General features: G+C 44.6%; 3 protein-coding genes across 8 annotated transcripts; 1 reads left to right on the top strand and 2 right to left on the bottom strand.

The window, feature by feature from the left end:
• Positions 1-60,401: 60,401 nt before the first annotated feature.
• Positions 60,402-70,040, top strand: Tex48 (testis expressed 48). Its single transcript, XM_055611616.1, has 5 exons — positions 60,402-60,437; positions 62,573-62,621; positions 66,545-66,664; positions 68,801-68,911; positions 69,937-70,040. The coding sequence occupies exons 1-5, from the start codon at positions 60,402-60,404 to the stop codon at positions 70,038-70,040; spliced, it is 420 nt and encodes a 139-aa protein (XP_055467591.1).
• An 18,082-nt stretch (positions 70,041-88,122) lies between these two features.
• On the bottom strand, positions 88,123-112,468 carry Tmem268 (transmembrane protein 268). 6 transcript variants are annotated; one of them, XM_055611685.1, is made up of 11 exons: positions 112,015-112,191; positions 110,407-110,480; positions 108,960-109,046; positions 107,289-107,480; positions 104,240-104,349; positions 102,345-102,452; positions 100,764-100,913; positions 95,168-95,278; positions 93,016-93,096; positions 92,491-92,670; positions 88,123-89,366 (listed from the first exon to the last, which is right to left on the bottom strand). In XM_055611685.1, exons 4-11 carry the CDS (start codon positions 107,395-107,397, stop codon positions 89,187-89,189), a joined length of 1,029 nt encoding a protein of 342 aa, XP_055467660.1. In that variant the 5' UTR covers positions 107,398-107,480; positions 108,960-109,046; positions 110,407-110,480; positions 112,015-112,191; the 3' UTR covers positions 88,123-89,186. The 6 variants fall into 6 exon arrangements, with proteins under 6 accessions (XP_055467660.1, XP_055467656.1, XP_055467657.1 ...); XM_055611681.1 differs by lacking the exon at positions 112,015-112,191 and adding an exon at positions 110,602-110,988; XM_055611682.1 differs by lacking the exons at positions 110,407-110,480; positions 112,015-112,191 and adding an exon at positions 112,235-112,461.
• Positions 112,469-121,439: 8,971 nt separating this feature from the next.
• Atp6v1g1 (ATPase H+ transporting V1 subunit G1) lies at positions 121,440-128,460 on the bottom strand. Its single transcript, XM_055611699.1, has 3 exons — positions 128,271-128,460; positions 124,398-124,498; positions 121,440-122,309 (listed from the first exon to the last, which is right to left on the bottom strand). Exons 1-3 carry the CDS (start codon positions 128,350-128,352, stop codon positions 122,136-122,138), a joined length of 357 nt encoding a protein of 118 aa, XP_055467674.1. The 5' UTR covers positions 128,353-128,460; the 3' UTR covers positions 121,440-122,135.
• Positions 128,461-144,179: the final 15,719 nt, after the last annotated feature.

Raw genomic sequence — 144,179 nt, 5'->3', positions numbered from 1 at the left:
GTGTGGGAAGAAATTGGGTTTAGATGAACCAGCTAAACCCCAGTAGAGTTCCTGGGTCTATCAGGCACTCAGTCACCAGGGCAGAGCCACATGCCTGCATGTTCTGATCACCATCCCAAACTGAGCTATGGGTACCACAACACCCGAGAATGGGATTTCCAGTCAAGAGAAAACCCCGGGGGGGGGGGGAACAAGATGGCTGCACCGGGAGAACACCGTGTCTGAGAAGCGGGACAACACACTCCCTGCAGCAACCAGGAGACTGAACTCTGGGCCCAAAAACAACAGCGATCGATAGTGATTCCCAGGTGAGGGGAGGCTCCCACAGCATGGGAAGCGGTCAGGTCCACTCCCGGCTGCCCAGCCAGAACCCGGAAGAGAACCCGGCAACTCGGGCTTTGGGTCTCTGGGCTGGTGCTGCAAGCCTGCACCGATCAATTTCCCAGGCTGATCAGTGGGCACAAGGGGGCCTAAGGCTGGGAGTCCCAGTCGCAAAAAAACCCCACCGGGAAGGAAAGTTGCCAGACTGCTCACGGGTCACCTAGTCTTTCCCTGGAAGGTCTCTCCAATCACAGGTACCTGCCGCCATCACAATTGAGCTCCTGCTCCGCACACTGATTGCAGCTGCGCGCCCAGCTCAAAATCCCTACTCCCTCTTTGGAGGAGTCAGGAAGTGTCCAGCAGAATCTGCCACAGACCACATTGTCTGTACCCCAACCCGAGATCGGGGCTGAGAAAACCAAATCCTTTCGGGCACTCCCCCAAACGCCGCCATAACCCGGCCTCGGCAGAGCAGAAGGAAAAAGAGGCACACAGCGGCTTCACAGTGCCAGAACTCCAGTGCTGCTGGCCGCTCCTAGCAAACAAACTACAGCTCGGGATCTGGGACTGTGGTCATTCTACATGTCCTGAGATTATCCTGGGTCCAGTGCAATAAAATCTAGCAGCAAGTTCTATCACCGGCGACCTCCCCCCCCCCGCAGAGAAACACCGCCGGCTCAGGGCTCAGGATCCGACTGAGAAGCCCCAACCCCTGCTGGCACTCCCCTGAGAGCACCTCCATAAGCTTGCCCTAGCAGAGGAGAAGGTCAGAGGGGAAGGACAGAGAGGCAGCTTGCCAAGGACACAGCACCCTCTCTCCAGCGGCCCCTAGCAGAGAAACCCAAGCTTTGGATCTGAGGACACTCAACCCTACCTGGTACTCTCTTGGGATCAGCAAACATAGATTCTACCACTAGGCTGCTTCTGGCAGAGAGATCTGGGCCTGGGATCTGGGATTGAGTACACTCACCCTAACTCTTTCCCGCGCCACCCAGGGACCAATCAACATAACCCCTCCTGGCAGAGGGAAAGGACAAAGAGGCAGCACACAGGAAAGGTGGACACCGAGTCCTGCGGCCACAGTGTCACAGAGCTGACTGTTAGCCTACCCATGCACTTCCGAAGCAGGACCAAAACAGAGAGTAGTGAGCAAGGGGAACCCCTGTGCATTCCAACTGGTCCTGCAAGAGAGTGAGTGAGCCTTCTAGGGAGAGATTGCCCCAGACCTAGGGCCTCTCCACAGAAGCAACCAGACGAGATCCCTGCCACTCACACTCCTAGTGTGGGCATCAGAGGGATTCTTGGGATAGTAACCCATCGTTGAAGCCTCTGCCTTGTGGGTCCACCAGTGTAATCCAGGCAAACAATCCCTGGATCTCAGTCAGAACTGCGTAATAGTGGCTTGCAGGCCACTGCAATAGTCAGAGAATCCACGCATGCACACTGCGCCCGCTAAAAGCGCACTCAAATAGCACCAGCATCACATTCTTTACTTAGGCAAAACTGAAAACACAGTGCACACTCCCAAAGCAGTGAACCTCTCTCATCTTCCTGAAAAAAGAGTCCAGAAAACAGAAAGAGAGGATCATAGCCCAAACTACAATCTTGAGGAACAACCAGTGAGGATTATAAATAACCAGATGGCTAGAGGCAGACATAAGAACACTCCCAACAAAAATCAGGATATAATGACCTCACCAGCAACCCCACAAAACAATGGACACTTCAATTCACTAGATATACAAGAAAACAACCTCAAAACTATGTTTCTCCAGCTATTAGAGGCCCATAGAGATGAAATGAACAAAGCCCTCAGAGAAATAACCAAAGAAATCGAGACTAACCAAGAGGAAACAAATCATGCTCTCAGAGAAATGACCACGAAAATTGAGGCAAACAGAGAAGAAATGCACAAAGCTCTCAAAGAAATGTCCACACAAATAAAGGCAAATAAAGAAGAAATAAACAAAGCTCTCATAGAAATACAGGCAATTATACCCAAAGAATTAGAGGCACAATTAGTGATACATAGAGAGGAAACGGACAAAAAAATAGAAGCTATCATTGAAAAGCAGGAGTCCACATTCAAACAGATGAAGGAAATGGTGCAAGACATGAAAACAGAATTAGAATCAATAAAGAAAACACAAATAGAGAAAAACCAGGAGCTGGAGAACATAGAGAAAAGATCAGGAACTACAAAGTTAAGCATCACCAACAGAATATGAGAGATGGAAGAAAGAATCTCAGGAGCCGAAGATACACTTGCGGAAATTGACACGTCTCTCAAAGAAAAAATAAAATCAGAAAAGTTCCAAACACAAAACATCCAAGAAATCAAGGACACCATGAAAAGACAAAACCTAAGAATAATAAGAGTAGAAGAAAAAGAAGACATCAGGCTCAAAGGTCCGGAAAATATTTTCAAGAAAATTATAGAAGAAAACTTTCCCAACTTAAAGAAGGAGATGGCCATAAACATACAAGACGCTTATAGAACACCAAGTAGACTAGACCAGAAAAGAAATTCTTCACGTTCACATCATAGTCAAAACATTGAACCTACAAAACAAAGAAAAAATTCTAAAAGCAACAAGGGAAAAAGGCCAAGTAACATATGAAGGTAGACCTATCAGAATCACACCAGATTTCTCAACAGAAACTATGAAAGCCAGAAGGGCCTGGACAGAAATCATACAGTCCTTAAGGGACCACAGATTCCAACCCAGACTACTATACCCAGCAAAACTTTCAATCAAAATAGACGGAGAATTCAAGATATTCCAAAACAAAACCAAATTTCAACAATATCTACATAGTAACCCAGCTCTACAGAAGTTACTAGAAGGGAAACTCCAAACCAAAGAAAACAACTACATCGAAGGAAACAGAGGAAATAGATAACTACACAACAACAACAAAAAAAAGAGAATACAAGCAATGAAACTCAGTGACACCAGCAACCCCACATCTAAAGTAAGTAACAATTGTTGGTCACTAGTTTCTATCAACATCAACGGACTCAACTCCCCAATTAAAAGACACAGACTAACAGAATGGTTGCGGAAACAGGATCCATCATTCTGTTGCATCCAAGAAACACACTTATGCACGAAAGATAAACACTACCTCAGAGTAAAGGGTTGGAAAAATGTCTTTCAAGCAAATGGTTCCAGAAAACAAGCGGGAGTAGCCATCCTAATAGATAATAAAATAGACTTTCAACCCAAGTTAATCAAAAAAGATAAGGACGGCCACTATATTCTCATCAAAGGAAAAATCCACCAAGAGGACATCACAATTTTGATGTATTTTATGCCCCAAATACAAGAGCACCTACATTCGTAAATGAAACAATATTAAAGCATAAATCACACATTGATCCTAAAACCCTAATAGTGGGAGACTTCAACACTCCACTCTCACCAAGGGACAGATCAACTAGACAGAAAACAAATAGGGAAATAAAAACACTTACAGAGACCCTAAATCAAATGGACCTAATAGACGTCTACAGATCTTTTCATCCAAACTCAAAAGAGTGTACCTTCTTTTCAGCACCGCATGGAATCTTCTCCAAAATAGACCATATAGTTGGTCATAAAGCAAGCCTCAACAGATACAAAAAGATTGAAATAATCCCTTGTATTCTATCTGACCACCATGGACTTAAGCTGGACCTCAACAACAACAGAAATAACAAACAGCATACACGCACATGGAAACTGAACAACCTGTTACTCAACGACAGCTGGGTTAAGGAAGAAATAAAGAAAGAAATTAAAGACTTCCTAGAATTCAATGAAAATGAAGGCACAACATACACAAATTTATGGGACACATTGAAAGCAGTGCTCAGGGGAAAATTTATAGCACTAAGTGCCTGCAAGAAGAAATTCGTAACATCACATACAAACAACTTACAGGCCCAACTGAAAACCCTAGAAATAAAAGAAGCAGATACACCCAAGAGGAGCAGAAGGCTGGAAATAATCAAACTCAGGGCTAAAATCAATCAATTAGAAACAAATAAAACTATTCAAAGAATCAATGAAACAAAAAGCTGGTTCTTTGAGAAAATCAACAAGATAGACAAACCCTTAGCCAAACTAACTAAAAAGCAGAAAGAATCTATCCAAATCAACAAAATCAGAGATGAAAAGGGTGACATAACTACAGACACAGAGGAAATTCAAACAATCATTAGGTCATACTACAAAAGCCTATAAGCCACAAAATTTGAAAATCTAAATGAAATGGACAATTTTCTTGATAGATTCCATCTTCCAACACTAAGTCAAGATCAGGTAGAAAGACTGAACAGCCCTATATCCCCCAAGGAAATTGAAGCAGTCATTCACAGTCTCCCCTCCAAAAAAAGCCCTGGGCCAGATGGTTTCAGCGCGAAATTCTACCAGACCTTCAAAGAAGTGCTCACACCAATTCTCCTCAAACTATTCCACAAAATAGAAACAGAAGGTACATTACCAAACTCATTCTATGAAGCAACAGTCACCCTGATACCTAAACCACACAAAGACCCAACAAAAGAAGAGAACTTCAGAGCTATCTCTCTTATGAACATTGACGCAAAAATACTCAATAAAATACTTGCAAACCGAATCCAAGAACACATCAAAGATATCATCCACCACGACCAAGTAGGCTTCATCCCAGGCATGCAAGGGTGGTTCAACATACGGAAATCCATCAATGTAATCCACCACATAAACAAACTGAAGGAGAAAAACCACAGGATCATCTCCTTAGATGCTGAAAAAGCATTTGACAAAGTCCAACACCCTTTCATGTTTAAAGTCTTGGAGAGATCAGGAATACAAGGCACATATCTAAACATAGTAAAGGCAATATACAGCAAGCCTATAGCCAACATCAAACTCAATGGAGAGAAACTTAAATCAATCCCACTGAAATCAGGGACAAGACAAGGCTGCCCACTCTCTCCCTACCTCTTCAACATAGTACTTGAAGTCCTAGCCAGAGCAATAAGACAACTAAAGGAGATCAAGGGGATACAAATCGGAAAGAAAGAGGTCAAAGTGTCACTATTCGCAGATGATATGATAGTATATATGAGCGACCCCAAGAATTCAACCAGAGAACTCCTCCAGCTGATAAACACCTTCAGCAAAGTGGCAGGATACAAAATCAACTCAAAAAAATCAGAAGCCCTCCTGTATACCAAAGACAAAATGGCCGAGAAAGAAATTAGGGAAACAACACCCTTCACAATAGCCACTAATAACATAAAGTACCTTGGGGTGACACTAACCAAGCAAGTGAAAGACCTGTTTGAGAAAAACTTCAAGTCTCTGAAGAAAGAAATTGAAGAAGATCTCAGAAGATGGAAAGATCTCCCGTGCTCATGGATTGGTAGGATTAACATTGTGAAAATGGCCATCCTGCCAAAAGCAATCTACAAATTCAATGCAATTCCCATCAAAATACCAACTCAATTCTTTACAGACCTTGAAAAAAAGATTCTCAGCTTCATATGGAGAAACAAAAAAACCCAGAATCTCCAAAACGATCCTGTACAACAACAGATCATCTGGAGGTATCTCCATCCCTGATCTCAAGTTGTACTACAGAGCAATAGTAATAAAAACTGCATGGTATTGGCATAGAAACAGAAAGGAGGATCAATGGAACTGAATAGAAGACCCAGAAATAAACCCACACACCTATGAATACTCGATTTTTGACAAAGAAGCCAAAACGATTCAATGGAAAAAAGACAGCATCTTCAACAAATGGTGCTGGTCCAACTGGATGTCCACATGCAGAAAAATGAAAATAGATCTCTATTTATCACCCTGCACAAAACTAAAGTCCAAGTGGATCAAAGACCTCAACATAAAACCAGATACTCTAAATCTGTTAGAAGAAAAAGTGGGGAACAGCCTAGAACTCATTGGCACAGGAGACAACTTCCTGAACAGAACTCCAACAGCACAGGCTCTAAGCGCAACAATCAATAAATGGGACCTCATGAAACTGAAAAGCTTCTGTAAAGCAAAGGACACTGTCATCAAAACAAAACGCCTGCCTACAGATTGGGAAAGAATCTTCACCAACCCTTTATCTGACAGAGGACTAATATCGAGTATATACAAAGAACTAAAGAAGCTGAAAAGCAGCAAACCAAATAATCCAATTAAAAAATGGGGAACAGAGCTAAACAGAGAATTCTCAATAGAGGAATATAGAATGGCAGAGAAACACTTAAAGAAATGCTCATCCTCATTAGCCATCAGGGAAATGCAAATCAAAACGACCCTAAGATATCACCTTACACCCATCAGAATGGCCAAGATGAAAAACTCAAGGGACAACCCATGCTGGAGAGGTTGTGGAGAAAGGGGAACCCTTCTCCACTGCTGGTGAGAATGTAAACTGATACAACCACTTTGGAAATCTATCTGGCGCTTTCTAAGACAATTAGGAATAATGCTTCCTCAAGACCCAGCTATACCACTGCTAGGTATATACCCAAAGTTTGCTCAAGTACACAAAAGGGATATTTGCTCAACCATGTTTATAGCAGCTTTATTTGTAATAGCCAGAACCTGGAAACAACCCAGATGTCCATCAACGGAGGAATGGGTACAAAAATTGTGGTATTTTTACACAATGGAATACTACTCAGCAATCAAAAAGGAGGAAATCATGAAATTTGCAGGCAAATGGTGGGATCTAGAAAAGATCATCCTGAGTGAAATATCCCAGAAGGAGAAAGACAAACACGGTATATACTCACTTATATAGACCTATAAGATATGATAAACATAATGAAATCTATACACCTAAAAAGATAATCAAGAGAGCAGACATGGGGTAAGATCCTCGTTTTGAAAGACAGATGGGATGCGCATTGAACATTTGCAGGAGTCTACTGAGTGCATTTGAAAAACTCTAACTAGCAGTGTTTTCAAAGCAAAGACTCATGACCAAACCTTTGGCAGAGTACAGGGAATCATAAGAAAGAAGGGGAGTTAGTCTGATGAGGAAAGGATAGGAGCTCCACAAGGACCAAATATATCTGGGCACAGGGTCTTTTCTGAGACTGACATGCAACCAAGGACCATGTATGAATGGAACCTAGAACCTCTGCTCGGATGTAGCCTGTGGTAGCTCAGTAACCAATTGGTTTCTCATTGTGAGGGGAACAAGGACTATTTCTAACAAGAACTCAATGACTGGCTCTTTGGCCTCCCCACCCCCCAAGGGAGGAGCAGTCCTGTTAGGCCACAGAGGAGAGCTTTGCAGCCAATCCTGAAGATACCTGATAAAACAGGATCAGATGAATGGGGAGGAGGTCCCCCGCTATCAGTGGACTTGGCAAGGGGCACGGTGGAGATGAGGGAGGGAGGGAGGGACTGGGAGGGAATGAGGGATCAGGACACGGCTGGGATACAGAGTTAATAAAATGTAACTGATAAGAAAAAAATAAAATTCAAAAAAAAAGAGAGAGAGAAAAGCCCACAGTGAAGGAAGCAATCGGGACTGACTTTAATTCACCCAGACAATCCCTGGAAAAAGTCCCAGGGTCCAGCCGGCACTCAGCTGCCAACCCAGAGATCTGCCTGCACACCAGACTCATTGTCCCAGACAGAACAGTAGGACCCAGGGCACTAGAGATTGTGTTTCCCTGTTGGGAAGAAACCCCACAGAAAGGGAAGCATCAGGTCTGACCTTAGGGCACTCAGCTGACCCATCCCACAAGAAAGTTCTCAGGAAAAGTTCCTGGATTCCTGAAAGCACCCAGTCACCAGCATGGAGCCACTTGCCTGCGCCTGCCTGCTCTACTCACCATCTCAGATGGAACTATGGACCCCAAAACATCACAGACTGGGTCTCCCTGTCAGAAGAAAAGAAGGGGAAGATAGAAAGATGTGGTGGGTAGAGGAGCTCCGCAAGGAGAGCAACAGAACCAAGAAATCTGGGCACAGGGGTCTTTTCTGAGACTGATACTCCAACCAAGGACTATGCATGGAGATAACCTAGAACCCCTTCTCAGATGTAGCCCATGGCAGCTCAGTATCCAAGTGGGTACACTACTAAGAGGAACAGGGACTGTCTCTTACATGAACTCAGTAGCTGTCTCTTTGATCACCTGTCGCTGGCGGGGGTGGGGCAGCCTTCCCAGGCCACACAGGAGGACAATGCAGGCAGTACTGATGAGACCTGATAAGCTAGAATCAAATGAAAGGGGAGCAGGACTGTCCCAATCAGTGGACTTGGAGGGGCATGGAAGGAGATGATGTAGGGAGGGTAGGCTTGAGAGGGAAAGAGGGAGGAGGCTACAGCTGAGATACAAAGTGAATAAACTGTTATTATATAAAAAATAAATATCAAAAAATCTATTTTCAATAAAATTAATTAATGATCATGAAAATAAATAAATAAAAAATAAATAAAAAGTTTTTTAAAAAGGAAAAAAAAATAGCCAAGCACACAAACACACTACCACAGCCAAGAGCAAAATCAAAAGTTCTAACAGCCACTGGTCATTAATCTCTCTCTCAACATCAATGGACTCAACTCTCCAATAAAAAGAAACAGACTAACAGAATGGATACGTAAACAAGACCCAACAGTATGTTGCATGCAAGAAACACATCTAAGTCACAAAAATAGACATTGCCTGAGAGTAATGGGTCCAAGCAAATGGACACAAGAAGCAAGCAGGAGTAGCCATTCTAATATCTAGCAAAATAAATTTTCAATCAAAATTAATCAAAAGAGATGGGGAAGGACATTTCATACTCATCAAAGAAAATTCCACCAAGAAAAGACATCACAATCCTGAACAGCCATGCCCCAAATACAAGGGCACCCACATTTGTAAAAGAAACATTAATAAAACTTAAACCACACATTAATAGTGGGAGACTTCAACACCACACTCTCAATAAAAGACAGGTCAACAAAACAGAAATTAAACAAAGAAACAATGATTCTGACAGAGGTTATGTATCAAATTGACCAAACAGATATCTACAGAATCTTTCACCCAAACCCAAAAGAATGTACCTTCTTCTCAGCACCTCATGGAACCTTCTCCAAAATAGCCCATATAGTTGGTCATAAAACAAGCCTCAATAGATACAAGAACGAAATAATCCCTTTTATCTTATCTGACCACCATGGACTAAAGCTGCTCCTCAACAACAACAGAAATAGCAAAAAGCCTACACACACACATGGAAACTGAACCACTTGCTACTCAATGACAGCTGGGTTGGGGAAGAATAAAGAAAGAAATTAAAGTCTTCCTAGAATTCAATGAAAATGAAAGCACAACATACCCAAACTTGTGGAAAACAATGAAAGCAGTGCTAAGTTCATAGCACTAACTTCATAGAACTAAGTTCATAGCACTAAGTGCTTTCAAGAAGAAATTTGAAACATCTCATTCAAGCAACTTAATGGCTCACCTGAAAGCCCTAGAAAACAAAGAATCAGACACACCCAAGAGGAGTAGATGGCTAGAAATAATAAAACTCAGGGCTGAAATCAATAAATTAGAAACAAATAAAACAATTCAAAGAATCAGTGAAACCAAGAGCTGGTCTTTGAGAAAATCAACAAGATAGACAAACCCTTAGCCAAACTAACTAAAAAGCAGAAAGACACTATTCAAATCAACAAAATCAGAAATGAAAAGGGGGACATAACAACAGACAGTGAGTAAATCCAAACAATCATTAGGTCTTACTTCAAAAGCCTATATGCCACAAAATTTGAAAATCTGAATGAAATGGACAATTTTCTTGATCGATTCCATTTGCCAAAACTCAATCAAGAACAAGTAAATAAATTGAATAGTCCAATATCTCCTAAGGAAATAGAAGCTGTCATCAAAAGTCTCCCATCCACATAATGCCCAAGGCCAGATGATTTCAGAGCAGAATACTACCAGACCTTCAAAGAAGGTCTTCAAAATATTCCACAAAATAGAAACAGAAGGAACATCTCCAAGCTCATTATATGAAGCCACAGTTACCTTGATACCTAAACCTCACAAAGACCCAACAAAGAAAGAATTTCAGGCCAATCTCCCTTATGAACATTGATGAAAAAATACTCAATAAAATATTCGCAAAACAAATCTAAGAACACATCAAAGATATCATCTACTCTGACCAAGTAGGCATACCTGTGACCAGGTATGCAGGGGTGGTTCAATATATGGAAATCCATCAATATAATCCACCATATAAACAAACTGAAAAAAAAAAAACACATGATAATCTCTTTAGATGCTGAAAAAGCATTTGGCAAAACCCAAAACCCATTTATGTTTAAAGTCTTGGAGAAATCACAGATAGAAGGCACTTACCTAAACCTAGTGAAATAATATACAGCAAGCCTATAGCCAACATCAAACTAAATGGAGAGAAACTTAAATCAATCCCACTAAAGTCAGGGACAAGGCAAGGCTTTCCACTCTCTATATCTCTTCAACATAGTTCTTGAAGTCCTTGCTAGAGCAATAAGAAAAATAAAAGAGATCAAGGAGATTCAGTTTGTAAAGGAAGAAGACAGAGTATCATTATTTGCAGATGATATGACAGTATACATGACTGACCCCAAAAACTGAACCAGGGAACTACTACAGATGAGAAAAGCCTTCATCAAAGTGGCTGGATTCAAAATTAACTCAAAAAGATCAGTAGCCCTCCTGTATACAAAAGACAAAAGGGCTGAGAAAGAAATTAGGGAAACAACAACCTTCACAATAGCCACAAAGGACATAAAGCACCTTGGTGTAACTCTAACCAAGCAAGTCAAAGACTTGTATGAAACAAACTTCCAGTCTCTGAAAAAAGAATTAGAAGAAGATATGAGAAGATGGAAAGATCTCCCATGCTCATGGCTTGGCAGGATTAGCATAGTAAAAATGGCCATCTTACCAAAAGCAACCTACAGATTCAATGCAATTCCCATCAAATTACCAACACAATTCTTTACAGACCTGGAAAGAAAAATTCTCAACCTCATATGGAATAGCAAGAAACCCAGAATTGCTAAAATAATCCTCTACAACAAAAGATCTTCTGATATGGACACCTGATTTTGGACAAAGCAGCCAAAACCATAAAATGAAAAAAGATAGCATCTTCAACAAATGGTGCTGGTCTAACTGGATATCTACATGTAGAAAAATGCAAATAGATCCATACTTATCACCCTGCACAAAATTAAAGTCCAGGTAGATCAAAAACTTCAATATAAAACCAAACACACTAAATCGGTTAGACGAAAAAGCGGGGAAGAGTCTTGAACTCATTAGCACAGGAGACAACATCCTGAACAGAACAACAGCAGCACAGGCTCTAAGAGCAACAATCAATAAATGGGACTTCATAAAACTCAAAAGCTTCTGTAAAGCAAAGGACACAGTCATCAAAACAAAGCGACTGCCTACAGATTGGGAAAGGATCTTCACCAACCTATATCTGACAGAGGGTTAATATCCAGTGTATATAAAGAACTCAAGAAGTTAAACAGCAAAAAATCAAGTAATCCAATTAGAAAAGTGGAGTACAGAGCTAAACAGAGTATTCTCAATAGGGGAACATCGAATGGCAGAGAAACACTTAAAAGAAATGCTCAACATCCATAGTCATCAGGGAAATGCAAATCAAAACCACCCTGAGATTTCACCTTACACCCATCAGAATGGCTAAGATCAAAAACTCAAGTGACAACACATGCTAGAGAGGATGTGGAGAAAGGGGAATCCTCCTCCATTGCTGGTGGAAATGTAAATTTGTACTCTGGCAATCAGTCTGGCACTTTCTCATGCAATCAAGAATAGTGCTTCCTCAAGATCCAGCTATACCACTCCTAGGCATATATCTAAAAGATGCTATGTATACATCAAGGACATTTGCTCAACCGTGTTCGTAGCAGCTTTATATAATAGCCAGAACCTGGAAACAACCCAGATGTCCCTCGACTGAGGAATGGATACAGAAATTGTGGTTCATTTACACAATGGAATAATACTCAGCAATTAAAAACAAGGAAATCATGAAATTTGCAGGCAAATGGTGAGAACTAGAAAAGATCATCCTGAGTGAGATATCCCAGAAGCAGAAAGACACACACAGTATATACTCACTTATAAGTGGATATTAGACATATTATATAGGATAATCATACAAAAATCTGTGTACCTAAAGAAGCTAATCAAGAAGGAGGACCCTGTGTAAGATGCTCAGTCCTCATTCAGAAAGGCAAACATGATGGACATCAAAGAGGGAGAAAACAGGGAACAGGGAACAGGATGAGAGCTTACCACAGAGGGCCTCTGAAAGACTCTACCCGGCAGGGTTTCAAAGCAGATGCTGAGACTCATAGTCAAACTTTGGGCAGAGTTCAGGGAATCTTATGAAAGAAGGGGTAGATAGAAAGACCAGGAGGGGACAGGAGCTCCACAAGGAGAGAAAAAATTCTGGGCCCAGGGCTCTTTTCTAAGACTGATACTCCAATCAAGGACCATTCATGGAGATAACCTAGAACCCTTGCACAGATGTAGCCCTTGGCAGCTCAGTCTCCAAGTGGGTTCCCTAGTAAGGGGAACAGGGGCTGTCTCTGACATGAACTCCGTGGCTGGCTCTATGATCACCTCCTCCTGGGTGAGGGTGCAGCCTTACCAGACCACATAGGAAGACAATGCAGCCAGTCCTGTTGAGACCTGATAGACTAGGGTCAGATGGAAGGAGAAGAGGACCTCCCCTATCAGTGGACTGGGGGAGAGGCAGGCAGGGAGGGTTGGATTGGGAGGCAGGACAAGGGAGGGGGCTACAGCTGGGATACAAAGTGAATAAACTGTAATAAAATAAATAAATAAAATTTTAAAAAACAAAAAGAGTTGCTAAAATCCAGCTGCTTTGAAGCCTTTCTATGAATGATAACAGACCTTCAGAGACTATATAAATCCTAACTGTGCAATGAATTTTCACCAACTCAGAATTATTTGACTGTCTCACTTTCTCAGGCCAGTCTCAAAGGGTAATGATTTGCCATTGTGTTCAAGATCATCTCTTTGAAGTGTGAACCCCTGACCATACACTGATATCCTACTTAGTAAAATGTTTATTTGTCCAATATTTGACTGGGTTCCTTGTTTTTTTCTTATCAACTCATAAAATGTCTTGGTTGCATGCCAATGTGAAATGTGGCTTCTTGTGTGACAACCTGTGGGATCAGGGTCTCATTTTCTTGGCATGATTGATATTTCACCAGATGTTCTGTTGCTCTGGAGTCATCCTGTACATTAGGGATGTTCACACCGCTCAGTGTGGCATCCTAAAGTGTCTTCAGAAATTAGCAATGTCCTATGAGAGAGGGAACCAATTCCTCAACTGAGAAGTATTGGGCTACAGATTATCAGGGGAGGACCTGACTTATTGGCATCTAAATCCATGATTAGAAATTTGTCATTCTGGCTCTTTGGCCTCCCCACCCCCCAAGGGAGGAGCAGTCCTGTTAGGCCACAGAGGAGAGCTTTGCAGCCAGTCCTGAAGATACCTGATAAAACAGGATCAGATGAATGGGGAGGAGGTCCCCCCTGTCAGTGGACTTGGCAAGGGGCACAGTGGAGATGAGGGACGGAGGGAGGGACTGGGAGGGAATGAGGGATTGGGACATGGCTGGGATACAGAGTTAATAAAATGTAACTGATAAGAAAAAAATAAAATTCAAAAAAAAAAAGAAATCTGTCATTTACAATAAAATGTATTCCTTTCCCTGGTAGGCCTTGGGTTTCAAAGGCTTCCTCCAGGAATCTTTCACACCTCTAAAAATGTGTGAATGTGTGCCTATGTTGTCTTCTGTTTGGTTTACTGCTTAACCTTTCACATTGTCAGCCTCAATGTTAGAGGTAAAACAGGAATGGAATTATACTCTCATATAATTAGCCAACCCCTCCTTCAAGCTACCTGCAAGTTAGTGAAACCTTCCTCATTGATCTGTGATGACATATCTTGTCATTCATCAAGTTTTTATATATTCCTGGATGTCCCTGACTTTCTGTTCTGTCCCATTGAAATGCAGTTCTTCTAGACATGACTTCAGAACGTATCTTGTTGTTGGCCCAGGTAGGCCTCAAATTTCCTATGTAGCCAAGGATAATTTTGAGTTTCTGATACTCCAGTCCTCACTTACTGAATGCTGGGATCTCCGGTGAATGCTGGAATCACAGACGTGTACCGCCATACCTGGCTTTATGCAGTGCTCAGGCTTGAACCTCGTGTTAGTAATTAAACTATACCAAACAAGCTACATCCCCAGATAGATCTTACTGTGTAAGAGATGAATCCCTACTCTTAAAAAAAAATTGCCACCACCACATGCCTTTAACCCCAGCACTTGGTAGGTAGAGGCAAGTGGGTCTCTGCTTTCTAAACTAGCCTGCTCTCCACAGTGAGTTCCAGACAAGACAGCCCAAGCTATATACTGAAACCCTGCCTCAAATAAAAGACGCAGCTGTTTACGAATCTTTATATTTACTCATCTCAGAACATATCTATCAAACTTCTCAACCGATTCATCTAGAATTCACATTTGGTTTCACCAAATTTATAAATTAATTTGAAAGGATTTGATGTCTTTACAATGTTATGATATTCCATCATAAACATGGAATATCTCCCAATTCATTCAAAACTTCCCTTTATGTCCTTTAATTGAATTTTTTGTCAGAGGGCTCCTTGACAAATTGATTCCTGTGAACAGTGTCTTACATTCTATTATGTTTCATGATTGGCATCTGCTGGCTAGAAGACACACAGCAGGTTCCATAATTGCTTTTGTGTCTGACCATCATGCGGAAATATCTTATTAATGCTCACAGAGGGTTTATTGGTGTGCTTGGCTCTCTGTGGATGACCCTGGCACTGCTGGGTAAGGATAGCTTTATCTCTCTCTTCCAGCCCTCACACCTCTGTATGTGTCTGTGAAAGCTGCTTTAACAAAGTCCCAGAGACTGAATGGCTTAAAGAGAACTCTCTTCTCTGACAGTTCCAAAGATGAAAACTTGAGATCAATGTGTGTGAGAGTGTGCATCCGTTTGGCCTACAGTCATGTCTGTCCCACCAAATCTTCCCTCCATACCTATCTGCATCTTCTGACACAGATTCTCTTAAGGAACAACATATAACTCAACTCTCTCTCTCTCTATCTCTCTTCTCTCTCTCTCTCTTTCTCTCTCTCTCTCTCTCTCTCTCTCTCTCTTTAGTTAAGGAACATGAGACTTTCACACATGAATCAAGGACACAGTTTGTTCATTACTGACTCTCACTGCTTGTTCACAGGTAGAAAGAACTGGGTTAGTAGCTAATAACTGATTCTGGATCAGGGTTCTCCGGGATGCTGAGGTGCAGAGAGACTCTGCTCTGTGTTTGGCTGCAGCAACATTATCAGTGAAGGTGTCCTTGCACCGGATGTACAGTGCAGGCTGGGGATCACGGATCCTAATTTACACTCACAGACTCAGCTCTGGTGTTGCCACTGTGTCAAGCAATGAGCATACAAGGGACCCTCACTATGTCAACCCTGGGATTAAGGGTAGCAATGAACTGATAACACAGAATTGGTTGAGTAGAACTAATCAATCCCTAACACCTAACATCTTTAAGGTTCCTGGATGTGTTTGGAGTATGTTGGGGCCTGAATGTCCTTCCTCCTGAGATGTGAAGAGGTTCCTGTAATAAATTTCAAAGATGTCCTGAACAATCCAAGTATCCACCAAACATGCGAATGAATAATGATGCTGTCCCACACTGAATGACCAGAAACTAGGAAGAGCCAGGTTCTGACTCCATAGGCAGGACTGTTTGCTTATGTTTGTCCTGTAGCCTTGGCAAGCCATTCATAACCAACTCTTCACCTCTTCCAACCAACTTGCCTCAAGAGGACACCCCCCAGAGGACTAAGAAAAAAGACTCTTAGGCTTCTCTGCATGCCTCCAGAAATCAGTCAAGAATTGAGAAAAGATCTGACATTTTATAAGAAAGATGAAAACATCTCCCGGGTGCAGCTGCAAAGCACAGAGAAGATGAGAATAAAGCTGAAGTCCCCAGTCTGTGCACGAATTCTTGTAGCTAGCAAGAGACACTCCTGGTTGGATGACCACTTGTTTTGGTCACAGAGGGCTCCAGATGGGAAGAGATGGACACTGAGCAAAGCAACAGATTCTGATAAGACAAAGAGAGCATCCCCCCACACACCATTCCCCTGTGCTAGTGTCCAGAGCTCTGCTGGTGGGAAATAACAGGCTTTTTCTCAAACGGGCTCTAAAATTGGTCAGTCTGTGAAGGAGACGAAGGGGATTGGTCACAGAAATAGAGACAGTCTCTTAAATGAGAAATGTGTCTCTTCCTTCTGATTGGTTGTTAAGAGCTCAGTTAATGAAGAGGGTGAAGGACTGAGATTAGAAGGCATTTCTCCAAAGCTCCATGTATTTTCCCTACTCCTGAGGAGTGAAGAAAAAAAGCATCTATGCTTTTCTGTGGGTCACACTTTAGTAATCAAGGATGTTCTCCTCCCAGAAGGCTGGAGAAAATAATTATTGTGTTTGGGGGTAAGTTTGTATCTTTTTAATAGGTCACAGTTTAAGAACAAAGACAGACCTCAAATTTGACCAGAAAGCACAGAGGGTTTTATTCTTTTGGGAGCCCCCTAAAGACACCCTCTTCCTGAACAGGGAGAAAAGCTGAGGTCTGGATGGGAAATGAAGCCAATACCAAGATCATCATCAGTGAGTGGAGAGAACCCAGGCACACACAGAGTGTAACTCTTGAAATGCTGAGTCTGAGCTGGCCCAGCTGAGCCATGGAACAAGCATGAATAAAAAGAATGATAGTCTAGGCAGCATCCAGTTTAGCACCTGGAGAAAGTGCCTGGTAACACAAGGTACTGAAAAGGGAAGGAGATCTAGGAAACAGGAGCCAATGAACCCAGAGCGTATGGCTCCCTAGTTTCTAAAACGAGTTTGCTCAGGACTGTACCAGCACAGACTTCCCCAGAAGCTGAAGTGGAAGCAAGTCAGCATTACTGCTTGCAAAAGATAATATCCTAAGAAGAATGCCAGGGCAAAGGCAAAAAGTGAAGAAACACTGGACCTGGCTGGAGCTTTTGAAACCCCAAAGCTAACCCCTGGTGACACACTTCCTTCAATGAAGCCACCCCCATTCCACTAAGGCTCAACACCAGTTGCCTGGGAACAAGGGCAAGACAATGTGTTGCTCTGCCTTCCACCGCTTCTGTTTAAAGTGAAGAAACGTGCATCTTTCCATGAACTCAAAGTGTACACATTTGTAACTCTTGAAAATGGAAACTATCCCTCACATACACAGAGAGGTAAACCTGCCCCCACAGACAATCCCTTCATCCTCTTTACAATTTTAGTGGTCCTAACACATGCCCCTTTCTTGATGACTGAAGTTCTAGGCACATCCTTTATGTTTACCCTCAAACCCACATGAAACATCCCATGAGACAAGAAGGCCCTTGGCTCTCTGATGGGCAAGATAACATCACAATAGACTTGAGTATAAAAATGCCCCCTACCTCACTGTATTAGTCAGCGTTCTGTTGCTGTGAAGACACACCATGGCCGTGGCATTTAATTGGGGTTTGCTTATAGTTTCAGAGGTTTATTCCATTGCATCACGGCGGGAAGCATGGTGACACACAGGCAGACATGGTGCTAGAGAGGTAGCTTGGAGTTCTGCATCCAAGATCTGCAGATGGTAAAAAAGAGACACTGGACCTGGCTTGAGCTTTTGAAACACCAAAGCCAACCTCCAGTGACATACTTCCTCCAACACAATAAGGCCACATTTTTTTTCTTTTTCTTTTTCTTTTTTTTTTTAATTTTAAAACTCCTTTGTTCTTTGGAAATATGGTAATTGTAATTTTCCCCTTTTCTGTGTAGTTATTGTAACTTTCTTTTTTATTCAGTTTATATCCTTGTATCCCCATCCTCCATCCTTCCTTCCCTCCCAGTACAACACTTCCTCTCCCTCCCCCTTTCCTTTTTTTTTTTTTTTCAGAAAAGAAGAGCCCCCTTTCATCCACCCCAGCTCATCAAGTTGCATCAGGATTGGGCATGTCCTCTTCCCCTGTGAATGCTACATTTCTGAACCCTTCTCATGTGGCACCATCCCGTAATGACCAAATGCATTTTAATATAGGAGCCTACGGCAGCATTCCCATTCAAACCACTACACTCATCCTCATCTACACTTTCCCCGGCTGTTCCAACGAAAGCACAGATACAGTGAGCCTGCGGGCTGGTTCCAAATCAGGCAGAACTGGGCTCAATCCATGCTCTTGACTCTAGCTGTCTAAATGAACTCAGACAAAGTACTAAGATCTTTAAGTCCTACTTTCCAATTGTGAAGCTGTAGTGATGCTAAGGGCCTGCCTTGCAGGGTGTCTGGAAGAAGAGAGAACTGCTGGGTAGATTCCAATACAAACCAAATGGACTGCACTCATGGGGGAAGGGTATGTGATGAGTCTTGAAATTCTAAAAAACTCAACTAATATTACAGAAATACACATTGGTTGTCAAAAGTTTTTTGGAAGTTTTCTGGATATCTCAGCAGGCAGAAGTGCCTCCTTCTAATCCTGATAACCTGAGTTTGATATCTGGGATCATATGGTAGAAGAAAAAAAACTGATTCCCACTGGATTTATCTTAGTGCTTAACATAGTACAGAGTCAGTGAGGAAGTCTTAGCTGGAGCATTCCCCAGATCAAATGACCTGTGACCAATGTGATAAATGGTGGCTGAGTGTTCCTACATCAATCGTCAATCAAGATAAATCATCACATCTATAATGGTTGACATGACTGGTGATCTACATGACATGCTGGTACAATAGTGGCACAAAAGTTGTGGGAGCAGCATTATGGCCCACTTCATCCCTGACACTGCTCGTGTGGCCAAGAATCTAGGAGTAAATACACCATGGACCTAGGGAAAAACCAAATACTATTGCTCTGCTAAAGAATTGTAGAAATATAATGACTCCTAACAATACCCACAGATCAATGTCTTGCTCAGCCATCCTCAGAGAAGCTTCCTCCTGCAGTGGATGGGAACAAATACAGAGACGCACAGCTGGACAATGAACTGAGAATGAAAAGCCTTGGAACACCCAGTCCTAAATTGGGAGGTCTGTATCAAAATTCTTCCCTCGGGGATCAGGAAACTATGCAGAAGAGGAGGCAGAAAGATTTAACATCAAATGTAAATGTAAGACACAGAGAAAACAACGCCTTCCAGACACAAAGTCAGAGGCACATACGAACTCTCAGGGAACATGATAGCATGTAGCGTCTGCACAGTTCCAAGCCAAATTGGGGTCCCGGGTCTGAGAGAGAAAAGTGGACACCATCTCCCATTTCTAATCAAGAAGCTCAACCCAAAAGACAATCACCTGTAAAAGAAAAATTAGTCAGCTCTTTTTTGAAGGTATGATAGAATTCTGTGCTGAAACCATCTGGCCCTGGGCTTTTTTTTTTTTTTTTTTTTTTTTTTTTTGGATGGGAGACTTTTGATGACAGCTTCTATTTCCTTAGGGGATATAGGACTATTTTATTTATTTACCTGGTCTTGATTCAGCTTTGGTGTATAGGCTTTTGAAAACCTAATGATTGTTTGGATTTCCTCACTGTCTGTTGTTATGTCCCTAAATCCTGCGCTTTCTCAGACAATTAGGAATAGGGCTACCTCAAGATCCAGCTATACCACTCTTATGCATACATCCAAAAGATGCTCAAGTACACAAAAAGGACATTTGCACAACCATGTTTGTAACAGCTTTATTTGCAATAGCCAGAAGCTGAAAACAACCCAGATGTCCCTCGACTGAAGACTGGATGAAGAAATTATGGTACATTTACACAGTGGAATATTACTCAGCAATTAAAAACAAGGAAATCATGAAATTTGCATGCAAATGGTGAGAACTAGAAAAGATCAACCTTTAATAAGGTATCCCAGAAGCAGAAAGACACATTCGGTATATGTTCACTTATAAGTGGATATTAGACGTATAATATAGGATAATCAGACAAAAATCTGTCCACCTAAAGAATTAATCAAGAAGGAGGACCCTGGGTAAGATGCCCAACCCACACTCAGAAAGGCAAACAAGACTGACGTGGGAAGAGGGAGAAAACAGGGAACAGGACAGGAGCCTACCATAGAGGGCCTCTGAAAGACTCTGCCCTGCAGGGTATCAAAACAGATGCTGAGACTCATAGCCAAACTTTGGGCAGAGTTCAATCTTATGAAAGTAGGGGGAGATAGAAAGACCTGAAGGGAACAGGAGCTCCACAAGGAGAGCAACAGAACCAAAAAATCTGGGCATCTGGGTCTTTTCTGAGACTGATACTCCAACCAAGGACCATCCATGGAGATAACTTAGAACCCCTGCACAGATGTAGCCCTTGGCAGCTCAGTATTCAACTGGGTTCCCTAGTAAAGGGAACAGGGACTATCTGTGACAACAACTCAGTGTCTAGCTCTTTGATCACCTCCCCCTGAGGGAGGAGCAGCCTTACCAGGCCACAGAGGAAAAGCTAGGGTCAGAGGGTGCCACACTAACTCCAGAGTCTATATGAGCATAAAAATGTGCTATATAAGCATAAAATTATGCTTCTAAGATGAGGAGACACGTTTCCTATGGGAATCCGCTCCCTGGAAGTCACTGGATGTTCCCCCTGGCCATCTATGCCAAAAAGACGTACTCTGAAAATCCTGCTTTCTCACATGAAGGATTGAATTAATGAGCCTTTTGTTTTTTTCCTTGTGATTTTTGGAACAGCACAATTAACTATTTAAAAAAATATATTTTTGATAGATTATTAAAAGCTTTAGCAAGAATAGAGTAAAAGAAAAAAGAAATAATGAATCAGATTCAGTATCAGAAAGCATTACAAGAATAAAAAAAGAAATAATGGGCTCCTTCTTAGGAAAAGATAGCATAAGAAAGTACAGCTGGCTCAAGCATGCCTCTCTTTGGCGTCTTGTTTCTAAGAAAGATTGTAAATCTTTAGCAAGACATATGGGAGGATGGTTGACAAAGGTGTGTTTAGACTTTGGCAGGTATTCGACTTGGCTCGGAGGACTATTACAGCTCCTGACTTTCCTCTTCACTAGTCAGTGATAATGAAACCACAGTTTGAGGTTTTTGTTTCTTGTTTGCATTGATCAACAAGTTCCTAGGCCAAGATTTCTTGTAGGCACTGCTTTACGCTTGGCTACACTTTCCAGTTAAAACATAAACTTTGTATCCTTGGTAAAAGTTTGAATGTTCTGGAAAGCATGCCAACTTTAAGGTGCTTCCTCATGAAATCACTATAAAATTATTAGCCTGACTTCAGTAAAATTGCAGCAGAGTCAAAGCTATCTCGGTGTCATCTCTGTCTGTCAACTCGCCTGAAACTGTGCCTTCCTGATATCCAAACCTCTGATTCTCCCACGGACGCAGGGAACCTGACTGGGCTGGTCCGTGGCAAGAAGGAAGGGGAAGAAGAGCTTCCCTATCAGTAGACTGTGGGAGGGACATGGGAGGAGAAGAGGGAGGGAGTGTGGGAGGAGGCTACAGCTGGGATACAAAATGAATAAACTGTAATTAACTCTTAAAAAAATAAATAAATGTTTAAAAAAATAGTTTTCTTAAATGGAGTCTCACTGGGTATATGTGGTGGCTTAAATGAAAATGGCCCCCAATAGGATCACGGGGAGTGGTACTATTAGGAAGTGTGGATTGGTGGAGTGGATGTGGTTTTGTTGAAGAAAGTGTGTCACTAAGGGTAGGCTTTTAAGTTTCAGAGTCTCAGGCCAAGCCCAGTGTCACTCTCTCTTCCTGCTGGCTGCAGATCCAGATGTAGAAACTATGAGTCTTGACCTGACAGTAGACCCAAGTTCCTATTGGAAATAAACAGAAATGAAGGCTGCCTGAGCCTCAGACTAAATGGGTTGTTTCCCAGGCCTCCAACCATCCCAGAAGCAATCCAATAGACCAAGAGGGCAGATCCCATACAAACCTGAGGCAGCATTCAAACGCCACCTTTATGGAGGACTAAGTGTGACCTACCCCACTCTCTTACACCCATCTAAGCCTAGTCTTATGCCCACACTGACAGGTGACCACAGTGACAGCTCCATCCCCATCCATCCCTGACCACCGTCACCCCTGCATGCACTGTTTCCCTGAAGCTGATATGGTCAGTTCTAATTGGGCAGACCTGGTGCCACTGGAAATCCAGAATCCTCTGCCCACCATTTCCAGGATCTGCCAGGGGTGGCTGCTACTCAGTACTGAGGAGATGGCTCACAGTGCACTCAGCATTTACTGTTAACTCAGCCTCCAGCACCATCTGGACTGGTTCCCTTCAGATACAGGACTTCAGTCATACCGGAGTCCCACAAAGTTCTCAACTTATACAGCACATCTGAAGTTTCTAGACCCTGAGATTTAAAGATGGAAGCTCCTCAGACTGTAATCCAGGAATGGTAATTTTTTCTAATCTGACCATCACTATCATAAGTTTGGTAGGCCACACCTAGTGTCTGCCCAGTATTTTATTTTCTTTCATAATGACCTTCGATACAGAAAACACTCTTACTCTAGGGTTCAGGCAAAAATAGGCCATAGTTTGCAGCCTCCTGCCCCATCCAACTCTCTCTCTCTATGCCACACAGATGACAAATGTGATCTCACTATAGATTAAATACACTTGCCAATGTGATTAGAGCTGCCAGGAATACTCAGAGCTGGTTGGATGAGACACCCGTCTGCCTCCAGAATTTAAAAGGCCTCAGTTTAATCCAGTTCCTTGAAAATTTCTTAACCCGTGGTTCTTAATCATGTGGATATTAGATATGGCACCAAAGGAGAAAAAAATGTTTAAAATCAAATGTATCTGTAGCTACTTCTACTTTCCGAAGACAGACAATATCATCTTAGACAGAAGGATGGTGAGTCTGCCCCAGCCCTTTCATCTGGCACAGCTGAGAAAGAAAGAAAAAGAGAGAAAGAGAGAAAGAGAGAGAGAGAAAGAAAGAAAGGAAGGAAGGAAGGAAGGAAGGAAGGAAGGAAGGAAGGAAGGAAGGAAGGAAGACTGTAAGAAAATGCCCCCCACCCCACAACTTTCCTGGCTTTTGTTCAAAGAAGAGGAGTGGGGCATCAGAAAAGACTGCCAGAGGCTTTGCAGAGTTTGGGGTGTGCAAAGGAAGGCTCCACATTATGAGACCTGGAAATTCAGCCTAAATTACTTGAAAAAGAAAGAGGGGTTAGGAGGTCCAGTAGTGGGAGATGTGAGGAGAGGAGAGAACACAATGGCAAAGCCAGCCAGCCCTCAGCTCTGACAAACCTTGGCATTAAAGAATTTGTATATAAAAGGTCTGAGCTCCCCCCTGGCTCCTGGCCCTCTAGTGAAGTGTGCTTCACACACCCACGTGCATGAGTGCTTCCACTTTTGCTTTACTTTTCCATCTTGTTTTGTTATTTTTTTTATTGGCATTTTTTTAATTTTTTTATTATTAGTTACATTTTATCAACTCTGTATCCCAGCTGTATCCCGCTACTTCATTCCCTCCCAAACTCTCCCTCCCTCATCTCCTCCCTGCCCCTTTCCAAGTCCACTGACAGGAGAGAACCTCCTCCTCTTTCATCTGATCCTGTTTTATCAGGTATCTTCAGGACTGGCTTCGAAGCCCTCCTCTGTGGCCTAGCAGGACTGCTCCTCCCTTGGGGGGTGGGAAGGTCAAAGAGCCTGCCATTGAGTTCCTGTCAGAAATAGTCCCTGTTCCCCTACTATGGGAAACCAACTGGTTACTGAGCTACCACAGGCTACATCCGAGCAGAGGTTCTAGGTTATATCCACACATGGTCCTTGGTTGAGTGTCAGTCTCAGAAAAGACCCCTGTGCCCAGATATATTTGGTCCTTGTGGAGCTCCTATCCTCTCCACGTCATACTAACTCCCCCTTCTTTCATATGATTCCCTGCAGTCTGCCGAAGGTTTGGTTATGAGTCTTAGTATCTGCTTTGATACACTGCTAGGTAGAATCTTTCAGAGGCCCTCTGTGGTAGGCTCCTGTCCTGTTACTTGTTTTCTCCTAGGTCCAATACACATCCCATTTGTCTTTCTAAGTGAGGATTGCTCATCCTAGCCCGGGTCCTCTTTCTTGTTTATCTTCTTTAGGTGTATAGATTTTATTATGTTTGTCATATCTTCTAGGTCTATATAAGTGAGTATATACCATGTGTGTCTTTCTCCTTCTGGGGTACCTCACTCAGAATGATCTTTTGTAGATCCCACCATTTACCTGCAAATTTTATGATTTCCTCGTTTTTGATTGCTGAGTAGTATTCCATTGTGTAAAAATACCACAATTTCTGTATCCATTGTGAAAATGGCCATCCTGCCAAAAGCAATCTACAGATTCAATACAATTCCCATCAAAATAGCAACTCAGTTCTTTACAGACCTTGAAAGAAAGATTCTCAGCTTCATATGGAGAAACAAAAAACCCAGAATCTCCAAAACGATCCTGTACAACAACAGATCATCTGGAGGTATCTCCATCCCCGATCTCAAGCTGTACTACAGAGCAATATTAATAAAAGCTACATGGTATTGGCATAGAAACAGAAAGGAGGATCAATGGAACTGAATAGAAGACCCAGAAATAAACCCACACACCTATGAATACTCGATTTTTGACAAAGAAGCCAAAACCATTCAATGGAAAAAAGACAGCATCTTCAACAAATGGTGCTGGTCTAACTGGATCTCTACATGCAGAAAAATGAAAATAGATCTATATTTATCACCCTGCACAAAACTAAAGTCCAAGTGGATCAAAGACCTCAACATAAAACCAGATACTCTAAATCTGTTAGAAGAAAAAGTGGGGAAGAGCCTAGAACTTATTGGCACAAGAGACAACTTCCTGAACAGAATACCAACAGCACAGCCTCTAAGAGCAACAATCAATAAATGGGACCTCATGAAACTGAAAAACTTCTATAAAGCAAAAGACACTGTCATCAGAACAAAACGACAGCCTACAGACTGGGAAAGGATCTTCACCAACCCTATATCTGAAAGAGGGCTAATATCCAGAATATATAAAGAACTAAAGAAGTTAAACAGCAACAAATCAAGCAAGCCAATTAGAAAATGGGGTACAGAGCTAAACAGAGAATTCTCAATAGAGGAATATAGAATGGCAGAGAAACACTTAAAGAGATGCTCAACATCCTTAGCCATCAGAGAGATGCAAATCAAAATGACCCTGAGATTTCACCTTACACCCATCAAAATGGCTAAAATCAAAAACTCAAATGAAAACACATGCTGGAGGGGTTGTGGAGAAAGGGGAGCCCTCCTCCATTGCTGGTGGAAATGTAAACTGATTTCCACTTTGGAAATCAATCTGGCACTTTCTCAGACAATTAGGAATACTGCTTCCTCAAGACCTAGCTATACCACTCCTAGGCATATACCCAAAATTTGCTCAAGTACACAACAAGGACATTTGCTTAACTATGTTCATAGCAGCTTTATTTGTAATAGCCAGAACCTGGAAACAACCCAGATGTCCATCAAGAGAAGAATGGATACTTTAGATATTATGCAGAAAGTTGCTGGGAGAGCAGCAGAGGGCAGGGAATGCTTTCGGGGATGGCTAGAGGCTGAATGACTCCTAAAGAGCTCAGGATGGAGGTGGCCAGGCACTAACACACTCTCTTCCACTGCAGTCACCTCCTCCAGGCAGTTCCCTCCGTGACATCCAAACTTCTGCTGTGTTTGGAACCTAAAACTGTCCAGCCTTGTTCAAGATTCTGTATCCCAGCATCCCTTACAGCTAGGAAGTGCTATGTGAGCATAGTTCAGATTGACAAGCCCCTGGTAGGTGTTACAAATGAATTCTAGAAGACACTTTCTTCTTTAAAATTTATGCATTTATTTATTCACTTTACATCCTGACCACAGCCCCTCCCTTCTGCCCTCCCAATCCCACCCTCTCTCCCGCTTTCTCTATCTCCCCTCTTCTATTCTTCAGATATGGGGAGCCCCCAACCCCAGCTCATCAAGTCCCATCAGGACTGAGCACTTCCTCTTCCATTGTGGTCTGACATGGCAGCCCCTCCAGGAGGAAGGGATCAAAAAGCAAGCAATAGAGTCCATGTTGGAGACAGCCCAGCTTCCCTTCTGAGGAAACTCACATGAAACCCAAGCTGTCCATCCACTACAGCTGTCTAGAGAGCTGTGTAAGTTCAGTTTATGCATGGTCCTTGGTGCTTCAGTCTCCACAAGTCCCTTCTGGCCCTAGTTAGTTGGCTCTATTGGTCTTCTTGTGGAGCTCCTGTCACCTCCAAGTCCTAGAAGACAATTTCTTATTTGCTAAAAATGGAACCAGTGTGGCTTGCACCATCACCTTCCCTCTTTAAACACACACTACATCTTTAGCTGCTATTTCACGAGATCTTTCTGCCATGATGAAACTATCCCCATATTTACTGACTCATTATGGAGCCCCAAGTCACTTGAAAAGCTGCCAGTATGCCTGAGCACTAGACTATTTTTCTTTTATTTCAATTAATCTAAACTTAAATAGCTGTCTGTGGCTATTACCTTATTTGGCAGGTAGGGCTAAAGAATGACAAAACCTCTGACTCTGAGGTTGGTCCATCAATCTTGACTCATTGTTACATTAGTGAAATAAATCTTCAATTCTAAAGTCACCATCAATCAAGGTTTCTGGTCCCACACCATCATGTATTGTTACTGAGACTAGTAGGGAGGGAGACTGGAATGCCCAGGTGAAAGGAAGGTCTCCCCATAACCCTCACACACTCAAGGTCACAGTAGGAAAACTACAGCTAAAGCGTTAAAACTAGAGGTCCCAAGTACCAGCATGTCCTAGCTAGGTGCCTCCCTCTGCCATACCTCCTGGGCAAGTCATTTCCCCTCTCTAGTGTGGTGTGATGTGTGTGTGTGTGTGTGTGACATGGAAGATAAGGAAGTATCTTCTGAAGGAGTTATTATAGAGCTCATCTAAAAATGGATGGAAATATAGGTGCATGTAAGAAGAGTTCTGGAGTTCAGTCATCTCAGAAAATGTGGGAGCCTTAGAAAGTGCCGCCCAACTGCTTTGGAAACCAGAGACCCCCCTAAAATCCCAGTTTTAGTGGGTCTCCAAGCCTGGAGTTCTTCTTTCAGTCATAGAAGGTTTCACCAGTCTAGGACTACGTTGAGGAATGGACCTGGGGGTGTTGAACTCCAATGGGTGAGCCGTAAGCAAGCACAGCAACCAACCCTATGAGTGGCCCTCTCTGTTGGTACCTAAAACGACTGTGGATTGACATCCTTAGATACTAACATTGACACAGCCCTGCTCACTGCTCTGCAGCAAGATGATTCACACATGTACCCATCCTGATGGAGTGAATCTGAACACACAGGCAAATAAGCAGAGCTTCTAGTATCCCTGAAAACCAGGATGCTGGCAGAATTGTTTAGGAAAAGCAGAGAAAACCCAAGAGTCAAGAGCTGTGACAACAGAAGCCACAAAGGCAATAGCTGGGACCACAACACAGCCCTTAAGCTGGAAGGATGGAGGCAGGTTGCTATGACTACCTGCTACCATTCACTGACAGTGCCAGCAGATTTGTGCTATAGTGAGCTACAGAGTACTAGATAATAAATTCTAAAATAACTTGACTTTCATCAAAATCAATGCATATCAAAGATAGTTTTTATCTCTCTATATTTGTGTGTATGTTGTGTGTGTGTGTGTGTGTTCACATGTGTGGAAACAAAGTCTCTCAGTGAATCTGAAGCCCACAGTTTTGGCTAGACTGTCTATCCAGGAAGTTCCATAAAAAAGATGGGAAAAAAGTGATGCTTCAGTCCCTGTGTGCATCAGAATTTCAATGGGCCGATCCCACCGCAGAGGCCTGTCTAGGGGACCCACAGCAGGGGTCTCCTAGAATTCATTTCCCTGCAGGCTTCCCAGGGAAAGATAAGTCATTGTGCTTTCATTCCCCCCATGGAGTTTGCAGCATATATACACATGTGTGCATGCACAGAAATAGATATGTGTATGTAATATGTGTGTTGTATGTACACAGATATATACTGACATATGTGTGATATACATGTGATTATACACATATGTGTACTATTATATGTACAGAGTTATGCATATATGTATAGTGTGCCTACGTATACATACACATGTATAAATGTAAATGTGTTTGCATATATGTGTGTTATACATACAGGTATTTATGGGTATATGTGTGTATATGTCTATATATGTATATATGATGTATATACGTGGGCATGTATACATCTAGATACAGGTGCATACAGATATATAGCGACGTGAATACACACATAATTATACATTTATAAGCCCATACACATGTATAAAGAAATGCATGGACATTTGCTTCTTGCTCACAGTAAATCACAAACTTCCTTTTGACTCATATCATTTTGTCTGAAAGAATTCTGATCTGGGGTCCTGGTTTTAAAGATCTCAAATCTCAGGCCACAGCTCTCTTCCTTGAGTCAAGCTGGACCCAAGAAATCTTAAAGAAGACAGCAGAAATGAGATGAATGAAAAGCTTATATAGGCGTCAACTCCACAGGCAGGACTCCAGAACAGGGTGGAGATGGTCAGGGTTGGCCAGGCAGCAGTGGGAAGTGCCTCAGGAACTGCAGCCTCATACAGAGAACCTACTGCAAGTCAGGATGACCTTCAAGCAGCCTCGAGGCCGGGCTATGTGCATCTTCTGATTCCTGATGTAACTGTGTCTCTGTGGCTTAACTAAGTGCAGAGGAACTCAGCCCCATGCTCTGCCACTTTCTCAGTTTGGAGGATATCCCTAGTCTCTCCCTGCAGAGCTCAGAAGAGGCACTGGTGTAGTAAAAACTGTGGGCTTTGTTTTTTCTTTCTTTTCCTTTCTTTCTTCTTTCTTTCTTTCCTTTTATTTTTTCTTTCTTTTTCCCAATGCTCACCCCATCAAATGGAAATGAACCCTTTCCCTTTTCTGCTAGCAAACTACAAAATACAGAATCTGACAATCAGGGAAGCTCAGAGCTCCTGTTGCACAAGCACAGCATGTATGCTTTTTATTTCATTCATAGATTGCAAAGTGGCACTATCATATCATATTATACAACAGCCTCTTATGAACCTGGACAAAAGGGCTTGCCAACAAGCTACATCACTACCTGGTTACTAGAAATCTCAGGAAGTTTAGAATACAGGGGATCAAGTCAGGGTCTAAACCGGCAGTAAGAATAAAATGATATGCCTACAAAGGGACAAGCAAAAGCACTGCACAAGCCCACAGGCTGCGGAGTTGTACACATGGCAGAGCCTGAAAATCACATTCCCCAAGACTCCGAAGAGTGGTAGTTCTCAGTTCTTATGCCCGGACCATTTATTATAAGGCATGGGGGAGAGATGGCTTTGCAGAGAGAAGAGCTGTGTCCAGACACAACTGTGGATCTGTTCTATTCAGAGTGCATTGGCTAGAATTCTAACCCAGAGACTAGGACCTTTCCCCTCCCAAACCCCTGGAGTGACACCTGCTAGATATGTCATAACAGCAAGGAAACCCAAAAGAGAATCCAAAAACAAACCTGTGTGATTTGGGAATCTCTGAAGACCCACTGTAACACCATCACCTGGGGTGCTTTCCAGCTGACCATGGGGAGCTGTCCTCTTCATCCTACCAGTATGAACAAGAAGTAAGTAAATGAGAGCTGAGACAATGGCTCAGTCAAGAAAGAAGTGCATGTCATGTAAGCCTGGGGAGCTGAATTGGAATACCCAGTACCCATGTAAAAGCAGAGGTCGGTGGTATGCCCCTGTAACCCCAACACTGGGTGGAGGCAGAGATAGGTGTACCCACAAAGCCTGCTGGAAATTGATTAACTTCAGATTCAGTGAAAGGACTTGTCTCAGAAATTAAGGTGGGGCATGATCATCTCAATTGGTGCAGAAAAGGCCTTTGACAACATCCAACATCCCTTCATAATAAACATTTTTGAGAGAATAGGAAAACAAGGGACATGCCTCAATATAATAAGGGTGATTTACATCAAACCCACACCCAACATCAACCTACTTTCAGAGAAACTCAAAGCATTCCTACTAAAATCAGGAACAAGAAAAGGAGGTCCACTTTCTCCATACCTACTCAATATAGCACTAAGTCTTAGCTTGAACAATAAAACAACTGAGAAAAGCAAGAGTATACAAATAGTGAAGGAAGAAGTCAAAGTATCTTTATTTGAAGATTACATGATTGTATACATCAGTGGCCCTAAAACCATCAACAAGAACATCTACAACTAATAAACACTTTCAATAAAATAAAAAAATACAAAATTAACACACAAAAATGAATATTCTTCCTATGTACAAATGACATATTGAGAATCAGGGAAATAGCACCTTTCACAAAAGCCTCAAAAAATATCTTGGGATAACTCTAACCAAGCAAATGAAAGACTTGTATAATAAAACTTTAAGAAAGAAATGGAAAATATCAGAAGATGGAAAGATTTCTCATGATCATGTGTCAGTAGGAGTAAGTGTAAAAATGGCCATCATACCAGAAACAAGCAACATATTCAATGCCAGTCCATCAAAATTTCAGCACAATTCTTCACAGAAATTGAAAGGATAATTTTCAGCTTCACATGGAAACACACAAAACAAATTCCAAAACAAATCATGAAAAAAAAAAAAGAATTTCTGGTGGTGTAACCATCACAGATCTCAAGTTGTAATATAGAGTTTTAGTAATAAAACAGACCATGGTATTGACATAAAAACAGTCATATTTTTCAACCAAACTAAAGACCCTCACATAAGTTCACACACTTATGATACTTAATTTTTTATAAGGAAGCCAGAAATGCACGTTGGAAAAAAAGACTGCATCTTCAACAAATAGTGGCTGTTAAACTGGATGGCTGCATGTAAAAAATTGTAAATAGATCCAAGTTTATCACCATGCATAAAACTCAACTCCAGATGGATCAATGACCTCAACTTAAAACCAGATGTCCAATCTGGCAGAAGAGAAAATGAGGAATAGACGTGAACTCATTGGCAAAAGTCTCTCTGATAGGACACTCTTAGCACAGGCACTAAGACCAGCAATTAACAAGTGGTACCTTGTTAAATTAAAAAGCTTTTGTATGGAAAAGAAGAGCATCACCTAGACAAAGAAGCAAGCTACGGAAAAAATCTTTACCAAATACACATTCAAGAAAGGGTTAATATCTAAAATATATGAAGAACTGAAAATTAGGTATTACAGAAAATGAGGTATGGAACTAAATAAAGAGCTCTCTCAAAAGATAAAAAATAAATGGCTGAAAATGTTTAAAGAAATGTTCACCATCTTTAGTCATCAAAGAAATCAAGACTACTTTTGAAATTTACTACAGTCAAAACGGTCAAGATCAATAAAACAAATGTCAGCTCATGCTGGTGAGGAAGAGGAGCTAGGAGACACCGATCCATCGCCAGTGGGCACACAAGTTCATACAGCCACTATGGAAATCAGCACAGCCATTCCTCAAGAAGCTGGGAATCTACCTAAAAACTCAGTTATACACTATCGTAACTAAGGTTACTATTGTTGTGATGAAACACTAAGAACGAAAGAAAGTTGGGAGGAAAGAGTTTACTCAGCTTACACTTCCACATCACTGTTCATCATTGAATGATGTCAAGATATGAATCCAAACAAGACAGAAACTTGGAAGCAGGAGCTGATGCAGAGGCAATGGAAAAGGTTGCTTATTGGCTTGCTCCTCACAGCTTGTTCAGCCTGCTTTCCTAGAGAAGTCAGGACACCAGCCCAGGGCTTGATCCACCTACAATAGGCTGGGCCCTCCCACATCAATCACTAATTAAGAAAATGCCCCACAGGCTTGCCTATATCTTATGAAGATATTTTCTCAATTAATTTTCCACCCTCTCCAGTGACTCTAGTTTGTTTCAAGTTGACATAAAACTAGCTAGCATAACCATCCTCGGGCGTTTATCCAGAGAACTCTCCATCCTACTACAGAGGCACTTGCTGCATGTGTTTTCCATTGCTCTATTCATATTAGCCAGAAACTGGAAACAATCTAGTTATCCATCAACAAGTAAATGAAAATGCCATACATTTACACAAAGGATTATTATTCAGCTGTAATAAAATCATGAAATTCACAAGTAAATGGATCAAAGTAGGAAAAAAAAATCATCCTGAGTGAGATAACCCAGTTGAACACAGGGAAGTCTAGCTGGCGCATAAATAGAGACAAGGGTCCATGGTACTGAAAGGTACTCTGTACACTACCAGAGGAGAAGGGTAAACACCAACTCTGCTATAAACCCTTTGATCTACAATGGTGACCTTCCTGTATGATACACTAGTACAGTAGTGGCACAAACATTGTAGGAGTAACCAATGACTATATGATTGGATTTAAGGTCCACTCCATACAATGGAAGCCAAGCCTTAAACTCAGCCTTAAACTCCTCAGGTTTCCAAGAATGGGAGACTAGCTAGGCTATAGATATAGGGGGAAAACAAAAACTACTGTTATGCTGAAGAATCATAGCCATAAAATGACTCCTAACCACATTCTGTTATGCCCATAAATCAATGTCTTTCTTAGGCATCATCAGAGAAGCTTTCTTCTTCAGTTGATGGGCACAAATACAGAGACCCACAGCTGGGCAGTGTGTAGAAAGCAGGAGACCTTGGTTCACTCAGTCCTAAATGGAATGTCTTCATCAATTTCTGCCCCCATCTCCCACTCAGGGATCAGGGAACTATGCAGAAGAGGAGGTGGAAAGATTGTAAAGGCCAGAGGGGGTGAATGATACCATGGAAACTGTCTTCCAGACAAGGCTGATGCACTTATGAATGAACTCACAGAGACTGTGGCAGCATGCACAGAGCCTGCACAGATCCAAACCAGATGGGATCCCCGTGCTGAGATGGGGAGATAGACACGGACTATCTTACCAAACCAAGAAATTATTTCCACTTGGCAACCACTCACAATAGAAAAATTAGCTTCTAGAAGGGAGTCTCACTGAGTATACAAACCATATTTAAGGGCAGGCACCATACTCAGCAGTAGCTGGGAAATAAAAAAATTGAGTTCAAAGGTATTTCTGGAGATGTTTTTCTTTATTAATTACACTTTATTTACTTTGTATCCTCCCTGTAGTTCCTTCCCTCCTCTGGTCCCAATCCTTCCTTTCCTCCACCCTCTGCATGCATGCCCTTCCCCAAGTCCACTGATAAGGAAGGTCTTCTTTTCATTCCTTCTGATCTTAGTCAATTAGGTCTCATCAGGAGTGGCTGCATGGTCTTCTTCTGTGGCATGGTTATGCTGCTTCACCCTCAGGGGGAGGTAATTAAAGAGCAGGCCAATCAGTTCATGTCAGAGACAGTACCTGTTCCTATTACAATGGAACCCACTTGGATACTGAACTGCCATGGGCTACATCTGTGCAGGGGTCTTAGTTTATCTCCATGCACAGTCCTTGGTTGGAGTATCAGTCTCAGGAAAGACCCCTGTACTCAGATTTTTTGGTTCTGTTGCTCTTCTTATGGAGTTCCTGTCCTCTCCAGTCTGGTACTGGCATAGAAATAGACTGGTTGATCAATGGAATTGAATAGTAGACCCTGACATAAATCCACACTTATGGACACCTGATTTTTGACAAAGATGCCAAAACCATTCAATGGAAAAAAGACAGCATCTTCAACAAATGGTGCTGGTCTAACTGGATCTCTACATGCAGAAAAATGAAAATAGATCCATACTTATCACCCTGCACAAAACTAAAGTCCAAATGGATCAAAGACCTCAACATAAAACCAGACACACTAGACCACTTAGAAGAAAAAGTGGGGAACAGCCTAGAACTCATTGGCACAAGAGACAACTTCCTGAACAGAATACCAACAGCACAGGCTCTAAGAGCAACAATCAATAAATGGAATCTCATGAAACTGAAAAGCTTCTGTAAAGCAAAGGACACTGTCATTAAAACAAAATGACAGCCTACAGATTGGGAAAGGATCTTCGCCAACCCTATATCTGACAGAGGACTAATATCCAGTATATACAAAGAACTAAAGAAGTTAAACAGCAAAAAATCAAGTAATCCAATTGAAGAATGGAGTACAGAGCTAAACAGAGAATTCTCAATAGAGGAATACTGAATGGCAGAGAAATACTTAAAGAAATGCTCAACCTCATTAGCCATCAGGGAAATGCAAATCAAAACGACCCTGAGATTTCACCTTACACCCATCAGAATGGCTAAGATAAAAAAACTCAAGAGACAACACATGCTAGAGAAGTTGTGGAGAAAGGGGAACCCTCCTCCATTGCTGGTGGGAATGTAAACTTGTACAACCACTCTGAAAAGCAATCTGGAGCTTTCTCAGACAACTAGGAATAGTGCTTTCTCAAGATCCAGTTATACCACTCCTAGGCATATATCCAAAAGAGTCTCAAGTACACAATAAGGACATTTGCTCAACCATGTTTGTAGCAGCCTTATTTGTAATAGCCAGAAGCTGGAAACAGCCCAGATGCCCCTCAGTGGAGGAATGGATGCACAAATTGTGGTATATCTACACAATGGAATATTACTCAGCAATAAAAAACAAGGAAATCATGAAATTTGCAGGTAAATGGTGGGATCTGGAAAAGATCATCCTGAGTGAGCTATCCCAGAAGCAGAAAGATGCACATTGTATATACTCACTCATATAGACATATAATATAGGATAAACCTACTAAAATCTGTACGCCTAAAGAAACTAATCAAGAGGGACAACTCTTGCTAAAATGCTCAATTCCCATCCAGAAAGGCAAAGAGGATAGACATCAGGAGGAGGAGAAAAGAGGGAACAAGTCAGGAGCCTGACACAGAGGACTTCTGAAAGGCTCTGCCCTGCAGACTATCAATACAGATGCTGAGACTTATGGGCAACCTTTGGGCAGAGTGCAGGGAATCTTATGAAAGAAGCCTGTTTGCTTTCTTAAGAGTTAAAAGGCAAGCAAATGCTGAGACTCATAGCCAAACTTTAGGCAGAGTGCAGGGAATCTTATGAAAAAAGAGGGAGATAGAAAGATCTGGAGGGGACAGGAACTCCACAAGGAGATCAACAGAACAAAAAATCTGGACACAGGGGTCTTTGCTGAGACTGATATTCCATCCAAGGTCCATTCATCGAGATAACCTAGAACCCCTGCACAGAGGTAGCCCATGGCAGTTCAATGTCCAAGTGGGTTCCATTGTAATAGGAACAGGGACTGTCTCTGACATGAACTGATTGGCCTGCTCTTTGATCATCTCTCCCTGAGGGGGGAAGCAGCCTTGCCAGGCCACAGTGCAGCCACTCCTGATGAGACCTGATAGACTAGGATCAGAAGAAAGAGGAAGACCTCCCCTATCAGTGGACTGGGAGAGGGGTATGGTTGTAGAAGAGGGAAGGAGGGTGTGTTTGGGAAAGGAGGAGGGAGGGAACTACAAGTGGGATAGAAGGTGAATAAACTGTAATTAATATAAATAAATAGAAAAAAGGGTAGAAAGGCATTGAGTTGAAAGGATGAGGAGGTACAATCTCAGAGATGAGAGAGGGGAAATTGTTACAAGAATATATTGTATGAAAATAATTTTATTTTGAATTAAAAATTAAATTTAAAAAAAAACAAAGTGAGAAGCAACTGATAAAGGCACCCAGTGTCGACCCCTGACCTTCACATACATGCATACACACAAACACATGTATATATAACACACATAGACAGAGTTGCTTTGAGTCTTGACACTAGGGCATCCCACCACTGACCACTGGCCAGTGGGGCAGGAACTGGTGAAATCCTCATGCAAGAGTTTGAGAAAAAGGATCAAGAGAAGATCCTCAGCTCCAAAACGTCTCTTCCATTAGAAGCCATCTTTCACCCTTAGTTAGCATTGCCATCCCCCGACACTCAAACAGCCATCTCGAGGCCAACCCTTCTCAGAGCCACCTGGCTGCTGAAGGATGAGGAGCTGACCTGCTCCCAGAGAGCTCTTCCATTTTACGATGCTGCAGTGTCAAGAGGGGGCACCATCATTCCCTTTACCACCATTAGTCCATACTGACATGCAGTCAGAATGCACACGCAGACAAAGATGATGTATTGATAAATCTCAGCATAAGCTACGTGGGAACTGGGAGACAAGAGAACAAGACAGGGAATCTAGTTAGCAAACTTATGGAAGTTAGGCCAGATGATGAAATGAAACAGCTACAGTCCTCAGACAGTTCTGTAAGCATCTTCTCTCTCTCTCCCCTCTCTCTCTCTCTCTCTCTCTCTCTCTGAAAGTGAATATAGAAAGACTGTCTAAGCTAGTTCATCTGGAAACTGGTTTCCATGTAAAAAGACATGAGCTGTGTGAGGTGGAAAGGAGGTCATCATACTCAGTGAGCAGAGCTCGAGAAGCTGGTGCTCCCGGAGGCTGTCTGAGACTTCTGTGGGTTACTCCCTTGCTTCTTCTGGGATTTAACACTCCCCAAAAAACAAATAAAACATCTTCAACTAGTCACGCTCTGACAGACTGGGATTTGACAACAATCTAAAACAGAATCAGAAAGATCCACCGCAGGCCTCCAGAATCAGCCCTTGGAAATGGGCCTGTTTGGTGTCCTTCCCCATGGCCCCGATAATAGCAAGAAACTAGATTTAATTTTACTTCCATTTAAGCAAAGAAAGCTAACAAAGCATGTTTTGGTGTTTAAGATTCTGGAAATTTGCCAGAATCACTCCAATATCTGCACAGAAAGAAAGAGACCCAATGGGCTATGAGCCTTAACATCACCAAAACAAATGCAGGCAGTTTGCACATTTTAGAAGAAATCTGGGTTGCCCTTAGCACTCACGCTTGCATCAACGACACAACAACACAGTGTATAATCATCACTTTTCACATGAAGATTGTTTTCCTTTCACTTTCACACCACTTGCCATTCCATGGCTTGGAGTTTTCACAGTGCTGCCATTATGTGGCTTCTGTGGATGTTGTTTTGAGGGCATTTGAAACAACAGGATCTTAAATATATATCAGAACACTGAGTTCTTACATGTATTATCACCAGAAAAAAAAATCTTTATCTTTTTAAAATATATAACATCATGGTTGAAGCTGGGTATCAATGCATGAATGAGGCCCAACTAGGTTCAAGCCATATCACTACAAAAAAAGTGTGGGGTGTGTGTGTGTGTGTGTGTGTGTGTGTGTGTGTGTGTGTGTGTGATTCAAAAATCCAAGAAGTCCAGAAAAAAAATTAAATCATCTTTCCCTCTTGCTATCAGGTCAGAGAATCCCATATCTCTGATGCTTTATTCAATTGTTAGTACTATAAACATAGGCACGGCTGTCATACATGTGTTTAGCACCCTAATTCAGTTCTCAGGACATATCATGATTGTTTTCATGTTGTGAACACAAAGCCACTAAAGGGTTCTCATCACTAAAATGCATTCTCACCAATCACAGGGTAAGGTCTGACTTTTTCACAATGACTCAGAAGTGAAGGCTCTTGGGGAAGGAGGAGGTCATAATCCATACAGACACAGCTTGGGACTAAAAACAGTTCTAATCTCTTCCTTAGGTGCCAAAGACAACCTACAATCCAAGATAGACCAAGATAGAAAGCCCCAGACACACCAGAGACCAGAAAGTGCCTCCTTGCCCCTTCTATTGGTCACAAGGAGCAGAACTTTCTTATCTTTCTGCTCTCTTTATATCATCCCTCCATTCCATTCTGTAATAGAGTGGATCTATCTGGGCCTCCATTCCTATCCCACCCTTTACACAAACTTGTGCCACAGGAAAGGGAAGCATCTCCTATTCTAGTCTGTCTTCGAGCCTGGCCACATGACTTTGGCGAATAGAGTATGAGCCAACATGACACATAGGACTCAAGACAAGTAACTTGTATGTTTCCACTTATCACTTGTGGCCTCTTGCTTCAACACAGGCTATTCTACAGAGAAATGAGGGACAGATGACGCACAGGATGCCATCTTCCCTCATCTATACACAGCGATTCTGCACCGTCCAACAGAAAGCCAACTTGTTACACATGCAATCACACACAGCTAATCACCTCAAGCAGAGATGTAGCAGGAAGCAAGCATGGTCATAAGGCACTGACCTTTTACAGTTACTGGTTACTTGCTGTTATTGGGGCAATGAATTGCCTCCACATGCCAGCCAGGAGGCAGGAAGAACAACAAAAGATTATTGCCAGAAGCTACCCAGGATGCTATGGCTTATTTGTGGTCAGCTAGAGTTCAGCCTCAAGGCAACTTCTGCTGCAAAAAGAGACTGGAATTCAAATCTTTGTTCCAGACAGCTGTATATCCAACTACAAACCAGAGGTTCGTTTTCTATTGGAGAAATGGAGGTAAAAGCTGAGAAGGGGCAAAGATAGAAGATTCTGTGCATGTGCTTGGAGATTTTAAGCAAATTCTTTTCCTCTTGTCGCCTCAGTGTTCCTACATGTACAAGAGGGACAAGGCAGAGACTCACCTACCTGGGCTCATAGGCCCCTTCTGGCTCCTTCTGGGAGTCAGAGAGTAAAGTGTTTGAAGGTATTGAGCACCCATTCAATGCCAGAAGAAAATACTATTTATATGTGCAGGTGACAGCCCTCTCCATATGAAGGCTAATACATAAGCTTCTACAACATCGTGCCACAATCCACAGGCCTTTGTCACCATCAGAGAGCAAAGATCTGGCTGGCTGCTCAGCTCCTATCTTTGACCGGGTCGAGGAAGCTTGAAGGCTCAAAACATTTGGGAAGGGAGCGTTTGGGTCTGCAAACAGTTCACTTTAATTTACTGCCATTAAACTATACAGTCCATGCATGTGATTTATGAAGAGGGAAGAAACCTTTGCTTGCTCAGAGTCTAATTGCAGCCTTCAAAAAGGCTGTAAAGCTGCTGTGGTGTGCAGTGAAAGATACGACCTATTCCCTGTGTGCTGGAACAATATCTCAGGGCTTCATAATGCAAGTGTCTCCGTCTAACATATGTCAAAACAAGGAAGAATCTTCCAGTGCAAACCTAGGTCTCTTTTCATCTATTTAAAAATCACAACTATTGAATCTGAGAGTGAAATTATACTTTAATTTACCATCATGAAATTATATGGTTCATAGGAAAATCACACATGGATCCTAAACCTTTGCACAGTCTAATTGGGGCCTTTTAAATGTCTTAGAAAACCTTACAATTCTATGAAAAAAGAGAACACACACTGTATATATTATACTTACTTAAATTTACAGCTCAAAAATCCTTCTCTAACAAAGTATTTAGTCTCCCCTTGAATAAAAACAAAGCACAGTGACACTGAAGTCAAGGCCACACAGAATGTTCTTCTGGACACAGACATCATGGCCTGCCCCGGATGAAATGTATAAGCCATAACATCAAAACAACACTAGGGATGGTGTGTGCCTAATGGTGAGTTCAGTAAGCTGTAAAAATTGTTAGAGTTTGAAGCCCCTTTACAGACATGAACACTAGAACCCAGAAAGTGACTTTTCTAAGGTTACACAGGTAACATGTCTGAGCATGTTTCATCCCAGGTAGATGTCTCCAGAACAAGGAGTTCATTATAGTCAAAATTATTACTGTTGTGCTCATCGTGACAATGATTCTTGACTTCATCTGAGCAAGGGCGCGGTTCTGAGGGCCGCAGTGTATAGATGCCTTGGTCTAGCACAGCAGCTCTCAACCTGTAAGTCCTGACCCCTTTGGGGGCTGCATATCAAATATTTATAGTATAATTCATAACAGTAGCAAAGTTACAGTTACGAAGTAGCAGTGAAATAATTTAATCATTGAGGGTCACCACAGCATGAGAAACTGCATTAAAGGAAACTGTTTTAAACACATGAGGAGGCTAAAAACCGGTGCTTTAGAGCCGTTTCAGATCACCTGTGGGTTTCTGCCCTCTGTGATACAAAGGACTGTCTCACCTTGTTGCTTTTCTGCAAATGTTTATTTTGCCTGTTAGCATCAGAAGGCAGGTCGCTGCCTGAGAGGGGCTCAAAGTGGCATAGGGAAAAGCACAGAAGTCCTTCTGGGATACATGTGTGATTCAGATGTATCATTTGTATGGTTCTTTTTCTTGCAATAGACTAGGTGAGAAATGTAGGGGTCGATTTAGAGATGACCAACTGAAGTGATCTTCTTGATCAGAAAAGGAAGAAGTCTGAATCAAGCCAAGAATGGGATTTTGAGCCATGGATCAAAAATTACTTGGGGAAGATGAGAAACTGTCCTAAGAAGAAACAGGGAAATTACATGTGGGCTTTCTACTAAATACCCTGTTTCATTTCCCATTCTTTCCTCCCAGCCATGATTCCAAAGATAGAGAGAAAAGCAGTAAATGCAGGACCAGTAGATGCCTGCTACTGGCCAGGCCCTCCTAAAAGGGGCCAGACACCAGAGCATAGTTCTGTGGATCACACAGCAGCAGCAAGCTCCCTCGACAGGGACCAGAATCACCTCTGGGAAACTTTAGGTCCTTTCAAGGCTACCCTAGAGGGTACAGAATGCTTCTGTCTGACCAGACTCCATGACAAACATCACCCCTACGAGGCTTCATTAAAGAGATAATTCAGCCATTACTCAGATCCACGGAACCTCATAGATGGCCTCCAGGACCACAGCATACTTGGGGGTGTGAACTGTGTCTGCCTACTGCAGCCTTTACATTTGGTATCAGATGTGAGTAAGGGGTGGCTTAAATTACTGTGACAGTACTCCCCCATTTTATCTTCCCAACCCATCACACTCAAAAGTCAGAGCATGTGGCAGTCACAATACCCCTCCACACACAGTGAAACTCTTCTCTCCATTTTCCACAAGTCTCAAATTGATACTGGAACTGTTCTTCTCTGCCTTCAGTGAACATATATTTTATTGAGCAAAAGTATCAAGCCTATTCTTAGAATGTGAAATTACAGAGGTGTTTTTTCTATTTTCAAAAGGTTCTGGGGTATTGATTGTGTAAGAGCTTCAAAATGTTTTTTTTTTTTTATTTGTGACGGTCACCTGGGGGCTTTGAAAGGGTTCAAAAGTCCCAAATCCTTTAAATGAATAAAGCAAATTTCACCTCATAAAATATGGACAGGGTGAGTGGTTCACAGCTTCATAGCAGAAAAACAGAACCATTCATCCCATAACATTTATAAGAAAGGTCTTTGCTATCATGCTGTGATAATTAATTTTCCGTGTCAGCTTGATTAGCCCACGAGATGCCCAGCTATCTAGTCAGACATGGCTTCCAAGGCAGTTGAGTAAATGTGGGCAGGCAGCAGCCGATCTGCTGGTGTCTGGAACAGAACGAGTAAAGCTCAGGAAGGAAGGACTCAGTGCTCACGTGTGTGACTGCGTCAGAACACCAGTCACTCTCCTTTGCCCTCCTGGGTCTCAGACCTTCAAACTCACCCTCCAACCTAGGTTATCACCCCCTCTGCCCTCAGACCTCTGAATTATACCACCAGCTTTCCCCAGCTCAAAAATAATAGGGCATATCTGTTAATGAATGGATAGTGTGTAGATGGACAGTCAGACAAATGTATAAATAAAGAGATAAAAAATCATAAGTTAAAGATCAATGGCGAGGCCAGGCATTCTGGGGACACTGCTTGACAATGTTCCAGTGCCTGGACACCTTGGATTGACCCTTTATCCTCCTGGTGGATATTTCTCACTAGAGAAAGGCTAGAGTTGGAATAATGTAACAAAAGCTGGTGTTCATAAAAATTAATAAGACTATAGTAGTTCCCTGGAAAAAACAGCTATGCAGAAAATTGAGTCTTCCATAGACTCTATTTAGATTTTTATGTTACATTATTAATAAATGATATTAGTAAGCATGATGTAGAGGATTTGAGAAAAATTGTTGAAGAAGAAAAACTTAGGGAAAATTTTGAAAGCTGCCAAGTTGTAACTAAATCACTAGGCTTTCATGTTCATCTTCAGAAACAAGGAGCTGGTATGGACAGGAAGAGATTTTGATCATGCTGTTATTGACAGACCTGAAGACAAAGGAAGCATGTTTAGAGACCCTGATGTTCTAGCCTTCACAGGATTGTAATAAAGATAGAAATTGTGCTGAAACAAATGGTTCATGACAAAGTCACAGGGACAAGCATTTTGGCTCAGTGAACTGCCTGCCTTCCTGAACAAACCTGTCAGACCAGGACTTTTCTGATATTCTAGGAAGACAAAAGGACAGACTGCTTTCATGCAAAAAGGCTGCACAATATTTTTTAAGAAGCCAAGAAAAGGATGGTGGGTTTATTTTAAATATAAAAGAAATGTAAAGGAAAGGATCCCAATTTGTGTCAGAAAGATGAAACTTTTGAAGGAAGATAGGTTTGATGTAACAGGTGGAAGGAAATAATTTTGATTAATTCTATGCCAACTTGAAACAGAATCAAACTCAAATAGAGCCATCCTGTCTAGCATTTTTTTTAACTGCAAGGTTTTACAACACCAATCATAAGAAAAAAAAACTTTGAGTTAAAAGAAAATTGATTTTATCTTAATGTTATTTTTTTAGTTCTTATGAGATTTGCTGTTTGCTTGCTTTGTTTCTTCTGTTCTCATATACTTATGTAACCAAGGAAGACTTGAAGCTATGTAACCAATAATGAAGGTTTCTGAGGAAATGATTTTATGTATAAACAAGCTTGCAAGAGACACAAGTTGTCAGAGCCGTTCAAGATGTACTGAGATGTACGTCCTCACCCAGGGCTGGACTCCAGCAGATTAGATAAACAGTAGAGAGGTAGTAGATGATGAAAAGATAGATGAGATAAAGAGAAAGAGAGATGGGGGAACAGTTAGAAGATGATGCATAGGCCTGAAGAGATGGCTCAGTGGTGTAAGGGCACTGGCTTCTCTTCTAGAACCCACTGTTGTATTGCCAGCACACACATAATGAAACACAAGTGTCTGTAAGCCTAGTGCCAGCAGATCAATGGCCTCCTCTGGCCTCCATGGGTACCACACAGACATACATGTAGGCAAAACACTCACACACATAAAAATAAATAGATAATAGACAAAATATAGACAACAAATGGCATTATATATGTATAAGTAATAAGTAATATATAGATAATAGTTCATATATAAAAACAATAGATGATTCGTTGACAGAAAATAAATACAAGTAAATGACAGATTATACATAGATGACAGGTAATGACAGATGATTTGTAAGTAGGTGTGTAGGTAGATACAGACAATAGGTATAAGGGAAAGAACAAGAGACCAAAAGATAGAAAAGAACCCGCCTCCTTAGTGACAGAACTCTGACTAAAGAAATGACACATCAAGTCATTTAATGTGTGTTTCCTAGGCTCTTTATTCACACATCACTGTGACTCTGTCTAGTATGATATAAATTCTTTAATATTTTTCTTTAAAGCATCTAATTCTCTTACATTAAAACACATAAACTTGCTATTAGCACAATAAAAGATGTCAGCACAAAAAAAATGACTATAAGAAAAATAAAATAATGTGCTTCAATTCTGTCCTGGCCAGTTACCTGCCAAAGCCCCTACACCCCCAGGCTGGTGTCTTTGAAGGGAGGCTGGTGAGATCTTGCATGGGTAGCACCTGAGACCATCTCCCTTATGGAAATGAAGGGCTCAAAACAGACACTCCTTCATGATATATTGTAAAATGTCATGTCCATGGTTTGCCTTAAAGCACCCCCTTCCAGCAGACAGTGGGGCCAGTTGTGAAGAAGAGCTCACTAACATCTCTATCTCTAGTTGTTCCTCGGAACCATGGAGACTGGTTCTAGGACTTCCGGATTGGATGCCAAACTCCGCAGATGCTCACATTCTTTATATAAAACGGCTCAATGCTATCTTAGTCAGAGTTCTATTGCTGTGAGGAGACACCATGACCACAGGAACTCTTATAAAGAAAAACATTTAATCGGGACTGACTTACAGTTTCAGAGCTTTAGTCCATTACCATTATAGCAGGAACCGTGGTGGCACACATGCAGACAATGGTGCTGGAGAAGTAGCTGAGAGTTCTACATCTGGAGCAACAGGCAGCAGGACAAGCAAGACACTGAGCCTGGCTTGAGCTTTTGAAACCCCAAAGCCCACCACCTGTGACAATTTCTTCCAACAAGACCACACCTACTCTAGCAAGGCCACGCCTCCTAATCCCTGTCAAGTAGCACCACTCCCTAATGACCAAGCATTCAAATATATAAGCCTATGTAGACCATTTCTATCCAAACCACCACAGATGAAATGTTTGCATCTGGCCTATCCACAGCCTTCTGTATATGTCAAATTGTCTCTAGATGTTATAATATCTAATACAAAGTATGCTCTATGAAGCTTTTATGCTTCACAATTTAGACAAATCATAGTTTGAGTAGTGGGCTAGCCAAAATTAAGGTAGTATGAAAAAGCCAAATAGAAATCCACTACTTTTTAATTAAATAAGATAATGTATTTTTAAAGGACTGTGAACAGAAGTATGTTCCATGGATAAACAATGGTGGTCCCAGAAGATATAGGTTACTGAATAAAAATCTCAGTGTTAGGCATGGGATACTTCTGGTACAAGTTATTGGTCAAAGAGTTCCCAGAGTCACCTAAAACAACACAAGCTATTTCCATAGCTCTTGGCTGCTCACCATAACTAGATGGTAAGACTCTATTGTTGAATATATCACTCAATTTGTTGCAGGAAATGGAAAAATCAATAGTGACAAACCAAGAAACTCCCTGATTGCTGGCTAGCTTACATAGTGCCAGAAGGTATATGGTAGCCATGCAGCTACAAAGGAAGAAAAGACATGAATAATCTCATCTAGCACTGGATTTGAGGCCCGACCCACAAGAGTGAATTTCATGCCTGGAACCATAAACCTGATCAAAAGCCTAATGACTAAGAAAATCATAGGCTCAAAGGTAAACCTACTGTTGTTATATTTAATGGTTACGCTATCAAATTGCAACTAAATATTTAATTTTGTAACCATTAATTCATAGTGTTAAAATCTAAGCAACAGTAGCGAATGCTGTCAAGGATACGAGATGGTTACAGCGTTATACAATGCAAGCAACATTATGAAAGGATGCAGCCAACTTGGAAACATATTGACAATTTCCCAAATGGTAAAGATAAAATTACCATTATGACCTGACATTTTCCAAAAGAAATGAAAATGTATTTCCACTGATAGTCATAGCAGCATAAGTCATAGCACCCTAAGGTAGAAGACCCTAACTTTTAATGAACAGAGAAACAGATAAACCAAAGTGGTATAGTCATACACTGAAGTGTTACCTGGAGATGAAAAAGAAGAAAATGCTAATACACAATCTACAATTAGCTAAGAAGAGAGTCTTAGTGAGCAATCATCTAGATCAAGTTGGCCTGTAGGCATGTCAATGGGAGGTTGCCTTGATTGCAAATTGATGTAGAAGAACCTAACCCATCATGGGTGGACCCATTCCCTAGGCAGGGGGTCCCAAACAATATAAAAAAAGAAGAAAATAAGCAAGCAAGGATCCATGTGTTTTATTCTGTCTGCTTGTGACTATAAATGTGATTTTTAAGTTCTTGATTTGACTTTTCCACAGTGGACTACAAGCTGGAATTGAAAGGTGAATAAAACCTTTCTTCACAAATTGCTTATTGAGATATTTTTTCGCAGAGACTAGAATATGCTATACTACAGATGGACTTTGAAAACACAAAACTAAGTAGAAAGAAAAATGATTAAATTCATAGGATATGTCCAGAAAAAGTATAAAGATAGACAATAGATTCATGTTTGTCTGGAATTAGAAGAAAGATGGGACTACTAATGAGTGTGAAATTTCCTAATGAAGTTACAAAAATATTCAGGAATCAGATGATGGTTGCAAAACTGAGTATACTAAAAACTAATAAATTATATGTGCTTGTTGTTTTGTTTTGTTTTGTTTTTAAGATTGGTCCTCACTTATGTATACCAGGCTAGCTTCTGAGTTAGCTAGCCTAAGAAACGCTAGGATTGCAAGGGTGTACCACCACACATCTTAAAACTTTAAAAGTGAGAATGTAGTGATATAGTAATTAGATCTCAATAAAGTTGTCTTTTTAAAAACTGAAGCACTTGAAAAAGACATTCAATAGCATCAGGTATTAGTGAAACACATTATTTATACTGTGGTAAGACTCCAGAATGCTTGTGCATAAAGAAAGTGACAAAAATACAGGAATGAACACAAAGAAACCCAGCCACTCAGCCTATGTGTAGGGATACAAAGTGGCTCTGTTACTCTGCAGGATAATTTAGCAGTTTCTTTCTAAATTAAAACCAGATTTGTTAGTGCTTGCTTAGGCAGCACATGTACTAAAACAGTGCATGGCTCTGCCCAAGAGTATAACGTGTAAATCTGTAAAGTGGTCCATATTTTTAAAAAACAGTACAGTCTAGGAATGGAGTGGTAAATTTTCCAATTTCTCTTACAGAACAAAGGAAATTTTGATATGGAAACCAGTTTGCGCATGTTTGGGTCACAGTAGTAGCTTTATTTGTGGCAGTCAAAAACTGGATTCTATCCAAATAGCTTTCAGTAAGCATGTGCCCCAAAAGACCTGTGGCAGCCACTCTGCAGATTATTACTCAACAATGGGAAAATCATGAGTTAAGCAGTCTAACTGAAATGGATCACAAGTAAAGTGTGCTGATTGAGAAAAACCAGCCTCAAACATATGCACACAACATTTCTATTTGTGTCACAGTTATGAAATGACATGATTACGAGGATGGAGAACTGGTTCCTAGGAAGACAGTGAGTGTGGCCATAAAGGGAGAACACAGAGCAAACTCGAGATTCATTATTTGTTCTGTTGGGGTAAACATGAAATTGCACTTACGATCAACTTGGAAACCAATTATACACACACACACACACACACACACACACACACACGAACAAGTATAACTATGAGCTCTGTGTAAGCTCTGTGGCTCATACCAGTGTTATTTTCCTCCTTTTGATCTTGAAGGCACAATGCAGGGAAAAGCTGGGGGAAATTTTTGTGGGTCTTCCCTATGCACTTCTTTGCAAGTTCTTATTAACTTCATATCATCACAAAATAGTCTTAAAAAAATTGCAATTAAAAATGGGGTACAGAGCTAAACAGAGAATTCTCAATAGAGGAATATCGAATGGCAAAGAAACACTTAAAGAAATGTCCAACATCCTTAGTCATCAGGAAAATGCAAATCAAAACGACCCTGAGATTTCACCTTACACCCATCAGAATGGCTAAGATGAAAAACTCAAGTGACAAAACATGCTGGAGAGGTTGTGGAGAAAGGGGAACCCTCCTCCACTGCTGGTGGGAATGTAAACTTGTACAACCACTTTGGAAATCAATCTGGTGCTTTCTCAGACAATTAGAAATAGTGCTTCCTCAAGACCCAGCTATACCACTCCTAGGCATATATCCAAAAGACACTCAAGTATACAACAATGACATCTGCTCAACCACATTTGTAGCAGCTTTTTTTTGTAATAGCCAGATGCTGGAAAGAGCCCAGATGCCCCTAACTTGAGGAATGGATACAGAAATTATGGGACATCTACACAACAGAATATTACTCAGCTATTAAAACAAGGAAATCATGAAATTTGAGTGCAAATGGTGGGAACTGGAAAAGATCATCTTGAGTGAGGGAGGTGTCCCAGAAGCGGAAGGACACATGCGGTATATACTCACTCATAAGTGGATATTAGACATATAATATAGGATAAACATAATAAAATCTGTACACCTAAGGAAGCTAAACAAGAAGGAGGACTCTGGCTAAGATGCTCAATCTCCATTCAGAGAGGCAAAGAGGATGGACATCGGAGGAGGAAGAAAACAGGGAACAGGACAGGGGCCTACCACAGAGGGCCTCTGAAAGGCTCTACCCTGCAGGGTATCTAGGCAGATGCTGAGACTCATAGCCAAACTTTGGGCAGAATGCAGGGAATCCTATGAAAGAAGTAGGAGATAGTAAGACCTGGAGAGGACACGAGCTCCACAAGGAGAGCAACAAATCCAAAAAGTCTATGCACAGGGGTCTTTTCTGAGACTGATACTCCTGCCAAGGACCACTCATGGAGATGGCCTGCACAGAAATAACCCATGGTAGTTCAGTGTCCCAGTGGGTTCCATAGTAATGGGAACAGGGACTGTCTCTGACAGGCACTGATTGGCCTGCTCTTTGATCACCTCCCCCTGTGGGGGAAGCAGCCTTACCAGGCCACACAGGAAGACAATGCAGCCACTCCTGATGAGACCTGATAGACTAGGATCAGAGGGAAGGGGAAGAGGACCTCCCTTATCAGTGGACTGGGGGAGGGGTATAGATGGGGAAAAAGGGAGGGAGGGTGGAGTGGGGAAGAGGGAGAGAGGGTGGGGTTGGGAGAGGAGAGAAGAAGCTACAGGGGGGATACAAAGTAAATAAACTGTAATTAATAAAAATAAAAATAATTTTAAAAAAGAAAAATAATAAATAATAATAATAAAAATAATAAAAAATAATAATTGTATTTATCTGTCAGGGAAGGTGAATATAGAGTTCAGAAGATAATTTATGGGAATCGGCTCTCTCCTCCCGCCACATAGGTCCTGGTAGGTCATCAGCTTGGAGGCTCAGTGACAGAAGTCTTTACCCACTGAGCCATCCCACCAGAGTAAACAAGCTTTCTCTTGTTGTTTTGGTTTGGTTTTGTTGGTTACTTTTTTATGCTCATCCAAAATTTGTTCCTCTTTCCTGATTCCATGGTCACGGATATAAAAGACACAAAGGCATCAGCTCAGACTCTTCCTTTTCCCTCACTTTTACCATGGTTAATATTATCCACCTGTCAGGATCTAGAGTCACCCAAGAGACAAACCTCTAGGCATGTTTGTGAGGACCTTTAAGTTAATGAGGTGAAAAGATCCACTATAAATATGGCTGGCACCAATCCATGGACTCGGATCCTAAACCACATTTTAAAAAGGAAAAAATGGGCCAAGCACCAGCATTCCTCATTCCTCTCTCTCTCTCTCTCTCTCTCTCTCTCTCTCTCTCTCGCTCTCTCTCTTTCTTTCTTTTTCTGCTTGCTGACCGAGGACACAAGGTGAACAGTTGCCTCTATCTCATAAGCCACGCCTTCCCCATCTTGTGGGTTCTAACCTCAGACCATGATCCAAAATAAATCCTTCTTTTATTAAATTTATTTTGTCAAGTTGTGTGTGTGTGTGTGTGTGTGTGTGTGTGTGTGTGTGTGTCATAGACCAATGAGAAAAGCAACTAACCTCAGCATCAAGTGCTCAGAGGGCATCAGTAACACTTATAGGTTTTCGTGACTGGTCTAATTTGTTCCTCACATCAGCTCAGAAAACTAAAGATAAGAAGGGGTTCACAGTTATGGCCAAAGTCAACAGTAAATTAAGATAATAGATAATAAACAGATTTTCCAGCCAGGTGATCAGTACCCAAACCTGCCTCGAAGCCACCCACTCAGCCAGTAACTTAGTTCAAGATCTCACTACTCACTGCCTGAACGAAACCAGTGCAGGAGCGTTCTGCCTCATCTTCTCACTCTAGACCCAAGGAGACAAAAGCAGCCTTATCATACATCCTTAAATGGTAAATCACCCCCAACAGAAGAAAAAGTCCCAGTTCCCAGGCATTAAGCAATTTTTTCCTCGGTATTTTCACCAGCCTGAATATATAAACAGGGCTGTGAGTGGCACACAAAGTACCAGCTTACAAAGATGCAAAGGCATCCTTCATTTACAGCCGCATATTAAATAAAACCCTTCGAAAAGGGGCTTCTCTCTACTCTCTGTGTCCTGCAACAACCTCACTCAAATGTTTCATGTGCTTCTTTAACATCAGTGTTCCATTTCAGTGAACACAGTTTTCCAACAATCCTGTCTGAACGTTGGGGAATCATGCTTTTAAGCATGTGTAGAATGCTGTCCTTGCAACGCTCCTTCATGACACTGGGGGGGGGGGGGGGACACCTGTTTTGACAAGTGATCAAAGTAGACAGAAGATACAGGTGTTGGAAAGGGTTAAGCAGGATGAGGGCGAGGAGCTGGAAAAGAGAGAGCCTGTGGAAGGGCAAACCAAAACCAGGGAGATAAGAAAGTCTTATGGAAACCAAGATGAGAACCAACTTCTCTGCGATTGAATTTGAAGGAATTCATACCCCATACATTAAACATAACCAAAAGTCCATACCTGGGGAGGTCGCAAGGCTTAGGGAAGAGCCTAGTGCTGCTGTTTTGCTAAGCAGACGTATTGTCTAACTGCCTTCTAAATATTTATATTTATACCTACTGGCTATTGTTGCTCTCAAACTTAGCCAGAGAAATTTCCTTTTTTTTTTTGTTTTTTTATTGTTTATTATTATTAGTTACATTTTATTAACTCTGTATCCCAACTGTATCCCGCTCCCTTATTCCCTCCCAATCCCACCCTCCCTCCCTCAGCTTCTCCCTGCCCCTTTCCAAGTCCACTGATTGGGGAGGACCTCCTTGTGTAATAATTAAGGCAGAGATTCATAGTATGCCAAAATGCTCAGAATATGTGAATGCTGAGTGCTGAGCCCAATATAAGACATCTGTATCACCCGTTCCAAGGCTAAAAGATGGAAGCAGAAAGAATGCTAAAAACTCATAGAGGATGTAGAGCTATAAAATGCCATCTCCTGGACATGACACACTCATATGCTCACAGGAGCTGTGGTTATCTGCACAAGGCCTTCAGCATTCCATCATGGATGAGGGAGAGACTCCAGAGGCCCCACCCCTCCCTGAAAAGCCGTTAGCAGTTAATGGCTACCAAGGATGAAGGAGTAATTTTTATGATCTTTATTTTATTTTGGTAATTTATTTTTATTTTACTTTTTTAATAATTTATTCACTTTATTTTTTCCCACATAAAGAATGTGAATTTATTCACTTTATATCCCAATTGTAGCCCCTTTCCTCATCTCATCCCAGTCCCACCATCCCTCTCTCTTCCCCCATAAAGATAGGCCCTTCCCTTAGTCCTCCTCCCCTACCATCTGACCCCAGCCTATCAAGTCTCATCAGGACTGCCTGCATCCTCTTCCTCTGTGGCCTGGCAAGACCGCCCCACCATGGGGAAGTGATCAAAGAGTAGGCAATTAAGTTCATGTCAGAGGCAGCCCCTGATCCCCTTACTAGAGGACCCACGTGGAGACTGAGCTGCCTATGGGCTACAATCTGAGCAGGGGGCCTAGGTCCTCTCCTTGCATGGTCCTTGGTTGGTGTATCAGTCTCTGCAGGACCCCCTGGCCCCAGGTTTGTTGGTTGTGTTGGTCTTCTTGTGGAGCTCCTGTCTCCTCCAGGTCGTTCTTTCCCCCACTCTTCCATAGAACTGCTTGAGCTCTGCCCAAAGCTTGGCTGTGAGTCTCATTATCTGTTTCTAATCCCTGCTGGTTGAGTCTTTCATGGGGCATCTATGTTAGGTTCCCTTCCTGTTCCCTCTCTTCAACTGCTTCCAGTATCTATTATATTTGCCCTTCTGAATGAGAATTAAGCATCCTCCCTATGTCCTCCTTGTTACTTCGCTTCTTTAGATCTGCAGATTGTAGTATGGTTATCCTATATTATATGGCTAATATCTACTTATAAATGAGTATAAACATGCGTGCTTTTCTGGTTCTGGTTTACCTCACTCAGGATTATCTTTTCTAGTTCCATCCATTTGCCTGTAAATTTCATGATTTCCTTGTTTTTAATACCTGAGGAATATTCCATTGTGAAAATATACCACATTTTTTTTCATCCATTCTTTGGCTGAAGGACATCTAGGCTGATTCCAGATTCTGGCTATTGCAAATAAAGTTGCTATGAACTTGGTTAAGCAAATGCCCTTATTGTATGGTGGAACATCTTTTGGGTATATGCCCAGGGGTTATAGCTAGATCTTGAGGTAAACTATTCCAAATTTTCTGAAGAAGTGTCAGATTGATTTCCAGAGTGGTTGTACAAGTTTGTACTCCCACCAGCAATGGAGGAGTGTACCACTTTCTTCACAGCCTTGCCAGTATATGCAGTCACTTGAGTTTTTTATCTTATCCATTCTGAGGGTGTAGGATGGAATCCCACAAAAAAAAACATAAATTATATTAGTATAACTCTAACCAAGCAAGTGAAAGACCTCTATGAAAAAAAAAAACCTTCAAGTGTCTGAAGAAAAAATTTGAAGAAGATATCAAAAAATGGAAATATCTCCCATGCTCATAGATCAGTAGGAGTAACATAGTGAAAATGGCCATCCTACCAAAAGCAATCTACAGATTCAATGCAATTCCCATCAAAATGCCAACACAATTCTTTACAGACCTTGTAAAAACAATTCTCAGCTTTATATGGAAAAACAAAAAAACCTAGAATAGCTAAAACAATCCTGTACAATAAAAGATCTTCTGGAGGTATCTCCATCTCTGATCTCAAGCTGTACTATAGAGCAACAATAATAAAAATGGCAATGTGCTGGCATAGAAACAGACTGGTGGATCAATGGACTCAAATCGAAGACTCAGAAATAAACTCACACAGCTACAGATACTTGATTATTGACAAAGAAGCCAAAACCATACAATGGAAAAAAGATAGCATCTTCAACAAATGATGCTGGTCTAACTGGATGTCTACATGCAGAAAATTGCAAATAAATCCATATATATTACCCTGCACAAAACTTAAGTCCAAGTGGATCAAAGACCTCAACATAAAACCAGACACAATAAACCTGTTAGAAGAAAAAGTGGGGAAGAGCCTTGACCTCATTGACACAGGAGACAACTTCCTGAACAAAACATCAACAGCACCAGCTCTAAGATCAACAATCAATAAATGGGACCTCAAGAAGCTGAATAGCTTCTGTAAAGCAAAGGACACTGTTGTCAGAACAAAATGACAGTCTACAGACTGAGAAAACATCTTTACCAATCCTACATATGATAGAGGGCTAATATATAAACATATATATTAGAACATATAAAGAACATATATTAGATATATATATATATAAACAAATATATGTAAAGAACAAAAAGATATATATAGAACAAAAATTAGAACATATATACTTAGAACACATAAAGAACTGAAGCAGTTTAACAGCAGCAAATCAAGTAATCCAATTTAAAAATAGGGTAATCAATTTAAAAATAGAGCTAAATAGAGAATTCCCAGTAGAGGGATATTGAACGGCAGAGAAACACTTAAATGCTCAATGTCCTTAGTCATCAAGGAAATGCAAATCAAAACTCTTGAGATTCCATCTTACACCCATCAGAATGGCTAAAGTAAAAAACTCAAGGAGTCATTTTCTTCAGTGGTATAGCCACTTGTTAATAAATAACCCCCGACATGTCATTCATGCAAACAAACCTTATTAAACTCAGTAAGCCACCAAAAACTAAATGAAATTTAAAAAAAAAGAAACAGGAAAGACATGAAAGTAGCATAGGGAACTTTGAGGGGGGAAGGGGTTCTTTGTGAGTTGAAGGAGGATGATACTGGAGGTTTATGTTATCAAAATCTATCATATACATTTATGAAATTGACAAAAAAATTTAAAACTGTTCTGTAATTCAGTGGGTTTTAATGCTGTCTGAAGAATTTTTAAAACTACTAGTGCCTGGATTCCAGTCCACCCTCCCACCACACAACACACACACACACACACACACACACACACCATGAGTGTGTGTGCTAGGTGCTGGGATGAGTGCTCGAACTGGCAGTTTCTCTAGCTTCTCGGAGGGTTTAAGAAGCAGCCTGGAGGTGAGAGCCACCAAGCGGGTACATCATGTGAGTCCCACAAAGAGATTCAGCACTTTTTTCAGTGGATCTGCATATTCATGCAGACAGAGGAGACCAGGTGTCATTGCTCTTATCCTCAGAAACAGCATCTTCTGGGCTTTTGTTTTGTTATTGTGGCTGCTACTGTTTGCTTGTTTGTTTACCTTTTGAGACAAGGTCACTATGTGGACGAGGCCTTGAACACAGAGGCTTATGCCTGCCTCTGAGAATGCTGGGATTAAAGGCGTAGGCCATTATATTCAGTTCCTAGTCTACATTTGAGACAAGGTCTCTTATTAGCCTGGAGCTCACCAATTAGACTACACTAAGCAGACAGCAATCCCTTTCTCCACCCCAATACTAGGAGTTCTTTTTTAAAGTAATGTGATTTATTTCGAGTTAATAAGTTCCAATACTCAGGAGGATTTTTTATTTGTTTTTGTTGTTGTTGTTGTTTGTTTGTTTGTTGATTGGTTTGTGTTTGGGTTTGGTTTGGTTTGGGTTTTTTGTTTTGGTTTGGTTTGGTTTTTGGTAACTAATGACTGTTGAGGAAGAATTAGCCCCCAGAGATCAACCCCTAATTATTTACTCAGTATAAAGTGGTCAGCCCTGAAACCATATGTACACAAATATCAAAAAAAAAAAAAAAACAGACTCAGCATATTGTATTTATTTTTTTTTGCATATTTATACATATACTAGAATTTTTGCATAGGTCCTAGGAATTGAACTCAGGTCCTCTTGCTTGCATGGCTGAGGCATCAACTGAGCCATCACCTCAGCCCCAATTTAGAACTTCTTGACTACACACAGAGATCCAGGAAAGCTTTGAAACCATACTATGCCTGGTCTCTAGAATCTCAAAGATTCTGACTTATCTAGGAATGGACCTCAGACAATCCAAGTTTCAACAATGGTGCAAGTGAATCTGATTGACAGCCAGGCTTGAGACTGTTTGGTGCTGCCGCTGGGCAGCGTTATTGCTGCTGCTGCTTTTAAAGGCCATTTAATCCCCACATCCCACCAGCACATAGCCCCAAACACTGGTTGCATTTGTTTTCTCCTTCTGTTGTACCATGACATCTATACACATACAAAGACAACACCAATAGAGTTCTAACCTAATGTGACTTCCCTAAATAGCACCAAAATATTCCAAATGAAGGAACTGAAAGCCCACCCAATAGGGTGAGAAAATTTCCAGGAATCCATTAAGAATCAATTCCTCTTTTTCTGGAAGCTAGGCTGGGAAGAAATGTCACTTCCTTTTACTTGTCATCAATGTTCCCCTTCTATGGAATTGTTACTACAGAAGCTACACACCTGCCCAGTGTTTATCACGCTGTCATTTCACCCTGAAAAATATAGAGGACACATACCTATTATTCCTATTTTTTAAAAAGGAGAAAGAAACTGAGGCATGAAGTCCATCTACCTGAGGTTAATAGCCAGAGACCTGAGGAGACAGACCCTGTTCCCAGGGCTTCTGCAGCTAGTGCTATAGCGCCCCCTTCTGGTCTGACACCTTCAGAGTGTTCCAGAGACAGAAGAACTTGCACTCCGATGCCCTGAGGGTGACAGCGTGGTGGCACCATGGACAGAGGGATGGACCACTATAGGGAGGGTCAGCAGATCACAATAGCCTCTCTCCTCCCCACCTGATGGTCCAGTCCAGAACCCCTGCCACCAACATTCCCTGGTTCCCAGCTCTGTGACATCACAGCCTCCCGTCCTCTCTGCCAGCAGCAAGTGAGGCTCAAAGGTAAGACCTAGGAGTGGGAGGGGTGACTTTCCTCACTGCAGGGACGGCAGGGTTTCCACAGTTGTGGATGCCTGTTCATTTGCTACCGGCAGAAGACACTGTCCTTCCTTGGCCTCCACCCTCTCTGGTTGACACTAAATGACTCCTCCAGCTCTAGAATGCTGCCTCCTTCATCTCAAAGGCCTTGCATCATCGGGGCAGCAAGTTCTGGGGTCCCCAGAAACCTGAAGATCACAGTTCCCCAGGGACAAGCCAGAGTTCTCTTCTTTGACTCCTGCCCCCATCTAGAGGAGAATCATAGAACTTCATGAAAGCCTTCACCATCCTTCACTTCCCCCAACACCAGCATCATGCTACATATTGAGGCTTCATGGTGTGCCAGAGAGCTATGCTGGCCACTTTCCATCACCCTTAGTCCTCAGGGGCCCCTTTGCTGTAGATGGTATTTCCCATTCTACAGATGGGAAAGCTGAGGCTATCAGAAGCAATACATCTGTATTTTTCTATTAAGTAATCTTAAAGAAGGGGCTGGGGGTAGCTCAGTTAGGTAGAATGCTTGCTTGGCTCGCAAAGCCCCGGGTTCCACCCCCAGGACTATAGGAATGGTGGTACCCATCTTTAATCCCAGCACTTGGGTGGTAGAAGCAGGAGGACAGAAATTTGAGGTCGTTCTTGACTATACAGAGAGTTTGAGACCAGCCTGGCCTACGTAAGACCCTGCCTCAGAAAAAGAATTACTTTCCAGATAATGTTCTTAAAAATGAATTGCTCTTCTAAAAGACTTAATTGGTCTCCCTAAAAGACTTCCAATTCTGAACAGAAGTAGGCAGTTTACAATTCCTTGTCCTCAAGCTTGCTGGGTAAGGGAAGTGCCACAGCCTTCATATCTCCAGTTACCCCCATTCTAATTTCTTGTTGCACAGCCAATGGCTGTGATCTTCAAGGTCCATTTTTAACTATAAAGGAAAAAGTCCACGATGCAGTGTGTACCAAGCCACTTTAGGAGAGATGGAGTTTGAGTATCTGTGTTTTCTTGTATGTGCATAAGCTACTTTGAGTTTCTTGTTCAACATGTGACACAGAAATGGAATGTGTTTCCAGTTAAGTGGAGAGCTGTTTGCACCACAGACAGAGCAGAGCATAAGGGCCAGTGAATACAGGTCTGGGGAGGCCTAAGGCTATGGACTGCTGGGATTCTAGAGATAAGGGCACCTTAGCATCTGGGGCCTTTTGTTGTGTGTGCAACTCTCCCCTCCAATTGGCCAGTGGCACTTTCATTAACATAATGCTTGTGATAATCTGTCAGAATGTCCACAGGGAAATGGGTCTGCGCCTAGGATTTGTGGATGTCCTCTTCCCTTCTCTGCTTCACCTCCCCCAAACCCCTGAATCATGGCTACAGGGATCTCCTCCAAGCTAGTCCAAATCTTTGTCCCTATCACCAGTTGTCCTTGGATCTTTCCATTCACAGAGAGCACATTTCCAGCCTGAGAATCAGGCAGCAGTGTTTCTTCTCACCTTTGCTTTTAATCTCTTGCTGTGCCATGTGTCGGACCAGAAGTAGCTAAAAATCGAGTCTAAACAAGTACATACTGAATGACAGGAAACAAACCATGACTTAAATAACTTAAAAATAATCAGAAAACCTGTACAGACAACAACCAAGAAGCTGAGGCAAGCCAGGTGGTGGTGGTACTGGTGCACAGACCTTTAATCCCAACACTCTGGAGATAGAGGCATAGGAATCTCTGGACTGGAGGTCAACCTGGTCTACAGAGGGAGTGCTAGACAGCCAAAGCTACACAGAGAACCTCTGTCTCAAAAAAATTCCAAAAAGAAGGAGAAAGAGACATAGAAGGAAGAGAAAGGAAGATGAGGAGGAGAAAGCGAAGAGGAAGAAGAGGAGGACAACGAAGCCTCCTGGGTCATGTAGGGAGACTCTTCACGGAACCGCCTGTGACTGTTCAGGCATCTAGACACAGCCATCTACTCTCAAAGGCCAGGCTGCCTACTCACTAAGCTGAGATCTACACCTGTGGAGATACAGCATGAATTGTTGGCAATGCTATAGGCACCCCAGTTGGCCAAAATAGAATAAAAAGGAATTCTATAATACAACCCATAACTGCCAAGCTTTTAGGTTGCCCAGTTATACATCAGGCTGTCAGCTGTGACTATGTCAGTTCCAGTGAGAGAAAACGGCCAAGGACTCTAGTCCTTCAGACTGTGTAAGAAGACACAGTCCACCAAAGGTACCAAGGGGTCAGGCACTTATGATCACCTACGTTTTTGTTACAAAGAACAATTAATCCCTGATGGCATTGAAAAGACTGGAGCCCATCCTAAGAGCAAGCCTTGTCCGCAAGTAAGCATTTCTACTACCTCTCCATATTACACAAGACTATTAATGTGGAGCAGAGTAGAAAAGCACTGTCTCACAATCTCTTCAAAGGACCACCGCTAGACAGAAAGCTAGCACTTCCTGACACAGATCACTGCCTCTTCCAATAGACTTTCACTTTCACTGAGTCCCTTTACCAACAGACTCTTAAAGAACAGGGTGTTTTAATTTCAGGAGTCGTTCATTGTATTAGAAAGGCTGTAGCATCATTTCTAGGTAACATCTTAGGGCTCGTGGAAAGCAGCATCTCTATGATGATGCTTCTCAATCCGATTTACTTTTTCCTGCATCCTCTATGTCTTAGTTGGTGTTCTACAGCTGTGAATAAACACCGTGAGCATAGCAACTTTTATAAAAGAAAGCATTTAATTGGGGCTTCGTGGTGGAAAGCACAGCATGGCAGCACATAGGTAGACAGGAGCACATGTGCAGATAAGGTGATTGAGGGGTAGCTGAGAGCACTACATCAGGATCTGCAGGCAGCAGGAAAAGACACACACTGGGCTTAGCTTGAGCATCTGAAGCCTCAAAGCCCAGCCCCAGTGACATACTTTCTCGAACAATACCACACCTATTCCAACAAGGCCACACCTCCTAATAGTACCACTCCCTGGTGCCAAACATTCAAATCTATGAGCCTATGGGGCCATTCCTATTCAAACCACCACACCCTACTTTAGATCAGGACCTTTTCTATAACAAAACAAACCTCTTGGTTACCTCAGAATATTCCTAGAAAGTGCTTGGCATTATTGACTCATTTTCATTCCATTTGTGTCTCTGGGTCTTAGTCCTCAAGAAAGGCTTTCAAAGGAGTGTCTCAACTCTATTTTGTTTTTTAGTTATACTAAAATTAGTTATTTGGCTATCCTTGTATTTCCCACCCTGCCTTTAAATACTGTTCCCCATTGTTGAGGGTCAAGTATTACATAAACACATCAGCGCAGATATGATAACCCAGGGCAGTGGGTGCCTAAGAGAAGACTAGATTAGATGCTGCCACTTTCTGCTGCTCTGAAATTTGAGACAAGTCTAAATATTTGCACTCTGCCAGCTCTAACCTGTGGTTTAAACCCCCATCACTGGAGCCATCATCTGGCATAGTAGTTTGAGGGATTATTGTTGTTAAAGTTGAGCTACTTATAGCAAGAAGGGCCCTGAAGCAAGTAGGCAGCCATGGGAGCTATAAAAGAAGTAAAAGTGGGTGTGAGGGAAAAGTTGGGTGGGGAGAGAAAGAGACAAAGAAAGTAGGTTTCAGAAGGTTTAAGTGGGAGTGTGATCTTTCACTTTCTTTTGTTGTTCTTCCTTTGTTTTCCTCACCAGAGCATACCGGTCAAGCAAGCACCGAGTGGAGGGATCAGTACTCTGAGTATTCTTCTCTCAATTTAGCGTCCCTCTTGAAATCCATTGTTCTTAACATCCAAAGTTCATAATAGGCCAGGAGTATTGGTATATGGATTTAGTCTCAGTATTCAGGAGGCCAAGCCAGGAGAATTTCTATGAGTTCAAAAGCCTGGTCTACATAGCAAGTTCCAAGCCAGTCAGGGCTATGAAGAGCTTGTCTCAATAACAACAACAAAACAAAAACAAAACACAAGTTCATCATAATAGCCTTGATAATTCTACATGATTTGGTGAAATTTTGACATTTATTAAGAAAACTTGAAAATACATAGTGAGAGTATGAGTAGTAAGAAGGAATCATGTTTCAGGAATAGGTGACAAGCATAATGCACAGGAACTGTGACAAACCAGGAAAGACCACACTAAATCAGTTTAAAAGAATAACGTACCTGTGCAGTGCCTTAAATAACTTAAACAAGTACTATCTGGAAGAGACCACATGAACTACGATCTGCAAGTCACTCCAGAGCACAAGGTAAGTAAAGAGACTTTTGTTTCATGATTTGAGAAGGCAGAGTGTGTGCTTATCCAGGTTTCAGAGAGCCCAACCAAAGTGTCAACAGTTTCCCTTAAGTAACCAAGGCCACCAAGCTGGCAGACATTCAACCAAGGACTCTCCAGGCTAACTTGTGGCAGAGGCTGGTCAGACCTTGGTGTCCACTCTTTCCTTGGACAGAGGGTCTTTTATAGGTCACATGGGCAAGACAACCTGGAACAAAGCAATAGGTATGAGAAAAGTGCCTGGAGAAGTGAAGGAAAGTGAAAGTGAAAAAATTAGAAGATCAGACAGGTGAATGGCAAGGGTGTTTGCTAAATGATGGATCTCCTGAACACATAAGCAAGCCGTCTTATATGCATTTCTATTGCTACAGATCCTGAAAAATAAATCCATAGAAGAAAGCTCAGTGAAGTACACCAGGAAACAGATCTTGAAAACAAACAAACAAAACTTCATCAGGCACCTGACACAAAAAGATTATTGAAAGTGAGTTAAACTCATCACCATGCCTCCTGGTCCAAGGCTCCTACACCAGAGAGACCCATGTGTCTATCCTACTGTTGTACCTCACCATGAGGAATCACTTATGTGCAAAAGTTAAAGATCAGAAGGGAGAAGAGAGATAAAGTCCGTGTTTGTTCAAATAATTTCAAAGTACCAGGATAGGTACTAAGGACAGAGTCGATAATGATGTGGGGTAAAGAATCTGACACCACTGGCTTCATGTGAGTAGAACATCTGTCCATCTTTACTTTGTTCATTGCTGAATATCCAGCAACAAAGAGTACCTGGCCCATAGTAGGTTCTCAAAAAGTATGTACTAAATAGAAAAGCACTCATGGGTTACTATCTACTTAGTTGACAACTAAACAATTACAACACAGTGTTTTCAAGATGTAGTTATGTAGCAATGAGCATGAGTTAAGTAATCGCCATACAGTAACAGACTGTGCCATGAGAGACATAGCAGGTGGGATGAAATAGACATGGCAGTGCTATGAAAGCTCATCCTGCTTGTAAGAGGCAGCTTCCTATAACTCCCAGGCTGAGTGCCAAAATTTGATGCATAAAGGCATGAGGCCTTCTTTGGTTTCAGGAAACTGTGTGTGATAGGATCCTTAAGCAGAAGTATGAATAGGGGAACTGCTCATAAAGCATCTCTACTTGTGACAGTTTGATGAGAAAAAAAAAAAAACAGTCTGAAGAGACTAACAGTAGAATCACAGAAGGAAGTGGATCTGTAGAGGATTTTTAATGGCAACAACATGGCAACTTTGGGAAGAGATCACATCCAGAGACCTAGATCTGTGTGCTCCAGCTGGAACACAAACAGAACCCCAGTCTATTCCTTTAATGCCTCTGGCTGGAATAGAAACACGCCTTTAGTGCACACCTTTAATCCCAAATAATGATGTTTAATTGAGGGACAGACAAAGTGACAAATCAGAGAAAAAATTGACAGAATGAGTCAGCAATAGGAAACACCCAGCTCTCATGAGAATAGACAGGGAAGATAACACTACTTAAGAGCAGCACAGGGAGAGTTAGACAGGAGTACAGCACAGGAACACAGGGGAGTTCATGCAGTCAGTACAGTTCAGTACAATTCCGTTGAGTTTGGTGCAGGCAGGTCAGTGCCGTGCAATTCATGGAATTCAGAAGCAGTTTCCCCAAGAAGACCAATTCAGTAAGAAGCCAAGAGAAGTCAGTTCAACTCAGTCATCATGGAGAGGATTTCTGAGACAGAACAGCTGAGTTGAACCAGCCAGCCAGAGTTCAGAAAGAACAGGAAAGGATGAGTTTATTCAGCAGTAAGTCCAGAGGCTGAAAACATTCTAGGCCTAAGTTAGCAAGCTAGAGGCTGAAAGCTGAAGCCTTTAAGGTTCAGAGCTTGCAAAAGATTAGAGTGTATGGAGGCTAGAAGCTGCCAGGCCTAGGCCTAGATATATTTAGATAGAAATACTCTGGACTCAGGCAGAGTTTTAGTAAAGCGTGGTTACAGTTCTCATCTCATCCCATCATCAAAGGAAATAAAATATTTACAGGATCAGTGGCTCTGAAGATCTATCACACGATGATAATGTAGTTGCACTCTGGCCATGTAACTCCAGCTTGAAGTAGGGGGAACAAGCGATGGAGAAAGGCCAAGCATTGGGCCAGGTAAGGAGTGATGGTGACTGTGACTTTGGTGAAGGGAAATGACTATAGATGGTGACAGACAGAGAAGTTACTGGGAAATCAAAGCCCATAGACTGATGAGGGATTGTAGGAGGCTGACAAGCATCTGACTCTGACGTCTAAGTGAATCACAGTACTGTCATGCAAAATGGGGAGTATGGACATACAACCAATTTGATCCGCAGCAGATAGGGAGGGGAAATAGTTCCCACCAGTAACCAGAGCACACTTAAGATGCATGAGGATTCAGCCTGGCACATAACAGATTGTCCCAAAGTTATGATGTTCCCAGAACAAAAATTACCACCCAATTTACCTCTCCCTCTAGAGTTTACAACACCAAAGACCAAGAGGAACTGATGCCGGTTCACTCACTCAACCATCATTTACTGACTATCCACACTATACTGTGTGCTAACACTAAGAAATGCTCAGTGAACCATCATTCCTGTGATGTGACCCATCAAAGGAAAGCAGACTGTAAACACAATAACTGACTATGAGACAGAAAATGCCAGAAAAGTGGGAGAAGGATTAGAGGTGAAAGATACAAGTCTTCACTCTGGTGGATAATGGAAGTGTCACTAGAAAAGGTAACATTCAAACAAAAACTTGAGAGGGAATACAAGGTTGGTGAGTTTTTAATGCTTTGCACAGAATTCATTTTAAAAAATAAATAAATAAATAATAAAATTGCCAGAACTGAAGGCAGAGAGCTATTTGAGTTTGGAGAAGGAGGGAAATGTGATGCCAGGTAAGAACTTTGGGTTTTCTTCTGAGAAACATTAGACTTGTTAGGAAATTAAGGAGGAAGCTTTTACATAAAGCTCCCACACCAGTCTTTTTTGATGTTATTTCCTGCTCATCCTTTTCTTTAGGTATGTATTTCCAACCCAAAGTTCCTGCAAACTTTTAGAATTTTTTTTGTCTTAGTCTTCTGAGCACAAATTCTTACCTTATTTGCAAATGTTGTTATCTTACCGTAAGTACTGACATATTTCCAGCAATGTCTTGGAGCTTTTATTTCAGCATTTCATGATGTTACTCCACTGTCTTCCAGTTTATACTGTTTCTGATGCAAAATCAGCTGTCATTCTTGTTTTCTCCCTTATATGCAATCGTATCTTTTGTATTATTATTTTGATTGGTTTTGAAGGGGTTTTTTTTTTCCTTTAATTTTTAGCTTTTTTACTTTAGTGTGCTGAGAAGTAACTTTACATTTTATGTTTGGTGTACTCAGAGTACTTATATCAGTTTACTTCATCAGACTTGGGGGAGAGGAAATCTGTCATTCATGCTTCAAATGCTTCCCTTGCCTCACCTCCCTCCCTCCTGAACATTTCACCTGCGCAGCATCTCTCAGTTCACTTACTACTGTTTTCCTCACTCTTTCAAAACTCTTTTCATTCTCTACTTCCTCTTGTGTAACTTCTATTGTCCTTTTTATCCCTTGAGATTCACTATATCTTTACTGTTATGTTTGTTGTTAATCATACTCTCTACATTTTTCTTTCAGGTGCTACTTTTGGGTGTGTGTGTTGAATGTGTGTCCTGTATGTGTATATATATCTCTGTACACTTGTGTATATTTGTGTACACACACACACAGGAACAAACACTGCGTGGCATGTCATACATGTAGAGATCAGAGGACAGCTTGTGGAGGTTGGCTCTCTTCTTCCATGTGTGCTCTGGGGATTGAAATCAGACTGTCAGTCTTGGAGGCGAGTGACCTTTACTCACTGAGTCATCTCTCAGGCTCCAACTGCTGGTTTTTAGAACTAGAATGCCTACTATTTCAAGATTGCCATTGCTTTCTCTAACACTATATTTCTTTATCTATTATGTCTTTTTCTTTCTGCCACTGGAGATATTGAATAGAAGTGTTATATAAGATTAACATGAGAATCCTAGGTTTTTAATTAATCATTAATGGTAAAAGAAACAGGGTTACCAATTAGGAGACTATTGAAATAACTCATACAAGTGATGTTGGTAGCAGTGACCAATACAGCAGTCAAAAAAAGCAAGGGCCAGTGAGGAGGGGTATCTCACATGGTGACTTGGGTATGATAACAGACACCTAATCAATACTCTGGTCACAATTCCCTAAAAAGAAGTTTTGGCACAGAGCAATAATGGGGCATATCTAGAGGTCTAAAAAGTCTGATATATATAAAAGAAGTTTGGGACTAAAACAAGACTTTAAACTCTTATACCATTGGCATAAGAAAGGCCTGTTGAGTGAATGGAATTTTATGTAAGAAGTGGGAAATAGTAAGAGCTGGAGGGGACAGGAACTCCACAAGGAGAGCAACAGAACAAGATAATTTGAACACAGGGAACTTCCCAGAGACTCATACTCCAACCAAGGACTATTCGTGGAGATAACCTAGAACTCCTGCACAGATGTAGCCCATGGCAGTTCAGTGTCCAAGTGGGTTACATAGTAACGGGAAGAGCGACTGCCTCTGACATAATCTGATTGGCCTGCTCGTTGATCACCTCCCCTTCAGGGGGGAGCAGCCTTACCAGGCCACGGTAGAGGACAATGCAGCCAATTTTGATGAGAACTGATAGACTAAGATCAGAAAGGAGAGGAGGACCTCCCCTATCAGTGGACTTGGGGAGTGGCATGCATGCAGAAAGGGGAGGGAGGGTGGGATCGGGAGGGGAGGAGGGAGGGGCTTATGGGGGGATACAAAATGAATAAAGTGTAATTAATAAAAAATTAAAAAAAAAAAGAAAGGCCTGTTGAGGGATCACCAAGCTTAACTTCCTTTTACCATTGAGGGGAGAGGGAGTAACCAAAGCCACATGGAAAATGTCCATGCCAGGAATTAAACCTATATGACTATACATTTCCTTGACATGTGCCTGTGGGACCAGGGAACTGGGATAACTTGGAGGCAATGAGCAATGGAGGGGATACGGAGAAATGAAATGAGCAGTATCTTAGCACTTACTGCAAAGCTACTGCCTAGGAGTCACCTTGCATATATTTAACACTTTGCTTCTGTAAAGTAGGAACCACCACACCTGTTCTCGATACAGTAAGAATGAGGCTCAAGAAGTTTAAAAAAAAAAAAAAAACACCAATAGGTACCTAGAAATTCGGTAGACCACAGAGAGCTGTCTGAAACCTGATCACCAGTGGTCTCCTTCTGCAACAGCTAGGATTCTGCTGCAGTAGGTCCTTGCGGGAGTGTAGACAGAGATGAAGGACTAGCACTTCTCAGCTGTGGTCTTCTCTTCATCCAGGAAACAACCTTGTCTGGTGAATTGATCTCAGATTCAACACCAGTTGAATTCCACTGCAAACAAAGCTGGCAGAGTAAAGCCTTCATTTTCTCTCTATGGGTAAGGAAATTTTCTACAGAACATGAAAAATGTCATTAAGAGAGGGCTCCTGGGCGAGGCAATGGTTCAAATCAGCAAAGTACTTGCCATGCAAGCATAAAGATCTGAGTCTAGACCCCAGCATCCACATAAAAACTCAGGCATGGCAGGAACACCTGAAATCCCAACACTGGGAATGCAAAGACAGAAAGATACTTGAGAGTTGTTAACTAGCCATTCTGTCCAAACTGGCAAGTTTCAGGTCCACTGAGAGACCCTATCTCAAAAAAATATGTGGTTGACAGATAGATAGATAGATAGATAGATAGATAGATAGATAGATAGATAGATAGATAGATAAGTGGTTGACCAAGATAGCGAATGTTGCCCTCTGGGCTCTACATGAACACATGTGTATGCACACACAAACCAACAGCAGCAGTAGCAACTTAGACAGAAAGAACCAACATCAACTTCCTGACCACAGACAGTCACAGATAATTTCTGACAAATACATGAAATTCAGATCCAAGAATCCATAGTCCCCATTCTTTTGTCTCCTACAGCAACCCAGCAAAACCTGGCCTCGAAGATCTTCTCTTTATGCTGTTGGGACTGTGAGGAACCCGTCGTCGAGAGCTCCCAGGTTCCCAGTCAAACTCAGGGGAGCCAGCCACAAATCTACAGTAGGTACCAGACAAGAACACCCTGCCTGGCCTCCCTAAGCCTCAACGCATTTATCACACTCATCCCGAGATGACCCTAGACTCCCTTCATTTTTTCACTTCTATTTTTTGGGATTATCATTTTTCACCTTCCTTTTCTGTCCCTCCAAGCCCTCCATGTAGCCCTCCTTGCTATTTTTCATATTCATGGTCCCTTTATCATTAATTGTTATCTGCATATAAGTAAATACATACAGATTCCTAAATACAAAAGTACAACCTGCTCAGTCTATATTATGTTACTTCTATGTACGTTTTCAGGGCTGACCATTTGGTACAGTATAAGTAATTGGCTCTCCTCTGAGGAAGATCATTTTTCTAGTTATCAGCATCCCTTATTTGCCTGTAGTTCTTTGAGTTGAGTCTGTGGTTGAATCTGAAGGGTTGAGTCTGTGGGCTTTCTTCCATCCACTTGGACATGTCTTTGGTGTCTTCCATGTTTTGGTGGTCATGTTGGAGAGGTTTTTATGGGTGTAGCTTTTGACATTACTAGGAGACACAACTGCATAAATCAATTCTCTGACCCTCTCTGGCTCTTACAATCTCTTCATCCCCTCTCCCATGATGTTCCCTAGCCTTAGGTTCAAGAGCAGTTTTGTAAATATGTCCTTCATCTTTTGAGTGAAAAAAACTTTTTGCAAGCTAAATGAGCTAAAGGTTAGGTAGCTAGCACCAAACTCAATAGACAAGGGAGCTCAAGCTTGCTAGTTAAAGTATGGAGTGTGGTCTTGCAGCAATGGCTTCACCTGAGAGCTTCTTGGATTGAGATTGAAGGGCTGGAGCTGGAGCTCAGTTGGAAGGAGGACTTGCTTTGCATGCCTGAAACCCTAGGTCCAATCATAGCACCACATTAAAAGAAAAAGTGTGAGTGGGCACACATCTGTAAGCCTTGAAATGCTGCTGGCTTACAACATAAGTGTGTATTTCTTCCTCACTGAAGTCCAGGACACATCACCATTCCTTCTCATGTTCATCCTCTGAAATATGAGGACCCTACCACCACCACCTCTTGGTTCTGTATCAGGGAAGGAGAGGGAAAAAGAGAAGGTATTCCAGCCTCCAGTTTGTATCACAGCATTCTTGATGGCCTAGGACAGAAAAGACAGGGGTTAAAACCAGCAATTTCAGAGACCAAAACAAAGTATTATCATCAAGAATAGGCAAAACTGATACTCACAGGAACATGATAGGACGGAGTTCTGGTGGCAGTCTGTCACAGTCCTACTGACAGATGAGACTGGACAAAGGTAAGGTGGGAACATGCAGAAACCCATGAGAGCTTTTAAAGTGTTTCTTAAAATAGTGTCACAATAAAATGAACAAAACCTCAAAAATACGAACTCCCTTTCCCAAGGTTATAATGATAATGTTCAGTCTCTGACTTGTGAACATGTGTGCAGCACTGTTCAATTCTAGGTGAATCTCCCATCATGCCACTGTGCACCTGAGACAAGCATTTCTAGTCTGCACTGCAGCTCTAAAGGGGGCACTCTTTTCCAAACCCAGGGTACCATGTTGCATGTGTGAGCAGAGGCAACCCACTCGAGTTACATAGCCCATGACAAAGCTCTCACACCTGCTCCAGAGAGCTTAGCCTGTCCCTGAAGTTTTTTACTGTCTTTACAGTTGTAAAATTAGAAGGAAAAAAAAAAACTATAAACATAGAACAATAGCCCACTGGTTAAATAAATCTTGAACTACCTATACTGTAGAACTGCCACTTTTTAACATAGTGACATGGGGGAGATGGTAATAATATATGTGAAGAAAATGAACTAGATACATAGGACACACAATCTGATAAGCTATGTTAAAATATGCTTCGAGAAAAGCAGTATCTGGGAGGAGTTGGGAGCATCTTTCTTTTTTTGTAGTGGATATGCATTGCATTTAAAAATAGAAAAGTTGATGCTTAAAAAAAAATACGTATTTTTAAGTTCAGCACCTGCTCAAAAGACGAACAGATTCTGATTTTCCCCACGCCGTAATATTCCCACTTGCCTATGTGTGGCTTCTTCGCTGGCTCGACGCCCTCACTTCTCTGACTGGCTGAGGCTTCCCACATGACCCTCCACCCTGTGGCATTGTCGTTGTCAGGTCAGCAGACTCAGAAGAGTGAGTTAGGCAGTGAAGATCTCAAGCACACTAAAAAACAGTCCGTCATCGGTCAAGAAAAGAAATACTCCACCAGCAGCAGTGAATTTGAAGGTGAGTTCCAAAGTGAGGTCCTGACACTGGCTTCTGGGAAGTGGGGGCTCTGTACTGAAGGTCAGACCTTATGGGTATGTGAGTTAGCTGTGCTCATGCGCCGGAGGACACTGTGAAGACTACAGGGTCCGAGTCCAGCCATTCATTTTCAAGTTGGGCATTGCATTAGAAGGGGAGCGGGTCTGGGAGGAAAGGACCTTCCACACACACATGCTCTTTGGGCACCATGGTGTGGTCTTGACTGTGCATTTTGTGTGACTCTCTTTAATCTCTACTTTGGAGGCTACTTTGGAGCTCTAGACTGGCAGAGCCATGTTGGTTCCAGAGTGGCAGATCCACATTAGTTTTGCTCTCTGATGTCCCCCCACCAAAGCCAATCAGGTGCATGTCAAATGACAACTACCTAAAAATGCTAGTGGGCTAGCATAGCTCAGTTGAGGTAACATGCCTTTGAGTCACAGATGAACAAATGTCCAACCTAGAATGGAGGCACAAACAGTGAAGAAAGGCAGCCACATTGAGAAAAATTCATCCTGTGCACAGGTGGCTCCTATCCCCCAGGAGCCATTGATAGATAAGGATCACCCACACCTTCTCACTGTGGAACCCACCTATCAGTCAGGCCAACAGGAGCCCACTGAGGGGTAAATTCTCCTACAAGAGTGTACTTGTTCTATTTAAATCAGGGTGAGGAGCTGAGGGCCCCTCTGGCCCACTCACACCCAAGTAGACTGAGAGCCACACTGGGAAAGGGACATTGCAGCAGCCTACCAAAAAGCACCAACTGTGACTAAGCCAGGATGAGCCCATGTTTCCTGTTTCCTATGTCTTGTGCTTTGCAAGACGTTCTGCTGCCAGTGGCACCATGCAGAACAATACCAGGCCTGCTAAGCTGCGGTGTGCTTCGGCTCCCAGGGAACTCACAGAATCTGGAAACCCATCCAAGAGGGGTATGACCACAGCAGTCCATCTGAGGCCAGCTCAAAGGCCTTCCTTCACCCAACAGCATTCTTTCCTTCTTTCAGAGCTGACTGCGTACAATATACAAACTGGATACCCTAAAAAGAATCTAAGCCGCTACTACCAGGAGCACTGGAACTTCCAGCCGTGCCTCATGGGGAGACCCTGAGGCTTCTAGTGGCAGCACCACGCATGCTCTGAGCCGCACAGCTGCTGGAGGGTGCCCGTGAGGATGAAGGAAGTGGACAGGAGTCATGACGACTGATTCCGAAACTCCACCGCAAGGAGGGAAGAGGTCTGAGCCATCCCTGTGCCACCAGCACGAGTCACTCCAGCTCCTGACACAGCCAGGGAGGGGGGCTGCCTGCAATTAAAGTCCTTGTTCGCATCAGAGGACGCGTCCCTCCTCTTTGCCCCTCCCCATACCTTATAAATATTAGTTCTTATACTGTCACTTCTAAATAACCTACAAGAAAATTCAACTTTGTGAGTAGCTTTTGAAATAATTTCAAACTTATAGAAAAATTGTCTCAATAGGAAAAAAAAGAGGGAAAATGGGAAAAGAAAAACTATCTGATTCACCAAATGTTTTACATATTTCCCCTGTTCACTTTATTTTTTTTTTTTTTTACCTTTTTTTTTTCCTGAACGATCTGAGAGCAAGCATCCTTCCTCTTTCCCTAAATCCTTCATAGAGCATTTCTTATACACAGGGATAGCCTCCTTTAACTCCAGCAGGTACCAAAAAAACAAAGCACTGCATACTGAAATCCTATTAAATCCCATCTATTGTCCCAAAAGGCCCAGAGCTGTTTTTACCCAAGGCCGTGGATGTCATGCAATCCTCATGAATTTCACGTATCTCAAGGGTTCGTGCTCAACTGTGTCTCAGGACAAAATGATCTGGTATTTCCACTGGATTAGGGTCAAGCTTTCTATTTGAAGCAGGAGTATCCCAGAAGGAGGAGTAATGTGCCCTCCCCAGTAGGTGGCATCAGAAGGCATGGGCACACGGGACCCCATCTGAGTGAAAATTCAGATTGCTTGCTGAAGGGGTTTAGTGGGGAGCTCTGAGACAAGCCACTTACCCAGCATGTAGAAGGACTTGGAGTTAATCCCTAACAGTACAGACATAAAAACAAAAGTCACTTGTTTGATTCAGTTCCTGCTACCAAGGTTTTCCACCTTATTATTGAAGTATTTATTTTTTACATTAAATTATTTGTTTATTTGGAGGGGTCATGCCAGAATGTACAAGCAGAGAAGAGTACAATTTGCAGGAATAGGTTCTCCCCTTCCATGATATGTCAGGGACTGAACTCGTGGTCAGGCTTGGTAGCAATTACCTTTATCTACTGAGCCATCTAAACAGATGTGCAATTTTCTGATTCTGAAGTTGGGAATTTATTTCGTTCATGTTTAAAAGTGTTTAAAGTGTGTTGTGGGCAGAATAGTCCTTCACCTGAGAATGCCTTTCCTCTGTTTCCTGGAACCTGTGAGCATTTTACTACTCACTGAAGAAGATTATAGCACAGAAAAGTTGCTAATATGCCGCCTTCAGGTAGAGCTAACCCCAGGTGTCTGGTGGGCCTCGTCCAGTCAATGGGGACAGTCTTCTACCCAGCTCTGAGCATGTCCCTGACACAGACAGGCCAGGGCGGAGAAGGAGAAGCAGCGGCAGCAGGCAGTACAGACATTCCCTGCCGGGTAAACAAAGAACTAAGACATGGACTGTGCCGCCGGCTAAAATGCTCAGCTTCTGCGTCTGCGTGCCTCAGCTGACTAAGCTTTAAGTATAGCAATAGTGTCGACTTGGAGCACAAAGCTATACTGAGCCTGAGCGCCATTCCCTTCCTGCTGTATCTGCTTGAGTGTACTGTGTTTTGACTGGCTCAATCTTGGTGACATGTCTTTGGATCATAGAAGGACAGATGTCCAACCTAGCACAAAGAAACAAACCATGAAGACAAAAAGCAGCCATTTGAGGTGGCCTCTCACAGGAAACAGAGCAGGTGGGCCAATGGCACAGACTTATACCTGCATTTACACAGTAGGCCTCACTAAAAAGAAAGACATACCCTAACTAAAGAACAGAAGAGATTTATTTTCATGTATTGGTTGGCCTGCCTTCCTGACTGGGTGGGAAGGTATCCAGACCACTCAGAACTCCCAGGGCCATAAACCTGAGTCACAGATATGAATAGTGGGAAGGTATCCAAGCTCTGAGGTGGGACAGAGTCCCAAGGGTATCCTGAGGCACAGGAGCCCAGGAACCACACAGCTCTGAGAGGAGGCCTCCTCAACAGAGACACTGCAGCTCCCAGGAGAGGGTTACCCCAACCCTTAATGAGCTGAGGAGCCTAGGAACTGGAGCTCTGCTCCTTCTTCTTTCTTCTCTTCTCCCTCTGATGAGTGAGTCACAGCAGGCAGAAAATATCTTAAAAGAGATTTATTGAAGGGACAAATCCACGAGAGGAAGGATGAGTCCAGCAGTAGCTGCCACTGCTCTGGGGAGAAGGCAGCAGGGAACTGGGGAACCGGGGCAAACACAGTACACTTTATATTAAAGAATTCCTTTATATAGGAATTCTTAGGAGCAGAGCTTTCTGAAGCAGGGGTTTCCAGAGTGTGGATTGGTAGGATTTCAAGTCCTGAACTGTGTGAAGCTTGAGCTTTACTGTTCAGGGATTGGTCAGATTTCCTGCTCAGAGACTGGTCAATTTTTGTGGGAAGCTTAGGGCTTAGATCAGTTTTCGTGCTTAGGGGTTGGTGGGTTTTTGTCCAGTCTTTTCACTTCAAATTTGCATAATATGGGATAAGTCCTACTGAAGGGCTGAACAGAGGTCTCCAGGGTGGGGATGGAGGAGGGGGCTAGGCTGCTGGAGCTTCCTCGGGCGAAGGCCTGGTCTGCCTTGAGGGGTTATACAGAATATAAAGTGTCCAAAATTTACAAAGAGTTCTCTGTGAAGGCAGTAGACTGAAGCAGGAAAACAGGAAATGGAGTCCTTATCATGGCCACCCCCCATGGGCAGCGCAGCAGGCATTCTGAGGCAGGAGAGGGGTCCAGTTCCCACAGACTGAGGCAAGTGACCCTGGACAGCTCCCGAGGAGGCGTTGCCGCCATTTTGTTTCCAGCTTCCTCAGCCCCTGGGAGGGAAGGAGGGTATTGACTGTGCTGAGGCAGGAAGAGGAACTGGCAGGGAACCACTTGCTACTGTGGATTTAATTGGCCTCTAAGCATAGCTCTTGGAGGGTGCAGTGGGCCTTTCAGATTCCCAGGTGTCGCAAGATTCCCAGGGGTGACTGTGCGTCACCAGAGCTTGTGGAGCACCACAATGGCTTGGGGTGACCTGCTACCTCAGCTTGGGGTGGATTGGGATGGCTTGGAATTGCCTCAGCTTATGGTGGGTTGGTACAGAAAAGCTTGGAACTACAGGTGAAAAGGCTGGGGTGGGGGTGGGGACCCTGAAAGAGCAGGTTGGACCCCAATGGGGAGTCCTATGCTGCATAGCAGGGAGTGAGCAGAGAGCAAGGAAGTACCCAGTAGTGTCTACAGGACCACAGCCTGAAGCAAAAGCAGGCAGTTCAACAGAGACCCCTGTGAATTCACAGAAGAGAGTTCATAGACAGATCTTCTGACTACAAGTAAGCCAGAGTGAGCAGGGCAGGGAGCTGTGCTCATTAATCAGAAGCAGTCACGGTAATGGGAAGGGCAACAGGCATGTGGAGGACAATAGGCATGGAGTAGCAAATGAAGATGTCTACCAATTGGAATCAAAAGGCTGTGAAGAATGATTAACAGCGAGGAGGGCAATGGGGCGCGGGAGGGTCTCCATTCTTGGCTCTAGATATAACATAAATAAGGCTTGCCCTCAGAGAGGGACCAGTGGAAGAAGAGAAGCAGATTTGGGTTAGAGTGCAGCCCACCAACAGATGGCCACTGTAACCCCAAAAAGTCATCCACAAAACTGTCAGTCAACATGGCAGGTGAATAGGACAGTGTCCTATTAGTTGTGGCATTCTTCCTAGTGACATCACTACTTTCGCATAGGATCAGAGCAGGATAAATGGAGGTTCGTTCATCCATTCCACCAATGTCAATGAATATGGCTACACTCAGAACACCACAGGAGACAAAGAACCCCCACCTTCACAGAGAGCCTGAGCACATACCAATGACTAAAGTTTAGGCAGGTTAGAATACAATAAGGCTGTGGGGAGGGGAACAGGAGTGCCACAGTAGGAACAGTAGGTTGAATAGGCCAGGCAAGGTCATATAAGGCAGCCTGTACTTGTCCAGAAAAGGCCCAAGCAAGGACAGGCTCTTCTACACAGTACTGGAGGCTGGTCTTTGCTTTCTATTGCTGTGAGAAAACAAAAACAAAAAGCAAAAACAATTTGGAGAGAAAAAGAGTTTATTTTAGTTCATGGATTTATAGCTCATCCTCAAGGGAAGAAGCCAAGGCAGGCACTCTCCAGGAATGACTGAGGCAGAAAATATGGAGAATGCTTACTGGGTTGCTTCCTCCTCTTTGTGTTGGGCTAGCTTTCTTACACAACCCAGAACCACCTGTCCAGGGCTGGCACCACACACACTGGACTGAACCCTCCTACATCAACTAGCAATCAAGAACATGCCCAACAGATATGCCCACACAACAGTCTGATGGAGCAGTTCCTTAGTTGAGGTTCTGTCTTCCCAATTATGTCAAACTGACAGCCGCCACGAAGGCTACCAGCAGGTTGGGGGCAGAAGTTACGTGATCTGATTCATTCAAGGAAAACCAACTTGAATAAGCAAGAGACAGCTGCGGCCAACACAGTAATACAGGGGAGAGAAGAGAGTTAGGGAGGAGGCTGGGAAGGCAGGTGAGAAGCCAGAACCCAGTAATGGGGCCAGAGAGTAATGTGCTGTGATTGACATACAACAATGTTGGAAATTTTCAAAAGTGGATCCCATGAGATCACAGGCCTGCGCCTTTAAGATTCTGGTCCCTCTGAAAGGCTGCATCCCACAGCTTGATATCAGGTCTATCTACTCCTACACTCTCAATTCCCACAGCCCTACCTCCACCACCATGTCTCTGAGACAGAGTTAAAAAGGCATGCTGTGTGTAATATCCCCCAGTTTCTAGTCTTGCCTGGTACCTGACGCCTCAGTGTGTTTTGTCATATAGGCTATATTAACCTCACCCCCACACACTGCAGCCTTCCTGCTAACCCCTGAAAGGATATCGTCAGTTATTTCCCTTTTTTCAGATTTTTCTCTGGAAGTTTCTTTTCCTCTGGGCATCCCTACGTCACACTGTCCATGGCTGCTATCTCTCTTTAAGCTATGGCTCTCAATTACGCATCTTTCCAGGTTTTAAAAGGGCCTCTCTCCCTTTCAAGCCCTATCAGACAGTATCCAACATAGTGCACTGTCCCTTTCTAATACCCTCCCTCCTCAAGGCTCAGTCATGGGCCCCACGGACTTGAAGTATCTCTCTTAATAAAGTCCAGTCATGAAGGGTGTTTTCATGTAAGCCCCTTTCCCAAACCAACCAACCCACCTGTCATCCTTCTTCTCTAACAGGGCTTGGTCATAAAGAGGGCTCTTGAACATGACATGAAAGAGAGGAGACTGGGAATAAGGTAGAATCACGATCTTTGATCATCAGAGCCTTGAAAAGAAGATCCCATCAACTACCTTTGTTGCCAATATGGCCCTTAGTCCAGAGACAGGACCTAGCCCACAGCCACATAGCAATTAGCAGTGAGGCAAGGACTTGAATGAGCTTCATGATCCTGCTCTCTTGGATCTAGGTCCAACTGAAATAACATTGGAACCAATGAATCCCATGAACAAAAGGGGGCAGTAGGCAGAGCACTCACCATCACCATCACAGCAGCAGTGAATAGGCAGACACGTTCCTCTGGGTTAAATTGTTCTTGCTTCCCTGATGAAAAATGAGATCTCAGGTACTGCAGGCCCACCCAGCCCATGCACTTCAAAAGCAGAAGATAACTCTCCTAAAATCTGTGCTCGGATAGCATGTGCTCAAGTTCTCTGTCAGCAGAGCTAGCAAAGAATGGGTGGACATGTGTCAGCTATAGTCTTGGGCTCATTCAGCAAAGAGCTCAGCCAGGGAGCTGTAAGAAATAACCCCACCACTGCCTACTGACTGAAGGGGGAGCACCGCCTGCTGACTGATGGGGGAGCACCATAGTGCAGGCTCATCACCCTTCTAGGTGAAGAACGCTGGCCCTCAGAGTGGCGGACTTGCTTCCGGAGGCCACTGGGAGCCACAAGAGGCTTAAAAGTGGGCAGGGGAGGAAACCAGTATGACCCACCACCTACACAACAATGGGCTTCTGGAGTTGGGGCTGTACAGCCAGCTACCCAATACCTTTTCCTCTTCCCAACACCACCAAAACATGGCAGCTAAGATCTTCTGTTGCTGTTGCAAATCCAGTGAGTCAACTTTCAACACTAGTGACTTCCATTCTCCAAGGAGGTCCCAACAGGATCATCCACAGTCCTTCAGTAGGTCCACATGTGGGAAATAGGCACAAGCCTAGCTACTTCTTGGGGATTCAGCCTCCCTGGCCACTTCTTGCTGAGACACTTTGAGACTTTGTGGGTACAGAAGGGGATTAGTTACCCAAACCTATAAATGAATCATCTACAGACTATAGTAAGTGCTTGATATTAGTTACTGAGTCACCTTAGTGAAGATCTCTGGCTACCATCCTAGTGATAAGTTTGAAATCAGCCACTTGGGAGCTTGAGTGTGCTGCTGACAGCCCTCTTTCTCTACGAAACACAAGTGACAATTACTGTACAGGTAGTTGGAAGCTGAACTGAGACATATAAGCTCATAGACTATGGCCCAGACAAGGCATTCAACAAGCTATATGTATGTGTTTTAGTTAGAATCAGTTATTAGTTAGAATTAGTTAGGTTACACTTAGTAACAAACCATCAAATCCCAAATGCTTAGTGTAATTTGGGCTCAATCTTAGCTTGAACCAGCAGAATCTAATGCTTTTGTTTGGAGAGTTGCTTTTCTTGAGACAGGATTTCATGTAGCCTGGGCTGGCCTCAAAGTCACTTTTTAGCTGAGCTTTGACTATATTTGTTTGCTTTTTATTGCTGTGGTAAGACCACCACAAAAGCAGCTTGAGGAAGGAAGGGTTTATTTCAGCTTATAGCTTACATCCCTTAGGACAGTCAGGGCAGGAACGCAGGGCAGGAACCTGAAGACAGGAACTGAAGCTGTAGCCATGAAGGAGTGCTGCTTAATGCCTTGATATTCAGGGCTTGCTAAGTCCTATACAACCTGGGCCTGCTTTCCTATACAAGCCTGGACCACCTGCCCAGCAGGGCACCACTGGTTGGTTGGGTCCTCCCATATCAATCATTAACCAAGAAAATGTCCTATAGACTTCCTGACAGGCCAGTCTCATGGAGGTATTATCTCAATTAAGGTACCCTCTTTCCAAATAACTTTAGCTTGTGTTAAGTTGACAGTAACTAAGCAACAAGACCACCATGAACTTCTGATCCTCCTTCTCTATCTCCATGTGTTGTGATTACAAATATGCACCAACATACCCATTTAATACAATGTTGGTGATTAAAAGCAGATCTTCTTGCATGCTAGGAAAGCACTCTACCAACTAAAATATGTCTCCAACCCTATTTTAGAGCCATGAAAAATAAGCTAAATCCTAGGTATGATATTAGACTTTTTATTCATAATAAAAACTTTAGTCAAGCTGTTTTCTCCTCCATTCTTTCAGATAAAAATCTAGGTGCTCACCAAAAGGGTTTTCAAAGGAGACAAACAGTCAACTCCTCCAAAAATGGGCCAACATTTAAGTTATGTAACCTTTGGAGACCCTGAAGGTTCTAGAGACAGCATGTTGTGAGCTGTGCAGCTGCTGGAGGGTCTCCATGAGTATGAAGAAGGAAGTGGACAGGAGTCATGATGACTGATTCCGAAACTCCACCTCAAGGAGGGAAGAGGTCTGAGCCATCCCTGTACCACCAGCACAAGTCACTCCAGCTCCTGATACAGCCAGGGAGGGGGGCTGCCTGCAATTAAAGTCCTTGTTCGCATCAGAGGACGTGTCCATCTCTTTGGCCACTTCCGAGCCTACCTCTGAGAGGCCTACAAATGTAGTATAAGTTGGACCTGCCTTCTCTTGTAGGAGAAGGCACCACCAGCCTTCTGTTGACTATTCTACAACAGTTAAGCTCCTCTCAAGGACCTAGGAGAACCATGCACTGAGGCAGGCTTGTGCAGATGGATGCTATAGTAAACATTTCAAGCCAGCGGAATGGAGCCTCCTCACAGACTCTGAGACCCGTGTGTGCTCAAGGCCACAGTGAACAGTTGTGCTAGCCATGGAAGAGCCCTGCCATCAGCAGCCCCAGCGTTGCACAGCGCATGGGCAGCACAACCTTGCAGAGCACTGGCAGATGCAGGAGACCCCCAGTGGCTTTCATCTCAGACAGATGCCTACCACTCTGATACAACAGAAGAACTTTGGAAGCAAAGGAAGAAAGATATTTTTCTTCCATTAATTTGTTTCTTTATTCACTTTACATCCTGATCACAGACCTCACTCCTCCCAGTTTTCCCCCTCACACACCTTTCCCTCCCCCATTTTTCCCTCTCCTTCTCAGAGAACAGGAAGGTCCCCCATGGGTACCAACCCACCCTGGCACATTAAGTTGATGCAGGAACAGGTGCCTCTCCCACTAAGGCCAGACAAGACAGCCCAGTTAGGGGAACGGAATCCAAAGGCAGGCAACAGAGTCAGAGGGGGAGCCCCCAGTTGGGGAATCCACATGAAGACCAACCTTCACATCTGCTACATATGTGCAGAGGACCTAGGACCAGTCCATGTAAGCTCTATGACTGGTGGATCAGTCTCTGTGAGACCAAGCTCTTTGGTTGACTCTGTAGGTCTTCTTGTTGAGTCCTTGACCCCTCCTATTCCCTCATTCTCCTAAGTGGAAGAAAGAGAATTTTATATGTGGCTTTGGGATCCAGGGAGGGTTTCCTGGGGGAGTCGGTACTTGAATTCTCTGAAAGTTAAAAGGAAACTGCCTAATTCAAGAAGAAACAAAACAGAAAAGCTGAGGAATAGACCTGGGGAGGTGCAAAGTCTGTGCTGTACTGTCTTGAGTGTGTGGTAGGAGAAATGGGCAGGCAACAAAAGCTTTATGCCCAAGGATATCCTGAAGGTGATGAGGGGTCATAGGTGCTGAGCGACACAGCTGGATTGGTGGGGTTTGAAATATTTCTGTCTTTAGGCTAGTGTAACTGTACCATGAAGGGATAATACATAAGCAACAGGAACAGGTGGTCCCCTAACTGTCCTAGAGGCTGGATGTGACATTAAAGCACCAGCAGACACAATGATGGATGAAGGCTCATTTTCTTACACAAGGCACCTTCTGGCTGTGTCCTCACATGGTAGAAGGCTCTGTTGAGCTTTTATAAGGGCACTAATCCTAACCCCTTTCCAAAGGGAGCCTGCCTCTTATGTCATTACCTCCACAGTTAGGACTTCAACAGGAAGCTTAGGGAATGCCAGCAGACAGTAACAAGATGAACAGGAAGTCAGCATCCTTTATTCACACACCCTGCGTCTGTCCCACCTTGGCAGACAGATAAAAGGAACCTGATGTTCGTGTCACACAACTGTGTTCACATCTAAGCTGGAAATCGTAGTGCTTTCCTCAGCGCTGTGACAAACCGCCTGACACAGGCGACATAACAGCCCATCAAGCCCAACTAGGCTGAGGCAGCTAGCCACACTGCAGCCACAGGAGGAGGGGAGCGGAGAAGGCTGGAAGTTTGCTCACTTCCTTTTTACCTTTTGATTTAGTCTAGGACCCCAGGCCCGGGGCCTGGACTAGCCACATTCAGAGTGAGTCCTCCCTCCTTATTTCAACAGGCCCAGGTGTGTGTGTCTTTGCTGATCCTAAAATCTACAAACTATGACTATTAACCATCATGAGAAGCCAGCCACTCTTCAGTGTGAATGCTGGTTTGAGAGTAGTTGTACAGGCAACACGGAAAACCTGGCTACAGCTTCCCCTGTGCTGGGGACCTTTCTAAGTGCTCTGTGAATAACAGTTCAATCAGCATAATAAGCCAACAAGGTTAGCGAACTACCCAGGTTTTACAGCCTTAAGACATTGGCCTAGAGTGAGTAAATTATAGTTTTAAGTTTGCCAACAATAAGTGGCAGGCTGAAACTCAGACTCAGGAATCCTTACTTCCAGGGCCCACGCTCTTAAACATGCTTTCCCTGGTCACAGAAAGAATGACACCCAGGGACTGCTCTCATCCCCAAAATGACTGCTCATTGCCTGTTGTCAGAAATGGAACTGAAACTTAATATTTTTTTTTGGTTGGAATCTGTGCAATAAAGAGCTTTGTCAAAAGCTAAAGTTAAAGGTACTGAAGAGGAAAGAACATCCTTTCCTAGTTCTACGATGGTAGAACTAGAACCCCATTCTGTGGGTTCTTGCAGCTTCTCCAGCTTCAGAACCCTTTATCTTAGGTAACATTTTAGCTCAGGGTTTGGCTACAAATGTTTCTCCTTGTGTTCCTTACAAACAGAGTACCTCCAATGAGATATCTCCCTGTAACAGCACCCAAGAAGGCACGTTTCTAGAGTATCCTGCCAATCAGTTTCTCTCATCACTGTGAGCTCTGGCCATAGCCTCAACAAAGGTTCTGGCCTTGGCTCACAGTCCTAGGTTTGTGATTCAGCTCATGGTCCTGGGTTGGGCTGCTCCTCCATCTGTTGCTCTGTTCACAGATCTTCTTAGCAGCACTCCCTCCTTACTGCCACCTCTTACCAGCACTGAGTTATTAACGCTACAGGATCCCACATTCAAACTGCTGTGTGTGGTTTTAGACCTGACACAGAAATAAAAGCAGAGGCTGCCAGAACAGACATATGAAGCTGGAGAAGCAGTCAGTGTTTTTTGTTTGTTTGTTTGTTTGTTTGTTTCAGGTACGGCTGACCAATTCTAACTCAGACCACATGGGAAGGAAAATGAGTAGTAAGGTTCACATAGTGTTGGGGTCAAGTTGACAACACGTTTTCATTCTGGGCTGTCAAGCTAGAGGAGTCTGTGGGGGAAAGGAAGAAGATGGAGGTGAGAAGGATTGCTGAAGAGTATGGAGAGAGGAGGAAGAGGATAGATGGAGGGAGAGAAGGCAAAAGAGGAATGCCAACAATGTAGGAGCCAACAACAGTGGTGGGGTCCTGTGCTCCCCGTATTCCTGCCACAGGAGGGTGGCTTTTTAAAGACTCTGTCCAAAGCAAGGATGTAGGGAATATTTAGAAGACATACCAGAACAATGGCTGTCGGGAAGCAGGTTTGTTTATGGCCTGTGAGGGGAGCTAGCAGTTGCCTATGGTCCACTGCCCTGAGCCTCAGTGAGGGACAGAGTCCTCTTCCTCCACAGTTCTCATGATGAACCCCCTGGCCAGTCTTCCTCCTTTCCTCAACATGGCCCAGACTCTGCCTTTGACTTGCTTCTTGCAGCAGATGGTGGGTGCTTGGGACATCAAAGAACTTGTCTTTTTAATTGAGAAGCCCCTCCACAGAGGCTTGCAAAACGCCTCCCACCCCGTGACTCTGAAAGGCCCTCAGTGTGAATACAACGTATTTTTTGAAGGATTTTCAAATAACAGTAAAAAGATTCATAGAATCCCCAGAAGCCTGATGTATCCGATCACGGCAAAGCAGCCTACACTTGACCCCCCCCCCTCCTGCTCACAGCACTGTATAAAGCCGTTGGGTTTCTCCTTACATCATTAGAACATATCAGAGATCTGTCACAGCCCCTGCCAGACCCTAAGCACAGTCCACTTGGCTCCAAAGCTCACAGAATGGGTCCACACTCACAGAATGGGTCGACATACACAATGATTACCCGTGGTGGATGATTTCTGGCTTTAAATACATTCATATATGCATGTGAATGTGTGTGCACGCAAACACACACACACACACACACACACACACACACACACACACACACACAGGTTTTCAGCTCAAATCTCTGAAGGACTGCAACCTGAGTGAAATAGAAACGTAAGACTAAAACCAAGTTAGTCTCAACCAAGCAGGTGGGTACAGCGGTGGGGATCCTCTTGCCTGGATCATTTGAGGTGGGGAGACTAACCCTAATACAGACCACCTTCCCTAGCAGCAGCCCACATAAAAGGACATGGAAGAAGGAAGCTTTTGCTTCTTGCCTGCTTTTCTTCACTCACGCTCCCAAGTTCATCTAGCCTCCTGTTGCTGCATTCCTTTGCCGGCATTAGAACCTATCTCTTCAGGAATCCAATATAAATCAAAGACCAGCTAAGAGAGCCAGCATCATGGACTGAACAACTAACTATCAGATTCTTAGCCTCTCCATCAGAAGACAGCCACTGTTGGACTAGCTGGACCATAGCCTGTAAGCAGCTCTAATAAAGCCCCCTTGTTGTGTGTGTGTGTGTGTGTGTGTGTGTGTGTGTAAAACAAAATAGGTAAAAGGAAATATATATGGTATAATATAAATAATTATATATGTAATATATTTATTCTATCAGTCCTTTCCCTCTGGAGAACCCTGACTAATACAACTATAGAAAAGAAAAAGAATGAGAGAAAGAAAGAAACAAAGAAAGTAAAAAAAAAAAAAAAAGCAAGGAATTCTTTACTTAACAAAAATATCTTTCAAAAGAAACTGAGACAGTTCAGCAAATACTGAAAGTGTCACTATAAGATTTGTACTGAAAGAAAACTATTCCAGAGAATTCTCAATATGCTTCTAAACACAATTAGGTCTAGAGTTAGTCCCAGGAGAAGAAAGAGACACAAGACACATGCATGGAAATATTAAAACAATAACTTTCGAAAGTGATAAAAAGCAATAAAAAGTAACACAGTTAAGCCTGACAAATGATGACTACAAATATTTATAATAATACCTGCCATGCTTTCAAATACAGAGACCTGAACCTCGGCAGAGGGAAGGGGTTTGGTTGTCCAGAGAACAGTGCCAGTGACCACATGGCAGACCTCAGCCAGCCAGGGATACTTGCTGACATCAGGCAACCACTCAAAGAAGTGACTCTCAGAGGCTTAGAAAATGATAAGTACCAAAATAAACAAAACTGAGGAGAAGTTTGATTACCTGATCTCAGGGAAGGCAAACCAATGGAAAACTGTAAGATGGCACATTTTAACCAGGAATTGTGAAGTAAAAGTTTGAGGCCAGCCTGGACAATGCTATGTGATCCGATGTGGTGGTTAATCTTCATTGTCAACTTGACTAGATGTCGAAGGCCAGCTTCAACACCACAGAGTAAACTGAGGCAGGGCGTAGAGTTGGCAACTGACCACCCAGCAGACTTTTCTCTGAGGCTAAAAGGCCAGAAGTGCTTGTTAACTGGCAGACTTCCACTGATGGTGGTGAGCATGGGCCAAAACTGACTGTAACTGGCAGAGGGCCAGAGCTGCTGACTCCTGGATATCACTACAACTGATAGTGACTAGAAAAAAGGAAGAGAAACTGATCATGCATACACCCTTCACACACACACACACACACACACACACACACAGGGATGAAGCAAGACAAACTCCAATGAGCAAATTCCAACAAGCTCCAACAACTTCACACATACATACATACATGCACACATACAAACATACATTTACACATTGGGTGGATGAAGAAAAGCTTCAATGAGCTCTAACCACTTTACATATACACATATACACATATATATACACATTTTGTGGATGGAGCAAAACTCCAATCAGTAAGATCCAACAACTTTATTTTTCCTCCCACAGCTTACGTATCCCAGTAAAATCTTTCCAGCAGTACAAAACCATAGTGTGGTTATATTCTATTTTTCTTTATGTGAACTATTACAATAAGTATACATAGGAAAAAAAAACATGTTCCTCAATACCCTCACACAATGAAATGTCTATATATTGTGGTGAAAAACAAACATGAAAATCCTGCATGGTGTCTGCCAGGCCTTGACAGGTGTCCCACTGAAGATGTGCAGGTAGCAAATAAGCCCACAAACATTCTACGTTGGTTGAAAATGGAAGTTAAAACAAGAAGCCATCACATCACACCTGTCAGTGTGGCCAAGACTTGGAAACTGACAATACCAAATGCTGACAAAGAAGCAGAACAAGAACTCTTAACCACAGTTATCAGTAATCCAACATGGCTTAGAAAACCTGAAAGTTGGCTTGACAGCTTATTACAAAACCTATTCTATTTATAAAACCCAACAACCATGCTCCTTTGTGGGTAGAAGGTAAAAAATGTATGTGCATCTGTAACTGCTTTTATTCATATTTATCAAAACCTACGAACATCCCACATGCCCTTTAGCATGCCCTTTAGTAGGGTGGACAACAGAAAATAAATCAGTCAGACCACAGAAAATAAATCAATCAGCTGATGTGCCCTTCAACCCCAGAACTCAGGAGGCAGAGGCAGGTGGACCTCTGTGAATCTGACACCAGCCTGGTCTACACAGTGAGTCAGTTTCAGGCCATCCAGAATTGTGTGAGCCATCTCCCTAGCCTCCTGTCACTGCTTTCAATATGTACAGTTTACATTTTTTAAAATATAATTCACATACCATAAGACTCACCGTTTTGAAATGCCTATTACATAACCCATATAGTGGCCACGCCTCTTCTCCCTTTCAAACTCCGACAATCATGAAGGCACTTTCCGCTTCGGCTTCTTCCCGTGCAGGCCACTTTGTGTATAGAGAGGGCACTGCAGGGTCTTTCTGTTGTGTGGCACGGTTGTAGGGTGCAGAGGTGGAGCGATATGGATCGTAACTTTGCTCCTTTGGGTAGCTGAGTATTACTCCACCAAATACATCTACCACATTTTGTCTGTCAGCCTTCTGGGTTACTTGCACTCTTTAACTCTATCGGGCTGCAGAGGTGGCTCAGAGCTTAAGAGCACTGGCTGCTCTTCCAGAGGTCTGAGTTCAATTCCCAGCAACCACATGGTGGCTCACAACCATCTGCAATGGAATCTGATTCCTCTTCTGGTATTCATGAAAACAGATCACTCGCATATATAAAATAAACAAATCTTAAAAAAAAAAAAAAAGAGTAATGCTGTGGTAGTCTTGTACACTTTTTTATAGATGAATATTTTCTAATGGCCTATATTTGGTATTAATTTCTATCGAGTTCTGCTTTTTATTTTCAAGACTTTATTTTTTATTTACCTGTATATGGGCTTGTGTATATGCCACATGTGTGCAGGCACCCACGGTGGCCAAAAGAGGGTGCTGGATTCCTTGGAGCTGGAGTAGGAGGCATTAATGAGCCTTGTGAGTCACCTGAGGCAGGTGCCAGGAACCGCACTGCAGTGCTCCGGAGGCCAGGGAGCGCTCTCAGGGCCCTCGCTCTCTTGCTGTTGGTGTAGATGCACAGTTGTTGCGACTTCTCCATTAGTTGCCCCTTTTATCCTTGAGAAACATCACCCTTTATTTCTCCACAGTTTTTGTCTTTATTTTGCTGGATGACATTTCTATACCCATTTTAGGATCAAGCCAATTGAGAGGACAACAGAGAAATTTCCTGAGTACCCTGTGCTTCCTGTCAAGCAACACAGCCTGAGGACCTGGGTTTGAATCCCCAACATCTGCGTTTTCTTTTCTTGTCTTTTTCTTCCTTTATTAATTTTTTTTAGGTTTCCTTTTTATGTGCATGGTGCCTTGTCTGTACGCATTTCTGTACAGCACATGTGTGCCTGGTACCCACGGAGTCCGAAAGAAGGTGTCAGATCCTCTGGAACTAAAGTTTACAGAGAGTTGGGAACAACCATATGGGCCTAGCACGCATGTCTAAAAAGCCAAGCACAGCAAGACAGGAGGAAAAAACAGGAGGATTGCTCAGGCTTGCTGCCTGCCTGCCAAATTCTAACTTCTGTGAGAGACCCAGTCTCAAGGAAATATGGTAGAGAATGACAGAGCAGGACACTTGATGTCTCCCTGTGATTTTGACACACATGCGCCCAGGCACATGTACCCCACCCCACATATATACACTCACACGCACACACATGCACCCCACCACATACACACACACACACACACGCACCCCACCACATATACATACACACAATGTTCTCAGAAGTCAAGAGGGTGGGAATGGAACTCAGTTGGTAAGGCACCTGCCTAGCATGAAGAATACCTGGAGTCCTAGCCCAGCATTGCTGCGCAATCTCAGCAATTGGAAAGTCATGGCACAATTAGGAATTCAAGGTCATCCTCAGCTACACAGAGAGCGAGAGAGGCCATCACTCAGTTAAATGAGACCCTAACTAAAAGTAGAAAAGAAAAAAGTAAGCCACCACTGTGGAGTACGCCTGTGATCCCAGCAGACAGACTGCTGTGAGTTCAAAACCAGCCTGGTCTATAAAGCAAGTCCAGGACAGCCAAGGCTGAGAAGCCCTGTCTTCAAAACAAAACAAAACAAAAAAGTAGAAATAAAAGAAATTAAAAATCTACAAGTCATGCCTGGAGTTCCCCCTTACTGGGTCATTGGTAAAACAAACTAACTGAAAACATTAATGATGAATCTAAACAACCTGTTAAAAACCTGTGTTTGTGTTCAAATAAGAAACCATTTGGCAGTTGCTGAGCGGGAAAGAGCTATCACCGGGGGCCCGGAAGGGGCTCACAGACAGCACATGCTCAGTATTCCTACATGCGAGAGGCCTGACTTTCAGCCCCAGGACCACAGAGATGAAATGAAAGCCTTAGTGGCTGAATTCTCAGAGGGACATACCAGGAAACAGCCTTTGTGGTTTGTGTGACAGTAGCTCTCTTCCTGCCCTCATTACACAACCTTGTCCTGACAGATGAGGAAGTGAGGGGCTCAGAGAAGGCTCCCTTCACCATGACTTTGTCCCTTACTGAGCTTGAGATTTGACAAATCTTTATTTGCATACAAACTCCTGTGCGGCTGGAATAACTGAGCGTGAGGCAAGAGTCAGCTTAAATCCATACAGGCACCTACTGTATACCAGACAGCAGGAATTTAAAAAAGAAACCATGACAGGTTGTTGAGTTCCTGCTCCAGCTTGTGACTTGGTGTTGCAAGCACTGAAGCTTATTTCTGTTTCTTTCAAAACATCTGCCAGGCAGACTCTCTCCTTCCCACTGACTGATGGGATGGAGAGCAGAAGGCAGGAAGGATACGTGGCAGGACTCGACTTTGAATCCTACCTGCATAATGCTCCTACCTGCATGGCAGTGTGTCCGTGGCCTCTGCCTCTGATGGGCAACACGCCTTAAGAGCCAGGAGCAATGGGTTGTAGCGATGGCTCAGTAGGTAAGAGTGTGGACCATGCTTGCAAACGACCTGAGTTTAAATTGCCAGCACTCACATGTACAGACATGTGATTAAAAAGATAAAAAAGTAAAATGAAAATTAAAAACCCGAACTAGTGGCCGTCTAGAGCCAGATGATCCAACCTCTAACCTGTGAAACCTGTGTGTTAGATATGGATTTTACAAAGAAGGAAACTGAGGCACACACAAAGAAATGTCCACCATGGGTTACCCCAAATGCCCCATCCAGAAGGCAGGAGGGCAGAAGTTGCAGACAATGTGGAAGGACCACACCAAGCCCTCATGAGCATAGCCGCCCGCCACTCAGGAAACACAGGTTTAGTCTCCATTAGCGCCCTGAAGGGTCATCCAGATGGCAAGCACGGGCTTCCCTTGATCAGACTGCAGAGTGACATTTCCCACAGTGGGCCAAAAGACAGTGAATAACTCCACTGCGCAAAGCTGCCACAAGACAAGGCTGGGGACCCCCCACCGCCGACACAGAGAACGCACAGAGGTGAGACACGTCTCCTGAACTGTGCCACTTCAGTCCGCCACATCGCTCTATAAAGGCATCAATGGGCACACTGAGAAGCAATGCGCTCAGCACAGCGCTGGAGACGGCAGATGGGTAACAGTACTCCAGGCTCCTAGCTTAGGCCAGCGCTCCCTCTGAAGGCCCCCACCAAGGACAGCTCAGCTCGGGGTCAGGGGATCACTCTGTGCATGGAGGTAAGAAAAACAAATGGCATAATAAGCTGGAAATTATCAGAATCATCCAGCCTGTGAGGATGAGCAAATGGAGGGTGGACAAATAAAGAGACACAACTCAAGGCCAGAGCGCTGGTCCATCATGATCTGGATATTATTCTACCATGTTTGCAGAACAAGGCAACCAATCCATGGGACTTTTGAGAATTATTTTTTTCTAGGCAAGTCCAGGTCATTCCCACAAGGGAGATGGGTACAGTGTTGGACCTTGAGGAGTTTACAGTCTTGACAGAAAAGAGGTATGTACAAGGGAGAAATAGAATAACATAAAACATACACAATAGGAGCAGCTCTTATTATGGAATTTCAATGATACAGCAGCAGGAGGTATACGGAAATCTGGGTTTTGAGGCATGAATAAGAGCCCAACAGGAATGAAAACATATGCCAGTTCAAGGAGAGTTCCAACTTATAATAATGATTTGTTGGGGGACAAAAACCACGAAGGCTAGTTCTTGGAGCTGGACTTTGTGGACAGTCTTCAAACTCTGTGGAGATCTATGAGCTCTTCATACAAGCCCAGAGTAATCATACTTCATTCCAGAACAATGTGAGTGTCAGAAATACCACTGCTGCTCGGCAGGATGGAGTTGCAATCACAAGCTAGCATGCTGCACCACAAAATCAGTCTGAGTCCAGTAGGATCTTCTTTTCCAAGTGCTAACAGTCAGCAAGCCCAGACAGTACTGCAGTTCACAAACAGGCTCACCCTTCTGACAATCTTCCCTGACACTGGACACGGGTCGGCTTATGACAGCAGCAGCCTGAGGCAATGCAGAAAGAGCAGCGTACTCTCTGAGCCTCAGTTTCCCATCTGACACCAAGGGTCAGGGACATGTCCTTTGGGGTCGGCTGCAGGTTTCTAGAGCTCTGCAGGCAACAGAAGGAATTCTCCATCCAGATCGCAGGCTCCGTCAACTCTAGCTCATGCATCAGATCCAGCAAGGCCAGGCCATTGTATGATGTAAGCAAGGCATCTGGCGTGCACTTTATGAGCCCAGGGCCTCCATGAGTGACACTCTCCAAAGCGTCCCCAACTGCTGATTTCATCTGAACTCACTGTTGGCCATGCTGGGCTCCTGACTGCTCCACCACTTCTCAGTCCTGGAGGAAGATGAACGTCTTTGTCCCTGGGTCACCTGGCCAGGAATGGGCAGCATCCTGTGCCCAGAATGTGTGTTTCTATGAGCTGGCAGGGGCATGGGACACATGCAGAGTCCACGTGTCGTGTTCCCATTGGCTGGGGAAGCTGAGAGGTCACCAGGAGCCGGGTGTAGTAGCCAGCAAACACTGCCAGTAGCTGCCGGGCCATCTCCTATGGGAAGCAGGGAGCAACATAAGCAGACAGACCAGGGGTGACGGGCTTAGGCACAGGCGAAGCACACTGTCATCCTGCCCTCGACCTGGGAAGGAAGCTCAATGAAAAGAACAAGCCAGGCCAGTGCCTGGGACTCTTGGACGATGCATCCTGGTCTAGAACACCCACTTTGCAAGCCACTGGGTAGGAATTGTTGTGGCCTTGGCTGCTTCATCCCCAAGAAGGCCTCACTAACAAGACACACAAGGACTGACCGAGGGATCTGCTCAGAAGTGAATCACGCACTTACCATGCCGGACGCTCTGGGCAGCATCCCAAGCACCAGAAGACTTGCAACCTAGGAGTATTGGAGAAGTACCACTCCCCCACCTACACTCATGAGGTCAGACTCCGTCACTAGAAGAAAATCACTAATGGGGGCTGAATAGCAGGAAGCCTCTCATGATAGGAAACCTTCAGTTCACATATGTTGTCTGATAAACATCTTTCTACCAGACATGCTGAGAATTTGCTTATGAAAACTGGTTTACCACAAAGGAACAAACACTGCACATGAAGGAAACAGTGGTTCCAGGTCTGGGGAAGGCAGAAGGGAAGACTGTGTTAAAAGGGTTTATGTCCAGGAGAGGAAGCATTCTGGAGACAAGTGATGGTGGAAGTTACACAACAAAGGTGGCAAATCCCATGTGTCTATCTTACAAAAATGAAAAAAAAAAAAGATTATAAAGAAAAAAAATAATTGGATATCATGTATTCTCTCTAAACATTCTCTCTCTGTAAAGTTTCACTCACTGACTGACCAGTTGGTATTGCAGAGAAGAGGCTTAAATCTCTCACTTGAGTCCATCAAAATGTAATAAAACGGTGTGGGTTCCAGAAAACTAGTAATTAAAAACAGGTACTGAGATCAAGGACACAGGGAATTCCAGCTCCTCCACCCTGCGGCTCACTGGGCACGTCCCTGCCTGCCTGAGGCACTGTCTTCACTGGTCACATGGACTGTGGAGAGGCGGCATGAGGCCGCAGGAGCATGAAGTCTTGGTCCAGCTTGGTAAAGACCACTGGATCCACCAGCAATGCTAAGAAGCAGAAGCCAGGGGGCTTGTACAATCTTCTCTAATCTCCGCATCAGGAGGCTAAAGCAGATGGTTGCCATGAGTCCAAGGCCAGCCTGGACTACTGACTGAGTTAAAGGCCAGCTTGGGTTACAGAGTGAAACTCTGCCTCAAAACAACACAAAATCAAAACTATAGAAAGATCCTAACTTGGTCCTGGACAAGAAGCAGTTAATGGCAAACAGCTCCCCAGGACCAGTACTTTCTTAAGCTGTCTTTTTCTCTAGGCTAAAGGATGCTGAAAATGCAAATAACATACCTTTCACTAATTCAGACTGGCCTCACCAACTCAGCCCTAGATCAACACTGTAAGAACCAACACTCTACAGCCCAACTGGTTCACTGAGAGTCCGAGGGGAGGTGTCTGTCAAAACTCTCCTGCCCTCTCCTTCGTTCTAAAAGCCTGAGCAAGTCTCAGTCTCCCTGTCAAAGAAGCAAAGTGATGCTGAAGAAGGCACACCCTTAAAGATGTGAGAGGTTGTTCTGATTCTGCATCTGCCACAGACAGGGCTTCTTCAGACATAGCCAGTCCACACTGAGACTTGGGCATAGGTTATATTTTCCCTAACTGATGAGCTACTTTCAAAACAAGCACGCACATGCACACACGTGCACACACACACACACACACACACACACACACACTTGATATTTATGACTGGAAATTGTGTTTCTATGGTTGTGAGCAAATTTGAAAGAGTAATTTGAAAGGCCTATATTTAATGCGTTATTGCATGTCAACCCAGACACACAAGCCATCTTGAATAAAACACATGGCCTTATCAGTCTTTTCTGTTCTGTTAAAAATAAAAATAAAGTGAAGAGACTGATACAGCCATCATTTTCTCTCTTAAATACCCCTGGTGGGAAGCCTCAGACTTCCACCAGTGTAAATAAGGAAGCCTGGGCTAGGCTGAACCTTGATTCTCTAAAGCCCTGGAATGAAAGAAAAATTCAAGTGATCTCCAAAGCTCCAAATGTCAGCTGAGATCACTCCTACTGTCTGGGTCTGTCCTCGTAGTTTTCAGGTCTACCAGCAAAGAACCAGACCCCATACATAGCCTAAAAGCAGAACCTTGCAGGGGACCTGGGGCTCAGAGTGAACATATTCACACAGATCCAAACAGCGACTAGGATTCAAGTAGGCAGAACTGTGGATGATTGATGCATGATAACAGATAATGCAAAGGGACAGATTGATAGATGGATGGCCAGATGAATGAATGGATGAATGGATGATAATGGCTAAACTGATGGATGGATGCTGATTGATGAACAAACAGATGGATGGATGGATGGATGGATGGATGGATGGATGGATGGATGGATGGATGGATAATGATGGACAGATGTATGAACAATGACAGAGAGACAGACAGATACATGAACATGTGACTGATCAGCTGAACAACACAATCTTTATTCTTTAAGGGCCTCCCTGTGTAGGCCAGTCTGGCCTTAGACCTGCCATTCTCCTACTTGCACCTCATGAGTGTTTGTGTTACAGGCATGTTTTACCATGTCCAGCAATAGACTTTCAAAAGATCAGTATTTATCCATGTTGATCATAGGTTAGAGTTCATCAACACACAACAATCCTCGCAGCATAGCTATTAAAAAGGGTGGCCAAGGTATTTATAAATGCAACCAGAAGTCCCAGTAAGTACAACATTAATCCCCATAAACAATGATTTAAAGTACTGGTGTAAAGATGAAGCCTGAAATCCCAGCAGCTGGGAGGTTTGTGGGTCAGCCAATCTGGACTACAGAGCAAAATTCTGTTATGTCAAAACAGAAGTGTCAGAACAAAACAAATTAATAAATAAGTAAGTGTTGGAGTTAACAAAAGAAAAAAGAAAAGAAAGCTTTGACCTTCAAGATTAGAACTGTCTCTAGCAACTAAGGGAAGCTACAACCCCAAGACATAAAGCCTGAGCCATCACGTGGACCATGACCACATGGGGGCCCACAAGGTAGGACCTCCGTGACAGCTGTGGCACCATTACCTCTGGCTCAGCCTCTGGGACAAGCTGATAGAGTTCAGTCTGCATGAGCGGTCTCTCCTGAGGACCAGGAGTGCTGGGCAGGAGGGGAGCATCCTCCAAGTCCTCAGGCCCTTCCACCACAGGGCTCACTCCCGTCTCCATGACAACACATAGCTGGCTTAATCTGCTTCTCAGCAATGACTACAAAGAAAACAGAGGGGGCACAGGTATGCTCTAAGTCCAGCAGACTCTGACCAGCTGGAGAGCTGGACATTGACCTCAGTGAGCTAAGATAGTGGGATCACACTTTTCCCCACAAGAGCAGGGTCCTGTGGACGGCCTCTGCCCTCCATGCTTTTGTTAGCTCATCACAGCTGGGATGAGAGTGTCTACTCACATGCTGCAAGAGAATCAACCAGGGTGCAAACCCTGCCTCAAGCCAAAGGTTCTAGCCAGACAGGAGGGAGGGTGCCATTGCAATCCTGACCTCAGGATATTGAGATCCCAGGAAATGGCTGATCCTAGAAAAGGAGCCAGCCATCTTACCTCTTGGCTCCTCTTCATTTCTTGAACATGATTGGACAAAAACTGCACACAGTTCTCCAGGTCGAAGTAGACAAACCAGAGCTGTGAAGAGAAACAGCAGTGGCCTGACCTTGAACCTCTAACCTCAGGGCCATTCCCCAGCTCCCCCTCCTCATCTAGGCCCACCCTTTTGATAACCTCTTGATATGCCTGCTGTCTGGCAGGAACAGTGTGACTGCAACTCATCTGCGTGGCTGGCAGGCAGGGTTAACAAATTGGTGGAACCGGAGATAGGACCCAGGAGAGAGCACTAGGTGGGCACCCTGCCCCTAAGTTCCGTGGCCAACCCAGAAAAAGAGCTTTGCAAGCAAATTCAGAGTGTGTCCAGCCATGCACACAATGTCTGGAGCCCATCTCCCTCCCAACAAGCACCTCGGACAGACTCCAAGCCCCCTCGGCCATCACATGTCCATTGAGGAAGGGGAATGGTACCTTAACCCTCAGAAAAATGGGTACCATTCTGTCTGAGACCCAAATCTCAGGGCAAAAGAGAAAAGCCCTCACAAGTGACATCTCCACCAAGCAGTGCCAGATTCAAGGTTGTTAATATCAATGTTCTCATTGGAAGGGTGCAGGTAAGAGAGACATCCTGATTGATACCCTGAACCTCTCCTTCCACTGCAGCCTCAGCACACCCCAGGCCAGGCTATCCTTACTAAGCCAAAAACTTCTGTGTCCCTCGAGACGCTTTGATGGTGCCACACACATGAGAATCAAGTTCTGCAGAAAAGTAGAATCCTGAATCTAACACCTGCACTCACCACCTTGCTCCCTGCTCAAGATGACTGACCCCGAAACCAAAGGTCATGGCCCTCCCTGCCAGATAGTCTCTCCCATCAGCTCAACCCCGAGGAGGATCTATCTATTCACATGGCTGTTTTTAAAAATCTTTTTACTGCGAAAAAAAATCTCAAACATACACAGGAGATGGGAACACTCTCTCATCCTGTTTTAACAACTCCCTCCATTCCCACCCCTGCTACCTCTTTCCTTGCCCATCACCTCTGGGAATTCTGAAAGACCTTCAGACATTATATCATCTTATGCCAACATGCCATTGTGTCATCTTATGCCAACATGCCATTGTGAAGATAAAAGAAACCCCTGTCTGGAAAGATGTGTTCCTTCATTAGCCACCTGGACAACTACAGATTCAACTACATTCCAGGGGTCTCTCCTGTGTGCCGAGAGAGGAGACTCGGAAATGAATGAGGCTAGGAAGGAGTCGTAGACTCCCGAGATGCAGATGTCCCATCTGAACTGCCAGCAATCTCAGGTGAGATAACTTTATCCTCCATGCTATCCAGCTGTGATGAGCTCTGTTAAACAAGGACGTGTGTATCCTCAGCCCCAGCTCCACCCAGAGAACAGTGTCTGGCATGTGGAAGCTCTCAGCAGACATCTGTCAGATGTGCAGAAGGCACAGCTCTTAGGTCTTCCGTGCACACACACTCTACGCATCCCTGGGCTTCCCTGAAGCAAAGGGCTGCAAACAATGGAGCATAAGCATGCCAGGGAGGCAGAGCCTTTGCTGCAACCCAGCTCTACTTCCTGGCTATGTAGGTTGTGTCTCTTCCCTAAGCCTTGCTATCTTTAGTTGTAGACTAAGAATAATGTACACCCCTGCCACGCAAGAAGCAAGGTGAGATATCACCAGGATCATAGATAAGACACAATGTACTGAGCAATGAGCTGAGGCAACCAGGATCAAATCCAGCCTCAGCCATGTCCACACACAACTTCCTACTGCCTTAGGAAGACAGAAAAGTACTGAGCCAGACACATGAGGCCTTAGCACCTCACCTGGCTCTCCAGTCTCATCACTCAGCTGCAGCCCTGGGCCACCACAAGCTCTCACTTTAAAGCCACTGTGTGTATCTGTCATCCTCATAAGTGTGCAAGCTCATACTGCACAGGGACTCTGCAGGGACCTTGATTCCTACAGTGCCTAACTGCAAGGTTCAGCAGAGAGGAGTCCTGAGGGAGAGGCTGGAACGGGGGTGGGGTGGGGAGTGGACGAGCAGGCCACTCACTGCACCCACAATGCAGGCCAGAAGAACACAAGGCCACCTGCAAGCAGGCCACCGGGAAAGGTCACTCTGAGACACAGTACCTGGATCACACTCTGGCATCCTTCCACTGTGTCTGTCACCCCCAGCAGCACTCGGTGTCTCAGGAGGGCTCCATTGGCGGCCACCAGCCTCAGATCTGTGTTAGTGTTGGCCTAAAAGACAAGTGCCAGGCCCAAGTTGCCAAGGAGGTCCTCAGCCCTGGACATCCCAGCTGTCCCTCTCCCTCAAGACAACTGTTTTCCCCTATGGTAAATTCAGTGTGAAGGAGCTTATGCCCAGCTCTGCTGCTTTCTGGCTATGCTGCCTCTTTCTCCATTGAGTCTTGCTGTCTTAGGTTATAGGTTTAAAAAAACAAAAACAAAAACACATCCTTGCCTAGGAGTGAGAAAAGAACTCAGTGAGTTGGGAAGAAAATCTTTAGCCCAGGACTAGGATGAAATTGTCTGAGGGAAGGAAAGGTCTAGTCTGTACGGAAAGCAGCAGCTCTGTAAACAAAACACCTACTTTTTTCCCTTTCTCTTTTTTGAGACAGGAACTCCAATTTCAGATCCCCTGGCCTCAGCCTCCAGCAAACCAGGGGTGAGGCACATTCTACCGTACTACAGGCCCATGTCTACAGCTCTCAGCGCAGTACCTGGCCTTCAGAGAGGCTGTTTCTTTCAGCTCCCCCGCACTGCAGCCAAAGGCAAATCTGCAGCCAGCAGATGCCAAGGAAACCGAAGAGCAGAAAGGAAAGGTGTAACAGAAGCCAAAGCAATGGCCTAGAGAAGAGACCCTCAATGTGCCTTCAGGAAACTTCAGAGCCAGCTGAAGATAAGGGCTCCCCAAAACAGGAGGCCCCCAAAGGAAAACTGGAAATGTGAAAAGGCTTTTGGGGGGATCACACAGAGACAAGACAATGCTGGCACTCAGTGACAGAGGTCAGGGTTGCCAGCACATGCCTCCCATTAGAGGAATGATTAAGGGCCTATCCTCTGCCCTACCTGTGCATGGAAAAAGATCACTGGTCATGGAAGAGGTTAAAAAAAAAATCTATCCAGGATTCTCCAGCATGTGTTTTGACTCCATTGCACTGAGGGCCTAGAGCTGGAGTTCACGAGGGGTCACGGTGTACTGGAATGCCTCCACTGGCTTTAACTAGAATTCTGGTCAGTCTTGCTCATCTTTCAGAAACTCACTCACTGAGAGTTCAGTTCCAGACCCTTACTCCACCGCCTGTGTCACCCTGGACGGGTCACTTGACACCTCTGCCTCCACGTCCTCATCTTAAAACCAGAGATGGAAACTCCCTTGACTTACAGGCCTTAATGTTGATGAAATGAGCTACCGCATGTGGACCACTCCATACGAGGTGGCCAGGACTGTCACTATGACAAGGAACTGCAATGTCACATTTTTCACTGTGTCACCGTGGCCACACACAGGCATCTCTACTGATTACCTAGCTGTGTGCTGTACATGGGGTGGACATGAGACAGAGTCTCAGCCTCTCAGGTCTTGCACCACCCATCTATTCTTGAGGAGGGCTAATCGCTCACCACATGAGGGTAGAAAACAATGGAGAAAGCATGAAATCTTGAGGCTCTCACTAAGTAATGCAGGAGCTGCTAATTCTGTAGGGGACACAATCAGGAAGAAGAGGTCTGTAGGCTATCCCTAGAACCAGGTGCATACTGTTAATCCAAGTAGTTGGGAGGCCAAGGCAGGCAGATGTCTGTGAACTTGAGGCCAGCCTGGTTTACATGAGCGTTCCAGGACAGCCAGGGCTGTGTAGAGACCCTGTCACAAACAAACAAATCTCAGGAGCTTAAGGTCCATGATCTAAAGGAAGAGCTGAGGGGATCTTTGTAGCTAGCACAGCATATCTAACAGGAATAGTGAAAGTCATAAAGCCAGCACAGCTGCTTGACAAACAGCCAGCAAAGCTGAGCTGAGTGATGCAATCGCTATGGTGCAGTCTCACACTCTTTTGGATCTTTTGATCTCCATGTTGGACTTGATCACACATTGGCTGGGCGGGGGGTGGGGGAGATATTATTTATACAACTTGGGGATGTTAGATTGATGAAAATTTTCTTATGAATCATCTACGCCTTCTCCCAGGAGTACTGCTTCTAAGCTTCCCCAGGAATGTCCTGACCATAGTACCCCTCCTGCCCTTAGGGAAATTTACTTATCTGAGCCTACTTGAAGGTCTTCCTTATGCCTTGAAGGTTGTGATCCAAATAAATATGTCAGAGAAATCCTGACTCAAAGATACTCTTGGCACATCTGCCCCTGCACTTACTCAGGAACAGGATAATCAGAGCAAAGTAAACTTAAAAAGGCAAACAATAGGCTAAAGAAGTTGGCAGATCAAATTAAAAGCCTCTTTCTAATACTGATGGACAAAGAATGCTGTAGATAAATGATAGAAGAATAAAGTACTAAGACCTCCCTTTCTTAGAAAAAGTTAACTCATACAGGGCCACTGTTGTGTTGCATGACCAAGAAACAAAAAATACCAAGATTAGACATATGAATAAGTTCTACAAATATATAAAATATAAACATTGTGTTATGGAAGAAACTGAATAATAACTGCAGCAGCTTTAGCCTGAAGAATTTTCCTGGGCCTAATGATAATTAGCACTCTGACTATTCAAAGTTGATAATGCACTGCTTGGGACATGACGGTCTGCCCAGGCTATCTTGGAGATTTTCTTTCTGTCTAGTGCCCTCGAAAGCACAAGAACTACCAGCTTGAGAATGGGCTGTCCTGCTTTAGTACAATAGGCCCTTGAAAGGGCAATATTGTTAAAAGGTGGGTTGTGGGACTGATGAAGGAAAATGATTGTAAAAGATAATTCTATTCTGACAGAGGTTTCTCAATGATGACTAAACTTATGACCAAGTGGAAGTTAACACACATGTCCAGGGACAAAAATGATATGATCTGTTTTGGAACAACACGCTTCTATCCTTGCCTACTAAATCCTGCATAAATAAAGAAGCACTGAGCCTGCCAGTCAGACAGGCTGGAAAACTCCGAATCCGATCCCTGTGCCTGGCTCACTCCTCCCTCGTCCTTGCTTCACAAGTACAGCTGCAGAGAGCAGAGGAATGGAGAGGGGTCTAGGGAGTAAGGAGTCAGGCACAGGGATGCTCTTGCATCCTTCCTTCTTCAGGCCTGACCTCACCTGGGGCTAGACCCCCATATGTAGCCAATGTTATTTCTTGAATCTCTCTGAGCTATTTTTACTACCAAACAAAATCAACAATAACAATTAAGACCTATTGAGCATTTATGTAACACCAAGTACAATTGTGAATGGTTCCCACTTAAAATAGGTCTTTTAATCCACAACCACCCTACGATAGAGCCTGAGCGATCATGCCATCTTCAAATGAGAAAACAGGTTCAGAAGTGGTGTGACTCAGCCTACCCTGGGTTGTAGAGCTAATAAGTCACAGCAGAGTTCTGTGTCCTACAACACTGTTGGGCATGGACAGCAAGCCCTAAAGACGGAGCACACAGGACTCTGACAGGGTTCAGCTTGCACTTGAGGCCCCTGAATGCGCAGACTGCAGAGAGTGGGCCCTTCTCTGTGACCTGTGTCTACTGCTCACCTAGCACTGTCCTGCTTCCCAAGCACAGCTGTATAAAAGCAGAAGAAGGCAACCAGCAGGCACCCCTGGACTGTGAGTCACACGGCACTGGGACACATCTGTTAGATCTCCTCCTCCCTTCCTCCTCTTTAGGGTACAGCTTGCTTTCCCCTCTTCTCAAAAGAAGTATCTCCTAGCAGGAGCAAGAGGCTCAATTTATTTTTATAGACCAAGCACAAGGGTTACAAAGGCCTAAACAGAGCTCAGGGGTAGGATTATCTTGTCAGACTCAAAGCAAAGCCCAACAAAGATCCTTTCAGAATGATTAAGCCATAAAGTCCCAATTTGTCCCTGTGAACACAGGCATGAAATGGAATTTGGCAATATGAAGCCAAGCCAGGCGGAAGCAGAACACTTGGTAAGGACTTTAGTGCAGCAAGCAGTAGTCCAGGGACTCCAGACAGACGGACAGAGGTGCCTCTCCAGGGACCCAAAGATAGCATCCTGAGCTAGGAAGAATAAGGCTTACAAGACATCCAGCCCTCCCCAGAACCTGTGGCCACATGGTTACACAGCACAGTGGACCAGGGCAGAAGCTGCTCAGCTGACCTTACACTAAGAGAGGGTCTTGGCACACCCAGGGGGAGTCCCATTACCACAGGGGTCCTTAAAGTGGAACTGGAAGAGGGTGAGAAGCAGATACACCCCCAGAAGCCTTGACAACTTCTGGCCCAGGGACACTCACACTGAACTTCTAACCACAGGACTCTAAGAAAATAAGTTTATATTCATGACAGCAGCACTGGATGCCACACACTGGGTGCTAAGAAGGTGACCTGGAATCTAAGCAGTCAAATCTTGAGGTCTAGCCTGATCGCTTAGCAGCAGTGAGCCTGGGGCTGCTCCCAGAGCCTTTCTGAACCCCTGCTCCATGTCTGTAAAGCCCTCTGTTCAGTCATGAGGTGTAACCATGGAAAGCCTCTGCAAGCTACTTGCCATGAAAAGTTCGATACAGAGCACAAGCATACAGGGACACCAACCTCCGAGCACCACAGAGAGCTGTGAGGCAGGGATTGCCTCTCTAAAGGCGACTAGGGAACAGAAGCTTGGCTCTGAACCCTGCCTCTTCCCTTATAATGGGATCCAGAACAAGTTCCCTAACTGTCTGAGCTCACTGGCTGCCTCTCAGGTTGCTACAGAAGTGAAGCCTGGTTATCAGTGAAGGAGCGACCCCCCTGAGGAGAATCAACAGCACTGGCCCCCAGCCCTCAGTCTCCAGCCCTGGTACTAAGGCGAGGTGGGCCATGACCTTCTCTCTCCAACAATCGTAAGTATTGTGCAGGTCCAGGGACAGGTGTGTGTGCAAGCTCAGCTAAATGGGGTGCTGCAGGAATGCTGGCTACTGAACACTGCTCTTGAAACATCTGGCTTCCAAAAAAAAAAAAAAAATCTGCTGTGATTGGCTAAGAAAACAAAGAAGAGAAAACAAAGAGCCTTTGCTCCTTGACCAAGAGGCAAGTGGCTTTGCACACCACACGCAATTGCCCCAGTGAGAACCAAAGCCACAAGGCCATCAGATTGTGAACTGAAAGCACTAAAGTGAGACAGAGTAACCTTCCAGAGGAGCAAGGGAGGAAAGGAGAAGGGAGAGGAGGGGAGAAGAACAAGACGGCACAAGCTGGTGGTCCTTGCACTTACAGAAAGAATCGTGAGTTTGGGAACAGCCTAGGTTACCTGGCAAGACCCCACCTCAAAAAGACAAACAAAACAGGACCCACACATGATGGCACATGCCTATAACCCTAGCACTCAGAAGGCACAGGCAGGCCAACCTAGTCTACACAGTTCTAGGTCATGGGCCTGCACGGTTAAGAACCTGTTTTGTTTGGTTTTTTAAAAATGTACAACAAAGGATTTAGCATCACGTGTGACCTTGTTTCTGTTAGTCATGGATGTGCAGCCATGAGGGTGGTTGAAGGAGATGCCTGAGGTAGAACATCAGACTACCCAGCCCTATGGAGAGAACAGATGGGGCCCCTGGCATCTCACCTTCCTCTGCTGCCTTTCAAAGACCAGCACAAGGGTCAGGGTCAGGCTGACGGCGGCCAGGGTCGCAAGCAGCACACCTGCCCACTGGTTGCCCAGGGCAAACATTTGGCTGGTGGAGTAGATGTTGGCCCACACCACCACGTAGAACACCTGTGGAGGAAGGCATGGAGCTCTCAGGGACAGCAGCGCCACCCACTGGCAACCCTGTGGATAACCCCGTCACCTCTTGGGTCAGACAGCCTCCCAGGGGCCTGGAAGAATCCCTGCCAACCCTGGGACCTGAGCGCCTGCTCCCTGTTATCTTAAGTGACTCTTGACAATGGGTTGTAACTGTCCTGGCAGAAGTGAAGATATTCTAAGGAGACACGAATGTCTCTCAATCTGATGATCAGGCTGTTGAAACTATAGACCCCAAAGAACGGGGAATTCTGCTAGGAATCTCCTGCTGGGAAATGGCACCAGCCAAGGGGAAATCTTGTTTCTCAGAAAGAGATATCACACCACTCTAACAACTTGTCAGACCACCTTAGAAGATGAGACCGAAGCCCAGACAAAGCTGGCCCAGTGGTGGCCGGGGCCACATCTTGCCTGAGCTGCGTAGATGTGTATAGCCTTAGAAATGTGTTTAAACATCGCTCTCCCTTCAGGACCTCTGGAGTGTTTACTGAACCTCTTTATCACTCTCTCCAATGTGGCCACGTTGAATAAACCTCATTTTTCTGCATTCCACTTTTAATTTGGTTCTTTTATTTGGCCAGTTAAAGATGGCCAACTGGGTAAACCTGACGTGGGGTAGAGGTTATGACCCCTCAAGTTTGATAACAAGGTCTATCACTCATAAATCCTCCTTACCCCGATTCCAAACGAAACACAAAAGGGCAGTGCACTCAGGAGAATATTCAGGGTCTAAAGCCCACAGTAATTCTTGCCTTGCATATGACTTGGGACAAGCTATGGCACCACCCTGAGCCTAAGTTTCTCCACCTGTGAACTGGGAACAACCCTGCCTACTTCACAGGGCTGTTCCAGGGCTAACAGTGTAACATTTCATAGCCCAGTACTTGTTAGGGAGTTGGTAAAGGCTAAGGTCCTTATCTCCTCCTCCGACCACGTGACCATAAACACATACAGAACCAGTGAGCTGACTGGTTAAGGGTTTAGCAGCAGGAGCGAGACTGGGTTCACACACTGCTTGGCCGTGTTCACATGTGTTTGTCTGTGTGTAAATGTAGGTTAGGTGAATGTTTGCAAGCACATGCACACAAAGGTACATGCGTGCACTATGTGCTTGCACATCATTAATTCAGGATACATGCCTGTCTGGGGACAAAAGAAAAACCAAATCTCACAGAAAAGTCTTGGCCAAGGGCAAAACACTGAGTGGGGAGCCTACTGGTCTGCAGATTCCCAATCCCAACTCCCCTCCTCTGCCGACCCCATCCACAATAAATCCATGTCCTTGGTACTGGGCTTCCCAGGCAACTGGATTCCTCGTCCCCTTTTATGCCCCAGGATACACTGCTGTATTTAGTGTGCCTGAGGCCAAGGCAGGAGGCAGTGTGGGCCTACCCAACTACTTACCACAGCAAAGGCCAGCCGCATGGGCCTGGAGTTGTAGATGATATACCGCCTCACTTGAGGTTCCAAAAGGGCACTCTCAGCCAAGTTCCTGTACCGCTCAGCAGGGACCTAGGCCATGCAGGATAAAGAGGTCATCAGCCACAGGACAGCCACTCCCCACCTTCTTCCTGCCAGCAAGCGTGGCATTCCCAGCGCACAGAACTGCCCGTGGGAGGAGGAGAAGGCACATCTGAGGCACCTAAGAGGGCAGAAGAAGAAGCTCAGAGCACAGATTGGCACTCCTAGGGTGCCACTCTACCTGCAGGAAAGTGACAGCCTGAGGGCCAGGTCATCCAGCAGACAGCCTGAGTCTCAGTACCTTCCAAAAAGCATGGGACAGCCTTGGGCAAGGCACAGGCCCTGGACCAAATCCTGGTCATGTCATTTAAGCACTGGGTAACTTGGGCTAAGTGAACACAAACACACACACACACACACACACACCAACATAACATATCATAACATGACATGATAACAATCACTGTCATCAGTACATTGTTCCAAAGTGGAACAATGACATGTTAAGAACATATTACAATATACACATGAGCTCTTCACTAATCTCCAGGCAATGCTTTAATGTGGGGGTTGGGAAGATGGTTCATTGGTGATTCTACTGCGCAAGCATGAGGACTTAAGTTTGGATTCCTACCACCCATGTTAAATAGCTGGGTGCTTTGGGGAAAGCCCTGGCAGCCAATCTAGGTAGATGGGCAAGCTCCATGTTCAGTGACAGACCCCATGTCAATAAACAAGGTGGAGACCAAACCAGGAAAACACATCAACTTCTGGCCTCCACCTGCACATATGTGTGTACATATGAATGTACACACCACACAAGAGAGGGAGGGAGGAAGGAAAGCAGACAGAGAGAGAAGAGAGGAGGAGGGTTAGGTTCTACACAGGGGTGGGGTAGAAACACAGAGGACAAAGCAGCTTGTCAGAGCAGGGACACTCGGTACTGTCTACAAAGTCTTCTTTGGTGGCAACATGTTAGACCCAGAAAGCTCCGGGGCACTCAGCTGCCTGTGTCCCTGCCTGCCGTGTCCCGGCCCGCCCAGCGAACACCTCACTCGAGGGCTCTGGGGACAGAGTCACACCACTGCCCTGCACGCCAGGAGTAGGTGCTGTGGTTCCCTGAGAGCCTGCTGTGTACCAGAAGAGCTGCAGACCTTCCTTGCTATCACACACGCGGCCCTGACGGAGGCCTACAGAACTGGCATTAACATCACCCTCTCTTGCAGACAAAACTGAGGCATGGAGAGGTTCAAGTCACACAGGCAGTGAGCAGCAAGCCTGCATCCACATCCACACAGCAGTCCTGTTTAGTCCAGGCCTGGGTTCACTGTTTGAAGGTTCCCATCCATTACGTGGTAAGTTCCATGAACTTACATGAACGCAGTTTCCTCCCCTATAATGACTCCCACCCAACATACTTCAATTTATTCCTCAACAAGCTATCAGGGTCTAATGTTCCATGAAGTTGTTGTGACTACCTACCCCATGGAATTTCAAAGCTTCCTCCTGTACCATCAGGCCGGGTATGGTCCTCTACTGTGGCATCCATGACAGGCTGACCTTACTTACTTAACTCATGTCTGGCTCCTGCTGGGCAGTGTGAGCTAAGCACTGGGTCCTGTTCACCTCTGTGCAGTTTAGCCAGCTCAGGGCTTGGACACAGTGACCACCCACCCCACACATACTGGGGAAAAAGGACATTTCTAATAGACTTTCCTATGTACCTAACCACAGCCAGCACAGTCAGGAGTTAAGGAAATGTTTGCAGAGAGATTGATGGGTGGACAGATGGCCAGATGGACAGAGAGAGGACCACAGACTCAATCAGCTGAACTCACCTGAATGCCCCAGGCCTGCAGTTGCTCTTCTGCAGCTCCCAGGTCGAAGGAGATGGGGGCACAGGTATTATCGATCCGGAGGACGGTAAGGACCTGGCCATTGTGAAGCTCTGCAGGCAGACCACAGTATCAGAAGGCCAAGCAAGAATAACTCTGGAGGAGCTCAGAACTGAAGCTATTACACCTCAGGCTAGAAGTACCTTCTCATTATGAGAGACACCATAGCTGTTCCAAATCTCTAAAGACTTAGCCTGACTGAGAAGCCCCCAGGAGGCAAAACTAAGGCCCACGGGGTTAACTATATAATTTCAAACTTCCCAGACAAAAAAACATCCCACAAAGAATGTGGTAGTGAGCCCCCTACATGTCACAAGGCACATGTAAACAGAGGCTGAACAACCAACTAAGTAGATGTTTAGTCAAGCCCTGAACAGGAAATTCAGCTGAATAATTTAAATGCCACCAAAGCACCAAATTCAGACCTAAATAGTTACCACAAAACGTAAGACCCCAGGTGGACACTCCTTCATCCCCTGACTTGTGACCATGCTGCCAGCCAGGGCAAAGGGTAATAAGCACTGCTGATGGAATTCAGGGCACAGATAAGCTGGCCTGAGGCAGCTGCCTGCCTAGATTACCCACTGGGGCTGAAGGAATCACAATGGTCCTTAAAAGAAGGCAGGGCAGAGTCAGGAGAAAGGGCACAGAGAGCTACACCGTTACTAGCTCTGACCACGGGAGGAAGAGCCATGGGCTACATACTGTGGGTAATCTATACCACCTTGAAGGGAAGGACACAGAGCCCTGTGTAGAACCCCCAGAAAGAACTGCAGCCCTGTACTGCCTCCACAGTGAGCTCAGGGAAACCAGAGTCAGGCTCTGACTGCAGAATTGCAAGAAGAGCATGATTTTCAAGCTTCTTTGTTAAACACCCAACATCCTGTCCAGCCATGTAGAGCCTTCCATCACACTCAGACATTAACCTTGGCCCCACTGCCTCATTTGCCCATGTCAAGAATGAGCATGTGTGTGTGCAACTGTTCAATTATTTCATTAAGCTCTTCCTTTAGCCCATAGTTCCATGCTGGTCTGTTCTTTTACATGTTTGACAAATAATTAATTAAGTAAGTAAGTAAGTAATATGATAGAACACTAGTCCTCAGTCTTGACAGTGTACTTTTCTCATACCCTGGATCAAGTACGGAGAACACCACCTATCTTAAGGACTCCATCACAGAATTCTAAACTCTAAGTCCTGTCCAAAAGAGCTTTCAATTTTACCCTCTCCCCTCCCTTTCTGAGAGGAATATGAGACATGGAAAAAAAAAAACACAGGTTGGATCTTGAGGGATCAAACTTTGAGCCAGCCTTTTACTAACAAGGTAAACTTAGAGGATCAACTATTTCCTCTCCTTACCAGATGGTCACAGCCTCCACGGGAGACTGTGGACCACACAGATGATAGCCTGAATGTGGTCTCAAGGGTAGATTACTAGCCCAAGTGAGATCACAGCAAACTGAAACATAGCAAACTTTCCTTATCAAAAGTCCTGATATGAAAACACTAAGCCTTTTGCCCTCCCATACCTTGATAAAAAAGTATAAGATTAAACTGAAGACCACTCTGATGAAAAGGGGTGGACAGAAATGAAGGTATCTAAAAGTCCCCCCCATTCTAGAACTGGAGCCCTCACTGTGCACTTGCTCCAAGAGTCCTAAGAGGCGGGTGCTGTCACATGGAAACAGCAGCTGAGCCTCTGGCATGTGGAGGAGTTTACCCAGTTGACCTGAGGGTAGAGGGATGGGGCAAGCAAGATAGATAGTATAGTACCCAAACACAGCCAGCATTCAGTGACATCTTCCACTGGTGCCCTCCTTGCCACACAGGACTCGCAACCTTCAGCCAGCCACACCCTGGGTTTCACAAGCATTTGCCCAAACACCACAGAGACCTTTCCCCCAGTCTCTTGTTTGCCTTTCTACCAGGAGTTCTCGGATTCTTGGCGACATGATCTCTCATGTTACTTAAAATCAGAACAACAAGTCCTGCACTTGGAAATACTTGCTTCTACACCCAAGCTAAGCAAAGCAGAGACAGAGAAAAAGGAGGGGGAGGGGGAGATTGCACACAGAATCAAGAGGAAGAATGCTAACATTTGGCAGAGGGACGTCATTCAAGTCCCAAAGGAAAAAATATTTCATCCCGTCCCTTTCTACTGCAGCATATATAGATATTTAAATTTCTTTCCTAATAAAAGTCATACACCTTTTTTTGAGCACTAAGTTTCAGGCCTTCTATGTAAGCCCCACATTTCTACAGAACACCCACAGTTCACAGTACTATTTCTCCTTGCTCCACCCAGCTACCATCCATCCCGTCATACCCCCAACACTGACTGTGTCTCCTATGGCAGAGGCCTCCTGCTGGCTCTAAGGACACCATAAGGGTGAAACAGTACGAAGCCCTATCCTCCCTGAACTTCCACCCTGGTAGGGAAACTGGCACTCAGTATTTATTACACAGATACCTAGTACACTAAACAAATTCTACAGAAAGAATAAATCAGAAAATCCTGACTAAGGCTAAGCCACCAAATAATTTGTCACAGGAAGAAAGAATGAATGGAGGCCTAAAGAATGAATGGAAATCAAGCACTAAAAAAGCATCACGGGTAGAAAGAACATCATATACAAAGGTCCTGAGACAGAATGCCCTGAAAAGAACAGAGAACAAGGCAGCAGGGAACACCAAGGCTGGCCTGGTGAATGGTGGATCTTCATGACATGTCCAGTCAGAATCCCTGAGGCAGAATATGCCAGCAGGATACACATCTGAAAAAGGTTCTCTGGTGGGAAGAACAAATTGGTGATCAAGCTTAAGGTGGTGACAGGGGGCAGTGACCGTGAAAACACAGTAGATATGACAGAAAGTGGCCTGGAGCTGAATCCCAAAGTCACCCAATTATCTAGACAGCCCAGTCATATGGTGGGAGTTCAGCACGAATGGGACACATGAGAAGGAAGGGATGCAGGGAGGTCATGGCCTTACCTTGCCCCCAGCCAGCAGGGCTCCCCTGAGGCAGAGTGCTGCAATCCAGAGTAGAGGTGGGCAGAGGACCAGCAGACCCACCAGGGTCTGTGGGAGGCTCACAAGCCATGGCAGGCAGACAGCTGCTCTAGCTTTTACTTCCTGTTTCCGGGGGTGCAGTTCATGCTGGGGCAGTGGCTCACCTCCACTTGCCTATGAAAAACAGCAGAAGAAAGAAGTCAAGCCTGGGCTCTCTGGCCCTCCCAGAGTTGCTAAAGGCCCAGGATGACCGTCAGGAGTCTAAATGCTGACTTTCTGGCCCTGCTGAGGAAATATCTTTGAGGGAAAAGGAACCAAAACCTTCTGCAGGCCTCAGCTGAGAATTCCCCTTCTTGCCTGGGGTCTTCTCCAGCTCAGCCACACCAGGCTCCCACTCATTCCTTCCTGAGATGCCCAGGCAAGCAAGTCTATGGCAGGCGTTATAATCATTATGGAAAGGCTGGCTTCTAATACATACAGCTTCCCACAAGGCTCTGCAAGATACACAAAACAAAACCAGGGAACAGGAAACACAGATTACATACAAAAAGTCCTGACACAAAGAGGAGAACTAGCCAGACGGTCTGGCTACATTCCAGTTCTCTAAAGAGGCAAGGTCTGTGTTCAGGGTCCAACACTGCGACCCCACTGCCTCCTACTTGTGTAAACTTGGATAGGTGGCTCAGCCTCAGACCTTCGAATAGGTTTCTTCAAATCTAGCAGACCTCCTGCCTCATGCCTGAAACCAGGAATCAATGGGAAGTACACGCAGGAGGCCATGTGGGACAGAGAGCACTTTCCATGAATATCAGCTCTTTAAACCCTTCAATGCCAGTACTCTAGTAGAGGCAGAGGCAGACTGATCTATGTGAGTTCACCAGCCTGGTCAACACAGTGAGCTCAAGGCCAGCCAGGGCTACATAGTAAGACCCTGTTTCAAAAAGAAACAAACAAACAAAAAAAAACCACCCTCAGTCCAGCCTCATGACATATGCTGATAATCCCAGCACTGAGGGATGCAATGGGCAGAAGCAATAGGATCAAAAAGTTTAATACCAACCTGGGCTACACAGTGAGTTTTAGACAGGTGTAGGCTACCAGGAAACCCTGCTTCATAAAAAGAAAGATGATTGCTCCTGGTGTGACTGTTTATAGACGTCTGACTTAGTCAAGGGTTTGGTCTCTAGGACTTTCAGGTGGGCAAAGCTAGCATGGAAACATTGGCAGCTAAACTCTTATCTGAGAAAAGATAAGGAGAGTCCTGGCTTTGCATCTGGCTCTGAAGGATCATGGAGACAGAGCCAACGCCTCCAGCCTCAGGTGTCCCAGAGGCACAGCAGGCACCACCTTTAGCCACTTTCATCAGCAGAAGTGTGGATGTTCCATATGGGGTCTCCGTTGCTGACTTCGTGGGTTACCATCTGCTGCAACCTGTGCCTGTGTCCTGAGAAAAATCATGTTCCATCAAATACCCAGGAATGGCACATCAATCCTGCAAAATGCCCTCTAGATATATTTGGTAGACAAATGGTAGATAGTCCTCTAGAACATTCATTTGATATCAAGGAAGGTGACAGTGGGGAAGTCATGAAGTTTCCAGATGACACACACCTGCTTGAATCCAAAATGGGCCCCAAGCCTACTGCCACTGACCTCTCCATGGAAAAGCTGATCCTTCTGTCCTCTTCACTGTTTATCTCATTGCTTCAACAAGAGCAGCTGCATACGGTGTGGGACACCCTGCAAAACAAAAATGTGGGCACTCTTGTTAAGAATAGAAGGATCTGGGGCCAGGGAGATGACTCAGCAGGTAAAAGCACTTGTGGGCACAAGCGTGATGGCCGAGTTCTACCCCCCCCCCCGGTGCCCACATAAAAATCCAGATGAGGTGGCAGGGTGTCTATAGTCGCAGAGTTCCTATGGTAAGATGGGAGGCAGAGACAGAAGACAAGCAAGAAGTCTGTGAGCCAACCAACAATCAGAGAGAGCCCGGGGCTGGACAAATGGCCCAGAGTTAAGAGCACTTACAGAGAACCAGGGTTCAGTTCCCAGCACCCACATGGTGACTCGCAACCATCCACAACTCCAGTTCCCGGAGAGACCCAACACTTTCTTCTGCCCTCTGAGGGTGGCAGGCACACACTACACACAGACTCTATGTGTACAGTTCAGACATGCGTGCAGGCAAAGCACTTACACGTAAATATTAAATACATCTAAACAATAAATACTGACAGACAGACCCTGCCTCCGCAAGGTAGAGGACAAGAACCTACTCTCAAAAGTTGTCCTCTGACCTCTATATTCATGCCATGGCACGTGTGTGCCCACACTTAGACACAAAAACTGAAGAACATATGATGGCAGCATAACGTGAAAGCAAACTGTGAGGAAAACGACTCTCTGTGAGGGTCCCTGAGCAACCATGCAGCCACATGTACCTGAAGCCAGCCCAGCCTTAAACTCTCAACCTGAAGGTCTGGACCCCTGTGGGGGTTGCATATAAGATATCCTGCATATCTGATATTTACGTTATGATTTATAACAGTTGCGAATCTAAAGTTATAAAGTCACCATAGCATGAGGAACCATATTAAAGGGTGGCAGCACTAGAAAAGTTGAGAACCACTGGTTTTTGAGGAGCCTCTTCTCCCAAAAAGAACAAATAAAAAGATGAATGTTAACAATTTTCAAACCACTGTCCTAACGGAGCCTAACGCCAAAAAGCAAGAAAATGTCATGAAAATACTGAACGCATTGGAGCCAAAAAGCCTGTGTAAGAATACATGCACAGCCATTCACGTAGTCTGTGACTTCTGTCCTCAGCCCTACCCCCGCCCCACCCAACCCCTGTGCCTGGACTCTACACAGCATCTGTGCAGTGGGGGTAGGGAGGCCTGCCTCACTCAGCTGCTTTGGAAACATAACAGCAAGAATAAGAATGCTGTTCTCTGCCAACACCCCAGGTTCCCTCCTTCCCTCAGTGTGGTTTTCCCTCAATGTGGTCAAGACATGCCCTCTCCAAGCTGAGTGGCTATCAGCTGAAGGATTCTAGCATTCGGCTCCAGGGTCTTGGCCCACAGCACCCATGCCCTCATACCTCTGGACCTGGTCTGGCTGGCTTCCTTTCAGCCTTTGAGTACCTTTGAGTAGATCAGGAAGAAACCATGTTTCCTAGGCATGATATAGAAACAAATTCTAGTCAGCCTGCAATACTCCTCACAGGCAGACAAGGCCTCCTCTCCACTCCTCAACCTGACTCATAGCAGCAGTGTCAAACATACTGAGTACTTACCAGCCAGCCTTACCAGCCATGCTTTCCTTCTTGTAACCCCCAAGAGGCACAAAAGCCACAAAAACAGCCACAAGGTTGTACCCTGAGCTGACACGGCTCCACTTCCTCTGATCAACTGCTAGGCTGGCAGGCACAGCCTTGACATCTGTACTCCAGGCAGGGGACTCAGGGCCACAGTTAAGCCTCACAACACTGGAGTGTTGAAAGGCTGGGAGGAGCTGACACAGCTGGAGTTGCTCAAGCCTGGGGCTGTACAGAAGGATCCGCGGGTTGCAAAACCCCACAATGAAGCATTGTGTTGGGGGCAGAAATCACAGCACCCACATCAGCCCCCTCTGCTGCCCACAGAGACCCAATCAGCAGACGCCATCATACACCCAAGGCTAAAAGTAACCTGCCCAGCCCAACCACTTCCCACCTGGGCAGCCTTGAGCAAGGTACTGGACTTCTCTAGGCCTCCACTTCCTGGAGCGGGGACAAGAATAGTAACTTAGAATTGCGCTACGACTCCACATTCACAATCGGCACTTGGAAACGGGCGGTTACTGAGAGAAGGTAGTTGTCCTCAATCTATTCCACAAACATTCCCTGAGACCCTTCTAGGACCAGACTCCAAACTGTAAAACCAGGCACACAACAGGAAGCCTTTGCTCGACCCTTCCTGTGGGTGATCACCAGCCACTGGGAAAGACACACTCAGAGAGAGCCGCCAGAGATGAGGAGGAAACCAGGCAGCAAAGGGGAGCAGCTTAGATGGAGGAGAGACTCCCTGGGCTGCATAGATGGTCCTAGGCTTCACCGTGGTGGAGCCTGAAAGGAGCCATGACGAATTTGAATGGGCTAAGACCAGAGGTCAGGGGCTCACCCTGTATCCATCCAGCCCAGAGACTACAGGGCCACTAGGGTGCAAGCAGAACCCCAAAGGCTGCTGCTCCAGTTTTCACACACAAGTCAGGGAGGCCCGCAAGCAAGGGTAAGCAGAGTACAGAGGGAGCAAGCACCTAAGCCTTCTGACAGTCCCTTAGGGAGTGCATATTTCCACCAGATTTTCCAGTCGCAGCCTGTGCAGACTCCAGTCCCCAGAGGTCCTGTGTCTGCACAGTGCAGGGCAGCCTCACCAACAACTAAGCACCTGGCCAGGATGCTCTGAAGGGAAAGAGAAAGCGGCTTTCCTTCTTCAAACTCAGCTTCCTTGGTTGGCTACACTGCAAGTCCAATAGATCAGAGGGGCAGCTGTCCCCAAAAGTTTAGGGCAGAAAAACCTGGCTGGACAAGGAGTCCAAACGACCCACTTCAAAGATGAGGGCATTAAACCCCGGAAGAGAAAGCTGACTATCCAAGGTCAGAGAGCAAACCACGGAGGGAGCCAGAACAGAAAGGCTACACGGCGCGGCCGGGCGTCTCCCACCGTACCTGGCCTTGGCCTTGGGCAGCTGGCTCCCCGGTCTCTGCCCTTTGGCCTTGAGGCTCCTTCACCCCACAAATCACCTGCCCTGCCCCGCAGATCCCACGCCTCACGCGTGGGGCGGGAAGGGATCACCCGAGCCTTAGCGGCGGGCCGCGCACGCAGGCCCCGTAGCCCCAATCCCCGAGCGCGGGCGTGCGGGCGCGCGCACGGCCCGCGCACACTCACCGCCGCGCCGCCGCCCGGGGACGCGCAGGGTCGGAGGCTCCGCGCCCCTCCAGCGCCAAGGCGTCCCGGCGCCGCCGCCGCCCCCGCGCGCAGCCCCGGCCCGTGTCCTCCGCCGAGCGCCCTGCGGCGAGCGCGTCTCCCGGGCCCAGCCCGGAGCGTTTCATCAGCCGCGCTCCCCTAGGGCGCCGGAAGGGGCCCCGTGCCCGCCACGTGCATGGGATCTGGGCTCGTCCCCGCAGCCAAGGAGCGGCGGGGCGGGGAGGCCCGTCCCGAGTGACAGAGTGTCACGGGATCCGGTGCATAAGGCACACTCGGGACCACAAGTTTCTTCAAGGCTTGTTTTTCATGAAAAAACTGTGCAGTATTGAGAGCGTCCGTGTACTCTCCACTTCTTAATCATCCGGTAAATTAAACGTGTCTGCGTTTTCTTTAAAAATATTTAGTTATAACTGTGCCGTGAAATTAAGTGAAGTTTTAAGGAATTAATGTGTGAGCTGTTCAGTGCCACACTTGCTCACCCTACTCCGTGAGATTTAAGAGGGTCTGTGGATGACCTGCTTTTTCCAAGTGAATCACTAGTCTTGGGTTCTCTTTGGTTGGTTGTTCTGACACCACCAGACCTGGCTAACCGCAGGTAGTTAGGTCTTTAGCGTACGTGATCGTATAAAAGGAGCAGATTCTATTCTCTACCTTCAGTTGCCTTTCAACAAAGACCCTGGCTACTTTAGTTCCTGCACCTGTGGCCTCATTGCTTTTTAAGAGGATCATACACACCTGTATTTTGAAAAACTGAGCCTCCCTTTGCCTTGTCCCTCCTGTATGATTGATGCATGCATGGTTCCTACCCTTGCTTGCAGGAAGGACTGGGACGTGCCACTGCCCGTGTTTCTACAAGTGGTCCTGAACACACATACAGACACACAAACACATTCCTCTTTTCAACAGCTACTGTCACACTTGAGGACTTTCAGTCCGAAAGACTTACATGTGGCTGCAGGATGTTTGGAGGCAGCAAAAATGAATTGAAAACCCAAATTAACATATCCCAAGCGGGTGCCCAAAGGAACAAGTACGGATCAAGGTGGCGGGCTACTAAAAATGAAGCTGTTTTTGAGGAACTCGGTACTGGTACCTGCTCAGTGCCAACATTGCAATGGGCAGTAGAAAACAGTTTATGGAAGGTTCCTATATGGAATGATCAACTTGCTAATAGTAATTTAGAGGCCTGGAAACGAGACCCGCAGGGTGCTGAGACTTCTAAATGCTCGCAGGCTGTTGAAAAGGAACCAGCAACAAGCAGGGGCCTAGCCCCGTCTCTCTAACCCTGCGTCTGGAGCAAGGCCTACCTCCTCCCCTCTGCCTTTCCAGCAGCCTGCCTTCGCCCTCCATGCTCCAGCAGTTTTATGTGGACACATCAGCCTCCTACAGGTACACAGAAGGGGAAGTCTGCTGACAGGGCTGCACAGGTACACCTAGTAGCAGCCTATGTGCCTGGGCAACTCTGTTCACTCATTCACCAGCAGTCAGTGCCGCCTACTGAGGTGGGATTTGACCACTGAGCGCTTAAAAAGTGTTTTGACAAGTAAGGCGTACCCTTGCTGCAACACAAGTGTCGGCATACCTAAAACTGGGGGGAGGGGAAGCATGAAAACCAGTAAAACACTACAGCGCCAACAACTGTAGTAGTGAGAGCTTGATGAAAGTGGAACCCTGTTATTAAGGTCTCAGTCTGGCATTTCTGGATAGCCTCTGAGCTCAGTATAGGATTAACAGACTCCCTTTTTCAGTTGGGTTCCCTCTCCACCTTTTCAGGGGAACCCCAGGTTTTCTAAAGAGCCCTCAGGGAGATTACAAAACCAACCCTTTATGATAAGAAACCCATTCAGCAAGCACCTGGGTATTCCTGGAAACACACACCCTATGCTAATGAGGTATCTTGGCTTTCAACCAATGACCTTTAACTGTACCTGGAGTTCTTCCCCCCCCACCCATAGGATAATCAAGTACTCTTGTTACATGTAAATCAAGTATCCCTGGTACCCCTAGCCCTCAAAACCCCTCCCACTGCCCAAGTTTTGTAAGTCCCTGTTATACACTAAAGAGGTCAGCACCATCTATATCACCACAATCAGCTAAGACTATTCTGAGGAAGGACAGGTTCCCCTTCTGTTCTAGACCAACAGGCCCTGGGCTTGGCTTCCCGTCACTCAGCCAAGTGCTGCTGGCCACAGCAAGCTTCCACCATTCACTGGTTTGTCAGCACAGATCACTGCTGCCATCTTCCTGGCAACTGTCCACCTGCTGGGGAACAGGAGTTCCCAAGGCAGCCATTTTGTCCAGCGAGACAAAACTGGGCTCCTGCTCTGCCTCTCTCCTTAGGAGCGCCAAGCAAGCCTTCATTACCAGCTGCTCACAAAGCAGCCGCCGACTTGCCAAAGTCAGGTTGGACCCGTGTTTCCAACTGGTTTGGTTCTGGAGCCCTGAGTTGCTTTGACTCTGTGCTTCACCCTTTCTCACCCGGAGTGCACGTCCAGTTATGTGTCAGTGGGGCCCGCTTCCCAGGAAAGTACCCCACAAAGCCCAGGCTCCTGCGGGACTTGGAACAGATGGGAGTCCCTGAGGCTTTCGTGGTGAAGGCAGTCGGCACCACAGCCTACCCTGGATGAGTCACTGCCCTCTCCCCAAACCCCAAGCTCCATAGATAGAGCATCTCTCAGTTCCTCCTGCACTCCATTCTTTCACTTCCAGGTCTCAGTGCTTGCCTCAGGTCTTCTCTCTGCATCTGGAAGATTAGTGCCACGCTCATCCTCACCACCTGACTGGCCCATTCTTGGGTCTTGGATAACAGGGCCCTACTTCTGAGAGCCCTGTCCTTCCCTCGGCTGTCCTCCTCCTCACTGGTTCTTGTTTAACCTGCAGTTACACCTATCCTCCAGTATGGTCATTGCCTCATTCTTTCCCTGAGTGCACAAACCTTCAAGTTCTAGGGCCATTTCTGCCCATGCTCATAGCTGCCCAGTGCCCAACCCACGGCCTTTTTTTCAATACATGGATGAAGTAAAAGAATGAACTTCTCCCCAGAATGGCAGAGACTGGAAATGCAGCAGCAGATGGGATTGCAGGGAGCCTCACAGATCACTTGAAAAGCTAAAGGTCTAAAAGAAATGCTCTGCAAATTACATCCACTGACTTGCTAGCATATATCAGGAGTGCTGCTTGAGACACTACCATGGGCTGAACAAACAAGTCAGATCATGTACCAGCTCAGGTTAGAAATCCAGGAGTCACAGATTCAAATGCAGCTGTTGCTACTAATTATCTGTATCCTTGAACAATTACTTAATCACTCTAAGTCTGTCTTAATTTACACAATAGAAGTTATACTACTGCAGACATGGAGACTGTGTATATCAATACCTTGAATTAGCATTAGTGCTGCTATATGTGTACTCAAAAAATATACAAAAATGTTTCTCATAAAAGGTGTCACTGGAGGGAGGGGGAAACCAACCTATCCATAAAACCTTTGATCCAAAATTTGTCCTACCTACAAGAAGTGTAGGGATAAACAGGGAGTGGAAATTGAGGGAATGGCAAAATAACGACTAGCCCAACTTGTGACCTGCCCCACAGCAGAGAGCTAGCCCCTGACACTATTAATGATACTCTGCTATGCTTGCAGACAGGAGCCTAGCACAACTGTCTTCTGAGGGGCTTCATCCAGCAGCTGATGGAAACAGAGTCCCACAGCCAAACAATAGGCTGAGCTCCAGTTTTGTGAAAGAGTGGGAGGAAGAATTGAGGGAGCCAGAGGGGTCAAGGACACCAGAAGACCTGCAGAATCAATTCACCTGGGCCCACAGGGCATCACAGAAACTGAACCACCCTACAAAGAGCATGCATGCGCTGTACCTAGAACCCCTACACTTATGTAGCAGATGTACAGCTTGCCCTTCATGGGGTCTCCTAATAATGGGAATAGGGGTTGTTTCTCTCTGTTGTCTGCCTTTGGATCCCTTTCCTCTAGCTAAACTGCCTTGTCTGGCCTCAGTCCTGCTGTAACTTGAGGTGCCAGGGTGGGCTGGTACCTATGGGGGCTCCCCATCTCTGAGGAGAGGGTAAGAAGGTGGGACTGGGAGGAGAGGGGGGTAGGAGCTGATATCAGGCTGTAAAATGATTAAATAAAAAAAAATTAAAAGGTGCCAGCGCTAGAGGCTCCATGTAGCCACCTCCTGGAAGCTGCACCACCTGACGCACTGGCAGCAGTGACTGCAGACTAAACACAGCTGCTGTCCTTGTCAAGGGTGCTGGGAGGCCAGCACCTCCCCATCCGTCAAAAGACTGGGTCTAAAGGCAGAAGAAAAACTTCCAAGTTACTGTTAGGAGAGGGAATAATCCCCCCCACCCACCCACCCAGCGGGAGGCCAGCTGCACAACGCTAAATGCCAGGTAGGTACAAGGCACAACTGGTGTTTCTCTTTCCATCCTTAAAAACCACGGAAGATGGCAAACAGCCCGTGGTCGTCTGCATAGGTTTGGTCCACACAGACTCACGTGTTTGAATGCTTGGCCCACAGGGAGTGGCACTATCAGGAAATGTGGTCTCCTTAGAATAGGTGTGGCCTTGTGTCACTATTGGGGGCAGGCTTTGAGGTCTCCTATGCTCAAGCTACAGAGTGACAGTCTCCCTGCTGCCTGAGGAATTCTGTGTCTTGATATAGACCTTTCTGCTTCTTTTCTAGCACCACGTCTACCTGCAGGCCGCCATGTTTCCCACCATGACAGTAATGGACTCAACCTCTGAAACTGTAAGCCAGCCTCAATGAAATGTTTTTCTTTAGCGTTGCATGGTCATGACGTCTCTTCGAAGCAACAGAATCCCTAAGATACAGCCCCTTCATAGGCTCTGTACTGTCAGCCCAGCTTCTCTTCTGATATTATCTGCAGCTGTTGCCATCTGGTGTAGGTAGGATGTGCCACTGGAACCTGTTATTTCCAAGTAGGAAAGGTTGGAGGTGAGCAGCCTGTCAGTCATTCCCCCAACAGAGTAAGCATGTCATTAAGTTCACATTTGATGCAGGAGCTAGCCAGCATCATCTGACACTGAGACAGAGAAGTAAGCGTTGATACAATATTCTGGTCAGCATCTTCTCCCCTAAACACCAGCCAAATTTTTCCTTAAAAACTGTGCCCAGGCTACCTATTTGCACAGGAAGGAGATAAACAGCAAAGCTAAAACTGCCTGGTGGTACACAAGCTTTTGCAGGAACTCCAGAGCCACTGAGTGATGGAAGATGAACTGACAGGAAGAGAAAAAATAGTCTTGGCATCCACCAGTGCTCCTAAAGGAGGGGGGGCTGTGATGAGAAAACCGAGAGGCATGCACAACTCATCAAAGCTCCAACTTTTGGAAGGATAAACCAATCATCTTGAGTAGAAACAGGCTGAATGTATCTAGAAGTCCAGACCATGTTGCAGGCTTTGCTTCCCTGGCCTAGGGGCAGGTTTGTGGAGACCACAGTACACAAAACAAGCCTGGCTTGGGAGCAGGCAGCCTGACTTGCAGCACACAATGCTGCTCTGAACTGACTGTTCCTTTCTTGTTCTGTAACCTTTGGCATTTTGCAAGCCTCTGGGCCTGGGTTTTCTCACGCATGAAGGTGGGATCACACTTCCAACGTGCAGGATCTAAAGGTCTCGAAACAGAATGAGGCTCCTGACTAATGGTTTGCAGAGATTAGGATGTGTGGGGTGTAAATTACTTCATCTCTCTCTTCAGTTGCCACCAATACAAAGAAAGAGTGGTCACTGAGGGAACTGTTAAGATTACCCACAGGTTACACAACCCGAGTGTAAGCTAGTGTATGCCTTCCATCAGAGAGACTGTAAGACTAAGCCATGGCATCAAACAGAATGTTCTCATGTTTGCAACAGGTAATTGGGAAATCCTTTCTAGGAAACTGCACAACTACCCAGAGGCAGTGATAAATTTTGGGGAAGGGATATACATAGAACAGACACAGAACAAAGACACAGAAAGCTCAACAAAGACTGCACAAGAGTTAAAGGCATAGATGCTTAAAGGCACTGAAGACTCTTGACTCTATCACATACATCTTTGCCTGGTTCCTCCATCTCCATTCCTCAAATCTGGTTTAAAAAAAAATAAAATTACCAAGGGTTAAATTGGTGAGGGGCTGGAGAGATAGCTCAGCAGTTAAGAGCACTAGCTGTTCTTCCAGAAGACCAAGGCTCTATCCCAGTACCTACAAGGCAGCTTACAACTGCCTATAGCTCTGGTTCTAGAAACTGTGACTCCCTCTTCTCCAGGCACAGATGTGGTGGACATACATAAATAAAGGTAGGCAGGCAAACCACTCATGCAGTTTTTTTGCTTGTTTGTTTTGTTTTTGTTTTTTGAAATCTTTAAACAAGAGTAAATTGACTAATATAAATGCAAACATCCTTTTTCTTTTCTTTCTCCCCACGCCCCACTGAGAGACAGGGTTTCTCTGTGTAACAATAACCCTGGCTGGCTGGTTTGAACTCAGAGATACACCCACCTCTGCCTCCCTGAGTGCTGGGATGAAAGGTGTGAACCACCACGTCCGACAGCACACATTCTTAATGCATTTGCTAGCATGCCATAGCAAAAATATTTCCTCACTGTCTATTGCTCCCTCATTCTCAGTCCTCTTGTACAAGACAGGTTGGTAAAATGAGATACAGTATCAGGTATCATCTGAGGACTGAAGCACCCAAGAACTGGCTTTTACCTTTTTCTACCTCTAAATGGTGCAGACTGTGTGCTGAGGGCAGACACACACAGAATGGGCCTCATCACCCACTCACCACATGTCCAACAGCTGCCCCAAAGAAACCCAACTTGTATCAAACTTTTAAGAAGTAGGTCTTTGTTGTATTTCAGAAACAGGAAACATTGGCTGCGCACCTAGAATGTTCCAGGCACCATATGTAGTGCTTTGATGTATTTTTAATAATTCTTTTCTTGTTACTGTAGAACAGCAGCTCTGATCTGTGGATAATTCTGGCACCCAGGAGCTATGGCAATGTCCAGTGACATTTTGGGTTGTCACTACTGAGGTGGTCCCAGTAGCCTCTAGTGGGTGGAGACCAGGACATTGCTAAACACCTTCGTAAATAATGTTACATCAACCCAAAGAAAATTCTTCCATTTGAAGCCCAGAGCAGGGGTCAAAAGACACTATTGTTTTTCTCCCAGATTTACACACACATATGTGCGTGTATCTATACATATACATCCATATTTCATTTCTTTTTATGCTCAAATGGGGACAAATCCCACACAATGCTCCACTGTGTGTATCTCCAATTCACTCTGCACCAGAGCCCACACACCCACCAGCCTTTCCAATTTCTCACAGTACAACAAAAGCCCTTTCCCTTTTATTTCTCTAGGGCATAAGAAAGCTCACTTATAGCCCCACCCTTGAGCCAACTGGCCTGAGAGGAACCGAGCACCTACAAACTGCCAGGGAACATCAACCAGGATTGCAGACTAGAGGAAATCCGACTGCTAGCGACAGGACTTCCAGAACCCACATCACTCCTCCCAGAATACCATCTCTCACCTTGCTCGACTCCTTTCTCCACCAGCATTTAAACATGCCATCAACTGCCTTGAACTATCTGCACCATCAACCACATCCTCTCCACAGCCATGCTTCAAAGCACTTAGGTTCCTCTCCTCCAATATCACCAAGCCCTCACCTCATCACCCTCACCATCACCTCTCAGCAGACCAATGATCCCATGCTTTTGAAATGCCACCTCTTCTGTTGGATTCTGTGCCACCAATCCTGGACTGCCATCAACTCCAAGCTGAGTTGGTTTGGAGTCAGGTCATCATACATGTGCAATTCTAATAATACAGGATAAATATACCTGGCCGCAGGGTTAAAAATGTCAAGGCTCAGCTTAGATAGCACATGCCTATAGTGCCAGCTATGGGAAGGTAAAGGCAAAAGGCTAGTTTGAGGCCAGCTTTGGTCTATATAGCGAGTTCTAGGCCATCCAAGGGTACATAATGAGATGCCAAGACTGAGGATGTATAGGTAGGTGTTAAGAGTACTTGCGTGGTGCTCCCCAGATGCGCAGCACACTGGCCTAACCAGTGGGTACCAGTGTTGCTGCATGCTCCTCCAGTTTCTGAGAAGCAACAGGTAGCGATTAGAAGCCTCTACACTTAGCTGTATAGAAACTGAAGTCTTAAACCAAATGGTGTTAGACACGTTAAGGAAAGAGACCATGGCTTTACAGACAAAACAAAAAGCCAAATAACTAATTTCTTGACTGTTTGGAAGAGATGGGCTGGAAAAGTTAAATGTGCGTCTTCAATGTGGGCAGTAAAGCTAGGACATGGTAATGGTCTCACTAAAGAAATGCAGAAGACCAAAAGCCATCCCTTGAGCAAAGACAGAGAAGCAAGTAGCATGCCACTGTAAAGCTGCAAGAAAGTGGTACAAGCAAGCAGAACTGCCACCAAGTAGCAGCACATCCTTCTCCATGCTGAGCCCGAGGAGCAGCTCCAGCGCGGTGGCAAGCCTCGTTTTAACAGGACAGTGGTAAAGCTAAGGCTGGAAACCCTTGAGACCGTCAACTATTTTTAAAAAAAGGACACAGGAACAGAATAGTGACCAGATACCAGAAGCAGCCTAAGAGCAAATGTGAGGAACAACAAACAGTGTGCCTCATACTGCTGTGGGAAAAGGAAAGCCCCAAACGTTCTTTTGACTGTTTCTACAAATTACTCTGCAACCAAAGAAAGCCTGTTGGCCTGCAGAGCCGCCAGGTATCTCGCTCACACTTAGGAGCCAGGGAGTTACAAGTTACACATCACTCAGGGTGCTCCTCAGAGAAATGGTCACTTGCCCAAGGCTGCCCGGCACAAGATCCTCAGGGCAGGGACTCTCATCAGACTTAATGCTGCGACCCGCATGCTGCGGTGAGACCCCCAACCATAAAATTATTGCACTGCTACTTCATAAATCTAATGTTGCTGTTAGGAATCGTAACGTAAATATCTGATATGCAAGAGATCTAACACGCAGTCCCCAAAAGGGTCACATCCCACAGGTTGAGAACCACGGCTCTAGACAAACCCCAGGCTCTTTTAGTTGCTTGCTGCTTTCTAAAGCAAAGGGTGAAATCACAAGCAATCTCCTTTGCAATAAAATAAACACATTGAGTATTTATTTAAAAGGTATGCAAATCCAACAAATGAAATTCTGCTCAGCATCTGAGTCAAGATGCACTTTGCATTATGAAAAAGAGGAGTCTGAAGGTTGAAAGGCAAGGCAAGTTTTACTTTTAAATGACTACAAGTACACCAAATAACATGTAACGAGTAGAGTCCTAGCATCTAGTGATTTGGGTTAGGATATACTAACAGCAGCCTGAACAAGCATATTCACTGTCCTAAATTAGCCAGGATGGACTACTGTAAGGCTGGCTGCTGCTTCATGGGAGGTACAATTAGCTATTTACTACTTTTTCATAGATAACGCCCCTGACCTTTAAGAAAGTGGAAGGGAACAATTTCCTCCCTTTCTTTCTTCAAAGAATTGTTGTTTTCTACTAGACTAATAACAGAAAAGTCAACATTGATACCTGTTACTTGCACAAACACAGTGGAAAACAGGTAACATATACTCCTTACAGACATACAAGGTAAGATGATGAAATTTCAGGTACATACTAAATCTGTACAGAAAGCTAGAGCTGACACTCTTTACAAGTGAAGGGAGCTACAACAGCATAGAGAAATAATTTAATGCCTTCCAGAACTTAAACTCTGTGGAGGTTCCCTGTTTTATGACAGCATCTCCCATGCCAACCACAGAGCAGCTGCTTCCACCTCCTATCCGTTTATGCGGTAGTTCTCGTGGATTTCTGGCCGGATGTCACACACAAAGGCCAAGAGGTTATCCAGGACTTCATCCCTATTCTGCTGGAAGTAGTTCTGGAGGATGGTCATCTTCTCCTGGGTCTCCTTCTCCACTTCACTGCTAGAACTGCCATGGGACCCCAGTGCCTGCAGCAGAGCAGAGAAGATACAAGGGGTCATCAGAAAGATTCTCTGGTTGAACCATTTAGCAAGCAAGCTGCTGGCCTATGAAAAGCCCCAGCTCCTTAGTAAGAGAACACAACACATCAGCAGCAAGCAAAGCCACCTGTGAGTAACGCTAGTGGCGAACCAGGCACTCCACCACAGCTCATTGCTACCCAGTATAGTGTTCCACGGTCTAGCACACAGTCCTTAGTAAAGACTGGAACCATCCTAGAGATGCAACAACCACCCAAACTGGGGCACACTTGTGATCCCACCTACTCAACTGGAAAAAAAAAAAAAAAGTACAAAGAAAACAGTGGTTTACTCAGCTCAGTCCCTAGCAGTAGCGACAACAGTGCCACAACCAGCAGCTGCATGTGTGTGCACAAATACAGTCCAACAACTGAAAACTGATTATGTATTATGAAGCATCTGTACAGAAGAATACTGCTCAGCAATACAAATGGTAAAATATGCAATCTATAAACAAAAAATAATACAGCAGTATCATTCAAGTTAGCATTTATGTTATTTTTTTATGTGGCTTTAAAAGTGAAAAGATAGAGACTGGAAAGATGGCTCAAGCCATTAAAAGCAAGCACTTGCTGCTCTTGCAGAGGAACCAAGTTTGGTTTCCAGCACCTACATGATGGTTCTCAACCATCTGTAACTCCAGCTCTAGGGGCGCAATAGCATGTCTGGCCTGACAGGGCACCAGCTATCTACAAGATGCACACACATACATGCAGGCAAAAAACTCCTACATAAAAACAAGTTTTTTAAAAATGTAGAAGTGGGAAAATGGCTGAGATGTACACATTACTCCAGCACGTGGACACTGAGCACTGCCCCTCTGTTCCAAGAATATGAGCCATGTGCCATGGCCAGTAAGACTCAAAACTAAAGGCATCAAGTATCTTTACTGACAGAATCCCATAAGCAACTGTGGTACATGTGGACACAAGATGGCTGCCCTGACACGAGGAATTTACCGTGCAATACAACAACTTATAATACCAACCTGCCAGAGGAATATGGCAGATTTTTTTTTAAAGATTTTATGTATACAACATTCTGTCTGCACGTACAACTTCATACCAGGAAAGGGCATCAGATCTCATTATAGATGGTTGTGAGCCACCATGTGGTTGCTGGGAATTGAACTCAGGACTTCTGGAAGAGCAGACAGTGCTCTTAAACTCTGAGCAATATCTCCAGCCCAACACTACAGATTTTAATGTACTTTGTGATCTCCCAGTGCAAAGAAGATGGAAGCCTATGTTACTTAAAGCTAAGAAGCAGGCACGGGTGCCTATGATCACCGGACCTTGACTGGACAGGTATGGTGATCAACTATGAAGAGCTTGAGAACAAAGTAGGGAAAGCTAAAGGCAGGACTAAAAAGAGCCCAGAGTAGTCACCTCAACACTTACATGAACACAAACTCAGTTTTTCACTTGGATTTTTAACTAGGTCAGTAAACTGTGAACCACTGTTACCTGTATGGGGTACCACACAGCTGTTTCCCCTCCCACCTCTACAAGTTCCTCCGCATCCTCTGTTTCCCGAGATCTCTCTCTACGTAACACAGTTGCCTACCATGGTAATAAATCTCTATTCTTTACTGAGGTGCAGGTTCCATTTTAGTCACATTCAGATTGTCATAGCAGTGTTCACAGCTATAGGTTTGTAAAACTTACTGTAAGCTAACCTACGAGGACAGGGACCAAAACTACTGTTCCTGGTTGATACCCCAGCATCCAACATGGTACCTGGCACATGTGAAGCATTTAAAAACATTAAAGAAGAGGAATGAAGTCTAGATTTTGATATAGTAAATAAATAAAAGTGACCATCCCAAGAGTCAAGTTGAGCAGCAAACAAACCATACAATAAACAAGGATAGGGTATGGACAGAGGCTTAGTGGTAGAGAACTTGCAAAAGCCAATTCAATCCTCAGAACCACCAAAAACAAAACAAACCCCCTAAACCCCAAAAACTGCACTAGCAGCTCTAAGCTGTGCTGGGTACTTCCAGAAGGCAATAAATGAAGAGAAACAGAGGCCCACCGCAGCTTCCTTGGCCTTGAACTCCTTCTCCCTCTGCAGGCGGTACTGTTCAATCTCGGCCTGTGCCTCTTCTTTGGCCTGCTTCAGCCTCCGGTTCTTTCCTGTTTTCAAAGAGACAGACATCAAGAAGTGTCTCAGCAGAAGAGCAAGCAGATGCTGATGCTGAGTTTCAGCATTCGAGGAAGAAAATAGTGAAAACAGCAGGAGTACCCAGGAAAGAGGGACTGCAGATCTAAACAACGTGGGTTCTGCCTCCAGCCTTTAAGTGGAGACAAAACAGGAATGCCCTTTAGAGCGGTAAGCAGTGGAGGAAGCCAATACCCAGAACTCCACACACATTCAAAAGGAGCCTGTGAAAATGAGGAAAATACTGTGCAAAGTCACAGCCTAGTCTCTCAATCTCAACTATTAAAAACCTGTTAACACAGATGGATGACAGCCATCTGCGGAGCTCCTCCTCCTCCCAAACAGCGAACAACTAGCTGTGTTGCTGCAGCTCTGCTTAGGAGTTTGCTAAGAGCTAATGCACGCACTCAAAGGACATCACCTAAAATGTAGCTAAGGAAAGAGATGATGTAATCATGGAAACCAGGCACCAAGGGCTGTGGCAGAGGCAAAGCCACAACTGGGGAGAATGCTAAATGCTGTGCCAGAGCAAACAGAGCTGGGAGAAGAGGATAAACAGGGGTTCTGGTCTCAGGAAGACAGTTTAACACAGGTTGACAAACACTCAGGTTGTCAGACCACAAGTCTAGCCAACAGTCTTTGCTTTGAGACAGGATCTCTCTATGTAGTCTTGAATGTCCTGAAATTCACTACGTACACAACAGGTGGGCCTGAAATCACAGAGCTCAGTCTGCCTCTCTCCCAAGTGCTGGGATTAAAGTTGTGTGCCACTATGCCCAGTTTCACCAACAGGGAGTTCTAGAAAATCAACCTAGTTAAGTAATTTATAGCAATAGACAGCACACATCTAAACTTCAAGCTTTGTTAGATGTATTATCAACTGTTCAAGGCCGATTCTACCCAGGTAGGTGGATGAAACTGAACTGACCTCAAAATCCTTCATTAGGAGAACTCTGGGCTTAATAACTCCATTGACGTCGACACTGTCTGGCAAGTCTGAAACAGTCTCTCTACACACCCCAATTAGTATTTCTGCAAGTCTACACTTAAACATAGTATTTCAGCCCATTCCTCTGGTGCTTGACCCAGTCCTTCACAGATCCTCCCCTCACCGGCTACACTGGCTACATTTCCAGACCAACAGTCTATCAAAGCATCCATGGCCTAACCATCATCAAGGCACTGTCTTTGGCAAACATCTTCAAAGGTGTTCTGACACACTTTTCTGAAAATCAATGCTACTGGGCCAGTAGATCACCAAACATAAACACTTGTTCCCTGGGAAGTCCACACAGCAGGGAAGCACCCCAGCACTGACCAACACAGTCCCCAGGGCTATTTTCCCCTCCTCCTGTTTGGGTTTTATACAGCCCATGCTGGCCCCAAACCTGGATCCAACCGCCCTTTGGGATCAGCTTCCCTTACGATCAGGCATCACTGCTCCCAGCCCCAATTTTTTAAAATCATGTGTTTCTCAGACCTTATAAATGGGAAACAGGGTTTTTGTTTCACAACAATGAAATAAACCATACAATAAATCAAAATGAAATTGTTTCACATTTTATCCTGAAAATTCCAAAGTAATGATTCCATGAGAAACTTAAACTTGATTATTTTACATCATACACTGTTCCTTCCCAGGTTTTGTTGTTGTTTTGTTTTTTTTTCTGGTTTCTTGAGACAAGGTTCCTCCAGCTGTCCTGAAACTCACTCTGTAGACCAGGGTGGCCTCAATTCACCTACCTCCGCCCCCCTGAGTACTGGCTTTACCAGCTTTCCTTCCAAATCCTTTTATTTTTGGGGTTTTTTTTTTTTTTTTTCTTTTCTTGAGACAAGGTTTCTCTGTGTAGCCTTGGCTGTCCTGGACTGGCTTTGTAGATTAGGCTGGCCTTGAACTCACAGCAATTCACCTGGCCCTGCCTCCCCTCCCCAAGATATGGGATTAAAGTTGTGCACCACCACACCCAGCTTCCTTTCCAATCCTTAAAGGTTCACATTAAATGTGATCCAGATCAAGACAGGGGATAGTTTTCAAATTTTACCTCTTTTCAATACCTTTCTTCCCAACTACCGAAAATCTTAAACTGTTGAGTTAGATGTAATCTGACCTCACTAAAACAAACTCCTTCTGCAAATAACAGCTATCTGATTCATACAAGATCATTTCCACCATAAGTATTTGTTCTTGCACTTCCTCCAAACAGTCCCACATTACTTCCCAACACATACACCTGCTTTTGCTGCTGAGTCATCACTGGACAAGCTGACAAGTCATTCTGGAAATTCTGGATGAAGGGCATAGCAACAGGGCTTTCTGGCCAAGAAAGAAAAGGCTTCTCACCATCCCTAGCACTCTTGCAGAAAACGCCTCCCGGGAAATAAACACAGTCCAACTCCTACCACAGGCATACTTGAAATTTACTTGGGGGCAGATGTGGGGGCACATGTCCTTCAGGCCAGCGCTAGGGAGCAGAGGCAGGCAGATCTCTTAGAGTCCTCAGCTTGTCGAAAGTATATGAGAGATGTGTACTGCAAGTTTTATACTAAGAAAATGTCCTTGCATGAGAAAGACCTATCAACCCCATTCTGCTTCCCGGAGTGGTCATCAAATTGGGTCTCATTTTTCCCACCTGCAAAATAGAGGAGTAAATACACCGCCTGCTTACCTTGGAAAACTGATTACATAAAGTTACTGAGAAACAGGTTCCAGTTTCCAAAAGCTGGTTCTAGTAGAGGGGGCCACGTAAACCAACAGCTTATTATAATACTATGTCAAAATAAGCATTAGAGTTCGGCTTCCAACCTCATCTGAGAGAAGGAAGACTGAATGAGGAATTGCTGCCTACACTCTGAGATCCAAGAAGACCAAGCATGGGGGGAGGGGGGGTAGGGATAACATTGAGAAAGGTTCTTAAGATCAGAGCAAAAGATGTGCAAAGGCTTTAGGGACATAAATACAGCTGCCATCAAGACTCACAGTGATTAAGTACACAGCTGAAAAAGAATACCTCACAGGGACATTCTTAGGGAAGAATACAGAAGCCCTATTGATGAAGACACTTCCTTTAATCCATTATGAAATACCAGCTCCCTTCTGCGAGGGCCCTAGGAGTGCTGTTGACTGGAAGGGAAGGTATGGGGGAAGTTGTACTCGCATTTTAAGCAGGGGACTGCAGTGGGGGAAAAAATGGTATGCAGAATACTACTGTCTTCTTCCACTCCTCAGTCCCGGTTAGACCCATGTGGTAAATTGGCTTTTCTGGCCACCTTGTCCCTCTCAACACTGGCCTTTTCACACACACCCTGACTAGTATGTGCTCCTCCGCTGGATCATGAAATATCCGGTGATGAAGATGAACTGGGAAGTGTTCAGTGGGGGTGCGGGGGATGGGGAAAGCGAGGGAGAAATGAACGAGTTAGGCAGCAACATGAACTCCGGTGCTTCAACTCGGGCGCTGGAGGAAAAGACGGGAGTCAAAGTGACCAAGGAGACCATTCGCGGCGGGATGATTTAGGTTCGCGGACTCGTCCACCCGGTGGCCCCCGTGGCTGGACTGGATCAGGCTGGAGGGGAGTTTCTGTGGGTGGCCCACTTCACGCCCTCCACCCGGGAAGGGGACGAAGCCACTACGGTCTCCATAGGCAACTTGTGCTCCTGCCTCGCGGCTTCCAGGGTCCGCCCGGACGGCCTCCGCCCGCGGCCTACCGCCGACCCCTGCCAAGCACCCCGCCCGCCCCGGAGCTCACGCTTGCGGGCCTCGGACACCTTCTCGGCCGCCCGCTTCTCGGCCTGCAGCAGCTGCTGGATGCCCTGCGACTGACTCGCCATCGCTGCGACGACTCGCGACCGAAAGAACGGCCTAAGCCAACGGCTCAAACACACGCAGAAGCCCCTCGGGTCACCTGACCCGCCACTCACGATCTGCGCCTGCGCAGCGCGCCGGGCCCCCGCCCACCGCCAAGTGACCCGCGCCTGCGTCTCAGCTGACCGCTTTTGCGCTCGGTGACTCCCAGGAGACGGGGCGGGGCGGGGCGGGGCAAAGCTGTTCCGCTGCGCCTGCGCACTGAGGGATGGCTGCTCTTGGTCTTTTCCCTCCGCAGTATCATCTGTCAGTGGCTGCTTTTGACTGGTAGTGTTCCCAGGCCACGTGTTTATTTCCCTCTTCCCCTAATTGATAGTGTGCCCACGTTTAAGTCCAGAAACAAGGACCTTAACCCGATTCTTTACCCCAACTCCTCCAGCTAGACTTTCTTCCTTTCTGAAACTTTCTTTGGAGCTTAGACCTTATCAGCAGGCAGTGCTGCGCATGGTGGTGAAAGCTGCCAACTCTGCGCGCCCGTATCAGGGTGCTGATGCAAGAGGATTGAGTTCAAGGCCTGACTAGATTGTTTAGTGAGGCCATGTTTAGGAGAAGAAAAAACAGGAAGAAAATGAAGCAGGCAGGGAAAAGTCACAGCATAAAGTCAATCTGAAAACAGATTGAGGAGACAAGAGTGATGGCTCAGGGTAAAGCATTAACTCAAAACCTAACCTAATGTGACTTCTAGCCCAGGGATCCCCGTGGAAGGAGAAAAACAATTTCTGCAAGCTGTCTTCTGACCTCCACAGCGCCATGTATTATTACCGATACCCACGCACACAATTTTTTTAAAGACATTAAATAAATAATTATAGCATAATAAATGAAGGAAACTTGCAATGTTTTAAGAAGTGCCTGTTAATGAAAACAGGACAGTGTGGACAGTAATGAAGACAGGAAGGATGTGAAGACTCTCCCAAGGGTCACATCTAAAATCAATCTCTAGGGCTTTGTTGGCAGCGGCATCATGCTGTAATATAACCCCTGCCTAGAAAACATAGCTCCTGTTCCAAAGAGAATAAGGGAGAGCACAATATTTTGAGCCAAATATGATCATGGCCCAGGAGCAACAAATTCAGACTCCCCTGAGTGGCATGTCCACTGAGGAAGAGGTTACACCTGTGCTCAGAAAACAACAGAAGATGTAAATACGTTTACCTAATGCATGGCTGGGTACAACAGGGAGACAGCCTATGGCAGTGTGGGAGAACCTCTTCCGTAGGTTCAGCACGCTGTCTTAGGATAGCCTTAGCATTAGCATCTGAGGGAGCCAGCGGCCTGTTAAGGTTAGCAGTTCATTCCAAACATTCCATCTAGTGGTCACAGAGCTGTCCCGGCAAGTGTGAAGGTTGCTAGTAAATGGCTATCAAGGACCCTAAAGATAGGCCAAGGTGATTCTAGCTCTACATCTGAAAAATTGTATCTCTTCAGTCATGAACTTCCAGTCTGTCAGTCTTCAGGACCTTCCACTCAGATGTTGCTTCTTCGGAGGTCACCAGTACCATGGGCCAGGCCTTCATTCTGTCCCCAGGGGATGGGGAGAAGGCAAGGTAGGAAGCCCTGTGCCACACACTGGGCTGACTCCTGCCAGCAAACTCAAAAGTGCTATTAAATAACAATCTCATTTCATAATGTTCAAACGGAAGCTCGGCAGGTTAAGTAATCTGTCCACAGTCGCTCCCCTACTGACTGCCAAATGGGATGTTCACCTCTCCTCAGGGCTGCTGACTGACATCTCTAGGCAGCTGTGCTCTTCTGCAGGAGTCCTGTGGGCTTTGGAAAGGATCAGATGACCTCTTAGAGTCTGTAAAATGCTGAGAACATAAAGTAAGGCCAAGATGATTTTTTTTTCTAGAGATCTCTCTGCACCGACCAGCAAATGAGAGTAGATTCGTGACTCAAAGCTTTTTCACTTGATTCAGGTTGGACATGACATAAGAACCAGGACATGAATAGTCTCTGGGACTTTTAAACCGAGTCAATAATTTCTTGGGAATATCGACCCATCTTTACGTTCCCAGAAAACAAAATATACTCAGACAATCGATGGAGAACAATATGCACCAAAAAGGCAGGAGAAAAATTAAGAGATGATTGAGAAAAAAATGACACAGATGCCCACTTACAGACAAGTGGATAAGTGTAGATAAATGTGGCCTATTGTGCACAGAAAAGTATTCAGTCATGTGCCTGTGAGCTGACTCGGTGAAGACGCTGGCAAGCCTGACTTTCACCCCCAGGCCCTAGGGGAGGAAGCAGAGAACAGACACCAGAATTGTCCTCTGGCCTCTACACATGCGCTGTGGCAGGTGCATACCCAAGTGTGTATCTCATGCTTATATGAGAGGGGAGGGGAGGGAAAAGAGAGATTGTAAAATTTTGACAGGGTCTCATTATGTCACCTGGCTAGCTTAGAAGTCTCCGCGTAGACCAGGCTGGCCTCAAACTCACGGAGATGCACTTACACTCACCTTTCTGCCTACTGAGCACACACAATGCATGTGCCGCCTGTCCAGCACTCAGAAGCTTTTTTTTTTTTAAACTTTTAACTTTATTTATTTAGTGGTTCACCTTACAACCCAATCACAGTCCCCGTCCTCCTCTCGTCCTGGTCCTACCCTTCCTCCTCCTTCCCGCCTTTCACCTTTCCACCCCCCCAGGAAAGGGGCCCCTGACCACTGACACACGCCAGTGCTTCAGTGTCTTCCACAGTGGCCTGGCAAGGGGAGCCCGCCAGGGGGAAGTGACTGGAAAGCATGCAACACTCACCAGGTTTTAAAAGTACATTTTTATTATTTATCTGGTGTGTGTGCGCCTGTGTGGAGGTGACACACATCTTCCCTTCCCTAAGTTGTGTCTTCTCAGCTATTTGGCCACAGCCGTGAGGAAAGTAACGAGCACATGCGGGTTGTCTTGACAGAGTCTGGAGCAAGGGTTCTCTTCACAGGCCACAGCCTGGCAGTGACTCAGGCAGGCTAAAAGCATAAAAGGCCTGGTTTTTAATTCCAGCCCTGTCTTCCGCCTCCTGGCTAACCCTGAGAAATTATTTCACCTTTCTGAGCCCAAACTCTTCATATGTTAAGATGAGGTTGGTAATAGAGTAGATGTCTTCATCAGTAAAGTAGTCCAAATCAAGCAGAACAACCTGAGTTCAATCTCCAGACCTTGCAGGTGGAGCTCTGAGGCTTGTTAAGCAGCCAGCCTAGCTGGCTTGACCTTGTCTCAAAAGCCATTATGGGCCTGAGGAGATGGCTCAGTAGATGAAGACCTTGCCATACAAGCACTGGTTCTCCAGATCCATAACACTCTTACAAATGCCAAAATGGGGGTGGCAGCCAATTTATAATTCAAGCAGTTGGAGGGTAGAGAAGACAGGGAATCCCTACAGCAAACTCAGTAGCGAGACTAGACATGTAGGAGAGCTCTGAGTTCAGCCAGAAGACCCTGTCTCGAAGAATAAGGTGAAGAGCAAGAAATTACAATTTTATGGTACAGTTCACCACGGAGGTTATCTTGGTCAGAGTTTCTATGGCTGAGATGAAACACCATAACCAAAAAGCAAGTTGCTGAGGAAAGGGTTCATTTGGCTTACACATCCATCATTGGAGGAACTCAAAACTAGAACTCAAGCAGGGCTATACCCTGGAGGCGGGAGCTGAGGCAGAGGCCAGGGAGCAGTGCTGCTTACTAGCTTGCACCCCATGGCTTGCTCATCTTGCTTTCTTATAGAACCTAGAACCACCAGCCCAGGGATGGCACCACCTACCATAAGCTGGGCCCTTCCCCATTGATCACTAATTGAGAAAATGTCTTACAGCTGGATCTCATGGAGGTCTTTTCTCAACTGAGACTCCTTCCTCTCTTTTAGATGACTCTAACTTGTGTCAAGTTGACAGACAAAACTAGCCAGGATGGAGGGAAAGGCATGGTGGCTAGAGTCTGGGGTCATGTTTACAGAAAGTTTACAGAGTGTAAACAGGAAATGGGGCTAGACTATCAAGCCTCAAAGCTGGCCCCCATGACTTCTTTTCTTTAGCAAGACTGTTTCCTAATGGTTCTACGACCCTCCAAACTGTGAAGCCTACTGAGAAGTTTCAACAAGGCAGACCTTGTTGAAATGTTCTCAATGTATAAAATGCACAGCAGATTTAAAGACTCCATAATATTAATCTTTATTAATTTCAGGTAGATTTAACACCATTTTTTTTACAGGAATACCTTTTTTTTTTAATTTCATTTTCTTTCTTAAATATTTCTTTTTTATTAATTATGCTTTATTCACTTTGTATCCCCCTATAAACCCCTCTCTCCTCCCCTCTTAATCCCACCTTCCTTCTCCCTTCTTCACGAATGCCCCTCCCCAAGTCCACTGATAAGGGAGGTCCTCCTCTCCTTCCTTCTGATCCTAGTCTATCAGATCTCATCAGGAGTGGCTGCATTGTCATCTTCTGTGGCCTGGTAAGGTTGCTCCCCTCTCAGGGGGAAGTGATCAAAGAGCAGGCCAATCAGTTGCCAATGTCAGAGACAGTCCCTTTGACACCATTCTAGATGTATTAGCCTAAATAAAATATCTAAACTGAGCATGGTGGCACACACCTACAACCCCTGCACCTCAGGAAGCAGAGGCAGATGGATCTTTTTGAGGTCATTCCTGGCCTGGTCTGCTGGTCTACATAGTGAGTTTCTGGTTTCTGCATAGGTCCTTCTGCACAAAGGGACGCTGTCTCAAATAGATAGGTAAATAGATAAGTAGGTAGGTAGATATGTAGATAGATAGATAGATAGATAGATAGATAGATAGATAGATAGATACAGATAGATTAATAGAGCCTGGAGAGACATAGCTAAAAACATTTAGTGCTCTTGCAAAGGACCTGGGTTCAGTTCCCAGAAGTATATGGTAGCCAATAACCATCTGCAACTCCAGTTCCAAAATATCTGATGCCTTCTTTATCTGATGCCATCTTTTTTATTGGGAGGGGGGTTGGGTTTTTTGGAGACAGTCTTTCTCTTGTAGCCTTGGATGTCCTGGATTCGCTTTGTAGACCAGGCTGATCTTGAACTCACAGCTATCCGCCTGCCTCTGCCTCCTGAGTACTAGGATGAAAGGCATGAGCCACGGCACCCGGCTTCTGATGCGGTCTTCTGACCACCATGGATACTACATGCAGGTGGTTCACAAACAGATTACGACAAAGAACCCAGACACAGCCTCCTAAAATAATAAATTGGCACACAGGAGGACTTAAAAAATTAGTTTTGCTATTTAATATGTATTAGGTAGGAAAATAATGCTGAGCAGGGCATGGAGATAATATAACCTTTGAGCATCACAGCATATAAATAGTATAGTTACTAAGGTAAGGCAAAAAAAAAAAAAAGAAAGAAAATTAAAAATACCTCACAATCCAGAGTTTTTCTTCTGAATATGCACTTAAGTATCTTAGAGCACTGTCTCAATTAAGCATTTATACACTTCATAGCTGTGTTACAGTGGCTGCTCCTTTTGCATTATCCTTGCCATCCCCTCACTTGACTTGTTCTCAAGGTTACTTCCTCTCCCTCCACTTTTGTTAATATTACAGGGTCATTTAATGATCACTAATACTTTTACCATGTTTTACAACCTCAGGCTTCCACTGATGAAAACAAAAACAGATCCCTAAAAAGGAACTGGGAAAAATTTTAAAATAGACAACAAAAAGCATCAAAAGATGCTGCTACCAAAAGCAAATGCAAACAGGAAAAACACTGAAACACTTCAGTCATCAGGATGGCAGAAGATCAAATGAAGGAAATTAGCCTTAAATAGGAGATAGTTGAACATTTCTCACATTCAGTTCATGGGTGAGACCATTCAACCTGTCAGTCATCGAGGGAAATCATAAAGCAGACAAGAAAGTGTTAAAAGGCCTCACAGTTCTCTGTGTCTGTGAGGAACTGTGGCAGTGAAACAGAGCCCTCTGAGAGCTTTCATAGGCAGCTTCCACAGAGGAAGAAGGGACCCATGAGCAGCAACTACAAGTCTAGATGGCAAGGTCACAGAAATGGTCCCACAGGCTCTGACTGGGGACACACATGGCAGTGTCAGCTTACAGAGAACAGGCAATCCACCCACAGTAGGTTGGGGACACTGTGTGGGCTCCTACCTGGTTCTGCTCCAGACCCTCAGGGTCCATGGGATCTGCTAGATATCATGGGAACAAAATCTGTCCCCAGTTAGGTTTATAAATGACTCAGGCCTGCTTTGTCTTGGTCTTCCATGCTATCTCCATCTTGAGAGTGAGATGTGAAAGAGAACAAGCATCTCTGGAAGGCATTTAGGGCGGAGGGAAGCTTCAGAGAAGTCCTCAGATGTAGGCCACACTGTGGCTACAGCAGCTGGGAAACTCCTTGGTACTGCATCAGCGGTCCCCAGGCCTGTGTGTAGCAGAAGAATCTGGCCTCTGTACTGGGTAATAATTCTCAGGATCTGGGCAGAGGAAGGCTACTGTCACGTAAGTCAGCCATAGATACACTAACAGCACTCGTTGCTGGAATCCAGCTCAGGACATGCAGCAAGCAGGTCATGAGCCACACCCCCATGCAGCATTCCTTCAGGTTGAATGTGGTAGCCAGGGCCACTCATGATGACACCGGAGAAGAACCTGTCTGTCTTGACATGTTACCACAGCTGATGATGGTGATCTTTCAGTAGATGTTGGCAGAGAAATCTGGGGACACTGGGGAGCCAAGTGAATCATTCAGTTCTTGTACGCTGGCTCCTACCATGTTCTTTCATACTGGTGATAGTTAAATACTTCCTTTTGTCTGTGCCAGCATTCTAACTTCTGACGAGGAGCTGCAACCTAAAATGACAAGGTTATTAATTGCTAAATAATCTTTACAGAACCAGAACATCTGAGAACATTAAAACAACATCAGAATGTATGGTGCACCCCTTGGTCTCTGGTTCAATGTATGTGCTAATAAGAAATGTAAATTTCTGTAGGCTTATCTTGCAGAAAGCTAATGTAACTGTTTTAAGAAGGCACACGAGAACTAGTTCAACCCCAGCATCCACTAGGCAGTTCACAATTGTCTGTAACTCCAGTTCCAAAGAATCCCATGTCCTCTTCCTCTTCATGCACCCATGTATGCATACAGTACATCAAATACATGCAGACAAAACCCTCCTATTCATAAAATAAAACAATCTCTAAAATAATAAAAACAAAAGGTTCTGGGGGTTAATGCTACGAGAACAGTGTGCCTAATGTCACTGAATACATGTTTCAAACTCATTAGGATGAAGCCAGATGTGGTAGCAAAGGCCTTTAATTCCAGCACTCCAGATGCAGTGACAGACAATCTCTGTAAGTTCAAGGCCAGCCTGGTCTACATAAAGAGTTCTAGAGCTCCAGCCTGAGCTACATAGTGAGGCTCTGTCTCAAAAGTTAGGCCCTCCTAAGGACCTCCACAAGACCCTACACTCAGAGGTTCTACCAGAGGTACTAGTAGTGCTATCCCAGCCCAAGCCTTTACCACATGGATTTGTGTGAAATATTGAGCCAAAGCCTATCTATGGCTGTGTCAGAGAAGCAGGGCTGACCAGGTATTGATGGTACTTGACTGGGGAGGGGAGAGTCTTGCGGGACAGAATCTTTCACCTGTGGGCACTAGCCTCTGGTAGAGGGTCTTATTCTTAAATAATAGGACACTGGTTGACATCCAAAACAATGGAGGATGGATGGATGTCACATTATGGAATTGGCACATAAATGCTCAATCTTCATTTTGGTGTGAGATAATTGTGAGGCATGTCTTTTGTGCTGGGTTTCCCCTCAGGGAATTAACTCTGTCACCCAGGGTAGTATCTGGCCAGACACAGCAGATTCCTATTATCCATGGGTGGCACATCCCAGCCCCTCAGTGAGTGCCCAGACTTTATATAATAGTGATATGTTTTCTTTCCCTATAAATTCCTATGACAGAACTCAGTTTATAAATTAGGCATAATAAGAGATTAACAGTGATAACTAATAATGAAAAAATGATCTTAACGAAACATAATAATAGTGATTAGGCAAATATGGTTTCTCTGTCCATTTCAAAATATATTTTTATACCATCTTTCTTAGTTACTATTGCTATGATGGAACACCATGACCAAGGCAACTTGAGGAGTAAAGGGTTTATTTAGCTTACACTTCCACACTGTAGTCTGTTACTGAAGAAAGCTAGAACAGGAACTCAAACAGGACAGGAACTTGGAGGCAGAAGCTGATGCAGAGACCATGGAGGGACACTGCTTACTGGATTGTTCCCCATGGCTTACTCAGCCTGTTTCTTTTAGAACCTAGAACCACCAGCCTAGGAGCAGAATCACCCACAATGGTCTGAGTCCTCATCCATCAATCACTAACTAAGAAAATGCACCAGCCCCTTAGATTCCTGTGTATAAATGCTTGGCCATAGGGAGTGGCACTATTAAGAGGTGTGGCCTTGTTGGAGTAGGTGTGGCCCTGCTGGAGGAAGTACATCACTGTGGAAGCAGGCTTGAAGTCTTATATGCATAAGTTATGCCCAGTGTGACACATAGTCTCCTGATGCTGCCTGAAAATCAAGATATAGAACTCTTGACTCCTTCTCCAGCACCATGTCTGCCTGCATGACACCATGCTTCTTTCTGTGACAATATGGCCTAAACCCCTGAAACTGTAAGCCAGCTCCAATTAAATGGTCTTTTTTTTTTTTTTAAATAAGAGTTGCTGTGGTCATGGTGTCTCTTCACCAACACAATAGAAACAACAACAATAGAAACCCTAAGACAGGCACTATGACCTGGGGTCAGCTACTCTCTACTACATTTTGAAGTGAGGCACTATAAGAATTCATCAAACTACACAGACAACTGTGTGATTTAAAATGTAGGAATTCTTTATTTCTGGATATTTCCATGTAATATTTCTACTTCAGTTGACCATGGGTAATTGGGAATGGGATTAATTACATGGGAACAGCCATAATGTACCCCTCCTCCTTTCTGACATAGACTCTCTCCTGCCTCTCTGCCTGTACATTCCAGACTGAACACTTGTGCTCAGATCTTTGCTGTTGATTCTGTTTCAGACAAAGCCCATACCAACCACCACGTTCAACTGATAAGGAAGGACCCTCGACCCTTGACCCAAGTCAAGACTCCTCTCTCTGCATGGTGATTGTGAGAGTCCAGATGAGCTGCATCCGGGGAATGGTGGGATCCTAAGAAGGTTGTAATTCTGAATCTCTCCCTGCTGTGCTTCTCTGGGAAATCCTACATGTGTGCAGATTTCTAAGACTAGCACCATTTGAGCCAACTTACACTTCCTTATATCTTAAAAGGTCCAACTCATGAAAGTTTCAGTCACACAGACACAAATCCTGATGAGTTTCACGGTTTTCGACAACTGGCTTGGTAGCTCTGAACCTCAGTTTCCTCATTTCTATACAGAACAGTAGGCTCCCAGCCACTTCACAAGTGCTCCTGTTAAGTCAGGTTAGCATATGCTAAGCAATCTGGTACCCACATAGCTTATTGTCAGTAAACCTCTTCCTTCCCTCACCTGAAATCGTCCACAGGTCCAGCCTCTACAAATAGCTCCTGTCTGCTGGTCACCATAGCAACCTTAAGCAAGCTATAAAATTCTCCTAATGAAGCAGAGATATTTTCACTTTTCCCTGCTGTGCCTGTCTGGGTCTTGGATAGATTAAAAACTCCCTGAGGAGTATTGCTTTGGAGTGTGTAGTCTGCCCATTTATAACCCACATCACTGACTGTGACAGAGGCAAAAATAACCAAATAAGAAAGGCAGAGTCAGCCTTCCCTGGGCAGGAAGCTGCCTCTGTGATTTAGACAGGACAACAGCAGCTGGTGGTTGGTGTTTGGGCGTGTGTGTGTGTGTGTGGGGGTGTGTGTGTGTGTGTGTGTGTGTTTTGACTTGTTTTTATGGATGTTGGGATAGAACCCAGGGCCTCCTGCTTACTAAGAAAACACTCTCCCACAGAGCTATTGCTGGCTTTAGAAGGGAAGATTGGTGCCATTCAAGAGGCAACCAAGCACATCTTTCTGCCTCTCACTCCTTGGCTCCACCTCCCTGTGGACTCACGTGGAGTCCACACAGTGCCAAGCCCTGAGTGCTGGAGAGTCTCCACTTTGAACCTGGCCCTGGGGTCGGAGTCAGCAGCGCCCTTTGCTTCTTTTGTAACATGACGGTGTTGGATCAAGTCATTTTAAAAATCCTTTCCCATCCTTATCTGCATCTTCAGTAGAAGCCCTTTTCCACACAGCTTCTGCTAGAGATTGACACATAAAAGCCGCAGAAACTCAGGATGTGAAAGGATCAAAATGCTATGTGCTGGGAGGGAGGGTGGGATGGGGAGGAAATGAGGGAGGGGGCTACGGCTGGGATACAAAGTAAATAACCTGTGATTAATATTAAAAAAAATTAAAACAACAAAATGCTATGTGCTTCCAAGAATATTATTAAATACTTCCTTCCATCTTTCTTTAGAAATGTGAAAGACCTAGCACGAATGTAATGCTGGCACTTGGAATTCTGAGGCATAAAGTTTCCCAGTTTGAGGCCAGCCTGAACTACACTGTGATCTCAGGACAGCCTAGGTTACATAGAAAGACCCTAGGTCAATAACAACAAGAAAACAACAACAATAAAAAACAAACAAACAAGAAAACCTACCACAACATTGAGACATAAAGGAGTTGAGTTTACTTCTGAAGTCCAGAATATCTGAATTAAACATCTGTACTCTGTTCTGGCTTGAAGACGCAAATTTGTTTTAATGCCACTAATATACTGGAGAACAATTTGACCACATTACAAATGTTGCCTTTGCTTCTGTGTGATTTCACCCACAAGACACACTAGGGAAAAGCAGAGAGCTGCACACAGCCAAACTGAGGTGTGCCATGTCAAGTCAAAAACCTTTATGCCAATCAAGTTTTGCAAGCAGGATGAGGGAAGGAGACAGAAGGACTGTTCACTGGGTGAATGTTCCAAGCATGAGGCTATAAGCATCTGAAGCATTAGCAAACCCAGTATTCCCTTTATGGACAGAAGTAAACACAAGTAGGAAGAAGCAAGTGTGAGGAGTGAGGGGAAGGCCGATGCAGTTGTTGCTGAGTGGACCAGAGGAAGTCAGCTTGCGATGGAGAGTGCCCTAGGGAGGCTGAAGGCCTCCCAAACTCTGTCAGTTCCAGTTGCACAGTTTTACATACACAGTAACTTTAACACATACACCGTGCTACAGCGGAAGTGACTGTCCTAGCAGGGGTGCTTAGCCCGGCGTTGCTGGTCCTGCGAATCTCTGGGAGACAATCAACACTCAATATCCTGTGCAGTGCGAGTTTCCAGGCAGGAAGTGTCCAGCAAGCCTATAGCCTTTCCATCCAGTCCACAGGCAGCACCTGCTTCCATCTTACTGCAGAGAGAAGGGCAAGCAGTTTCCTTGTGCTGAGGCCATCGACTGAACAGGACTGCACGGTGAGATTTGACCTGCAACCAATAGCAGCACTTCTAGACCTCGCTGGAAGAGAATCACCTTAGTGGAACATTGGTGGTCCAAGAGCTCTGGATGCTCCAAGCCCTTCCGGGCCATCCTCAAGGCCAAAGGGATCCATGTGGGGCCCACACAGCGCCAAGCCCTGGTTCCATGCATCCCTCAGCTCTCACAGGCAAGTATTTAAAAGCTTTCATCTAGGAAAAAAATTAATTAAGGAGTCTCACCTCAATGGCCCTGTGGGACCATGGTGGAGACAAGAAGGTGATGGAGGGTATGGTATGTACACCTATTTGAAGGAACAAAGCTGCTTCCATAAAGGACCACATTCTCAGTTTGCTCAGACTGTCCTTTCAATCTCAAACGAGTTCTGGCAAGCCTATTTAAATTCCAAAAAGCTGAGACTCCTCAATAAATATCCAGAGAAATAAGCCTAGTATAATAGGAAATATGTATTTGGTCTTCTAGTCTGATTCCTGGCAAGGGGCTCCTAAATCCCTTGAAATTTCCTTATTTCCAAAGCCTGCATGGCTTTGTTATGCAAAAGAGTCCCTTTATGGAGCTGGAGGGACAGCTCAGTCAGGACCTGAATTGATCCCCGGAAGCCAGGTAAACACCAGGTGTGGTGACCTGTGCTTGTGACATCCACACTCACCTGTACCCATATGAACACAAACCCATACATACGCATACACACAGCAGAGATGGGGGTAAGGTAGAGAAAGCAGGTGGGCATGGCTATGCTTGTGTCCACCTGCAGCCCTCATGCTCCGGCAGTAGAGACAGGAGGATCACTGGGGCTTGCTCATTGTCCACCCAACTCCAGGATCACTGATTGATTCTGACAGAGAAAGACACCTGATGTTCTTCTCTGGCTTCTGTGAGTGTGTACACAGACACATGCACACACACACACACACACACACACACACACATATACAGGTGGCATATATCACATACACACTCCGCACACAACACACACAGACACACTCACACATGCAAATCCTATTCAGTGGGATGCAAAAGATTTCAGACAGTTGGAGACATCCTTGTGTTTTGTGAGGTTTCTGTGCTTAACACCATTCCAGACCTCTTGTTAGCCACCTCAGCCTGCTCATTTATATCTTTTATAATAAACTCTAGAAGTATATGATTTTCCTTAGTTCTGTGTCTCATTCCAGCATGTTATTGAGCCCAAAGGGGAAAGAGTTCACAGAAAATTACCTGAATTCATAGATAACTGGGACAGAAATGTGGGTAACCTAGGGAGCCAGGACTTGTAACGGACATCTTAAATGAAGACTGCTGTAGAGCTATGCCTTTAGTCTATGGCATCTCATGAGGATGGAGATACTACCTACTTTGTGTCAGAAAACCACAGAGAGCCCTTCAAGTTTTAACCGTAGCCTTGTCTAGGAGAGCTATGGCAGGAAAATGGCTTGATGCAGATCTTAATAGCAAATGCCAGGTAAAACGCTCTTCCCCTGAGCTGAATGTAGTGGCACACCCTTTTAATCCCAGCACTCTGGAGACAGAGCCAGGCAGATCTCTGAGTTCAAGGTCAGCCTGGTCTACAGAGTGAGTTCCAGGAAAGCCAGGGCTACACAGAGAAACCCTGTCTCAAAGAACAGGAAGAAGAAAAAGAAGGGGGTGGAGGAGCAGGAGGAGGAGAAAATCCCCTTTCCTTTAGTAAAAGAAGCATGAGCCCAGGGTCATGGGCCTCACCCCTCCTCCCTTCAGATACATCAAGTTTGTCATACCACAGACATCACCTCTTAAGGTTTTCTTTTCTCTGTTTGGTTACTAAGTAGAAAGTTTAGCCAATTGCCTGACTAAAAGGTGTTCAGTTGTAGAACATTTTAGACATGCCTCATGGGCTGTCTGGATGTTTTTGTCTTAGGGAAAAACAAGGATCCTCCCTATGGAAGCCCTGCACTGTCCCCAGCCTTGAGCTCCTCACTCAGTCCTTGGCTAGGATCGCTTGAAGAGGCTGTGGGTCAGTTCCTTCTTCTCTTGGTAAGATGATGAGGATAGGCATGCTTTGGAGAAGCAGCAGGTATCCCACTAGGATGTCCTGCTGCTTAGAAGGAAGAGAGGACAAATATTCTACCACAGGGCTTATGTGAAACTCCGCTAGGGTCCTCTTAGAATGCCTTGGAAGGGTATTCTAGCTTCTTTTCTTTTCTTTTTTTATTATTTGTTTGTTTGTTGGTTCAAGACAGGATTTTTCTACTTAGCCCTAGCCAACCTGGAACCTGCTGTGTAGACCAGGTTGGCCTTAAATTCAAAGATCCACCTACCTCCAAGTCTCAAATAATGGAATGAAAGGAGTGTACCATCACAACCAACTTCCAGTTTTGTTGTTGTGATAAAATACTCCCACAAAAATCAACTTGGAATAGAAAGGGTTTACTTTAGTTCACAATTTTAGGTTACAGTCCGTTGAGGGGAAGTCAAGCCAACAGGAGCTTGAAACCTAGTCACGTCACATCCACAGTCAAGAGCAGAGAAAATAAAACATGCATGCTCACTTACTGTTTGTTCAGCATGTCAGCAAGTGAGTTCAGGACTCTTACAGCCCAGGTCCACCTGCCTAAGGAATGGTGCTGCCCATAGTAGGCTGCATCTTCCCACAACAGTTAACTCAATCAAGACAATCCCTAACAGACACGGCCACAGGCCAATGAACGCTGACAGTCCCTCTAGGCTGTGTCAAACTGTCAGAGCTACACAGCACGGTGAGACCATGATAGGTAGGTTATGGCGACTGACATTAAACATTGTATTGTCCGCTCACTCATACATTTTACGTATCATTTTTAAAAATATGTACAGGGCTACTGTCTCCTGTCAAGCACTGTTTATTTTCTTTTGTCTAATCCAGTCATAGGCGAAGAAGAGATAATCTCTCTCTCTGTCTGTCTCAAAGCCAATGCCTCTTTGTATTCTCAGTGCCTGCCTACCCCTTCTGGAAAGTCACTGCCTACTTTTCTGTTTCTCCTTCTGCAGGGTCAGCATTTAATTTTTAATACTTGTCTTTTCAAGGTCACAAGGTGGTCACAGTAGTTAGGTATTAACTACAGAGACAAAAGGGCAAGTAAAAATCAAAATTTCTACACTTTAACAACCAGGCCGGACACTACCTGGAGCCTGACGCTCAGTGATGTGTAATGTTGTATGCAGACATGTGGAGCTGTAAAATGGTACCTTACCAGGATGTAGTGTTATTGTATTTAATAAAATGGTGTGTGTTGGGCTATATAATGTTTATTATTAGCCCTCTGATTATCATGATGGTATTATTTAACCCGATATCACAAATAATAAGACATAGACACCTGTTAAATTCATAATTGCCTTATTAACCTTGGGCCGGGCAGAGATTTTTCCTTACACTGTCTCAATATCCTCACATCCATCTCCCCGCTCCTATCCAATGCCATCCACCTTAATTCTCCTTATCTGGTCTACCTACCATACATAATAAACCCATAGTACTTGTTTTTATTCTTTATGGAACCTTAGCCATGCCTACCCCATTCTGCCCCATCCAGATATAGGCCTTTTAATCAACCATGTCTTGATTACCAAACAAGGATAGGCAGGACCATATCTTGAGGGCCAGTAACATGCCTCAGACAACCTCCAAAATTGGAGTTTTGAAAAGAATAGCAGGCTGTGAAATTCATTGTGTCACAAGCTAGTGAGATAACATCCTGCCTCCTGGATAATCCACACGGAAAGCACAGGAGAAAACCCAAAGTACATACCCCTTAACTGCGATCAAAGAGCTCCCACTCCTCTCCATGACAAGGTCCCCTCTCTGTGAACTTGACTGCTTCTCTCCTGCGGTGTGTTTCAGTAAACTTTCTCCGTGTGTCTGTCTGTGATCCAGGAGATTCTTCTACCACCTGCGTCACCAGCCTTTCCTATGTCACTTCACAGGACACCGACTTTCAGAACAACCTCCCGAAGAGGAAAGTCACAGCAAAGAAGCTCCTCCTCACTAGGCTCTATCTTGTTTTGGAACTGAGGGTGTTAGTCTGAATTCCTTCAGGCTGGGGACGAGAAACAATCACCAAGGGGGCATGGACTTGTAAGGACTGCTTTAGAGACCTGATGACACATGTGTAGGGTCAGGGGAGGAATGAAGCCTCCACAGCAAGCTTGGGCAAGGATAGAGGAGTGTTTAATAGCTGTTGTGGCTCTGGGGTTGGCTGATCATTACCATCCATCTCATTTTGCTGGTGGACTTTGC

This window comes from Psammomys obesus, unplaced genomic scaffold, assembly GCF_907164565.1.
Source record: "Psammomys obesus unplaced genomic scaffold, mPsaObe1.curated_primary_1811, whole genome shotgun sequence".
Taxonomy (NCBI): domain Eukaryota; kingdom Metazoa; phylum Chordata; class Mammalia; order Rodentia; family Muridae; genus Psammomys; species Psammomys obesus.
The sequence above is the reverse complement of the archived record's forward strand: the minus strand, read 5'-3'. Positions and strand labels throughout refer to the sequence as shown.

What these genes read in the sequence shown, in the direction of transcription:
- Tex48 (XM_055611616.1), top strand. Translation starts at nt 60,402, where the DNA reads ATGAACTACGATCTGCAAGTCACTCCAGAGCACAAG. An exon ending in AAGGCCAAGCATTGGGCCAG is followed by an intron (nt 62,622 to 66,544) that starts GTAAGGAGTGAT and finishes TGTCTCCTACAG; the next exon opens with CAACCCAGCAAAACCTGGCC. An exon ending in GAGCCAGCCACAAATCTACA is followed by an intron (nt 66,665 to 68,800) that starts GTAGGTACCAGA and finishes TGTCGTTGTCAG; the next exon opens with GTCAGCAGACTCAGAAGAGT.
- Tmem268 (XM_055611682.1), bottom strand. Translation starts at nt 107,397, where the DNA reads ATGGCTTGTGAGCCTCCCACAGACCCTGGTGGGTCTGCTGGTCCTCTG. An exon ending in TGCAGGCCTGGGGCATTCAG is followed by an intron (nt 102,453 to 104,239) that starts GTGAGTTCAGCT and finishes TGCATGGCCTAG; the next exon opens with GTCCCTGCTGAGCGGTACAG. An exon ending in AAATGAAGAGGAGCCAAGAG is followed by an intron (nt 92,671 to 93,015) that starts GTAAGATGGCTG and finishes TTTTCTTTGTAG; the next exon opens with TCATTGCTGAGAAGCAGATT.
- Atp6v1g1 (XM_055611699.1), bottom strand. Translation starts at nt 128,352, where the DNA reads ATGGCGAGTCAGTCGCAGGGCATCCAGCAGCTGCTGCAGGCCGAGAAG. An exon ending in GGTGTCCGAGGCCCGCAAGC is followed by an intron (nt 124,499 to 128,270) that starts GTGAGCTCCGGG and finishes CTTTGAAAACAG; the next exon opens with GAAAGAACCGGAGGCTGAAG. An exon ending in TCAAGGCCAAGGAAGCTGCG is followed by an intron (nt 122,310 to 124,397) that starts GTGGGCCTCTGT and finishes GCTCTGCTGCAG; the next exon opens with GCACTGGGGTCCCATGGCAG.